Source organism: Carassius carassius, chromosome 40 (assembly GCF_963082965.1).
Source record: "Carassius carassius chromosome 40, fCarCar2.1, whole genome shotgun sequence".
Taxonomy (NCBI): Eukaryota; Metazoa; Chordata; class Actinopteri; order Cypriniformes; family Cyprinidae; genus Carassius; species Carassius carassius.
Window position 1 is genome coordinate 6863213 of NC_081794.1, and position 144179 is coordinate 7007391.

The 144179-nt window shown below is 38.9% G+C and overlaps 5 protein-coding genes and 1 long non-coding RNA gene across 8 annotated transcripts; 2 read left to right on the forward strand and 4 right to left on the reverse strand.

Moving 5' to 3' along the window:
- Positions 1 to 990: 990 nt before the first annotated feature.
- On the reverse strand, positions 991 to 6729 carry LOC132122041 (26S proteasome regulatory subunit 8). Its single transcript, XM_059531898.1, has 12 exons — positions 6697 to 6729; positions 6073 to 6144; positions 5361 to 5430; positions 5149 to 5246; positions 4990 to 5046; positions 3763 to 3993; positions 3516 to 3642; positions 3103 to 3293; positions 1902 to 2000; positions 1650 to 1760; positions 1464 to 1550; positions 991 to 1132 (listed from the first exon to the last, which is right to left on the reverse strand). The coding sequence occupies exons 1-12, from the start codon at positions 6727 to 6729 to the stop codon at positions 1079 to 1081; spliced, it is 1230 nt and encodes a 409-aa protein (XP_059387881.1). The 3' UTR covers positions 991 to 1078.
- A 1249-nt stretch (positions 6730 to 7978) lies between these two features.
- Positions 7979 to 20551, reverse strand: LOC132122042 (SWI/SNF-related matrix-associated actin-dependent regulator of chromatin subfamily D member 2-like). The gene is made up of 13 exons (XM_059531899.1): positions 20126 to 20551; positions 16869 to 17077; positions 14665 to 14707; positions 14462 to 14584; positions 13982 to 14101; positions 13352 to 13447; positions 13034 to 13135; positions 11699 to 11860; positions 10625 to 10722; positions 10030 to 10165; positions 9802 to 9924; positions 9612 to 9713; positions 7979 to 9434 (listed from the first exon to the last, which is right to left on the reverse strand). The coding sequence occupies exons 1-13, from the start codon at positions 20279 to 20281 to the stop codon at positions 9381 to 9383; spliced, it is 1524 nt and encodes a 507-aa protein (XP_059387882.1). The 5' UTR covers positions 20282 to 20551; the 3' UTR covers positions 7979 to 9380.
- Positions 20552 to 21459: 908 nt separating this feature from the next.
- LOC132122043 (ataxin-7-like protein 3) lies at positions 21460 to 35284 on the reverse strand. 2 transcript variants are annotated; one of them, XM_059531902.1, is made up of 8 exons: positions 34994 to 35283; positions 34213 to 34333; positions 33839 to 33971; positions 29367 to 29538; positions 29037 to 29134; positions 28878 to 28900; positions 28497 to 28542; positions 21460 to 22325 (listed from the first exon to the last, which is right to left on the reverse strand). In XM_059531902.1, the coding sequence occupies exons 2-8, from the start codon at positions 34261 to 34263 to the stop codon at positions 22246 to 22248; spliced, it is 603 nt and encodes a 200-aa protein (XP_059387885.1). In that variant the 5' UTR covers positions 34264 to 34333; positions 34994 to 35283; the 3' UTR covers positions 21460 to 22245. The 2 variants fall into 2 exon arrangements, with proteins under 2 accessions (XP_059387885.1, XP_059387883.1); XM_059531900.1 differs by lacking the exon at positions 21460 to 22325 and having other exon boundaries at positions 28434 to 28542; positions 28842 to 28900; positions 34994 to 35284.
- Positions 35285 to 37125: 1841 nt separating this feature from the next.
- LOC132122044 (band 3 anion exchange protein-like) lies at positions 37126 to 53155 on the reverse strand. Its single transcript, XM_059531903.1, has 17 exons — positions 53027 to 53155; positions 51423 to 51603; positions 50452 to 50587; positions 49557 to 49623; positions 49352 to 49394; positions 49011 to 49195; positions 48667 to 48891; positions 47437 to 47659; positions 42048 to 42196; positions 41743 to 41937; positions 40292 to 40540; positions 40095 to 40184; positions 39813 to 39979; positions 39024 to 39265; positions 38760 to 38929; positions 38458 to 38631; positions 37126 to 37256 (listed from the first exon to the last, which is right to left on the reverse strand). Exons 2-17 carry the CDS (start codon positions 51589 to 51591, stop codon positions 37176 to 37178), a joined length of 2565 nt encoding a protein of 854 aa, XP_059387886.1. The 5' UTR covers positions 51592 to 51603; positions 53027 to 53155; the 3' UTR covers positions 37126 to 37175.
- On the forward strand, positions 42919 to 44125 carry LOC132122045 (uncharacterized). Its single transcript, XR_009426338.1, has 2 exons — positions 42919 to 43388; positions 43427 to 44125. It is a non-coding gene; the product is annotated as an uncharacterized LOC132122045 (long non-coding RNA).
- A 5358-nt stretch (positions 53156 to 58513) lies between the features above and the next one.
- On the forward strand, positions 58514 to 116066 carry ngfrb (nerve growth factor receptor b). Of its 2 annotated transcripts, none has more exons than XM_059531904.1 (6): positions 58514 to 58818; positions 68272 to 68413; positions 86261 to 86620; positions 109798 to 110074; positions 110751 to 110911; positions 112345 to 116066. In XM_059531904.1, the coding sequence occupies exons 1-6, from the start codon at positions 58786 to 58788 to the stop codon at positions 112671 to 112673; spliced, it is 1302 nt and encodes a 433-aa protein (XP_059387887.1). In that variant the 5' UTR covers positions 58514 to 58785; the 3' UTR covers positions 112674 to 116066. The 2 variants fall into 2 exon arrangements, with proteins under 2 accessions (XP_059387887.1, XP_059387888.1); XM_059531905.1 differs by having other exon boundaries at positions 109906 to 110074.
- Positions 116067 to 144179: the final 28113 nt, after the last annotated feature.

A 144179-nucleotide genomic window follows, 5' to 3' on the forward strand; every position in this document is an offset into this window, starting at 1 on the left:
TACGTACTATGTTTTCACATTGTAGTATTTGTAGAAATAATATACTCACAGTTGTTATGTCATCAGACCCAGAGCAGAGGGAAGTGGAAGACTGTACGTGTTTTCTAACAGTGACTGGAACTTCTGCAGAGGACTTTGAGCTGGACACTGACTGGCAGCCGTCATCCAGGGCTGGGTTTGTAAACACAGCGCTTTACACCATACGCAACGGACAACGACTTTCAATTCCACCTCATTTCCAATGCAGACTTTTAATTCAAATCAACAGAACTAGAATCAACTGAACTAATTTATACATCTGGTGTCTTATATAATACCTTTAATTTTTAATTTCTATTATATCAGTTTCAACCTATGAAAAATTTTAATTATGTATTGCTTAGTATGAACATTTCTTTCAGTTTTAAGCATTATGGTTAAAGGAGACTTCATTTCCCACAATGCTTTAGTTATTGTGCAATCAATATTGACCCTTTTTAAAATCTGAAAACCAAGTAAAGGGCATTTCTGTTACTCTATGCGGAAATAAAAATGTTTTTTGAGAACAGTGTTAATGATTTACACAATTTTGAGCTCATTGAGAACAAATAGTCAATGTTTAACCATAAAACTTAAAACCATAAAGCATTGGACTAATGAAACAATTCAGACCAATTAATTGAAAAAGTGTAATGTTTCCTCTTCTCTGATAAATGCATAGATGCTTTCATATGAAACCCAGCAAACGCATCATTCCAAAAATGATGCCCCAGAGAGAGCAGAAACAAACTAAATCATAACGAATGCATACTCATAATCATGAAATGTAGTTACAAAGCTTCCAAAAAAGTTATAATCCAAGTCGAGGTTACTTTCAGTTCAGTGATTCTGCGCTTTGTTTCTTGTCTTTTGTCTTAAAAAATACATTGTCTATGTGACAATCAATATTTGTTAATGTAAGTGGATTTCTACTGATGTGTTTTTACAATAAGTGGAAAGAAAAACAGATAGTTCGAAGTGAGAATCAATTTATTCTGAATACATTTGGGTGACAAAGCAACTTTGAACAAAAAAAAAAAAACAGATTACGGAGTGATGTTTACTTCCAGAGTTTCTTGATGGACATGTTCTTCTCACTGTCTTTCTGCATAACCTGTAAACATTCAGTAAATTACAAATTAGAGATATCCAGTGAAAAAAAACATTCTCCCATAATAAGAACTGGTATGTTTGAATATCATTTGTACCAAGGGCACAATCAAATGTGACTCGAGACCTCAAAACCAGTCATAAGGGTCAATTTGTTGAAACTGAGATTTATACATCTTCTGAAAGCTGAATAAATAAGTTTTCCTTTGACATATGGTTTACTTAATTTCCTAATGATTTTTAGCATTTAAAAAAAATCAATAATTTTGACCCATACAATGTAAAGTTGGCTATTTGCTGGTCCAGGGTCACAAATAAGAAAATTATTTTAGTACCTTTGCTACTGCCATTTCGAAATCTTCTTGGGTTACATGGACTCTCCTCTCTCTCAGGGCGTACATCCCTGCCTCTGTGCAGACACCCTGTCAGACAAGCACAAATAAAGTCAGCTTGTTGAATACGTAGTGTACAGATGCCCATAAATGCCTGGAAATATGCGCAGGTTGAGACTGTGACCTCACCTTGACCTCAGCACCAGATGCTCCTGGCATCAGCTCGGCAATCTTGCGCAGGTTAATACCACGCGTCAGGTTCATCTTCCGGGAGTGGATCTTCAGAATGTCCAAACGGGCCTGAGCAGAACAACATAACGCTACAAGGTTACTGTTTGCATTTATACTTTCAATAATAGAGAGTCAGACAAATACAGTCGGGTGTAATTCAGAATTAAGTAGATACTGAAAATGTAAAAATATATAACAATTCCAGCCTACCTCTTCATTAGGAGGGGGAAATTCAATCTTCCTGTCAATGCGGCCTGGTCGAAGAAGCGCTGAGTCCAGAATGTCAATACGGTTTGTTGCCATGATAACCTGAGGGGAAAAAGAACATTCGGAAAACTCAGACTTTCCTTAAAGAAAATGATAAAAATACAGCTGGAGCCAACCACAGAAAAAGTATAAATAGAAGTTTGAGTAGTTTTGATTGGTCACAGCACCAATGTTTGATGTTTGGAAAGGCAGTTGAATGAGCAATGTAACCATACCTAGCAATGGTAATCATACCCTTTGACCAGTTGGTGCTAACTGCAAACACCTTTATATAGTACTAGGACATGTATTCAGCAAAAGACAAAAAAGAAGGAAAACATGCTTAGTGAGCTCTATTAAGTATGACTATACAAAAAAAATAAAAAATAAATTCTAAACAAATCTCATTCAGAGCATTTAATAATAATAATTGTCATTAAATGGTTTTTAATTGCTGCTTAAGTTTTTTTAATTTAAATGATAATATTTGAATAGTAATATAATAATGATAAATACTATTTTTATTATTATAGATATATATTTTAAATGGTGAATTAAGTATTTCAGTGATTTCTAAACATTGTTGATATTGCGGGCCGCCACAAATAAATCACTGACAGCCACAAATAGATTTTCCAAAATGCTTTGACTTCGTTGAATAAACGAGAACTGCACGTTTCAAAACGCTGCACGTGTGTTATTATTTGAAAGTACCTTTGAAGGGAACTGACTGTCTTCAGAAAAGTTTTGATGTCATTTCCCTTTCATCTTTGCTGTAATGCCTGATAACGCAATGCTGTTTTGATTACAGCCGTTACAGGAGAAAACACTATTTCTACCGCTCCTGAAGCGCCTCCTGCTGGCAGAGAATGAATTTGCATTTTCAATAAGTCTGTGGTTTTATATTTACATTACGTACATATATATTTCCTTCGGGTGAAGTGCCGCCACATATAGATTGTAAGTCTGTGTGAAACACTATTTATAATACTAACTTTTTTTGTTGCAAATTTCTTCCAAATGTTGAACTACAGAGATTTTATTTCTAACAGAAAACCAAATGGACTTAAGGAACTCAATTCAAAAGCTACCAACTTCTAAAACCAGAGATGAGAGACTTCTCATGTTAGCATCAGCACATAGGTTAAAGATGTTTGCTTCTCACCTTGATGTTCTTGGTGGCCTCGAACCCATCCAGCTGGTTGAGGAGCTCCAGCATAGTTCTCTGCACCTCACTGTCTCCTCCTGATCCTCCCTCCAGCCGAGATGAGCCGATGGAGTCGATCTCATCCATGAAGATGATGGAGGGCGCATGTTCCCTGGCCATGACGAACAGCTCTCGCACCATACGAGCTCCTGGAATACACACAGAGACAAACAAGAACAAATCAGAACCATTAAAAAAAAATTACAATAAAAAAAAAAAAAGAGAGAGCTTTTGGACAGGCTGTCCATGGCTGTCCATTGACAGGCTCTGGTCAATATATGCTTTTATAGTAAGAAAAAGAGAAGTGGGAACATTCTACTTAACATCTCCTTTTGGGCTCCACATAAAAAGAAAATTAATTAAATAAAAACCTTCTCCTATGAATTTCTGCACCAGCTCTGATCCAGACACTCTGATGAAGGTACAGTCGGTGTGATGGGCCACGGCTCTGGCTAACAGAGTCTTTCCTGTTCCAGGAGGTCCATACAGCAGCACACCCTGCAGTTCAACACATCACAGAACATGAAGCAGATCTGGTAGGCCAACAGACCAACTATAGAAAAGGTAGCACTCTTTTACATGATTATCCTGATAATAATTAATTATGCCATTGCTTGCCTTGGGTTGTGCAATTCCTAGAGCCTCAAACAATTCTGGGTGCTTGACTGGAAGCTCAATCACTTCCTTGATCTCTTTGATCTGTTTGTCCAGCCCTCCGATCATCTCATACGTCGAATCTGGCACTTTTTCAACCATCATCAGCGAGACGAGCGGGTCAACTTTGTTTGGGAGGATTTTGTGAAGTGTGTAACTGTCATTTCGAAGTGCTACACGGCAATTTGGAGTTACCTGTTGAAAATGAGCATTCATTTTACTATCAACATTAATACAAAATAGCTACAATATCAGTAAAGGTTGATTTTGTTTTTCTTTTTTATGAGCCACCAGGCAAAAACTGCATCCTCTTCTTAAATTCCGAGGCATCATGTATGACTGTAAAAACTAGGGATGCACAAACTGTAATTTGACATTAAGATTTTGGCTGTTTATGATCAAATAATACTTATTATTCTATATTTATATGTTTATTATTTTATTATAGTTATTAATTTGGTATTGCCATTATCTTGCATAGAGGCTTTCATCCCTGGGCTTGCCAGAAGTTAAGATTTTAAATTCTCCAATTAGAACTTTTCGTCAAAATGGACACATTTTGTTTTACTTTATCTTCTTAATTTGACAACCATACACATGCACTCTTATCTCACTGCAAAAAAAACATAAATACAATAAATAAATAAATCAAATTGTGATGTTCTGCTCTAATAAAAGGCATACAGGTATATATATATATATATATATATATATATATACACACACACACACACACATACATATACACACACACACACGCTTTTTGCGGTGACTAAATCTGCAAGCAAAAGTGATGAACTGTAATTTATACAAAATATTAATCTCAATTATATTGTTTTTCATGAATCTCAACTATATTGTTTGCAATTGTGGTTGCTGAATAAATGCTTATGCAACCTCAGTGTGCCACAATATAAAGTCTTTATTTTTAAGAGAAAAATGCTAACATATTTTGTTATTAAATGATAAAAAGGAATTTTATGGTTTTATCTTTTGAGAGAAATTTCGTACGGTTTTTCCAGTTTTTATAATGTAGACAGTGTGTTAATGTATATGATTAAAAAGAACACACAAAGAAAACAGATGAGGTAAAATAAACCCTGTGTATTAATAATTGCGATTATAAATGCGTAATAAAACATAATCATGGTCATCATTTAAACAGCTAAAAATCCAAAACAAAACACTTACATCATTTATATCAATGTTCTTATCCACATCCACCACAAACTTTCCTTCAGGATGCACCTAAAAACATAGCATAAATACGAATTATTAACAAAACTGCACTGCAACATGTCAACAAAAATCATACTCATGTGATTAAGCAGTAGACAATGGCTGCCCAACCTTGACCAGCACTTTCTTCTTGTCCATGGCTCTTACCACCTCTCCTACATAAGAGCCCTGCTCCTGCAGCAACTGAAGCTCCTCACGCAGGAGGCGCACTGAAAGAAACAGGTCATGTCATACTGGTGACAGTCTTAACATATTCTATTCGGCATATGCAACTGAACCCCACAAAGTGACATTCATGAGAAAGTTGGTTAAAAAGGCCTTACCCTTGGCATTTAACTCGTTCCTTTGAGCCTGTAGACGTCTGAGATTTTGGCTTTTATCATTCACTGTCAACTAAGTAAAGAGAAAGGATCATTCAGACATAACATACCCACGTGAAAAAGAAATGTACTTAATTGTATACTTCAAATCTTAAAAGTATATTTTTTAGTTGCAGAAAAAATTAATTAAAAGGCCAGTTAAGTGTGCTTAAGAAGATTTTAAAGTTTTTGTTTTGTTTTAAATCACTGTTGTGCTCTAAAGAACTTTAATGTGTTAAATAACAAAGCACATGTAAAGCTGTTGATTATCATTTTATTTGATACATCACTGAAAAGTACAATTTTAAATATTCTTAATGGCAGGTTCATCATTACCAAACATGCACTTACAATAATATTGAAATATATGACACTGAACTATATTTTAGTTTATCATAAATGCTAGTTAGTACTTTCAGCAGCACATTTTAACCATATTTTAAAACAATATAATTATGAAAATACATAGATATACTTAACTGGGCTTAAAAAAAAAACTACCCACATTTAAAATATAAAACATTCTCATTTAATTTGAAAATAACATGCAATTAAGTGTCTGAAAACATTACATCCAGTTAACGTAAATTCTTTTAAAATTACACTATTTTCGTAATAAACAAAAGAAAAGCCCTTAATATCTACAGATTAAATTGTGCGTCATGGATATTCTTACCTGAAGCTCCTCAATTTTAGACAGGTAATACTGTCGGAGACCAGATCCTCCTTTACTGTCCTCAATATCCATCTGTAAAAAAAATATTAACAATAATATTAACAACATAAACATTGGTTTATTAATAGTCAGTGCGAGGTAAAGTAATGTGACTGCTCACGACGTTTTATTAGAAATTATCAATTTAACATGTTATGATCAGTAATGAGAGATTTCTCATGTTATGCCTCGAAAGTAAGTTCGAGATTTCTGTTATGATGTTATGGACTGATTTCGATTCTGTGTGATGATGATTAGACTCAGAGATATGATTTTCGGAGATGTCTTCTCTTATCATTAGACATAACATATTTCTACTGTTTTAATTATTGATTTCGCGTGCTATAACAAAACTTGCATCAAACATGTTATGTTATAACCAGTTATACCATGTTATGATCAGTCTCAGTCAGTGTGACACAATGAGACAGCAAACTCTGCTTCAACGCGTCAGCCGTTCTATCTTACATTTCCGAACACTACAATTATAGCAGGTTCCTAATATGCAATATGTGATGCTGACTTATAAAACACAGCTAACTTTGCTGTTCTTATTTTACGATTTAATAGAAAAATATCACTTACTTGCTCGATTCCGTCCAGCGCCATCTTGAACATACAAACTTCCGTCCGTCAATGGCGCTATTTCCGCTTTGTTTTCCTCGGTCAGAATGCCGACTGAAGGATACCCTCTAGCGCCAACGTCACGCTGGAGAGTTTTCCTGACGTTACATTTAACCACGATGAATAATGCGGAATTGGTAACGGTAAGTGGCCAGTCAGAGTATGGCATGCATTTTTAACATTTAATCCTTGAAATGTACCATTTCCATTTGCATGCTATTTTATACTATTAGTACTTAATTTTTGCTTATCTATTTCATTGGGTAGGCTACTAAATACTAGTGCTTATTCTTAAGGCAGAGCTCATTTTTATCAGTTACTTTTTAAAGATTTTTTTTGTTCAGTAGATAGTAGTAATTAGTTACTAGTCAATAGTGACTAGTACCTGCATTGTTTGTTATTGACTTCTATGGGGATCTGTCAAAAATCTGTGTGTGTGTGTGTGTGTGTATACTAGTCAGAACTTAACTGAATATATAACAATCAATATATTGAGCATTGTTTACATTCAGCATGTGCATGCTATCTATTGAAGGTTATCAGCGTTGATCAGCGCTGAGGCAGTAAGTACATTGCATTATGCTTTCATCAATTTACAGGTTATAACATTTCTTATAGCTACTGTATATGGGTGCTTAGTTTTTCTAGTTGTTTAATACACTTGGCCCAAATTTCATGATATAAATGATAAAGCACTATATGCACAGGATATTTAAGACGTACAAAAGTATATTGGCTACAACTAGATGGCAAATGCTTTTCTCTGCTCTTCAAACACACACACACACACACACACACACACACACAAAAGCCTTTACCGCAACATGTTGTACTTGGTGAAATTACCTTCACTGTCTCCAGTGCATGACATATCAATCTGAATGGGGTCGGGGCAAAATTAGTCTCCCAGATTCGTTTTGTGTTACAAGATGTACAGTAACTATGAGAGTACCCCCCCCCCCCCCCCCACAAACAGTTCTAAAATGCACCACTCCAAATCTGTAGAACAGGTGAGGTATTAATGGAGACAGGTATTACCAGATTAACCAGACGCTACAGTGGTAGTGTTCAGCTTCAGCAAATGGTCTACCTTCAAGTAGACAGAAACACACATGGTTTTCTTACTTTTGAATTAAATATTTTATCTGATGATAACATTTAAAATTCATTGAAGTTAACAGTCTTTCAGAACATTATATATAATAAAAATATGTTATACCAAAAATGCATTCACCTGTGAATTCCCCTTTATGGAAACTTTATTAAAATACTTTGATTTCCAAGTAAAAAATTACAAAAGGTAAGCACTTGATTGATACAAAAATATAAAACAGAACTGAAGTTGTAAGAATGCATTTATACAAAAATCAAAGGAACAAGAGTGTGTTGCCTTTCAGATCAGCTCTACGGATGACACCTGTGACATTCTGTCAATGAACACAGAATTTTTTCAACCCGTTCCTTAGAAATGCATTTAAAAGTTAGAATTTAATTTTAAAAACATAAATCAACACATTTTGTTTTAGACCACTTTATGAACTGAAAGTATTTTCTGTGGTAATCAGCTTAAACCTGCTATATTACTTAAAGGAAAATTAAATTTGCTGTCATTAATGATACTTTAGAACACAAATGACTCCACCAATATGAATACACATATTAAATCCAACTTAAACAGAAACTTTACATTAGCTGTATGGAATGTAGAAGTATACACTGAACTGAACTACTTATTAGCGAAGTTAAATTATGGCTTGAATACTTGAAAGAAATAATAATAAGGCAATGGTTCACATGCACTAAATGTCACAACTTCGGTCGCTGCTGTATGGTCTCTGCAACTTCAGCGGACTTTCAACGCAAAAAAAAAAAAAAAATCTGTAAACACACCAACAAGATGAAGACAGAAAGTCTGGTACACTGAACTAAAACAGCTGGACAACCAAATGTGCTGGATTTCCCGCTGGTTTGGAAATACAAAAACATGGCTCTTGATTGCAGTGCAGCACATATTTTCCTGAGAGACCAAATGGAACACTCCACAAGATTGAAAATTGAAGAAAAACAGCATTTTCATTACTAGTATACTTATTTAAAAGTAACTGCATCTAAACTCAAAAACTGTGCAATTGAATTGTAAAAAATACCCTTTGCAGTCAGAATTGGAAACCTTCAAAAACTAAATGGCAAATGTTAATTGAGTTTGCCAATTCCTACTATAAACACAACATTTATGAACAAAGAGTTGTGTTGCATTAGCTACCTATAGGGGTTTTAGCCAACAAGTTACAGTACTGTATACCTTACTGTAAAATATACAAAAAGATGTAATAACAGCAAAGATGAGTGTGATATAAAATGATGCCTCATTTTATAATATATCAGAGAAGATCAGAAAATGAATGCAGAGAAAAATACATATTATGTACTGAAGTTCCGGTTACTGTAAAACCACTTGAAATTTATATGGCCAGATGTGTGTAATAGTACAAGTGCTAAAACTGACAAGCAACATACTAAACAATGCCAGCACTCAAACTTCTACATGAAGTTCCTCCACTGGTTTTCAAAAAGAAAGCTTCATTCGCATCTGTATTTGTTGAGCCAATTCCTTGGCTGACTGTGGATTTGAAGTCTGAATCCTCTTAAGTGAGTCGGATTCCCAGTACCTGTTCCAATTCCTGTCTCCTCTGCTGGACCTGAAAATCAAACATTGCAATATTATAGATGCTATAGCAGTTGCATAAACACAGCAACTATGTTAAGACCAGTCACATTACACCAATCTACTTCTTTGTAAAAAATTATGACCAACTTTTTAAGACTAGTCTAACCAGGTTATGCAACTGACCACTGATGTGTCTTGTAATGCTCACCTTTGAAAATACATAGCGTCCAATAGCTTCTTTGACCCAGGGTGAGTGGTAAAACTCGGTTCTTCTCTCCTCCTCTGGATTTCCCACAGTGTCTGTCATTAACTGCATAAACCAAGACAAAACATCCATGAATTGCAGATGGAAAATAAAAGAAGCCTGAAGGAAATCCAATAAGGGAAACTGAAAGTACTTTGAGGTCTCTGCTCTGAGACTTGAGCCAGTCCTGGATGAAATCCTGTGGGTTGTTGTTGAAGCTGAGCATGAAGTCTCTCTGGGTTTTCAACTGGTTGATTGATTCAATAGTCTCATGGATCTTATGGAGAATGAAAAAGTTAGGTAAAAACTATATATTTTATATATATCAGAATTGGTGTCAGTTAATTAACATTAGGTCTATTTTATGTCCCTGCACACACACCTTCATCTCCAGGGCAGTGATCTCCTGCTGATTAATTGTGGAAGACAGGAAGCTGGTCATCTGAGCCTTCAGAGGGTCGTCCACCTCAACATCGATATCAAAGCATGCAGTCTTCTTCTGATCATTGGGATCCATACTGACAAAAAACAACAACATTCAGATCACTCTACAAATCTATACTTTACAATTTTACACATTTTAGATTTGAAAATAGTCATTAAAACTATGAGATGAAGGTATGGGAATTATATGATTAACAGTTTTGGTATACAACCAAAATCATACAAACAAATAAAAACTTTTTTCAATAGTATTTCTTACAAAGTTTTTTCTTACAGGAGTTCACATGTATGCTGGACACAAGTTGATTTTCCCTCCCTATTCAGGGAAATTCACCCATTTAAAATAGATACAATTTTACTCTTTATAAGAAATTCATATAGAGATACAAACAATATTCAGAAACACTTATGTTAAAGAACACCGGATTTAAATATTTAGATATTTTGTATTTAAAAAATCTTTCAAAACTGTATGGAAAGTAACTGTTGAGCAACAAAAGAGAACATAAAGAACAGGAACCACAAACAAACACCTGATGATATGATTGATGATGATGGGTTCAGGGTGCTGAAGTAGGCTGGCAAGTTTCATGGGGATATCCGAAAATCTCATCCTGTGGCAGCCAAAGATCTGCAGGATTACAGCAGTTTGGTTCAGTTTCATGACTCAGTATAACCACCGAGTATAACCACCTTTCCCTTTGTTGCCTCTGCATAAGGAATGCAATAATTATCTCATATCAATTACTAAACCTGATTCTGAAGTTTGTCTGGTTGTTTGTGTTTAACGCCATGCCAGCCTCTGTGGCTATTTACATGGAGAAATACAATTATAACAAATTATATTAGATTATTCAAAATGCAAACTTTTTCTTCACAAAAAAAAAAAAAAAATTCTCACAGGGTTAAAACCAGCACAATCTAATAAAAAATGCTTTAGAGATAAAGGGTTTTGGCAGAGAGAACATGTTTAAGGATCTACTGCTAGTATTAAAAACAGAATATCATCCTGGAATGACCTATTCTAGAACTGTATTACAGAAACTTCCAATCATAATTCACTTTACATAAGATTTAAAAAAAAAAAATTCCTAAGGGAAATTATCATGGTTTCTAAAGATGGATAGGATTCTGAGTTAGGAGTTGGTAACACAAGAACTACTGCTGATTTGAGTGTAAACATAACATGGGAAAGTGAAAACAAGTAATTGGATTCCTTGGTTTCAAGGAATTCTGATTAAGTGGAAGTAAATAGACTACAAAGAGAAGTGGACAAAGAACCGAGCCCTGGGGGATGCCTCTGTTGACTGGACAGTAGCAGTCGAAAGTTTCTACTTCTGGAAAAAGACAAATTGCTATCTATCACTTAGGTACAATGTGAACCAGTGCACAGCTGTTCCAGTAATACTAATGGCTTAGAGGCAAGTGAAAGCAAGTTGTGTCAGACAGTGCCAAATGAAAAGCTTAGATATAGGGTTTCAGCAGAGTTTTTCTTTTCTCATAAGTTTTAAACTGAGCTTTAGTGTTTTGGGTTTTGTGAATAAATTTTGAATTGTGCGAATAAGCTAAATGTACTTTCTTGCTAAGAGGGCTAAAAATGTTGGTACCTGTCTGAAGTATCGGTTGCAGTTAATGTACTCTTTCTCATGGCAGTCTTGCAGCTTGTTGTTTTTGATGTAAAGCCACAAGGCCTGCATGATACTGGCTCTGGTCTGAGTGTGCACGCCCAACAGTCGTGCCAGGCGTGGATCCAGCTTATACTGCAGAGGCTAAGTCAAGTAGAAGGAGAAGTAAGATGATGGTTCATCATGTCATTAGAAATGTAGCTATAAACTTTGTAACAAACAAACTTAGGAAATGAATCAAACTGAACTCTGATTTTATTACTCTGATTTTTTAGTCCCCATTAGTTTTTTTGGCTTTTAGTCCATGTCTGCAAAAGTAACTTTTATAAAGTTACTTTTTTTTCTTAAGAGTTTATTGTCTAGCTGTTAAAATGTACATTTATTAAATCCCTTAAATAGAAAATCATCATCGATGACTAAACTACATAGCTCTGATTTGCCATTGCATTAATATTTTTAACTGTGTTCCAATGGTCAAAATTATGCTTCAAAAACTTAAAACAATGTAATATCGTTATCAACAATTTTCATTAAATTTCACATTTCACTTCGATCACGACCATCACAATAAATTTTACAAGTTCACATTTACATATAATTAGCTGAAGTATGGTAATGCATATTTGGCGTGCTGTTCGGGGAAGGGCTCCAAACTTGGCAATGGCCCAATCCTAGAGTACCCCCCATATAAATGTAATATGAACTCGAAGTGAGGAGATGGGGCGGAGGATGGATGCTGACAAACCGCCAATGGATAGAAGTAAGTCAGCTGTATTTATACCATGGTGTTGATTAACTTAAAGGGTTAGTTACCCCAAATATTAAAATTATGTCATTAATGACTTTTTGGACCAAAATGTATTTTCGATGCTTAAATTCTAACTGACCCTCTGATGTCACATAGACTACTTTGATGTTTTTATTACCTTTCTGGACATGGACAGTATACCGTACATACATTTTCAATGGAGGGACAGAAAGCTCTCGGACTAAATCTAAAATATCTTGAACTGTGTTCCGAAGATGAACGGAGATCTTACAGGTTTGGAACTACATGAGGGTGAGTCATTAATGACATAATTTTAATTTTTGGATGAACTAACCCTTTAAGCGCGCTCCACCTGTGCTAATTAGACTAAGCATCTGATGCGCTCCTGCCGAACCTTATTAATAAATTTCATGTCATATAACTATGCAGGGCCATTTTTTGCCTTTTTGCCCTTATCTTGAATTTGGGTTGCATTTGTGTTAATTTTGATGGCATCTTTAGACCCAAGCCTGATAAATAGACTTTATAAGTGTGTGTGTATGATATACCTGGTGGTCCAGCATGAGAAGGAGAGTACATTTCACATTCACATCCCCTGGTCTCTTCACCTGAAATCCATCTGTCTCCTGAGTTGCAGGCATTCTGTGCCACTAAAACATAAAGAAAAAGATATGACTTCAGAAGTAATGGCTGAATTTACTGTGAGAAAGTACATGACAGTGAGTAAATAATGCCAGATTTTTCATGTTGTGTTTGATGAGGTCATCATGAACATGAGGATTTTTATAAGATTTACGCATATTGTAGGACATTAACTCAGACTTGTAATATATAAAATATGAGGATATAACTCCATTATATCATACCTCTACCAAGTGGTTGTCTGGGCCATAAAGTTCTTTGTCCAGTTCAATAACCAGGCTTTTAAAGAAGGATGAAAACTTTCTTTTCTGTTTTCCAGGCTAAGGATAAAGACAAAGATAAAGATAAATAAGTAGGGAAAAGGGGAGAAAGAACACAAGATCTTTTTTCAATGTGTTCATGCCATTGATTGATACTCCATTGTTCGGAGCAGTACCACTCAACACTTATGACCACTGAGGCAGAAGAAAGTGAAAAAAAAGAAATGTGGCAGCAGCACAGCCAGAGATCTTTAGCTGGCAAATATATGCTTAGACATTTTTTGGATTAATTTCACGAAATGGCCAAAGTTTCAATTCCTTTTCCTCAGAGTTTGGGAACATGGAACAGCTTACAGCACATCTGGTTTGAAGGAGTGAGCAGAGGACATGAGCTAGTGCGGTCAAGCCGGCCAACAGACCAAGAGACTCAAGACTGCCAAATAAAAAGCATTACGGATAGGGGCGACACAATCAGCTTTATCTAACGCTGTTACTAGCCGTGAAACACTGTAAATGGAGTTCTTTACTGTGTGATCCTCACCTTGTTTCACACACATGCAAATAAGCACACACATAATCAAACTCATTACATACATCCTCCAGGAGTTTGCCTTCCACTCGAAGTTCCCAGGATGCAACTTTTTCAGCCTCCTCCCCTTCTGGCTTGCCTGGCGTGTAGGTGTTAGAAATATATATCCTCAGTTTGCGTTTTTGCTGGAAGAGTAGAACAAAGAGCAGTGAGGTAATAAATATATAATAAATCTATTTATTGAATTAATAAATAGATTTGTACTTTTCCTATAAAAATGTGAGTGGTAAAGGACACTATCATCATTTACTCAACCCATGTCACTCCAAGTCATCAGTCATAAAAACGTGGTTTGGTTAACAACATTCTTTAAATTATTTGTGTTCCACGGAAGAATGAAGACCATATAGGTTTGCAATGATATGAGGTTGAGTATATGATGACAATGATGTGAGGCATAAATGTAAATGACAGAAATTGTTTTTGGAACAATTATAATGTAGCTGAACTAAGAATTGGTTTCTGAATTACTAAACTGCATATACCGTGATGGGTTTTTTGATGGCCTCCTGTATCTCCATTCGTTTGCGTGCAATGGTCTGGTCCAGCTTTCTCTCAAAGGCCAGAAGGTCCATATAAGCCTGAGACTCTGGGACCAGATCCCTGATCTGAAAAACACCAAAATCATGAGAAACTATGTACTTCAGCATCACAAAAAACAGACTTGTACTATTCTGGTTAAACTCACCCTTTGTGGGAGGACTTTGTCAGCCATCTTACGCCTCTTCACCCTGAAAATGTAGAGCAGATGTGTAAGAAACATGACTCAACAGCAACATATGTTAAAACATTATTTCAATTACAGTGTGCACAGTTTAAAGTACTGAAGTGTTTGCCACATAAATACTCTTAAACAAATATAATGTTGTCCTCTTAAGTTTAACAATGAAACAATTATTATTCTGCATCTTTCCTTAAGTTCTGATTGAGCTTAAATGCGCAATTATTTGAACATAACAGAAATATTTTATTAAATATTTTTGTCTAAATTAGTAATGTTTTGTATCTATAAATAAGAGAGTTGTAGTGTTAAAATCAATTCTCCCGACCAAGAGAAAAAAAAAAGAAAAGAAAAATTAACCAATTCCATTTGGCCTGCTTATAACCAATTAAAGTACACTAAAAAGTAAAACAATTGATCCTCAGGTCCACCCATAATTGTAAAGGTGTGGTCACATCTACTCTATAGTGGTCCACTGCCCACTTTCAAGTATTTTTCTGTTGGTCAATACAGAGATTTTGCGAGACCAACTTGAATGAGCAAAATCTGGTAGGCAACTTCTTTGGCCATGTGCGAAATTGATAATCCCATGGATTCTTTTTAAAGTGACCGGATTATTTTGTCTGCTAAATAGAAATACATTTCTCAAACCATTTTCTTTTATGTCTGACAGAATAAAAAAGTCATGCAGGTTTGGAACATCGTGAGGGTGAGCAACTAATACTGTACATTACCATTTTGGGGTGTTCAAAATGCCTCAGCAAACATCAATAATATGAAATTAATCTGCCCTGTGGCTTAGTATTTTTGCTAATATCATGAATCTTTAAACCATTTTTTTTTAAATTCACAGCTATGCTATGCTTCTTTGGCAAAACGAAACAAATGAGTCTCCCAGTTAGAAGGACAGAGAAGTCTTTGGTCTTCAGAGACAAATGCCTAACCGCTGGCAGATGACACTTTTTGGGTTCAGTATTAAACACTTACTGTCATGTTAGCAGAATCATATGCTTCTTATGCGTTGAAAGCTTTGCTTAGATTTAATATCATACTTGACATCCTGCTCTATAGTAGAACCAGACCACTTTATGCCACATTATTAACATCATCTAATACAAACTTTACTTAGGGCTCCAAAACTTAAACTTTCCTTTGTTTATAAAGCCTCATTACCCAGACTTCAATGGGAACTCTGAAGTGATATGAATGCTACTGTATTAGGGCTGGGCGATTTATGAAAACAAATTATATCAAAATATGTTTGCATTTACATTTAAACAATACAAAAACTGGGAGAAATAATTAAACTGTGATAAGTATTTATATATATATATATATATATATATATATATATATATATATATATATATATACATATATATATATATATATGTGCTAAGAAAACAAGTTTGTCTACTCTCTCTGGTTTAAGAGAAGCTCTGTGGCATGAAACTATGTTCCCACTGCCACTAAAAACCTCTCAGATGGGGAGCTGTTTGCTGAAGCACATAGGTATTTCTTATATATATTAATACCAAAAACTTAGTCTCTCTGTCTATATTATGAAAACTGGTAAAACAAATGAAAAATATAAAAAGTTAAATTCCTATTAGCAATTCCACATTGCTGTTTCTCTATTCACACAACAACCATTGAGTGCATTTACACAACGACCACAATCACAAACAATACAGTCGAGATCTCTTGACAGAACACAGATCGGCGGAAGGATGCTTTTATTTAGATCGCTAAACTCGAGCTTTGTTTTTCAGATCATCTGCGGCAGCGCTTCTGCAGTGAGGAACGAGCGTTTGCGTGCGCATGGTTGCCAGATTGCTTAAAATAAGCAAAACACAAATGTATCTGTAACAGCGGAGCTCTGATTCTGGGATTTTAACTCTTGATATCTGGCAACCGCACTCATGAGCATTCACATAGTAGTGTAGAGCAGTACGCAATAACAATAAAGTCCTTTTTTGGACATTTGGCGTTTTCTTTTTGGAAAGTATGCTTGAAATTGAAATATTCTATATTCACAATATTTTCAAATTTTTCATCACCGTCAAAATTATTCCAATATTATCGCTAATATTCTATATATCGCCCGGCCCTATACTGTATCTTTAAATGTGTGGTCATACATGCACAAATATTGATACAAATGTACGAACCCCCTCCTTGGACCCATAAGACCCCCGGGGTGCTGCTGTTGCGGCTGAAGGAGTCTCTTCCGGGCAGGGTCCATCGCAGCTTGAGGCATCCCGGGTCGCATGGGCATGGCTCCACTATAAGATGGACCGGGCAGAGGGGAACCCATAGACCCCATGCCCCCCATTGGTATTCCTCGGCTGGGTGACATACTCGAGCGCTGTGGGTACGACTGTAGGATTTGAGGATTACTATTGTGATTACTACTGTGACACTAGTCTTATCTAGCAGACTTATTAGCAGATAGCAGACTTATTATAGTTTAAGTATGACAAATACGCCTATAATTCTGCAATGTTCCATTTTTAACATTCCCCAAAATTAGTTAACATGAAAGAATTAACTAAATTAGCTAATTACATAATTTACTGAAGGGATAGTTCCCCTAAAAAAATGAAAATTCTGTCATTTACTCACCATCAAGTTGTTTCAAACCTGTAAATTCTTTCTTCTGTTTAGCACAAAAGAAGACATTCTGAAGAATGCTGATGGTATCCACTGACTTAAAGGGGTCATTGGATGGTACATGCACTTTATTAACGCAGTTATTTAAATTGAAATGTTTGTTGTCAGTGTGTGAACACAACCACCCTATAATGTTAAAAATCCACCCAGTGTACTAAATTCTTTACCCCTTTCGCAAATTGAGCCGATCTCAGATGCCTGTCTTTGTGATGTCACACAGACAGGCCCCTCCCACAATAGCATATGATTGACAGTAGCGTTGTAGCCAAGTGGCAACCTTCCGGTCTCTCGGTGAACCCAACACGGAAGTGACTAAAACTGCAATTCATCGACTGGCCGCTAGAGGCTGACTCCAAAAGGGAGTCAATCTCATAGACCAGGCATCCTCAAATCTGGACCTTGAGATCCACTTTACTGCAGAGTTTAGTTCTAACCCTAATCAACCACACCTGAGCATGCTAATCAATGCCAGTCGGTGTCTTCAGGATCATTAGAAAATCACAGGCAGGTGACTTTCATCAGGGTTGGAGCTAAACTCGGCAGTGCATTGGACCTCCAGGGCAAGATTTGAGGAACCCTGCCATAGACCCCCCCAGCTAATTTTGCCCTATATAGCTAATTTATAACTGTGAGGGGGGTGAACTTTTTTTATAACTTTTATAACTAAATTATATTGCCATTGTTTCACTACCGGAGCAGATGTAGACCAGAATGTCTCCTAAGCAACTGAGGTGTTTCGTTGTTGAATGTAACAATGAACATAGCAGTCATCATTGACTCCTGACATCTGAGCCGCTGAAGATGCAGTGGATTACATTTGTTTCTGAAGGGAATGCGCCCCCGATCTACCAAAATGCGTCTATCTTCGTGCAAATTATTCGTGGTCCAGCTTTGAATACAGTTAAGTGAGTATAATCTTTTAAAATACATCTTTGCAAATCACCTTTCCTAATAATGTGCTAATTAGCAAGTTTCACAATGAATGCGGCTAAAGTAAACAGTGCCCCTGATAGCAGCTTGGAAGAGAGGGGCGAGGCCAGCAGAGCTCATTAACATTTAAAGGAAAAAGCTTAAAAACGGTTTGCTATGAAGAGAGCTGTTTTTTGACAAGATAAAAAAGGTGGTTTTTTACACTACCATTGAGAAATTTAAACCAAACTATTTTACAGACTTTTCATTAAGACCCCATCTGTGCGTTCACACCGCCGGCGTCAAGAGCGTCAAAAATCGCTCTTGCCACTCTGCTCACGATGCTGCAGAAAGATTCGTGAGCGCTCAGACGCTCTGACGTAGACCAAATGCTTATTTTGTATTTAAAGCGGCCGCAAAGCAAACAAGCTTGTTGATCTCGTGCAAACCACAAGGAGGGTAACGTTATAAGTTATCCTCATTAAATATTGTTGTGGACGAAGTATTAAGATCCTTTACCTAATAATGTATAAAGCACTGTAAAAAGCTCTGATGAAAGTAAAAATCTTGCATTGAAAATGCTACTTAAGTAAATATAATCAAGTATAAATATTACTTGATGTAAGTATAATGTAAGGGATTTTTGTTTAAAAGTAAACTGGGACTACAGTACTATTATTTATTATATAATTAGATTATTATTCCTATAATGTTACTGCACATCAGCAACTCACCAGGAAAATGAACAATCACAGACACCTTGGTCCACGTATCACTTTTAATTAATTTTTTTATGTCCTTGTACGCAAACAGGGACACATCATAGATTATTGCAAACGCGAAACAGCAATAATCAACCTGTCCCCCATTGTGCTTGGGAACTAATGTGGTCGGAGCTGCATTCTCTGGAATCCTCTCAAGCGGGACTTCTACGTAAAATATATTTCTTCCATAAAATATATTCTTCCATAAAATATATTCTTCCATAAAATATATTCTTCCATATCAGGACGTCAGTGGTTACCGTCACCTGTTTGATTACCATCATTCTTCAAAAAGGAAAAAGGAAAAGGAAACTCATACAGGTTTGGATTAAGTGGTAGGTGAAAAAATGATGGCAACATTTTCATGTATGAGTGAACCTAGGCCTCTTATACATTATTAGAATCAAATGTTGTAACTGTAAAACTTGTGCTAACATGAACTAACAATTAACAAAGTTATTATAGAATTTACAAATTTTAACAAATATTAATACTGTAAGAAACGTAATGCTCTTTTGTTGATTTTTTAGTTGTTAAGTAATAGAAACTTACAAAATACCTGGTTGGTACAGTGATGATAACAAATGGTTTTTAACTTTTTAAGTTAATGGGATAGTTAGGTAACGTTAATGATACTCATGGTACTCAATACAGTAAATACTATTACATGGTTTACGTTCGAACACCTTGGTATTAAAATGTCCAGTCCAAAGTATCACCACTGTATATTACAAAATGTAATAGCATTACCATGCCAATTTTTTGTCAGTGGCTGAACCGATAGTTTGCAGGTAATATATTCAAAGTAAAGAACGCGTGTTGTGTTCATGGTATGACTCAAACGCGGAAGTAGATGTTTGTTCTTCGAGCTCTTAAAAATAATTCAAAATTTCATTATTTTCTCTTTATATTTCTGTAAAAAAAAAAGAGCATCCTTATATTTTATGGCAACGTTTATTGTCATAAATATCGTCATTGTTGCTAATGCAATGACACTTCCTATATCTGGCAGAAGGGAATTGAAGCTAAGGCGTGATGCTAAACGCTTCAAAGAACAAATAAAGAGTGGTCCCTTCACTTACCTGGTGGTACTGGTTCGGGGTACTGCCCATCACTCTGAAGAGTGAATTCTGCGGCATTGCTGGCATTCTCATGGCGCTGCTGTGACCCGAGGTCATGGGGTTTATCGGGGTACTGGGGTTAACGGGGAAACTTGACAAAACCGATCTAGAAGCCATTTTATATTATCCACCCCCCCGCTAATAATTAAGAAACAAATACAAAATTGTTACTGCCACTCAATTATTTTTTGAAGTTCCGCGTTTCCGCATAGCGTTCAAATATCTAAATATTCTTCTGTCGCTAAGTGTCGGTCGATGTCGGTTGAGCGTGTCAACTCGTCCTCAAAAAGCATGTCAAGTCAACCACCCATTTATCTTAATGGTTTCCTCTCAACATTTTAAAATCCTGACCAATGTCTACAGTTATCAGTGTGTGTGGCTTCTCAGATCTCCTCCCTCTGGGTTGCCAAATAACTTTCCCTCAAATCCTCTAGGCTTCTATACTCGTAAACGGTTTAATTTAGTATACAAAGAAGACCTTTTATTTTGAATATGGAAACGCGACTCATACCTTCAATGTGTAGTTTCCTCGCTCAGTTCTTGGTGGTTGCTCAATTTGTTGACAATTTTTTAAGAGTTACATTTTTAATCTGGTCTGTCTCAGTGCCAAGTTATTCTATTTAATTTAGTTAGAGAATTCTCGACATTTTAGGGATATGAACAAGTGTAAATGTGTGCTTATTTTAAAATAAAATACTGGCAAACGGTTTCAAATAATTATTTTACAAAATATTTTTGTTCTTGTATATATTTTGGGACCAGAAAAACAAACAAACACATTTTGCTTAAGGGTATCTGTACTACTCTATTTACTCAAAAGCAATGTTTTTCCATATTAAATTTTTCCCTTGATCAGTGAAAAGTTTCACATTGCGTTCAAAATCACAGACAGAGGAGGTACTACATTACATAAAGACTTTTGTGGCTGATAAAAAGAACATTCTAAAACAAATGCATATGAGTAGAAGTAATGAATTACGGATGTTTGACATCTGCAATGTTGCTATTTTTGGACATATGGCATTCCTTCTACAATTTCCCTAATCTTGTATTAAATATAAGGAGTCTTGGGATGGTAGCTCATACAATCAGTTTAGTGAATAAGAAGTAACTCACAAAAAGTGTACAGTTAATTATATATTCCTTATCGGCCAACAAATGAAGGTTCCAAAAGAAGCCAAAGCCTCAAGCATAGCATTTTACCAAATGAAGTGACTGGATGGAACTTTTTTTTTTGCCTTTACAACACCCATATTTCAGAAATAAAAATATTTGCAGCACACACATGAGGCATGTTCAGAGTTCTGATATTTTATTACATTGATGACATGCCCATAAGCGTATGGCTTATGGTCAGGATAGCAGCATCTTTCACCTAGTCAAATAAACACAGTCACAAAGTGAGACCGCACAGGACACCTTACACTGTAAACATCTAATACATAGAAAAATTGAGAAAAAAAAATACAATGATGTATGATAATGTGCTATAGAACTAGTGACATAATACAGTACAACTGTATCACGCTTTGGCTATTAAACTATGGAGAAAAGAAAATACTCAATGGATCATGATTCTCCAAAAAAATGTAATAAGAAACTGTGTAGTAATTACCCGACGGAAAACTGTTCACACTGATTTATGATCTTAATTTTTTTGCTATTAAATCTTTAACGATTTCATTATTAACTGCTGTAAAATCCTCCCAGAATGAGGATTTTTCATTTCAATTTCATTTAGAAAGAATCCTACACCTTAGTGATGGGAGAGCTCAACTGGCCCAGCGTCTGTCTGCCGATATGATGAGTTCTAACTTCCTCCCTGAGAGAATCGTGCAAGTTCCTCTTTTCTAGATGTGTCGTTTTTTAAACCAGCCATCAAAGATGCACGAGCAGGATATGAGAGATTGTGCACACAAATTCTGAAGTTGAAAATGTAAAAAAAAATTTATGTAAACTGAATGACAGAAGAATTAGTCCACATCTCCTCCACTGATCAGCATAATTTAGATCATACAATCCCGTGATAAGGTGAACAGTGTGGCACTGTGGGTAGTGAGTGACTCCTGATACCCACAGTGTTACTGAGAGAATGTCTCCTCTCTTAGCAACAAGCACAAACTGTCCTGGTTCTCCACACATCTCTTAGGACCCAGCAAAGCTTCAAGAAATCCATTCACCAGACAGTTAATTAAAATGTCTTAAATTATTGTCAACTTTAAAAGTCTCAAAGACTGTTGACTGTCATTATCGCTTATATAATTATAGCATTCATTATCGCTTATAATATTTTTAACTGGCATGTATATCATTTAAAATGGACCTCGAACTTGCTGAATGCAACTTAAGGGGCCGTTCACACGGACTGTGTTTTTGCATTCCACTGTTTTCCTTTGTAAACATGCACTAGATGGATATTTGATAATTGAGCTAAAGAAAAACTTCTTTGCGTTTTCCCCATTCCCCACTTCATGTTTTTCAATGCAAAAACACACGCTGTGTGAATGGCCCCTGAAGGCCCCGTATACGTCAAGCAAAATTGAAGATCGAGCTGCTGTGATGTCATTTCGAACAAAATCCAAAGTCAACTTTCTGGAAAAGTTTGCTCTGGCTGGTAAACCCCTTCGAACTACCAATGGTCCGTGAAGATTACATAATGAGTAGGTGCACTCTGCTGCTCCGCCATCTTTGATGATTATGAAAATGTTCAGTCTGTTGAGGTTAGAAATTGAGTAAATACATGATCACACTGGAGAGCTGCTTTATAGCAGAAATTGTAAACAACACTGACACAGTGGACATTTTAGGAATAGTTCACCAAAGAATATTCATAATTTAGGAGTTCATAACTCTTCTTCCAGTGAAAAAGTCCATTTTCAGTTGTCCTCTCAAATCAAAACCCACTGATATTTTTGATGCTTTCAACTGTTTTCAGTTGCAAATGGTACTTGATCTGTGTGATATCGGAATCAGCAGATATAAGCATTATCGATAATGGCTTTAAATATAAATATTGGCATCGGCCAGATATTTAAAATTGTGTCGATATGTCTTGCTGATAAGAGCAATATATTAACTCATATGTGCTCAGGGTGTGCTGATGATTAGATCACTTCAGCAGTGTGACTCATTCTTGAAGCTTTAATCTGAAGGTTGCGCTGCTGGCCAACTTCTAATTAAATGAAACTTAAAATAGCCTACACAAATAACATTTAGACTGTTTATGATTATTTCAATCGGTAATTGACGTCATATAATAATGAGTATGTTTTGATTTAAAAGGTCAAAAGCTATATATTTCATGAAAAAAAACATGACAATTGCAGAGGTGGAAAGTAACGAATTACATTTACTCGCGTTACTGTAATTGAGTAGCTTTTTTGTGTACTAATACTTTTAATATAATAAATCTTTTAATAATTTTTTAAATCTGTAATTTTACTTTTACTTAAGTATATTTTGTTTGAAGTATTGTACTTCGCTACATTTTAAAACACATTAATTACGGAGTAAAAAAAAAAAATAATAAATAAATAAATCGCTCCCTGGAAACTACGGCATAATGGGCAGGAGGGCAAACTGGCGCTAAAATCACAAGAAAGATGCAGACGGTCAAAACAGGCGTTCGTGGTGCAGACACCGCTGAAAACGAAACCCCGTCATATTCTGATGTTGAACTCGAAGGAAATGAAGTGAACCCCTGGCCATATGTATGCTCTATTATGCAGTGTAAGCTGTACTTGCCTAGGAAGACCAAACTAGCAGCTTATAAAATCTCGACAAGACATCAACCCTTCGCAAGAATGTAGAGGTAAGCTAAATAATTGCATCGTTGCATTGGTGGTTAAAATTAAGCTTTGACATTTTAGCAAGAGGTTTTGCACAAATTATCTAAAAAGACCGTGGTGAGGAGTGTGCTATTTTTGTTTAAATGATGTGTGCGCGCATTTATAGTGCGTTCTTTCACTGTGTGATTCAGTCTCCTAAAATGCATTTAGAATGATCACAAAATTGAAGATATAGGGGCAGAAAATTCACATATTTATATAATTTCATATATTAAATCAAAATCACACAAAGAATGCCATCGTTTCCTCCAAAAATCATCATGAATATATACATACATATATATAACAGTTCAGTAAACAAGTTAATTAAGAGACTTGCGTTTTAGACACCATATTGCCTTTTTAGCTCTATTTCTACAACAGAAAATAATTCCAAACACAGCCACCAAAGCACAGTTTTGCGTCTCTGAGCAACGTGACAGTGTTTCGTTCCTGAATGAATCAACCGTTTAAATGATTCGGTTCAATCGCAATGACTCACTTATTAACAGTGACTTGCTGACAACATTTTATGTCTTGTATATCAAAACATTATTCATGCATTTGTAAATGCAGGTTAAATGCATTCTTGTCCTGCACTAAACAGTGTAATACATCTAAATGCCACTTCCAATGAATTTTCTGCATTTCCTCTGCATTAAAAGATGAGTTTGTTGATACTGATTTGCCTGGTAACAGCCCAAATGTTATATTATTCTAAATAACTAATTCCTTTAATTAAAAACAACTAGTTTGAGATTAATAGACCTATCCCAGGGGTGTCAAACTCAGTTCCTGGAGGGCCGTAGCCCTGCAGAGTTTAGTTCTAACCCTGCTTCAGCACACATATCATGTAGTTTTCAAATAAACCTAAATGATTAGATTAGCTGGATCAGGTGTGTTTAATTAGGGTTATATCTAAACTGTGCAGGACTGTGGCCCTCCAGGAACTGAGTTTGACACTCTTGGCCTGTCCCATTTTGACTCCCTCCCACTGTTAAAATGTAACTAAGTTAGTTTTACTCTGAGTTAAGTTTAAATGAGCTACCTTTTTACTTTTACTTGAGTAGATTTTTAGACTGGTACTTTTACTTGTACTTAAGTAAAATTTCATTAATGTAATGGTACTTTTACTTGAGTAGAATATTTTTGTACTCTTTCCACCTCTGGACAATTGTAAATTAAATAATTTTATATATACTGATTTATTCATTAACGTGTAATATGTTTTATTTTTTAAACAAATCATAAACTCTAAAAGAACTTCCAAATTTTAACAACTCTTTTACGTTAGACCATCTACAAATGTTAAATCAAAATAAAATGTTAGGGTTAACACTGCATCTTTCTGGGGGAAAAAAGGCAGCGATTGAAATATAGTTTATTTTTGATTATTTTCAAAGGTTCAATGTACTGTCCAAAAAAAAAAAAAAAACTTCATTATTAGCTATTTTTCCATCCAAAAATGCAAATTTAACTTATGCGCAAAACTTGAATTTTTGTGAATAAAGCACAATTTCCATCCAACGAGCTAAAGAGAACAAAAACATCACTTCCTGATAAACTGGCACTAAATATCTCTACTAAAACTAGGAGAAGCCACTGAATATAATATTTTTATATGTAATAGATTACTTGCGCTTCAGAGAGAACAGATGTATCAATAAATGTGGTCATTGCTTTTAGAGGTGGATGCCTGCTGTTTGGGAACACAGTCATGTAAGACAGTATACAGAAATACTTTGACAGACTTTCCTCAGGCATTTTAGAACGTCCAAAACAAAATATAGATGCTGTAAACAAGATTGGTCTGCTGGTTAGTCAGTTTATCCCGTCTCATAGCGCAAAGTCACATGACTTTTTCAATGCGCAAAATGTGTAAATCGGTATATGTGTTTCCATTGTAGTTTATGCACATTTTTTCTTATCGGATTAAAAATATGATCCTACTCAGTTGTGCACATGTTTTTTATGCACATTTTTAGAATTTATGCACATCTTGGCATTTCCATCTAGCGTTATTTTATGCAATAATCCAAAATACGCATAGAAATAGGTGAATGGAAACATAGCTACTGTTTATTTAATTATAAGAAATAAGTTCTTGTTAAAAAACTAACCAAAATTAAAAAAAAATATTTTGCTTTTGATTTCTGCAAAGTAGGGACTAGGTGTTAATTCTAAATTAAAGGAAATATATCGATATCGTCAAAATTAGTTGAAAAATATCGGTATACCAGATATCGTCAAAATCGAATATCGTGCATCCCTAGTGAATATTTCTCTTTTGATTCACAAAAGACAATATTTTCACTAGAGAAAGCAATATTATAGATAAAGGACTCATATTTTAGCCAGAAGCAAAAGTTTGATGTTAAAAATGTCTTAATGACGAATTTGTTTCTTACAAACACTTAGCTTTTCACTTCACTAGTTCACTTTTTGTTATGTGTTGTGTCAGTTGTTAATCAGTTGTTTGGACTCACATTTTGATGGCACCCATTCACTGCAGGGGACCAATTGATGTAATGCTAAATCTCTCCAAATGTCTTCCTGACAAACTCATCTATATAATGGCCTGAGGGTTGATACATTATTCCTTGTTCCTTATTCCTTTATCTGTTGTATAAAATGCATTTTAATGAATTTTACTTGACTTTTGACATTCACGTCAATATGATCAGATGCTCAATCACTGCTTTCTTCCCCGCATTGCTGTTATTTTTGTTGTGTTTATTTTTTAATTTGAGAGAAAAGCATGCAGTTCATATTTACATATTGATCTAAATGCCACTATCAGCAGCAGCATGGGCAGCATTGGCATGTTTCATAATTTTACCAGTGCTGCTCAAGTTTTTCAAACTTGTTTTAACCTCTAAGCAAAGAATAAAAAAAAACTTTGCCGTGAGTACAGGTCCTTCTAAAAAAATTAGCATATTGTGATAAAGTTCATTATTTTCCATAATGTAATGATAAAAATTAAACTTTCATATATTTTAGATTCATTGCACACCAACTGAAATATTTCAAGTCTTTTATTGTTTTAATACTGATGATTTTGGCATACAGCTCATGAAAACCCAAAATTCCTATCTCAAAAAATTAGCATATCATGAAAAGGTTCTCTAAACGAGCTATTAACCTAATCATCTGAATCAACTAATTAACTCTAAACACCTGCAAAAGATTCCTGAGGCTTTTAAAAACTCCCAGCCTGGTTCATTACTCAAAACCGCAATCATGGGTAAGACTGCTGACCTGACTGCTGTCCAGAAGGCCATCATTGACACCCTCAAGCGAGAGAGTAAGACACAGAAAGAAATTTCTGAACGAATAGGCTGTTCCCAGAGTGCTGTATCAAGGCACCTCAGTGGGAAGTCTGTGGGAAGGAAAAAGTGTGGCAAAAAACGCTGCACAACGAGAAGAGGTGACCGGACCCTGAGGAAGATTGTGGAGAAGGACCGATTCCAGACCTTGGGGGACCTGCGGAAGCAGTGGACTGAGTCTGGAGTAGAAACATCCAGAGCCACCATGCACAGGCGTGTGCAGGAAATGGGCTACAGAGAAGCAGCACTGGACTGTTGCTCAGTGGTCCAAAGTACTTTTTTCGGATGAAAGCAAATTTTGCATGTCATTCGGAAATCAAGGTGCCAGAGTCTGGAGGAAGACTGGGGAGAAGGAAATGCCAAAATGCCTGAAGTCCAGTGTCAAGTACCCACAGTCAGTGATGGTCTGGGGTGCCATGTCAGCTAATGGTGTTGGTCCACTGTGTTTTATCAAGGGCAGGGTCAATGCAGCTAGTTATCAGGAGATTTTGGAGCACTTCATGCTTCCATCTGCTTAAAAGCTTAATGGAGATGAAGATTTCGTTTTTCAGCACGACCTGGCACCTGCTCACAGTGCCAAAACCACTGGTAAATGGTTTACTGACCATGGTATTACTGTGCACAATTGGCCTGCCAACTCTCCTGACCCCATAGAGAATCTGTGGGATATTGTGAAGAGAAAGAGAAAGACGCAAGACCCAACACTCTGGATGAGCTTAAGGCCGCTATCGAAGCATCCTGGGCCTCCATAACACCTCAGCAGTGCCACAGGCTGATTGCCTCCATGCCACGCCGCATTGAAGCAGTCATTTCTGAAAAAGGATTCCCGACCAAGTGCATAACTGAACATAATTATTTGAAGGTTGACTTTCTTTGTATTAAAAACACTTTTCTTTTATTGGTCGGATGAAATATGCTAATTTTTTGAGACAGACATTTTGGGTTTTCATGAGCTGTATGCCAAAATCATCAGTATTAAAACAATAAAAGACCTGAAATATTTCAGTTGGTGTGCAATGAATCTAAAATATATGAAAGTTTAATTTTTATCATTACATTATGGAAAATAATGAACTTTATCACAATATGCTAATTTTTTGAGAAGGACCTGTATATCGGGCCCTTAAACTTGAATATAAAATTACCAATTTCACACAAGAAAGAAAAACAGATACCTACCATTTTTATGTTTCATGGATTTGGATCTTCTTGGTGAATTTGGATTCTGAGCAGAAAAATAACAATCAAACATTAGCCTGCAGCCAGGATATGCAAATGAAACCAATTAAAAGGACAAAGTAATGGGAAAAGGCAGGTACAATATGCTACAGTCCAACACTTTTTAGAAAGCAAATCTATGAACAGCTAGTAGCTAAAGCATTCTTGTTGACAGGAATTGTGGGTAAGAACTCTACGTCCTTTAATAAACTAATTCTACATCTAACTTGCACCAGATCTTGTGGCTACAAATGCTGAGCGGCCATCTAAGCTAACAGAACATCTGTAACATTAAAACAAACTTACCAAGTGTACAGGTTGTTTCAAACAATGTAAAAATACCTTATCTGACTTTCTCTTCTTGGCTAGAAAGCAAAATATTAAATGTTAAAATAATACAACATGCATACATTCATAAATAGTTATGCAGTGAAATCACTTGAGTGGTTTACTGATCATATCAAAAAAATTGCATAGAAAGGTGATATATAACAGACTCACCTTTCTTTTCTGCCCCATAAGACCAGTCATTGTCATTGACATCATCGTTGTCTTCTTGATCGCTCTCTGATTTGTTCGTGTTGTTGCCACTCGCAATTCTAAATATACATTTACACACACACACACACACACACACACACACACACACACACACACACACACACACACACACACACACACACACACATTACCATCACATGTTCCAAAATAGCAGTCACATGACCAGCATTATCAAAAACGGATCCCAGACATTCAGGCAAGCACCAACCATGAACATTTCACGTGACATCTACATTAAATTTTTCTTATGGCAATGTTCAGTCATAATACCTGCGGCTGGCAATACGACTGCTGTTGCGGCCCATGCCGAGGCATTTCTCCAGGTGAGGAGCAAATCGTGAGGCAGCGATGCTCCGGCTGCAGTTGGGACACACACACTCTTTGTTTTTCCATTGGTTGTACACTTGCCCAAAAATGTCTACTCCAGGCTGGTCCACGATTTCTACAAATAATAGTGGGAAACAAGATTAAAGGTGGCTTCTTCCAAAAAGCTGCATATACCAAGATGGCTCTCTCATATTCCAATGAACAGGAGAAAGTACTTGCCCTTGGTCCTGCACATATACATTGGCTAAACTAATATCTGAAATATATGCCTTTAAACACAATCTGATGATAATGTTTATGGGGTTGTTAATGTCAATATGCCATAAATGTGAGTTTGGCAAACAGTTTTTTGAGTTTACAAGTGTGCATCAGAGTTTGAAAAACGGAAGTATTCACTTCATCCAAAGCAACCCGAATGCACAACTCTTTTGATGGAAAAGAGCAGCGTGAACATTCTTCAAAACAACGTTTTTGTGGTTCACAGAATAATAGTAGTAATAGGCTCAAAATAAAATGATACATTTTCTTTTTTGACCAACTGAAAGCTGCTTAGTTTGAAAATAGTCTCAGCTGAATGAAACTATCTGTGACTGGTTATTTGACATGTCGGTCAAACAGCCTCATGGGTGGGACTTGGCCAATGAAAGCTGCCAGTCTAATGGTCTGGCTACGCAAGACTAATTTGAAAGTGACTTCTGTGTGAGCTGTGATTTATACATCCCCACACCAGAATAATAATGACACTAGACAATGGACATTTTTAAATGCAAAATTTAGCTGTGATCACACCTTAAAGTTATAACTAAACTTGATATCACTGAATTTGACAGAATCCGTCCTGCTTTAAAGAGCTCAAGCAAATTGCTTATAATAGATGGGATATTATTGTGTCTTTGTGTTAACATTAAAAGCTATTGTTTTAGTTAGCATTCTTTGTGTGAACGGACCTTAAAGGGTTAGTTCATTCAAAAATGAAAATCAGCCCATAAAATACTCACCCTCAAGTCATCCTAGGTGTATATGACTTTCTACTTTCAGAGAATCCAGTCGGAGTTATTTAAAAAATTGTCTTTGATTTTTCAAGCTGTTTAGTGCCAGTTTTTGCATACATCAGCCCGAAAGTAGTTAAATAAAAAGCACCAATCCATAAAAAAATAAAATGTGTCTCACACAGCTCCGGGGGTGAGCAAAGGTCTTCAGTAGCAAAACGGTTCATTTTTGTAATAAAAATACCCGTATTCAAATCATAATAAGCACTTTAATCTAGCATTAACAGCTGTACATGGAAGCAGCTCAGGGGGAATGACGTATTGAGGTCAGCGTTGCACATGTGCTGATGAGTCTCATGAAAACCAATGTTTATTAACATGAGCAAAGGAAGCAAAGTTTATTTAGTTCATAGAAGTGATTATTACATTTTGAATATGGATATTTTTCTCACAAAAACGCATTGATTTGCTACAGGAGACCTTTGTTCACCCCCTGGAGCTGTGCGAGACCCTTTTTATGGATGGGCGCTTTTTATTTAATGTTTTTTGGACAGATACATGCAACACCCACTGAGTGGCATTTAACAGCTTGAAAGATCAAAGACAATTTTTTATGTAACTCTGACTGGATTCATCTGAAAGAAGAAAGTCATAAGCCCCTTTCCCACTGCACACTGGACCCGAAAAATTGCTGGGTCGCCTTCTGTTTAAACTCAAACACATCCCAGGATTGATTCCGGGATCAGTCCCGGGTCAGGGACCTAATTAACATTGCTGGGTTCAGTCCCGGAATGAGCTGTGTGAACAAAAGCCAGAACTAAAGCCGTAAAGGGTGTGTCGTAGTGATGACGCGCGCTATCACACGACTCTTTTACCAGGTGTTTTGAAACCAGAGCAACGTTCGCAACGAAAAAAAATATGTGCAAACTTAGAATGAAACAGAGATCAGTTAGTTCCTCACTTTCCGCGCTGACGCTGAGATCGTTCGCCAGCTTATGTGAAAATTAACGTGCCTAGCGTTTTCGACACATTAATTACAAGCAGGGGTTAAAGCAAAAAAAAAATCCTGAGGGTGCAGGACTGGGTGGAGCAGCATATGCAATACATGCAATGACTGTGGCAACTTTAACATTTGAAAGGATACTACGGCAAAGTTATTGCTTTCTTTATTCAAACTGATTTTCTTTTTCATGAATATATGGTAGACCTGAAGAATGAAAACTGTATCATACATTTGGAAAATTATGAGCTAAATCACCGCTTATCAACACTAGAAATGTGACAATACACTTAGCTCACAAGATGATACAAAATACAGATACTTGGTTCACTAGAACAAGACAATATTTAAAGAAATTTTCAGTGACAAAATATTTGTCTTTTAATTGCAAAAATTAAAACAATGCAGTTGTATTTGAAAATATATTTTTTTAACTAATCTAGGGCTGTAACTAGTTATTATTTTGGTAATCAAGTAATGTACTGATTATTTTGACAACTGAGTAATCGGATATTTTTAGTAACAAACAGACCTGCATGAAAACCAGGCTTTAGTATGACTATTTATATATAAACTAACGATGAGGCGATAATAATTGGCTTAGAATATAAAAACAAAAAATTACATGATTGTATTGAACAACACTGTTAAAATACATAATGTAATATGCCTATACATAATATGAACGTAACCAACTTAAGTACATTATGTATTAAAACAAATACCTGCAGAGGGCGCCAAAGGGTAAATTAATGGTAAATTACAAGCGGCAACCTCCTGCTCTCTCTCATGAAGCCAACAAGAAAGTGACTAAAACTGTAATTCATCGACTGGCCACTTGAGGCTGGCTGCAAAAGGGAGTCAATCCTATACCCCCATGTTAAAATGGCCAACTTTACAGCAGACAAAAACATGTTTCCATGACAACTGTGAGGAGGGTGAATTTTTTTTATAACTCATCCGTTTAAATTATATTAAGCCTTAAAGTTCTGCATAATTAAGGGCGTGGTCACTTGAGTGACAGAGTGGGTGTGGCTTCAGCAACCAGCTCCCGCCTTTTTGTCCATTTTCGATTGTGCTGGAGAGTCGCGCGGTGACATGTTTTTATACAGTCTATGGTAAATTATTATTAATAGATCTTTTGTGAACAGGACCATTTAAAAAATCCCGATAAATATGTTCTGACAATCATATTGTTTTTATGGAGATGACATGATTATTCTGAGCAGCTTACAAGCTCTGCTGCTTTTTAATTAGTTATTCTATATAAATATGCACTAGATGGACATCTTTGATGATTGCGCCTCGCAGCTTTTTGTCGTGCTTCTTCATTCATCAGGGTTGCGACTGTGCAGTTGGATACCATTATGCACGTCTCGTGTTTATAAAAGCAAAACATTCTGATTGGCCAGTAATGTTAGTTTGGTTGAGAGTGAAACCTGCTTCTCTCGTACCATTGGTAGGCGAACTCATGGACTCAAAAGTTGTTGTTTTTTTAAACGTAGCATTATTTTTTTCCACAGACAAACCGAGCGCCAACCTCCCGCTCTCTCTCGTGAGGCCGATAAGGAAGTGACTAAAACTGCAATTCATCGACTGGTCGCTTGAGGCTGGCTGCAAAAGGGAGTCAGTCCCATAGACTCCCCATGTTAAAATGCCCAACTTAACAGCAGGAAAAAAAATGTTTACAGCCTGGTTCAAAAAATGATTTTGGTCTAAATAGCTAATTTTGCCCTTCATGACAACTGTGAGGGGGGTGAATTTTTTTATAACTCATCAGTTTAAATTATATTAAGACTTAAAGTTCTGCATAATTAAGGGCGTAGCCACTTGAGTGACAGGTGGATTGCCGCTGCTGACACTGCCGTCGTGCTAGGTGGGTGTGGCTACAGCAACTAGCTCCCGCCTTTTTGCCCATTTTTGATTGTCCAGGAGAGTCGCGCGGTGACGCGCTGCCAAGATGGCGACGGCCCGCTCTACACACTTTAGTCTTCAAAAACACACTTCAGGAGTCTACGGGTGACGTCACGGACACTACGTCCATGTTTTTATACAGTCTAAGAGACAAACGCTGCACACCGGAGATGTGGCACGGTACCAGAGAACTTTAAGCCCTGTACACGTAACATCCTGATGTCACGTGTCTTTACGGGATCTTTACGGTTTGTGTGTGAACGCACGCACATATTCCGGGTAATCACTGTCAGTGTGAAAGGGGCAAAATCTAGCGACCCAGGAACAATTGCCAGGACACATTACTCGTGCCATTTTCCAGAATCACACTGTGAAAGGGGCTATATACACCTATCCTAGGTGACCTGGGATAACTTGAGGCTGAGTAATTTATGGGCTAATTTTCATTTTTGGGTGAACTAACCCTGAATGCAAATTCAATGTCATATTTAAGAAACATGTGAGATTCTCACCAAAGTCTTTCATACTCTCCTGGTCTGTATCATCCAGAAAAAAGTATCCCTGTTTGACAGCCCTGTGAACTTCAAAACAGAGCCCCAAACAGGCATCCTCCACCAGGTCAGACAAGATCTCCTGAGCAACGCCCTGTGGAAGAAGCCACAACACACTGAAACACACTGTAACCTTCAGAAGGATAAACATCACATTCACAATGCACTCACAAGACACTTCAGCTGGGGACACCAATGACATGTGTGTAAAATGTATACCACGGGACACAGGGCTTCATGATGCAGAGGTGATACACCCACATGTGTTTGTTTATTCAACACAGATCTAATTATACAGAACATAACATATGGAAAACAAAGGCGTACCCACTCACCTCCATCTTACTGTTGTCCATACTGGACAGAGACACGTCCTCCATTTTCATTTGCAAAAGCTTCAGGAGAAAGCACTGCAGTCTACATGCTGTAGTGCAGCAGTCTTGGGCTGAGGAGAGGCTGAAACAACAACAACAACCCAAACAAAGGAAGACGTAGGCAGGGCATGAGACAGCAATGTATGATTCCGTCTGGCTTTAAAAAGTCATACAAAACGAAAGTCCAGACCATGTAGTTCTGCATTTGCTTGTGATGTTATGAATAACCGAATATATCAACGATACACGCTACTGTATAAACCAACAACTGCAGCTAGAGGAACCAATGATACATCATTGCATTGCCTTGAATAACAGACGTTTACACTGCAAACACACGACTATCGCAATGATAAATTCTGTTTCATAGTAATAGCTTCAAGAAACATCATATCATAAATCAAACAGATCACAATAACATGTAAGATTACACCCCGTCTCTCGCCTAAAGTACAGACTGAAATATCAGGTTCCGTTCAGTAGCTTTAACACAAACTAAAACTCGTAAAGGGCATAAGATAATAAAAAACAAGATAAGATCATTAAACATGATTGATGCAAAAACTGTAATTATGAGGAAGTTCACAAGGTAAGGTTTGCGTCTAACGTTAGTGGATTTAACGGACTTGAAATCAAGTCGTACGAATTTCTACTTAAGAAAAACGACTGCGAAAATCCCAACACATGCTTTGACGTGATCTTTTTTTTAAATCTATATTATATGTTCACTACTGTCACTCACCAGCTCTGGAATGGAGGCTGTTTCTGTTGTCGGTCTGTTCACTGCACTTACTGAGGCTGCTCATCTGATCAAATCAATAAACAAATCTGATAGGAATCTACTAGTTCTTTGTCCAATTAATGGTCTGCACATGAAAGGTATCACACACAAAACGTCCGAAGAGACATTTCCCTAAAAGTATTTCCTCACAGACAAAAACAAAAAAGTTCCACATTCGGATTTCAATCTCTTATCCCCGTCTGCGGACTTCCATTTCCCTTTACCCAGACCTGACCAATCGATCCCCGCTAAACTTATTCCGAACGCCTCACCGATGATGAATCTCCTAGCCAGGTCTGATAGAAGGAAAATTGAAACAAACTGATAAAAGTTTGACGTGTATTCGTAATTTAGTCAGGTTTAATTCGGAATTTGCACAAAATTAGCTATTTTGTTCGCTGTTATATAATAATACACATAATAATATCGAATTCTATGTATATTTGTACCAGTTGTATGTGCAAATAAAACTATATTCGAAACATGGTGTATTTAGGTTTTGTAGTAAATAAGCGAAGGAACTATGAAAATATAAGAGAGCAAAAAACCTCTCTTCAAAGACTCATCCTCATGTCTTTCCAAACCACCCACATAATAAGAGTTTCATTCATCTTCGAAAAACACAAGTGAAATATTTTAAATGAACCCTAAAAGAGACTTCTGTCACTCTATTGAAAGACCATTACACAAATATTATAAAGACATAAAAGGCCTACGAATCGATCAGTTAATGTCTCACGGACACAATCGCCTATAATGAACAGATTTAACTTAGCCTTCTAATTAGATATAGCTACATTTTGAACAACACGCAAACATAGAGCACATCAAATATACTAACAACATATCAAACATGCTGACTTAAATCTAATTTCCATTAAAATTAAGTTAATTGAAAATACTTACATTAGGAGATTGTTTTTGTCATTTGAAAGTGCCTTTGTGTTACTTTTTGTTTGTTTGCTTATTTATTTGTTTGTTTAATTTTATTTATTCACTTATGTATAAATCTTTTCATTTTTCAGTGATATGTATTTGATTTTTCCTTTAAAAGTTGATTTGCATTATGCTAATTTATTTTATCTGGTTATTTATTTATTTATTGTATTGGCAACCTATGGAGAATATCAGTAAGGGTCCATATATATTTGGACTCAGGCACAATTTTAATTATTACAGCTGCTGCCCAAAACATATTCAAGTTACAGATATATAATGATCTCCTGATCTCAACCCGATTGAGAATGCATTTCATTTCACTTGCACTTGACCCACAAACAAACAACTACTGAAGTCAGCTTAAGTAAAGGCCTGGCAAAGCTTGGGATAGTATATAACTGTGTATAATATGCAACTGATTTTTACATGAATTAGTTTATCATTAATGCTTATAATTCTGCATATAAGAATATTGGTTAAAGCTCTTCTAAATATTATTGGTCATCAGAGTACCCTACCATACATTGGTTTGTTCGTGTGAATGATGAGCTGCACCTGAAATGTTGAGGTAACTGTAGGCTCCAATAAGTTATATCATTTTTGACTGTTTTGATAATACAGCGAAAACAACAAACTATCAGGCATATTATTTCAGAATTTATTAAATATATATATTTTAAATATTTCACATTTATGCTGTCACCTTGGCTGTTTTTCTTCTTTGCCTGTAACATGGAAAGGAAATAAGCTTGTTTGATATTGCTTGCTTGGTAATAGCACATCTTTAGAGAGAAGTGAATCTACTCCTCCAAAAAAAACAAAGTATTTTGAAAAAAATATTTCTTTATAATGCAAGAACAATATCATATCTTTGTGATGTGCTGGTTCTTTGTGTATTTTCATAATGCACTAATGAAAGTCAGTGCAAAGGTTATAAAAGGAACTTGAATATACATCCAAATTTTGCATGTCATGCTGATATGTCATCTTGTAAGAACTGTAATGGACCATTGTAACGACATTTAACAGAGAGCCCCTCCCCCCAAACACACTAAAAACGATAAAACTTAATTTGGTCAAAGTTGCATTAAAATCGGGTTGAAGTTGGGTATCATCTTGGTACCCAAGATGAGATATCAGATATCATCTGGATGCACTCAAAAAAGTTGATTGTGAAAAATGAGTTTGGTTCCAGGAAAATGGTCTATAACGGCATCTGTGTTTCAGAGTACACATCCACTCCAGGCTCTTCTTCAAATGTTGCCTTTGCCTCATCGCCGTCAAGCTGTATCAAAGATATAAGGTAGAAAGGAAAAGATTTAGATATGTTAACTGATAACTAAACATTTTATTAGGCATTTGAATAAGAGTGAATGTATAATTGAATGAATACTGTATATGCAGTATTCAGCAGGGATGCAGTGAATTGTTCAAAAGTGACAGTAAAGACATTTCTAATGTTTAAATATGCTGTTTCCAGAGCTGGGTAGTAACGGATTACATGTTATCTGGATTACGTAATCAGATTCCAAAACTCAAGTACTTGTAATTAGAGTAAACTATTTTTTAAAATACTCGTAACCAGACTACAGTCACTTTTTTATGGATTACATGATTACATTTTATTTACACAATGGTAATAAGTTGTGCACAATTCACTGATTCTCCTAAATTTCCTTTTGTTTCTTCCTTTTTTAGTGTTTTTCAAAATTCATGTTTGCAGTTAGCTATTTTTGTTTTTGCTTTTCATTGATACATTCATATGCACTTCTATTGTTTTATTAGATTAAATATTTAACCTGGCAGTGATATTGCTGTGAATTTCATGTTTTCAATATAGTTTTTTTTGTAGTGTAGCTGTTTTCTAAATTTACTTAATTATAAGTAATTAATTATAAGTTTTATTCAGTGTTACTAGCAAACACTAACAGCAAGGCACATTAGTGTTAGTATTTTGTAAGTATTAACTGTCCATACATTGCACTTGTTGGTGAATTAAATATATTTTGTGGAATATATTTTTTCTTTGTATATGTCAAAATAGTAATGATTAGGTTAATTCAATATATGTGTTATTAAATAAGGGTTAGCACAAATGTAATCTAAATGTAATCTAAAAGTAAAAATTAAATTAAATTAAATTAAATTAAATTAAATTAAATTAAATTAAATTAAATTAAATTAAATTAAATTAAATTAAATTAAATTTTTTATCCAAAGCGACTTACAGTGCATTCAGGCTATAAATTTTTACATATAATTTTTTTTTATCATATTACATTACCAAAAATGTGAAATCTAAGAGATTATATTACTGACTACAAATTTTGTCATGTAATGTGTAATCAGTAACTGATTACAATTCATAAGTAATCTACCCAGCTCTGGCTGTTCCTGTGAACTTTCTATTCATCAGAGAATACTTGAATACTTTGCCTTTAACTTGCAATTAACTTCTGTGTTTGTTTCAGTCAGTGCATACTTACACATTTCATCTCTTGCTCAGTGAAAAGTCCTCCAGTCATGAACATGCGCAGAGGGATGGTGAGGATCAGGACGAATGGTAGAGCCAGTGACACAGGGCTCGATTTCACTATCCACAGGGCTGCCAGACACACCATCTGGATCGCAGTGAACACATGCATTCTTTTGGTGCTGACCTGCAGAGGGAGACAGAGACCAGGATCAATTGGTTTTACCAACCTCAAGAATGTAACATTTACAAGAATGACAACTGAAATGCAGTGTACTCCAACAGAGTAATAGAGAACTCCTGTGAGACACATACTTTTGTAGCATAAGGTTCATTCGGGTGATACTTTTTGGGAATAAGGAGGAGCAGCATTCGATCCCAAAGCTGAATCCCACTGAGGGATGTGATTCCCATGTAGAGGAAGATTCCAAACAGAGCTGTGATTGGAATCATTTTGAGAATGGGCTCCATTAAAATGGACAGACCTGCAAAAGGAGAGACAAAGTAGATGTTAATGTACCTTAAGAAAGTGCAGGATTGTGAGAACCATGTTTAGAAGAAGTATAGAAGTCAACATACCAACAAGCAAAGCCACCACTACACCGCTGACTCTCTGTTCCAGAACCTTTTCAATCTCAGGTTTTGGGCCCTTGCTCATGACAGTCAGGGCATTGGCGTGAGATACGGATCTTACAGTTGCAGCACTCAACCAAGGAATGCCAAATATGGCACTCAGACCTCCCATGCTCACCAGGATGAGAAGATCCATGTGGAAGCCAGAACCCTTGACCATTTTTCTCTCTGGTTTACTCACAATTAGTCTTGAAAAACAAGAGACAAGTGAAAAGATTTGTTTAAAAATATAATCATAATATAAAAAGGTCTGATTCTCACTGTTATCAAACCATTAACTATGGCTTTTGCCTCGACAAACTCCTAATTTGCTGCTCATTAATAGTAAGGTAGTTGGGTAACATTTTATTTTAATGTGTTTTTGTTACACATACTTACTATAATAATAACAATAAATTGTGCATAATTACATGCAAGTAAGTACTTCAATGTAAAATTGCACTGTAACAAGGACACTTTCAAATGAAGTGTAACCGGTAATTGTTAAGTTTAGGTGTTAAGTAAGATTTGGGAAGTAGAATGTGGTCATGCCTCATAAAAACTACTAATAAACAGCCAATATGTTGCAATAAGCAACTTGTTAACAGTGAGAATTTGTCCCTAAAGTGTTACCAATAAATCATATCATTATTCAGAGACAATGTCTTTTGTTTCAACTTTGCTTCGTGGATTCTTCGTGGAAGCAACCACCAAAAAAGAACCTTCAGTCATTTTCCTTCAGAAAACATCACTTACGTGGTAATCTGGGACTCTAGGAAGATGAGGATGAAGACCAACACAGCTGGGACAACAGAGGCGAACATCAGCCATATGGGGAAGGGCTTGTGTTCACCCATAGGGTTGATTAACCATCCACGCATCTTAGGATTGGACACCTGAAGACCCTTAGGCACCACCAGTTTCTGTGACACAAGTCAAAGGTCAGAGAGGTCAAGACAGTAACTTTATAAGATTGGAACTGAATTGGTATCCTAAAAGTGTCATTCTATTAGAATGAAATCATATTTACAAGCATACCTGAGTGTATGTGTCCTCAATGTTGATATCGACAGCAACCATGAGAAAAATTGCAATGGGAACTCCAAAGTCACCAAGCAAACGCCGAATCTATGCATCAAACATTCAGTTTTTTACATTAATGGAACTTACTTAGTGAAGACTGCTATAAAGTCAGTTTGTCAAATTTTGATCACAGTCTGCTACAGTCTATTTACCTTGCCTGGCAGGAATTTGCCATTCTTGAACATGCGTAGGTAGTATGCAATTGAGAAACAGCCAAACATGAGACACATGGACAGAAGAGCTGTGTTGGGATAAGACCGGTGTGTAATGGTCCTCATAACAGACATATTGCCTGTAACATTGTCCAGGAGTCTCTGATAGCTGCCAGCTGAGTTCCAGGGGTCCTCAGCTGTAGTGTTTACATGCTCATAATTCATGATAAGAGGGTGTTCTTTGAAAACCTAAGGATGAAATGGAGATAAAAGTTTATACAGTATTATAGTATATTAAATTAATGTCTTGAGTGAGTAACCCAAGTAAACCAAGGCTGGTCTATTTAATTAAAAACACAGTTACATTTTATTACAATTTCAAATAGCTTTTTTTATTTGAGCAATTTTTAAAAGTAACATCATTCTTCGAAAATCCTTTGGTTCTTAAGAAACATTTCTTATTATTATCAATATAAAAAAAATGTTTTAGCTGTCATATATTTTTGTAGAAGCAATGATACACTACCATTCAGAAGCTTTGGAGTAAGTAAGAAATTCATATTGTTAATCAGCAAGGACACATTAAATCGACCAAAAGTTACAATGTTTTCTGTTTCAAATAAATTCTGTTCTTTTGAACTTTCTTCTAATCAAAGAATCCTGAAAAATATGTTTTATGGTTTCCACATAAACATTAAGCAGCTAAAAGGTTTTTACTGAGCAGCAACAAAAATTGTGCTCAAAATCAGCATTAGAATGATTTCTGTAGGTTTATGTGATTTAAAGACTGGAGAAATAACTGTAGAAAATTCTGCTTTGTATCAAAGGAATATATTACATTTTAATATATATAAAGCAGAAAACAGGTATTTGAAATTGTAAGAATATTTCACATTTTGCTGTATTTTTTTTAATCAAATATAGCCTTGGTGAGTTTCAAAGAAAAATGTAAGAAAATAAGAAAAACATAAAAAAAATCTTACTGATTACAAACTTTTAAACCAGTACTGTATGCTCAAAATATTTAAAGTTTAGGAAACACATTTTTATATATTTTTCCTACTATCATTTTGTGAAAGTCGCTTGTCCATGCAAACTCATTAATAAGTAGTTGCTATAGTGTTCTGAGTGGTTACAAATTGCTAGGTGGTTATTACTACCCCAAGGCAAAAGTTCCCAATTGTTGTTCCAATTAAACCACCATCAATTTCTATAATTTTGTATTAGAGTAATTACTGTTGAAAAACTATTAGGACACATACATTTTGATAAAGTAAATTAAATTATATTATCTGTCTCTGGTTAACTAAATTCCTAAAAATAAATTTAATAAACAAATAGATGAAATGTGGCAAAACGTATGAAGCCAAAAGATACAAAAGTACAGGATTGGTTTCATGTTAAAGATGCAGTAGAATACACATGAAAATATCAAATAAAAAATTGTGTACCCTGCCAAGTTTGGCAAAGGTCTCGTAGATGAAGATGAGGGAGATGAGGATGGAGAAGATCTCTTGAGTGAAGCGGGAAATGAAGCGGACCAGGAAGCTTCCTTCAAAGGCAACAATGACCACAACAATGACCACCAGCCAAGCACCAACCCACACTCGGCCTACGATGTACTCAATGTCCTGAGACTTACAGAACTACAGTCAGGAGGAAAAGCATGATGGGGAACTTTAAATGAACTGACCAGCAATTACACATGGTTGATGCTGTATTCAAATAGATGTTGTAAAGAGAGAGAAACACTAACATTAAAAAAGGCCTCTTCAAACACCAGCAGTGGCCCAGAAAAGCCGATAACTAGTACAGGTTGGGCAGCGATCAGGCAGAAGATAATGCCTAGTACTGACGTGGAGATCATCAGCTCCGAAACACCCATCATGTTATCCACCTTATCAGCTGTGGAGAAAAGCATAAGAGAACCAACTAAAAGTATATAATGTGAGTATATACTACACATGAAAAATTGTGGATCTATAATAATAATAATAATCACTAAAAAAATAAATGAATGAATACATTTTAATGTCATTTGACAAAATGTATTTGTGCCATATTTTATATCTTTGGGGTCATATGATGCGATTTAAATTTTCCTTTCTCTTTGGAGTGTTACAAGCTCTTGGTGCATAAAGAAGATCTGTTGCAAAAAGTAAAGTCTCAAATCCAAAGAGATATTCTTTATTAATTTAAGAGTCAAGCACTCCTACCTAAAACGGCTCGTTCTAACACTCGGGGGAGTCTATGTCACAATGTGGGAAGATTTGCATAACGCCACTCAAATGTTCACGCAAAGAAAGAAGGCGTAATTTTTATTCTCACTTTAGTATTGTTGTTGCCGCCATGTTGTGGAGATGCTGTGTTTTGCTGCGAAAGTGAAGCTACTTTGTTTGGCCTTCCAAAAGAGGACACAACTAGAAATCAGTGGTTAAGTTGTATTTACAATACTGTTAACTTTAGAACAGTTCAACCCAAATATTCAGATGTGTGCAGCACATTTTGTGGGGGACAAGCACTCCTTTTGTGAGAGAAACCTACAATGCTGGTGTCTGTTTCTATAAAGTGCGGCAATTCCAACTTTGCAAAGACAGTCTGGCATTTCTGACTCACAGTCTGTAAGTAGGTTTTCAAAAGTTAAAGGGGGGGTGAAATGCTATTTCATGCATACTGAGTTTTTTACACTGTTAAAGAGTTGGATTCCCATGCTAAAAACATGGACAAAGTTTCAAAAATTAAGTTGTACATTTGAAGGAGTATTTTTGTTCCAAAAATACTCCTTCCGGTTTGTCACAAGTTTCGGAAAGTTTTTTCGAGTATGGGTCTGTGTGACGTTAGATGGAGCGGAATTTCCTTATATGGGTCCTAAGGGCACTTCTCCCGGAAGAGCGCGCGCGCGCCCGTAGAGCAGAGCAGAGCAGAGACATTCACTGACCAGAGCGAGAGAGCGAAATGTCACCAAAGAAGTGTGTTTTTGGTTGCCAGGGCAAAACAACCCTGCACAGATTGCCAAAAAAAAAAAACAGCATTAAGGGACCAGTGGATGGAGTTTATTTTTACAGAGCATCAACGGAGTTGTGCAAGTTTTTTGTTTGTTCCCTGCATTTCAAAGATGCTTGTTTTACAAACAAGGCCCAGTTTGACGCCGGATTTGCATATCGTTTATTTCTTAAGGATGATGCAGTCCCAACGAGAAAGGGTCACGATCGTGTGTTGGAACCGCAGGCGGTGAGTAAAACTGCTTTAAATATCTCTGTGTTGTTAACTTAACTATTGGCGCGTAAGCACATCAGGTAAACAACATGCGATGTTGGCATCAAACTGCACTTCCCACATGTACACCATTAAAGAAGAAGAAAAAAAAAAAAGACGACATAAAGTGGAACTTAGTAATTTTCCAAAACCGCTAAGCAAATATATACAGTTTCAATACATACCACATAGAAACATCCTGCTGTAGTCGTTGCTGCTGCTGCTCTTGTTCAATTTCGGGCTCGGGATCTGATTCTGGATCATAAATATACGGCTGAATCTGACTGTTAGCCATGGTTTGTTTTGGTTGATGGTTTTTTCCTCACGGTAATGTCACAGCTTCCAGACGCTCTCAACGCAAAAGCCTACTCGCGCTCGTGATTCATTAGCTCCGCCCACACGTCACGCCTCCAGCCGCTCGTGTTTTTCCGAAAAAAAACGGTACAGACTATCTTTCTCTTATAAATATAATAAAACTAAAGACTTTTTGGAGATATGAAGGATGCAGTACTACTCTATAGGTACTCAAGATTAACAGGAGATTGAGTGAAAATGAGCATTTCATCCCCCCTTTAAAGATTTGCCACTAATGATTCAAACGTGGGTTTTGAGCAGTGTAGAGTAGCTGTTAGAGCTTGTTGTTTGTCGTTTCTCTGATCACAAATGCAGAATTGGTTTATGTTTATGTAGCTTGATATGCAACGCAACATGTAAAAAAATAATGTTCCCACTGGATGCAACAGATGCCTCATTTGTAATGGGTTCCTCTTCAGGAACTCGAGCTGCATCAAAAACGCTATGGGGAACACATTTAGCGTGAGCGACTCTGAATATCATGTGTAATCTTTCTCACGGAGGAGCGTGACGTCACGGGCGGGGTGACGTAAGTGACCAGGAAGCTATAAAAGCACATGCCGCGCAGCTGGCATCAGCTTCACGTCTTTCAGCAAGCGCTCTGTGTGTGCATGTTATTCTGTCTTGTCAGTCTTATTTATTGTTGTTTGTCACTATTAGCTCCTCAAAGAGTAAGCAATAGTCAAAGAGCAAAGCTAAGACGAGACATCTGAAAGGCGAATCCAGATTGCGTTTCAGATTGTGTGTTCCTCCCTGCCCTCGCTACATCACGAGTGGGGATACACACAGTCTGTGCATTGTCTGCCAGGGATCGAAGCACGCTAATTCAGCTCTTGAGGGAGCCGACTGCCTGCACTGGTATGAGGCAGTGTTGAGGCTTCGATCCCGGAGGGCTCTCCTCGAGAGGGAGTCTTGGCCAGCGTTCCGTGCAGTCCCGCTTTCGCCTAGGCGGAGCGGCGCCTGCATTCGCTGGGTTCGCAGATAGATATGCTGGAGGGTATGGAGATGGGCGCGTCCCTATCTCCTACCTCACCCGCCAGATTTGCCCATTCTCTGGGTTCGGAAGCCCGAGCTGTGGTCCTGAGAGGTCACCATGTGTTGATGCGCACCGACAACACATCAGTGGTCTCTTATATCAACCACCAGGGAGGTCTGTGTTCGTGCCCCTTGTACAAGCTGGCACACCAGATCCTTCTGTGGTCCCAGAATAAACTCCTCTCACTCAGAGCAGTGTATATTCCTGTGAGGTTGAATGTTGGAGCAGACACACTGTCGAGACAGGGGCTGAGGCCCTGGGAATGGAGACTTGTGGTGAATGATGAAGCAGATATGGAGAGTTTTTGGACCTCTTTGCGACTCAAGAGACATCGCAATGTCCCCTTTGGTTCTCTCTAGTTCATCCAGCTCCTCTCGGACTGGTCGCTATGGCACAGACTTGGCCGAGGCTTTGTCTGTACGTTTTTCCTCAATTGCTCTGCTCCTGGGAGTTCTGGCAAGAGTACGCCGGGACAGGGTGCGTCTTCTATTAGTAGCCCCGTTCTGGCTGGGCCAAGTATGGCTCTCAGATCTAATCTCCTCGACGGCTCTCCATGGGAGATTCACAGACCTACTTTCTCAGGCGCAGGGCACGATAGTTCACCCTCGCCTAGAGTTATGGAGACTATGGTGTGGCCCCTGAGGGGGCACACCTCATAGCATCTGGTCTATCAACCGAGGTTGTTGATACCATTCTCCAGTCCAGAGCTCCCTCAACGAGGAACATGTACGCCCTGAGGTGGGAACTCTTCACCTTATGGTGCAGAGACCGCCAGCTTGACCCAGCTACAGTCAGTAAAGTTCTCAGGTTCTCTGCAGGGTTGACCCAATCCACCTTAAATGTTTACGTGGCGGCCATTGCGGACTACTATGTCCCTCTCGGTGGACAATCAGTGGAAAGACACCCCCTACTGACACGTTTCCTCCAGTGCGCTGAGGCTGAGGCCTCCAGTACGGTCCCATGCCTCCAGAGCTGCCCTGTGGAGAAAATCGGACCAATTGCTAGTGTGTTACGGTCCCCCCAAAAGGGGCTTTCCTGCATCTAAGCAGATTCTCAGCTGTTGGATAGTCGAGGCTATCAACGCCACCTATGAGTCCTCTGGTCTTCCCCCGCTGTTGGGAGCGGCTCATTCCACATGGGATATTGCGGCCTCCAAGGCATTCTTAGCAGGTGCATCCATGCTGGACGTCTGCAATACTGCGGGTGGTCCATGCCCTCCACATTCGCAAGGTTTTATGGCCTAGATATGCCAGTTACTCCAGACTCTTCTGTTCTCTCATCTTAAGCTGTGCTCTTCAGATACACACTAGGCAGGGATTTGGTAGTCTGGCAGAATGGACACCTCGTTCCCCATAGCGTTTTCGATGCAGCTCGAGCTCCTGAAGGAACCATGGTTCCTCAAGGGAACAAGACGCTGCGTCTCGATGCCCCTGCCGGCGCTTGCTGGTACTCCAGCTGAGCGGCATGTATTTTATAGCTTCCATGTTGCTTACATCACCCCGCCCGTGACGTCATGCTCTTCCATGAGACAGATTACAAATGATATTCAGAGTCGCTCATGCTAAAAGCGTTCCCCATTTTCGATGCAGCGTCTCATTCCCTTGAGGAACCATGGTTACATGCGTAACCTAGAGATGTTTTGTCTCATCACGTGGCATCACAATATGGAAAGGGGCGTAACATTTCTGTCACATGCTTGTGGCATTCGGCCAATCACAATACAGTGAATAGGTGGAAAATCAGAGCACAACTCGCTTTTCAGACCAATGAGCTCTACGCGTTTCAGAATGGAGGGGCATAGAGGAACAACAATAATGTACATTATGTCGAAAATAATGTGTTTTTTTAACCTTAAACCACATAAACACATTGCATTACACCAAAAATACCTAAATAATGTTATTTTTTAGCAACATCTTATGAGCCATTTAAAAGGTATCTGTAGACATGATTTCCAGTGCTTACATTTTAAGGAATGAAATAATACAAGGTGTGAGATGTAAGTAGCTAAACATTTAATATTTGACAACTGTTTTACAATAGATATGTCAAACAACAAACAGTAAAATCTAGTAATGCAATGCTGGATTTCTGAGTTTGGAATTTAAAAGCTTTACAATATTTACCAAAAAAAAAAAAAAATCATAAATCCAAAATTTTAATCTTTTTTTTTTTTTTTTTGAAAATGCGTCTTAGTCTGAAAACTCCTGTCACATTTAAAATAGTTTTTTTGTGTTGTGCGTGTAATGTCAAACAACCAATCACTTGCTCACTCTTTTACAATATAGGGTACTGTTAGCCATTCAATGAAAGAGTGTGGGAAAAAGGATATAGTACAGAAAAACCTCTAAAACTTCCAGTTGTCTTCCTTTTTTTTTTCACGCTGACAGTGTGACAGTGACCGCCTGACAGTGTGAATGTTCAGTCATAAAGATCAGATTTGGGAAATGAATGGGATTGGTGTACAGCGTGACCAAAGCCTTCTTTAGGCTAAACTTACCAAGAAGACCGCCAAAGGTGATGGCTGGTGAGAGAGCAGCAAAGTAGATAAAGATGATAGCAGCAACAACTTGAGGGTTCAGAGCATCAGTGATGTCGCTGACATAGTATTGATACCGTCTCTTCATGTCTCTAATCATGCCACCGAATGGAACACCAGTACGTGCTAGTGGATCTTCTGGAGGGGGTCCTGAGGATTTTGAATCTGTGGAAAGATCGATTAACTTTAGATGTCTGTGCTTTGCTTTTGTGACCAGTGAGATTTTTTTCCCTAAAATAAACCCAGACAGTGAAGGGAATTTTATCAACCTGAAGGGGTTCATTTTGTGATAATGACTTTACATTATTTCACACAATATTAATATGAGTATTTTATTGTCTAGCTTACATTAAGAAACTAGCACAACCATATAAAAAAAATAAATAAATGTTTTTCTGGGAAATTTATAGTGTCGTTATACAAAAATACTTCAATGTTGCAGAATTGAATAATCTAGTAAGTTTTTATTGCATCCAAATTTAATTTACATTTTCATTTAATGTTTGTACTGTTAGTGTATACAGTGCCTGTCTATGATCAAAACTTTAATCAATATTTAATTTCATATTTAATACTCCATTTTATATTTTATACTCCTGACTCACAAGCTTTTCAGTTTTTGCTAGGAGAATATTTCCGCCGATTTTTTATTTTCCTGAAATCTACTTACTTTTCCAAACTTGCCCTAGTTTACAGGTCCAATTTACACAAAATTTAAATGTACCATCTAGATACAGTCATGACAAAAATTATATTGTTCCATTGGGTCAATTGGAAGATATGAGCCAATGAATTTATTGGTTGTAGCAATATTTCCACAGTCCTAAATCTAGCTTAAAATGTTGTGCACATGAAAGCCAGAATAATCATGGTCAATTTTATCCTTATCAACAAAAAAAAAAAAACTCTCTAGTCATTTATTTCAAGAAGATACAATTCACTACTTTTATACTACAATTATTTAGCAATTTAATCTGATTGTGGGTATTTTTTTTAATACTCTTACATAATGAACACATTTATCATCATAAAATTTGTGTTTGCCTGGAAGCACTTGAGTTCTTACACTTCTTTTCATTTGTTAATTGAAAATACTGATCTATTGCATGTGCTGTAGAAGACCTACTGCAAGTATATTCACTTATACAGTTATTATTTACTTATATTAAGCATGTGTTGTAGTGTGTGTACTGTACTGTATGTATCCTTGCGAGGTTTGACATCCAGGTGGAGTTTGGAGTCAGATGGATGGAGTCTCTCTTGCAATAGTTTCTTCTGGAAGGGGATGAGTGATGTTAGCATGGACTCATCCTGAATCTCAGTGGGTGGAATCACAATGCAGCAGTCCATGAAGTCTCCCACAGCATCAATCAGCTCCCCGTCACTCTGAGCCTGGAAGGCTGCCTGGTTACATTTCTTTAAAAGACAGGTGTAGGCAAAACAAAACAGTAAATATTTAAAATAAATCTGAAAATGCAGTGTTTATCAGTCATTTCCTTTATCATAAGTTAGGCTGAAATTGTCAGTTCTCTTACTTTGTCAGCAAGTAGTGCTGCCATCACTCGACCACACTCATGATAGTCCATGTCAGCTGCGGTTGGGCCAATCAGGATGAAGATGAACCTCACAGGCACAGGAGTTTCCAGAGCAGACTCCAGCTCCACAGCATCCCGTAGACGCACAAATGCTATCGCAGACCTCTCCAGGAACTCCAGAGCACCTTACACACACAAACCAGCACATTATAGAGTAAAAAATACAATCAATGCTTGCTAACATAAACATATGAAAATCAAACTTTTCAATCTAAACGTTATAAAATGTTAAACTCAGTGTCGTCATTAAAATATTCATCTGAAATGGATGCTATTCTCACCTACAATCACCATTGAGGCCTCTGCAGTACCAGTTGTGTCCCTCTTCAGTTGAGAATATAGTCAAAAAATATCAAATGATATGTTATTGTATTACAAATTTTTTTAAATTATATTTGTATTGTATTATTGTATTATAAAATAAAATGACAGAGAACATGTCGAAGTTACACTCAGAGTAGTTAAAACAAAAAAACTTGTGCTCACTTTCTCTGTGACAGAGAATTTCTCCATTTCCACACCTGAGGTCAGAGGCTGGGTCTCTACAGACTGGCTGGAAAGAGAAAAAGAAAGAAAAAATCTTGGTTTTGAATTTGAACAGGCTTTTTAGCTAAAGACACCTCATAACATGTGGGACTTTTTGGTAATGTTACACTGGTACAGTACATGAAAGTCTTCTTGTATTTCATTGGCTACTTGACAATAGGAGTGCAGTGTAGGCCTGCTATGTATCTTGGTCACGGTTCATTGTTTTCAGTACAGCAGAGGGAAAAACTATGGAGCCCAGCACATGAAATGCAAGAAAAAAATCTAATTTACTAATTCATTACCTCAATGTACTAAAACGTGCACACGAATACCATTGCATTATCTCGATTTACTATTGCGTTCCCTCGATTTACTATTGCGTTCACTCGATTTGCTTAATCTTGCACACGATTTATACATCAAGTGAACGAAATAGTAAATCGAGGGAACGCAATAGTAATCGTGTGCACGTTTTAGTACATTGAGGGAACAAATTAGTAAATCGTGCACACAATTTAGCCTAATATTGTTTTCTGCATGTCATGTGCAGGGCTCCGTAAAAAAAAACCACAAAATTGCTTCTTGTTTCTTTTTAATTAGGCTACCGAACAAACTATAGTTCTGTCTTAATAATGTCAGTCATGCTGCAACAGGCTGCAAAGCACTCTACGTACTACAGTTAATGGTGCTGTAAATGGGAGAACTTTTGGATCTAAAATATTTTACAAAAATGTAGCCTGTAGTACAGGAGGGCGTAAAACACTTCAATTACGTTCACCTTGATTTATGAATGTATTAGGGCTCTGTATGTAAGTATTCATTTCTATGTCAAAATGTGTGGTGTGTGTAGTACCTCTGTTTGCGCATTAATGCTTGAAGAACCTTATCTCTGTCCCCTGGCTGAATCTCCTTTTTGCTAACCAGGGCATCCACAATCTTCTCAATAACACTGGAGAGCGTCTTCTCCTCTCTGTCTAGCATCATTAAACCTGATCCAAAAAAAAAGACAAAGAAAAGAAGGAAAGAAAAGAAAAGACAACAGAGAGAGGAAAGCATAAGAGAGGAAGAGGACTCTGACTGAGCTTGAGCTTTACTACAGTAAACATAAACACTAAGGATTCGCTGAAGAGCTCAGGTTGAGCTGGTTTTTCAGGACACTAACTCTCTGACTGCGAGACCATCTCATCTGAGCCTGTGCACGTGAAGTTACATTTTTGCTCAAATTCCACACTAGCTAATAACCATGCTAACCCTGTCAGAACAGGACTGGGACCTTCATTAACTTTCATTAATAAGTCATTAGCAAACACACATATACATCATTCTGTTGATTACGTTGGACAGATTATGTTTCTGAAAGCTACTAAAATGTCAGGTAAAATAAAAGTGTGTCCGATCTATAAACTATTAAATGAAGATACTTTACAGTGTTTAAGTTGGGTTTTTTTAAGAATTTTATCAAAAGTGACAGTAAAGACTTCTACATTGTTACAAAAAATCAGTTTCAAATATTTTTGTTTTGATCTTTCTATTCATCAAAGAGTCCTGATTTTGACAATTGATTTTGATGTTGATAATTGATAATTATAACATATAGTTCTTGAGCAGGAAAATCACCATATATTTGAATGAGTTCTGAAGGATCATGTGACACTGAAGACTGGAGTTATACAGCTGTTCTACTGCAGGTATAAATGACACTTTAAAATAAACTTAATAAACTAAAAACGTTACTTAAATATTGTTGGGTTGGTATGGCCTACACACAGTCTTCACAGTCTACTGAAAGCAAGTCTGAACTGAGATTTGACCCCATGACCTTACCCGTGTTCATTGTCCTGCGTATCTGCACCAGGCTCTTGAAGGTGAGGTAGGAGATGTGTGACGGGCCCCAGCAGCCCGCTTCGACATCATAGGTCTCCTCAAAGCCCACCCATCTTCCCATCTCCTGCCAATAACTCTGCTGGTTTGGGTTCTTCACTGACTCATTCATTTTTACATATGCCTGACCACAGATAACAATAAAATATTCCTATTCTGTTACTATCATATGTAAGTACACTAAACATCACAATGCATCTTAAGTATAGGAGTTTTATAAAAAATTATGTCTGCATATTTTGATGGTTAAAATAGATTCTGTAGGTAACAACGGCATGTTAAAACTTGATGTCATGTAATATGTAAGTGTCTTTCTTGCTCTACTGGAGGTTATAATTCAAAGCAGAGATGTAGACAATTTAAACATGATGGCTGGACCTCTGGTGTGACCGTGTGTGTATGTGTTTCCTGTTCACTGATGACTGATAAATTAAACCTCATGTTTACCCTTTAAACACCAGGAGTGTGAGTGGCATCCAGAATGCAAATGTGGAAACTTATCAGTGAGCGTGTCTGTGTGCTTGTGTGTCATATTAATCAAGTCCCATCAAAGTAACTTCACAAACAATCACATTAGAATCATGGTAAACTGTACCGAATTGAAATATGGATGTATGCTGGCATGTTTCCTTTCTAGATGTTCACATTCAGAGCAGTCATGAAACAATACAATTGACAAATGAATCATTTAAATCTTTAAAACCTTTCAAATCTGTTGTTTTTATTATGCGTGAGTGTTCTACATTTAATTTCTTTGATACTGCATGCAAAATAGTCAACACAACGAATGAAATGTATCACCTAGAAATAATATTTATAAGCAAACATGCAGGTGAAATCAAAACCCCAACAATAAACCTAAGTAATTTTGTGTTTCTTCATTACTGTAGATAGCACAAAAAACATAAACAATTTATAACATGCAAGCAATTTTGATAAATGCTGCAAACTGATGTACTGTCTATAAGCTATTATTATTCAATAATTTATAAAGTACAATACTTAACCTGACTTCTGTTGTTAAACGCTAAGCATTATGTTGCTGTTGTATAACTTGAGTGATACATTTAACCACTGAATCTGGTGTGTGTGTATGAGTGTGTGTGTGTGTTTGGGGTTAGTTTGCGTTGACCCTTGTACCTGAGAATTATGTAAATAAAGTAAATTGAACAAGAATAATCATTTATGCTTAGGTAATAATTTGTGTTATTGTTTTTGTGCTCAAAACTGATACAACAGTCATTTTTTAAATCATCATTTATGCTATTTGCATAGTTTTATAGCAATTCTCATTTTAGTTTTGTATTCAGGTAATGCATTAGGTAATGCATTTTGTATTCAGTTCTGTTCAGCATCCAATGAAAATTCATGGTAAAATGAAAAGATAGCATTTTAACATGTAATTGCATTCACTGTGGATATAATTTTATAAATATTACTATATATATCTATAACAGTATAACCCAGTTTAAAACAAATTAAAAAATGACAACAAAACAACTAAATTACAATTTAAAAGCAATAATAGTGAAACTAATTGCACTTACCTTATATATTCAATAATTGACCTAACTTTTCTAGCAATATTCTCTGTCACAGCCCCTCACAAAAGTGCGCAGACCTTTATAAACTCTGTGTACACCTGCAGATATCAGACACACCTCTACACACACACACACATGCATGGTTAAAATGCCTGCAGACACTGATCTAAATACTTCAGATGCATACAGTGACCCCAAAACATATGAATGTCATTGCATTAGAAAACAAAATATCAAAATATGTTTTTTATTTATCAGTTATTTTATAGAATGATTTTTGTGCGTGCATGAAAAATATTTAGATTGTTAGGTTAGGTTGTAAATGTTGAGTTTTAAATGATAAAACACTAGTTTCTTAAAAATCATTGATACAATTACAAAAAGGGTTAAAGTAATTGTTAAAAAAAAAAACTAAAACAAACAAACAAACAGTATTTGTTTTGTAGATGTCACTTTTTCTTTGATATCTTTATAGTATCTTTATGCTTTTTAGGCTGGCTGTATGTACATTTGCAGATACATTAAAGTATTAAAATGTATCCATATCTTTGTCTTTTTATTACATACACACAAACACACCCAAGATGATGTGCTCTTGAAGTCACCCATAATATTGATGCAGTAAACAGTATGCCTTTGATAACTGTGGACTGGTTGGAAAGATCATGCGTGTGTGTGTTCTCTGTATCTTATCACAATTATAGAGCAGGTGTCACCTACACACACACACTTACACACACTAGTGACACTAGTTTCCTCTCACCTTCAACATCTCTATGACCAGAGCACAGCTTGAGGAACAATCTGCTCTTCTCCTCCGCTTCACCTCTTGTCTCATATCATTCTCCATGCAGGCTCACAGGGTCAATAGCATCCATTATGATCTGGCTGCTTTATTTTTATTTACATTTTTTTTTTATCAAAATACAATAAAATAGAAATGTATATGCAAAATCAGGTCTAATGTGCATTTCCGCAATACACAAGGTATCAATTATATATAACGAAAGTCCAAATAGTGAATCTTGTTCTTTCATAAATTCTAAACGAGTGTATGAAACATCTGTGTTTTAACACATTTCTTGTTCTTGTTATAGACCAGAGTGTGTTAGTTACTTCCAGACTCACACTAGATTAGTCTAAAACAGAACAAAACTGAAAGAAAAGAGAAAACATCCCATTAGATAACTTTGACAGCTTAAAAGCATTTACACAGCACAGAAAATACTGAAACTGCAACCAGATAGAAAAGCTTATTACTGTACAGAAAAAAAAGTAATGTTCTCAGACACCCTTGGATCAAATTAAGTACATACAGAGTAGAAAAAGAACCTGAGAAATGGAAACAAATGTCTTCTGGTTTTTGTCATGCATTGGTTTTGTTGTCTTAACTCTCACGACTATGACAGTTTTGTACATAATGGGGACAGATGTTGCAGATACATACTGTAAGAAAGCAAAACAGGACCAAAGGGCCCCCTGGGTAAAAGGCCCTTTTGATTTGATTCTCTCAAAAACACTAAATAGCAACAAACATTATTACAGCACATCTGTTTTTAACGTATTTCACTGAAGAAAAAAAAAAAGAATGATCATGATGAATGATGAATGAAAGAATGATCATACTACAATCACATTATTTTATCTAGTAATTTTCACAATTTCAAAGAAATGGCAAGTATAATATATTGAATTAAATGTGAAATTAGAAAGACTAATATATATGGATATTTTATAGATATATAGTGAAGTGAAAGTCATGACACTTGCCAAGTATGGTTACCCATACTCAGAATTGGTGCTATGCATTTAACCCATCCAAGTGCACACACAAACAGCAGTGAGAAGTGAACACACCGTGAACACACACCCAGAGCAGTGGACAGCTATATCCAGCACCTGGGGGTTCAGTGCCTTGCTCAAGGGCACTTCAGTCATGGGTATTGAGGGTGGAAGAGAGCACTGTTCATTCACTATAGTATATATATATAAAACTATATAACTTAATTTAAATAACCAGGTATCTTTTTTGCAAGAAAAACCAAATCAAACATTTTTAGTGCATCATTGCTTTTCTTAATGCATACAATAAAAGGTTAAGAGGAGCTGCTCTGCTTCATAGCTGATTCCCTTGAACATTCTATTGAAATGACCATCAACTTGACAACTTCTCAATCTCGGTGAGTTCTCTAATTTGTTCGCATGTTTTTCTCTGAATATTTGTGGTTTGTTCCCATGTTTTTCTCTGAATATTTGTGGTGTCTTGTTATCCGCCCTCCATAAGAACTATCTTCCTTGTGATATATTTCCTTTCCCATTTCATTTGTTGTTTTTTGGATAGTTCTGCTTGTTCTGTGAATTATGTTGAATGATGGTGTGCAGTTTGTCGATCCTTCAGTAGTTGTTTCCGAGTGCTCTGCAAGATTTGTTGACCCTGTTGACTTTCTCAGTGGTTCCCAGACATAGACTGTCAGGGGAGAGCCCATCTGACTCCATTTGTGGTTGAAACCCCATGATTTGATGATATTTCACACAACATTAACCAAAACCATAAGTCACATTTAGGAATATGTCTTTGCATTAAAAAAATATTAAATCAAATGTCATTTATTTAAAATAAAGTAAAAAATAAAGTTTCTTAAATAAAGAAAATACATGTATTAGAATTAAATAATGAAACATACAAACATATAGGGCGTATAGAGAAATCAGAGGTCTCAGCAGTTTGAGCAGGTCTCTGGTAAGTTCTTGGTCCTTATTGTCCACTGTAATGTTATAAACTGAAGAGATCTGGGGAGAATCTGTATCTGCGCAGAAGAGAAGTGAAATCCTACAACACAAAGTGATGCTCTCTATCTCAGAGTTGCTGGTTTGTGTCTTGATCCAAGATCAAGAGGCAGTTGTTTAATTTTAAATGCATCTTCTAAATATGCTGTAGTACAAAGAGTTAATAGGCATTGAGGTCTGAGTCATAGGCACCATAGAGGTTACCTGATAGGGTACATGGTTTATAGAGCTGCCCTTGTTCCAGAGCTTCTGGCCATGGCCCGAAAGTTCCTGCTGCTGCAACACCAGAAACCCACTACAGTTCCAGAGTGCCCTAGCAGCTCTAGTTTCCTGACATGATTGGCTGATGTCCATAATGTCTACCACTAAGCGTCCTTTCACGATGGTGCAGAAATTCATGCTACACTGCCAAAAAAGTTCCATCTATGGCTGTTCCTGAGTTTCTTGTCATAGACTCAGACAGAGCTTTTTGTCCAAGGCTGCTCCAGTCCCAGAGCTCCTCTCTCAGCCTCCCTGGTCTCAGAGGTTCCTGCTAAAGTCTTGACACAGATGATCCTCTAACAGCTCTGGTGTTTCTTGTCACTGATGTGATTTCTACATAAATATATTACACCTGTGTGCCACATTAAAGCACAGTGTTTGTGGAAATAAACAAAATGTATTGGTTTAATCAGAAGATAAATATAATATTCTGGATATTTACTATTTCTATTGTGCTTAAATTTTAAAGTTTTAGAGAGGTTAAGCCTCTTGTTGTACTGGTTTATATTTATAAATTTACTTTTAGTCAACAGTGTGTTAGAGTAATAAAGTGTCAACCAACTGTCTTCCTTACACTCACAGGACAACCTGCTGGACAGTAACTTGATTTAACTTGATTTAGCACCATCCAACTGGGCTCAACAAAAATAACCCCATCAAGTTCAGCCAGCGTGATGGGATGACTGGAGTTATCCTTGATGATCAGCTGACCTTTAAAGATCATATAGTAAAAACAGCAGGATCTTTCAAGTTTGCACTACACAACATCAGGAAGATCTGACCCATAACAGAGCATGTAACACAGCTTCTTGGCCAGGTCCTTGTCATTTCTAGACTGGACTATTGCAGTGCTCTTCTGTCTGGACTCCCAACATGTGCAATCAGACCTCTGCAGATTATTTCAAATGAGGCAACACATCTTGTTTTCACTGCACCCAAAAGAGCCCATATCATTGGTGTTTAGAGCAGCCATGGGCTCCACACCCCTACCACAGCTCTCTCCTGTGCATCCCTCCCAGAGGCCTGCGGTCAGATAATGAGCAGTAGCCAATGGTCCCATTACAGAGAGACAAAAAATCAATCTCCAGGAGGTTTTACCGCACCCCTGTTTGTGGAATGACCTAACTAACTCCATCAGGACAGCTAAATCCCACACAACTTTCAAGAAACAACTGAAAACTCATTTCTTCCATGATCATCTAACTGCCTGCTCATAAAAAAAATAAAATTCTATGCCTTAATTTTTCTCTTTTATCCTTAACGATGGTTGAAAGCTTGAATAACAATCACTTTTCGTGTTCATTGCCGACTTATGGTAAACCACTTGATATATTCTTCAGTTGTAATTCGCTTTGGAATAAAGGTCTGCCAAATTAATAAATGTAATCTAAATGTAAATGTAAAGCCAGATAAGTAGAGAAAGTCAGACACACCATTTAAAACAGAGACAGTAGAAGTAGAAATGCCCTGAAAAGGGTTTGAGTTGTTATATAATCAATATAATAAATATCTAACTTGATGAAAAATGTATTTATATATGTTAGCTATGTTTAAACTGCAACAAGACTGTGCATTTTTAAAAGATACGAATAGCATGTTAACAGATATTTGGCCATCACAAATGCATAATCAAGCAAAAAGATGCGTTGTCGGCACGAGACTCACGATTGGAAGATCATACTTATCAATTGGCTAATTGGAACGCAGCACGTCCTTATTTTACCAAAATACACTTAAATACATTTTTTAATTAGAGCTGTCGTGACTTACATACGTCCTTCCGCAAAACAATTTAACCGTATGAAGGAGAAAAGTTACAACTCTATCTTTAAGTGTCCAAACTTGTGGACAGATGTAGGCTACATTATAGAAAACAGCCCCATGACCTGAAATCTGACGCGTCTATAGTGTGTACGCGCCCTCTAGCGGAGAAACTTTAGCTTGATTATGAGGAGAGGATGTTTCTTGTTACATTGTTACAGTTTAATGGTTTATGAAAGTCTAATGCGTCGTAAACTGTCATTCCACGTGACATTTGAGCCTCTTACGATGATGCTATAATCAGCTAGCTTGCCATACTTTATAAAGAGTGCATAATTTATACCACAAAACAACATTACAAATCTACAATACAAGTCCAAATGATATGACAAAAAGTTTAGAGCTATTTTTAAATGATGTTATGCTTAAGATACTATAAATATAGAGTATTTATGTCGATGTTTTTGTCTCACACCAACGCCAAACTCATTCGTGGCTAGACCTGTTTCCTACAATATTGCCTGAATATTAGTTTTGTTGTAATGTAGCCTACTGATTTATTGTGCCGCTGTGAATTGTGAATGCGGATGGGAGGGGAAAACTGACATTTGAGAGAGAGAGAGAGAGAGAGAGAGAGAGAGAGGTGAATCCTTCTCTATTTTCAAAGCTGTATCAGTGTTCACGCGCACTTGCACAGGTTGCAGATGCGTCTAATATATATAGAGACTCTTCACAAAAGAATACATCTGGTATAACCGCACTCAGTTCCACGCTTGCTGAATAATGCTGCACGCTCACTTCTGAAATTTCAGCGGACACGCATGAGGAACAGAACGATTTCTGGCTTTGAGTCTGTGAAGGAACTATGATGCTTAACTTATTTTTTCAGAGCGCATGTAATAAGTGAATAGTCCATCCGCATTCTACTTCATTCAGGACGCCCTTCATCCAGCATGCTCACTCTGACAGTAGTATTTCTTCTCGTGGTGAGTACACAGTCACTCAGTATGCAGTTCTAGTACTTTTTCTTGCTCTTGTCACACTTGAGAAAGCGAATCAACATTTATATAGCAGACTATCAGTGAATAAAGACCGTCACTGTAAAATAAAGTCTAAAGAATTATATGATTTTTGTGTCTTCTGACTGTGTAAATTGTTTCAGAATATAATTGGAATAACCTGTTTGTTCATTCCAATGAGTGAGTGATTTTGACTCGTTGAAACACTTAATTTGCTTCTTTTGTAACATATGTCTTCACATATATGCAGAGTTTATTTGCAAAAACATGTAACTCCATTTTTATTCATTTTCATAAATCGTGTTTTTGTTATTGTTATGTTGTTATTGTGTTTTATTGTGTTAGTTAGCTGTATTTGTTTTTAGACATTATTAGTTAATTGAACCAAATTAATTAATCAAACAATGCAGTTTGAAATTACAGAATAAAAAAAAAACATACAGGATTTATATACTGTATATATATCACAGCATGCCTTTATAGTTTAAAATAAATATAGTCTATGCCATTATAGTTTATTACACTTTATAATCAATAATGAATTATAATCAGTTGTAATAATGCATTACAATAAATGATCAAACACTTTATTATATACAGTATTATAATGCATTAATTCAGGCATGTTGAAATGCTTTAGAATTGTTTATGAAATCATCAAGTACACCATGAAGTGTATAATAAGGCATTATGAACACTTTTATTATCTAATGCATCATATAATGAGGCTTCAAGTTCTGTTCTTTTTTTATTTTGATGGATAACGCTGATCTCGTCACGCCCTCTTTGACAGACACACATTGTGTTCTTTCACTTTTCTTACCAGCTAAAATGCAGTTATTTATAAGGCTAATTGTTATTTAGTTTGCATGGGTGGGTTGAATGAGGGGTGTGTGTGTATTGAAGCAAAAGCAGTATCAATAATGATAGATAATTCATGAATCACACCACACAACTGCTGGGACATTTGTGAGCTTAACTGCTTTATTTTTTGTCTTTGTACCAATTTCCTAATAGAGACATGCATTGTGGTCACATGCCTTGTTTTGTTTTTGAACTGAAGCTGGAGCTACACCCATCTGAACGGCATGATGGGAATGTGGCCAATAACTACTGTATGTCGCAGTCAACATGCATCCTTCATATTAGTGTCATATTACTGCTAGCTCAATTACTGTACAGTATGTTTTTCTTCCATAAAAGAAGTAAACAAACTCTTAATAATACAGCTGATTTTTCTGGATGTTTTGAGAAAAAAAGTACATGTAGACATATACAAAAACAAAAACAAATAAGAATCTATTAGTTCAATGTTCAGTCGGTTGGCACACCAACGAAATCCCAAGACCCACAGACTGTTTGCTTTCCCCATATCATGCAAGTTTTATATGACATGAAACATGAATTTGTCTTAGACACACAAACACAGATTTGGCAATTAATGAAGAAAATGCCCTTGCCCTTGCAAAAGTTCCATCCACAAAGCAAAGGTGTTCTGGGTGGTCACTATGAAGTTAGTGGTCCACTTTTCGGTGAGGTTTTTGTCCGTAACTAGAAGTTTAAGAAATCGACACTAAATGTGGTTGGGAAAATTGTCCTCTAGTCTCATTGCTTCTGGAAAATGCTGTAAATCATGTAGCATTAAATTACAAACTAAAGCAAACAAGAGAGAAAGAGCTCCATTAGCACCACTATCCTCATTAGTGAGAATCAGCTTTACCAGAACAGTAGACAGCTTTGAAATGTTGACATTGCGCCAGCAGGCTAGAAGGGTTAAGAGTTAAGTGCATTCAAGCACACAAACAGCAGCTCTCAAACATCAGGTTGGCTTTGTGACAGATAGAATGAGAGGGAGAAACATTCTGCAGGCTGACTTTTGATCAGTAATATATTTATATAATTTTGTTTATTTATTAAATTATCATGTGCATATAATAAATACAATTTTATAAAAAAAATAGTCAAATAAAATAAATAAAAAATACCTTACTGGAGCTGTATCTTGCATCTGAGGGTGTTAGCGATCACATTGCAAAGTCCCAAAACCACTCACCACATGGTGGTGATTTTTGCAATGCAAGCACCACTCACTTCTCTTTAGAAATTGCAAAAGACTACTACACTGAAACTTGATAGTTTTTGATCTCCAGACAAATGTTGCTGATAAATGCATTTAATTAGGAGCATTCTTAAGAGTATGATAGATGAAAGTCAACATGTTCTGAAACGTTATACCGACTTTCTCGCTACTGATTGTATCTACTTACACAGCTTGGCCTGCTGTTGGGATGAATGTGACTGCAAACAGGTTCTATGACATGCATCGTTGTTTGTGACCTAACACACATTTCTTCAATCACGGTAATCAGCAACCACATACTTGTGCACAAATGCTGTGTGGCCAAATCTATTTGAGCCCATTTGAGTCATGGACTGCTCAACTTTTGGGGGGTGTACCTGAGCTGGAATGCTCCTGTAGGGGAGTGTTTGTGTTTTTATGTAAGCGAGTGTGGAGAAGGAGGTTGCCCAATGCCAGGGAGTAATGTGAGGGACAGGTAGAAATGATGGAATGTTAATTTGTGCTTTTCCAACCTCCTCTTCTTCTCGCTCAGCTCTGTCAGTTCTCCAGCTGACTTACAAACACCATGAGGTAATCTTCTAATCTGTCTTTCTGTCACTCTTTATATCGGTCCGTCATCTCACTCTTCTAAACGTCATTCCTTACACCTGTATCAAATGTTGTTATTCTGATAGCCACTCACGCAGCCAATCAGCTTCTGGCATTCGTGTTACACACTCACACATCAGCTGCTTTAGTATAAGGCTTATGGTGCTTGTAAGGTATGTTGGAAAAATCACATTTATTTGAATAGCATGACAATATTAGCTTTAGAAGTAGTAAACAATAATTTCTCATCATGAGAGTAATAAAATGCATTCCTGAATTATGTATAAATAGTTTTTTTAAATACATAACTATTTAACACTGACTAAAAAGTAAAAAAAATTAAAATGACATTAAAATTATGAAGTTTTAAAAATATATCTGCAAGACAGAAAATGTATAAAGTTACAAGTACATTTTAATTTTTTTATGAGGCATTAAAACACGTCGACTGAATAAAATTTTCTCTAAATAGAAACATTTCAAATAAATTTTATTTCAGCCAAAGTCTCAACACAATCATGTCATAGTTAATAAAAGCACTTTTAAGAATGACTTAAATCCAAAAAACGTTGCAATTGTGTGATGTAAAGCAAAATATTAAGTAACAATTATTAAAAACTAAAATTGCAATTGGAAGATATTCAATTCAATTCAAGTTTATTTGTATAGCGCTTTTTACAATACAAATCGTTACAAAGCAACTTTACAGAAAATTATGTTTCTACAATATTTAGTAGTAGCTAGTAGTTTGTGCACGTTTGACAGGATTTTAGAAAAATAAAAATAATAATAATAATACAAGACGTAGTCAGCTAGATGATGAACTATCAATATTATTAATTAATAGTAATTATAGGATGCAGTCACGCATGTAGCAATAATTGTTAGTTCTGTTTGTTGATTCAAGATTAGGATCATCTGGGGTCCTCTGAGGGTCAGCATCATCTCTTCTCAGGTGTTCTGGATCCAGACTGGAGCTTGTGTAAATCCTAGTCCCGTGGCAAAACATAGAAACAAAATAGAGACATCATTAGCATAGCTGCTGTTCCAACAACTTAAAATTAGTTTAACCCAAGCTAAAGAATAAAAATGCAGATGCAACTACACTCACAATTTAAGAGATACATTATTCGAATGCTTGGCGAAAGAGATGCGTTTTTAATCTAGATTTAAACAGAGAGAGTGTGTCTGAACCCCGAACATTATCAGGAAGGCTATTCCAGAGTTTGGGAGCCAAATGTGAAAAAGCTCTACCTCCTTTAGTGGACTTTGCTATCCTAGGAACTACCAAAAGTCCAGCGTTTTGTGACCTTAGGGTGCGTGATGGGTTGTAGCGTGGTAGAAGGCTAGTTAGGTACGCAGGAGCTAAACCATTTAGGGCCTTATAGGTAAGTAATGATAATTTGTAACTGATACGGAACTTAATAGGTAGCCAGTGCAGAGACTGTAAAATTGGGGTAATATGATCATATTTTCTTGACCTGGTAAGGACTCTAGCTGCTGCATTTTGGACTACCTGTAGCTTGTTTATTGACGAAGCAGGACAACCACCTAGAAGTCCATTACAATAGTCCAGTCTAGAGGTCATGAAAGCATGAACTAGCTTTTCTGCATCAGAAACAGATAACATGTTTCGTAGCTTGCCAATGTTTCTAAGATGGAAGAATGCGGTTTTTGTAACATTGGAAATATGATTTTCAAAAGACAAATTGCTGTCCAATATAACACCCAGATTTCTGACTGTAGAGGAAGTAACAGTACATCCGTCTAGTTGCAGATTGTAATCTACAAGATTCTGTGTGGTGTTTTTTGGTCCAATAATTAATATCTCTGTCTTATCCGAATTTAATTGGAGAAAATTATTTGTCATCCAATCTTTTACATTTTTAACACACTCTGTTAGCTTAGATAATTGGGAAGTTTCATCTGGTCTCGTTGAGATATATAGCTGAGTATCATCAGCATAACAGTGGAAGCTAATTCCGTATTTTCTAATAATATTACCTAGGGGCAACATGTATATTGAAAATAGAAGGGGACCTAGGACGGATCCTTGTGGCACTCCATATTTTACTGATGATAAATGAGATGACACCCCATTTAAGTAATCAAAATGGTAGCGATCGGACAGGTAGGATCTAAACCATCTTAGAGCCTGCCCTTGAATACCTGTATAGTTTTGTAATCGATCTATGAGTATGTCATGATCTATGGTGTCGAACGCAGCACTAAGATCAAGTAAGACTAGAAATGAGATGCAGCCTTGATCTGACGCAAGAAGCAGGTCATTTGTAATTTTAACAAGTGCAGTTTCTGTGCTATGGTGGGGCCTAAAACCTGACTGAAATTCTTCATACAGATCATTTTTATGCAGGAAGGTGCTCAATTGAGCAGACACAACTTTTTCTAAAATTTTAGACATAAATGGAAGATTTGAAATAGGCCTATAATTTGCCAGTACACTAGGATCTAGTTTTGGTTTCTTAAGAGGCTTGATAACCGCCAGCTTGAATGGTTTTGGGACGTGACCTAAAGATAACGACGAGTTAATGATATTGAGAAGCGGTTCTTCGGCTACAGGTAACAGCTCTTTTAGTAATTTAGTGGGTACAGGATCTAATAAACATGTTGTTGGTTTAGATACAGTGATAAGTTTATTTAGCTCTTCCTGTCCTATATTTGTAAAGCACTGCAGTTTATCTTTGGGTGCGATGGATGAAACTGAAGTGTTAGACGCTGTAGAATCTACATTCGCTATTGTATTTCTAATGTTATCTATTTTATCAGTGAAGAAATTCATAAAGTCATTACTATTTAACGTTGGTGGAATATTTGAATCAGGTGGCGTCTGGTAATTTGTTAATTTAGCCACTGTGCTAAATAAAAACCTTGGATTGTTTTGGTTATTTTCAATGAGTTTGTGGATATGCTCTGCCCTAGCAGTTTTTAGAGCCTGTCTATACCTGGACATACTGTTTTTCCATGCAATTTTAAAAACTTCCAAGTTAGTTTTTCTCCATTTGCGTTCAAGACTACGAGTTACTTTCTTGAGAGAGTGAGCATGCACGATACAAGGAAATGGTCTGTAATATCATCACATTGGGGTACAATATCTATAGCAGTAAGATCGATTCCATGCGATATAATTAGATCTAGTGTATGATTAAAACGATGAGTGGGCCCGGTGACATTTTGCTTGACTCCAAAGGAGTTTATTAGGTCAGTAAACGCAAGTCCTAATGTATCATTTGCATTATCAACGTGAATATTAAAATCTCCCATGATTAGCGCCTTATCAACTGTAACTAGAAGGTCTGAGAGGAAATCTGCAAATTCTTTTAGGAATTCTGTATACGGCCCTGGTGGTCTATACACAGTAGCCAGAGCAAGAGTTACATTAGATTTCTTTTGCATGTCTGACAGTGTAACATTTAGCAGAAGTATTTCAAAAGAGTTAAACCTGTATCCTGTTTTCTGGGTAACATTGAGAATATCACTATATATTGTTGCAACACCTCCTCCACGACCAGTCTGACGGGGCTCATGCTTATAACAGTAGTTTGGTGGAGTAGACTCATTTAGACCAAAATAATCATTTGGTTTTAGCCAGGTTTCAGTCAAGCAGAGTGCATCAAAACTATTTTCTGTGATCATTTCATTTACAATAACTGCTTTGGGTGTGAGTGATCTAATATTTATGAGCCCAAACTTTAAAAATTGTTTTTGTTCATTTACTTTACATTTTTCTGGTTTAATTACGATAAGATTTTTTCTAGATCCTACATTATATTTTGACCTCACTATTCGGGGAACAGACACAGTCTTAATAGTTTTTACAGCACAAGTACTTTTATCATTTAAGCGGGTGGAACAAAAGTCATCATAATAGTTATTAGAGAATTGTCTTACTAGTCACATGGAGCGAAGTGTCCTGGAGATGTTGTCAGAGAGCAGCTCCGCTCCGATTCTGCTGGGGTGTAATCCATCAGCGCGAAACAGCCTAGGACGCTCCCAGAAAAGATTCCAGTTATTAACAAATAGCAGTTTCTGTTCTTTACACCATGACAACAACCATTCATTTAAAGCAAAAAGTCTACTGAACCTTTCGTGTCCTCGTCGATACGTGGGCAGTGGTCCAGACACGACGATCGTCGCCGCGGGCGTCGTGCTGCGAACCGTCTCGATCAGGCTGCTGAAGTCCCTCTTCAGCGTCTCCGTCTGCTGCAGCGTGGTGTCGTTAACCCCGGCGTGAAGCACGACCGCTCTGGGGCTCTCGTCGACCTTCAGGATCGCGGGTATCTGCGCAGAAACATCGAGAACACGAGCACCAGGCAAACAATGAGTGTGCACTTTACCTTCGGCTAACGTAGCACTTACGTGTCGGACGATGGAGTCTCCGATGATCACAGCGTCGTGTCCTGTCTCGCGGAGGGGAGCGAAGCGGTTCCGGATGGAGATGTCGAAGGCAGGAGGGGGAGAAGTCGTCGCCCGGGACCCGGCTCGCGTCCTCCGCTGTGGATGCACCCAGGGTCCATGGTGTCCCGGCGTCGCAGTGAAGGACATCTGGGAAGATCGCGTCCTGGGTGCACCGGGCCTGTGCAGAGAAACACACGGAGTAGATGTGGTGGGACTGTTAGCAGATCGCTGTATACTTACCCCGGACTTGTGAGCGTCAGCCCGGGATGATTCCAGCGCGGCTCTCCGCTCTCTCAGCTGGGCCTGCCTCACCTCCAGGTCGCGAATCTGCTTTCCCACGGCCTCGAGCTCGAGCTGCACAGAGTGGAGACATTCATCCGCCATTAAAGCAAGTAACAGTGAGTACAGCAGTGGTAATGTGTGTGAATAGAGTATTAGCAATGTTAGCGCAGTTAGCTGCAACCACGCCGCTGATGCTAACGGGCTAAAAGCTAATAGCGGACCCGGGAGATCAAAATAAAACTAGTGATAGCGAGGCGCTCTGATTGTTTTTGTTGTAGAATACAATAGAGGATATATTCACACGTTATATAAACGGAAACGATGATGTATAAAATTGATACAAAGTTGCAATTCTGTTCACCTGCCATGTTTAGGCTGTACCTGTCAGTCTTTCAGTTAGACAGATATTTAAATGAAAGGCTGCTGTTCAGAGAGTTGAATTCAGGATAGTGAAAGTCGTGACATTTGCCAGGTATGGTAACCCATACTTGGAATTGGTGCTCTGCATTTAATTCATCCGAGTGCACACACACAGCAGTGAGAAGTGAACACACACCCGGAGCAGTGGGCAGCTTTATATCCAGCGCCCGGAGAGCAACTGGGGGTTCAGTGCCTTGCTAAAGGGCACTTCAGTTATGGGTATTGAGGGTGGAAGAGAGCGCTGTTCATTAACTCTCCCCCGACCCACAACTACTGCCAGCACAGAGACTCGAACCTGCGACCTTCAGGTTACAAGTCCAACTTTCTCACCATTAGGCCACAGCTGCCCCAGGTTAAACTTACCATGAAGATTTACTGTATATGCAGATACAGTCTGGTAAAACGCATTTATTTCTTTTTGAAGCTCTCTGAACCTCTCCAAAGCAATGCTGTTGAAAGGCATCATCAGGACTAAATAATGTAACAAGTCTTGTTACACAAATATTTTTTTTGGCTCAGAGTTTGTGTGGGAAGTTGACGGTATCTGGGATTGTACCCTGGAGACAGACTCAACCCAAGGAAAGACACGGGAGTGGGACAAGTCAATGGTTTTTTTACATCTATATCTACATCTGCAGACTTTTTCAAAATGTTTGAAAATATGGTTTAGTTGTTTTCTTTTCTTTCAATTTGTAAAGCTGTAATATATCAGCTCACAATGCTAACTTCAACCAATATAGTTTTAACATTTAAAGCTGAAGTCATTTCTGTGCCATCAGCAGCAATAAAAAAAAATTCAGATGCCAAATATATGCTAATTTTTACATTTTCCCTTTGAAACAATTAGCCAATAAACTTTAGTTTATGTTACAGCAATGTAATATGCTATTGGTGGTCAGAGGCTGGTTGTACAGTATTAAGGCACAGTCACTTTAGTAAAACTTTGGTGAGATTTCATGGGCAAAGTCGATGTATTGTCTATCCAAACTAAGAAACTTTACATTGGTAAACCCAGCAAATTGTGTGATAATGTAGTAACTGTATCACTGAAAAAGTCAAATAAATAAATTAAAGTAACTAAAATGAACTCCAAAAGAAAGTCACATTTTGAAATATAAAGTTGCCATTGTGAGACAAAAAGTCACAACTGCAAGATATAGTCACATTATGGCATATAAAATCACAAAGTTGCAATTGTACGAATAAATTTACAGCTGCGATATATTAATTTAATATTCATTAGAACAACTTAAAAGATTAACAAACAAGAATCCGATGTGTAATCCATGTTCACTGAACTTCACCATACAAAGGTAAATGTGACTCTACCTCTGGTAAGAGGGACATCTTTATTGTAGACAGCATTTCAATGGATGAAGATTCGGAAACACCCCTCAGTGCAAGTGACATCATTAGTGTGAATAGATTTTAAATGTGTTTATTTGATGAAATATTATTTTGTATTTCTGTATTTGCTCAAAATCTGTCTTAATTAAAGTCTTAATAAAACAGATCTTTTCTTCAATATCGTGATATATATTTTTAAAAATGAAATTTTTAAATACATGGATGATTCGTTCATCTCAATTTAATTTTATTTCATGCTTCTAATTTACCCCTCTTTATCTCTGTAGGGCAAAGTCTTGTCTACACAGAATTCATGTCCTTCAGGGGCATTCACCACCAGTGGGGAGTGCTGCAAACGATGCCAACCCGGGGAAGGGATGGCGACGCCCTGCGGAGAGACACAGACAGTGTGTGAACCGTGTCTTGACAGTGAGTATCCACAGAGATGTTGGCCGTGGCGTTGCTAAAATGAAGCAGCTGCCTTATTTAAAATGCCATTTCCTGTGCTGAACTCTCACTTGAGGGGAGGCCAAGGGCTTTTGAGCAGTGAACGGTAATTAGTAGCTAAAGGGGAAATGCTTTTAGGAAATGAGACTTGACAAAACATTGTCTGGAGAGCTCAGAGACCAATCTGAGTGTTTGCTCTAAGTGAGATTAATTAAACCAAAATCCAGTGGCACATGCATTTGTTGTACTGGCAGGGTCACGTAACAGAGTGTTTGTACCAAGGTCTGGGGGCTAGAGTTTTTTTATTTACAGAGTCTGGTCCTGAGCCACGTCTTAGGCTAGAGCCTGCCAGAATCCCACCACTTCCAAGAGTCCCACCATCTCCCACATGTCTTCTTGCATGACCCAACTGAACAAGACAAGATAGGAGAAGAGAGATTAATGGAAATAAGAGTGGTAACCAGAAAGTAACCAGAAATGTGACCAAAAATAGTCATCCTTTAGTTCGTACAGTATTTATGTAGAGTTTCATACTCCCTTAAACAACAAAATAAATTAACAAATTAATAATTATAAAAAAGATATAATAAATTATATATGTGTGTGTAATATTAAATAACAGTTCAATTAAATTAAATTAACAAAAAGTACAATTAAATTCATAATCTTTATATGTGCTTTACTATGTAAGAACACAACTTTCTTTAAAGTATACGACAAAAGATTGTCAAAGCATAAAAATTCAACATTATTATAAAGTGCACTTTTTTAAAAGTGTACTTAAATATAGTCATAATTTAGTAGCTCTTTCATAGCTCAGAGTCTTCTGTTTCATTTATGTATGGATAACTAAAATGTAGTAAAAGGCCCAAAATTCGGCTAAAAAGTCAAATAACAAATCAGATTTTTTTTTTTTCATTTAAACTTATTTTGCATGATCATATGTAAAATATTTTGACATAAACAGAAATTTATAGTGTTTAGACACATTTTAAAGTTATGTCAAAAAGACGCAATATAAAGAGTATTGTGCTATAAAATAATTATGGATAGCATAACTCAGATCATCTGGTCTGAAATGAGAATGAGAACATTTAAGAAATGATTGATAGACTCTAGATGACAGACGAGTGAGGCTACTGGGGTCTTTTTCTCAGGAGTAGGAGACTTCAGGAAATTTTCTACATGCTGTGCATCTACTGATGTCTAGGAGATATTAAAGAGATTTAATTTGTGATTTTTTTCCATATAAGATATTATCATGTAAATGTCCATTCAACATATTAATCACACAAGCAGATAACTTAAGCTGACCTACTCTTGAGTTCTATGCATATTAGTTTTTTATTAATGTTTTGTAGCCTTGGGTGAAGGTCACAGAAAAGCATGTCCACCAAAACCCCTTGTCATTCACTACAACCCCAAAGATTCTTCCTTCTGTAGTTCCCATCTCTATGTCAGGCCTTCCCTAAGGGCCTGTGCTGGGATCTGCGTTCCTCATCAATCAACTTAACCATTACATGCTTAAAACCCCAAACTTTTCCTTTCACAGCCTCATAAATCACCAAATGCTGCTTCACAGCATTTCAGCAATAATGTGTTGACATGTAAAAGTAGCATTTGGGATGGTACTGGAATGAAAACAGCTGTTTAAGAAGTGATCATTTAAGTTAACTGGCTCGTATTAATTCCTGACACATCAACTCCACAATTGACCTTCTCTATCAAGGGGGGGGGGGGGGGGGCGGTGTGTCCCAACAAGCCCAACACAGCAACATTGGCTTAGCCAGTGATGTGAGTTTGGGGTGTAACTATCAGCACAACAGCACAATAGCAGTATTTGCATTGTTTATAGGTGAGAGTCATACAGCGTATGACTCCACCCAGTTACCTACCAGTTAACGTTAACTACCACATGTTGCCAACAAGCAGATTGTAAAGTTAACCTTCATCTGCCTAACGTTTACTTGCAGTTGCCACTACAGGCTCCCATCATTGGACTGTAGATGAATTCATGACTCTTTAGCTTCAGTATTTAGCAAACTTGTATTGATCATTCAGTGTCTAATGCTCTGATACAGTGATTTTATACCTTAAAAGGTAAACAGTATTAATAAGATAAGACATTTAAGATTAAAGTATATTTTGGGTTCACTTGTGAAAAAGAAGCTTACTTCATTGTGCTGAATGAACAATTAATAGTACTTCAAATCGTAAAATTATCTTTAAAGAATTGTACTTGCAAATAATGTAATATTACTGAAATTAAGGGCCACTTAAAGGGATAGTTCACCCAAAAATCAAAATTATGTTATTAATAACTCACCCTCATGTCGTTCCAAACCAGTAAGACCTCCATTTATCTACAGAACACAGTTTAAGATATTTTAGATTTAGTCCGAGAGCTCTCAGTCCCTCCATTGAAACTGTGTGTACGGTATACTGTCCATCTTCAGAAAGGTAAGAAAAACATCAGCAAAGTAGTCCATGTGACATCAGAGAGTCAGTTAGATTATTTTGAAGCAGCGAAAATACATTTTGGTCCAAAAATAGCAAAAACTATGACTTTATTCAGCATTGTCTTCTCTTCAGTGTCTGCTGTGAGAGAGTACAAAACAAAGCAGTTTGTCATATCCGGTTCGCAAACTAATCATTCGATGTACTGGATATGACAGACTGCTTTGTTTCGCTTTGAGGTCTTACTGGTTTGGAACGACATGAGGGTGAGTTATTAATGACATAATTTAGATTTTTGGGTGAACTATCCCTTTAAGTGTACTTAGAGTACTACATTTTCTTAACACACTTAACTACACTTTTAAAATTAATGTCATGTCACATAAAACATTTTACATTACAGTATATTTTAAATAATTGCATTTTAATAATCTTTTATCACTCTTTAAAGAAACACACTAATTTTTGTGTGCTGACTAACATAATAAAGCATATGTAAAGTACTTGATTTTAAGCTCAACTGTAGTATGTTATACAAAGTTCATATAAATGAAATGTACTAAATGTTAAAAATGCTAAAAAAGTAACTATATGAATTCTAATCTGAACACGCGTATTTAAATGTTAAGCTCTGAGTTTGTTTGTATCACATTATAGTAATTTCTAGTTCTTGCAACGAATGAAGCTATTGTTTCTATTTGCTGAACAGTAAATGGAAAGTTGGCTCATTAACACATCTATTTAGTGAAAGTACAAAAATGCTCTCAATGAATACGAGTTCATACAAGCTGCTTGCATAATAATATAATATGTTATATTAATAAACAATAGTTATAAATGAAGAATATCATGTCACACCTGTTACGTCCCCCTCTGTGTCTAGGGGAGTAACATATGCCATTTAAGAAAAATTAACAATTGTGTCGTTGAACCTGCAAACAAAATAGTGAGAGAGAGTTGACTATCTGTAATCCCAGCACTCACACTCATGGAAACTCTTCAAGATTTTATTTACAAGGTAAAGTCTTTGTATAGCATTAAAGGGTAAGGAGAAATTAGAGGTTTAACAATATGGATAATTCAAAAAGAAAGAATAAGACGCTTGTAGCTTCAGGAGGGGGTTAAGGCCAAAATAACAAACAAAAAAAAGGGGATGCTAACTGAAACAAAGTAATCTAACTTACCTAGCAAAGAAAACATCAAAATCAACAACATGTCTCTTCCCTGACTTCCTCACTGTTCCACAAAACCAGGAGAAAAGCATACATTGATAAAATAAAAGTGGCACCCACCTCCTTACTGCGTCTGCAGGCAGAAGAAAAAAAGAGAAAAACAAATTTCTAATCACTACAGCCAGTACAACAGGCTGTCTTGAAGATACACTACAGGCCCTGATCACACAATAGCAATCAAATACAACAGGCTTTCTTAAAGCAGCACCACTGCTTAAACCACCAACTGGGAAAACAGACCAGCCAAACTCTCTCTGGTGTTTTGTCCGTTCCCTCGGTTTAAATACAAGCTCCTCTCCACAGCTCTGACGAGGAACAGGTGACATCAATTAGGTCTTCTGTGAGAGGACAGGGAGGAACAGAGGAACTCCCAACTCCCAACAGGATGTCAGGCATCAATGAAGCACAGTTACATATGGAGTTAATACACAGTATTAACAGCAACAATGACATACGTCTTAGGATGTAACACCCCCACCCATAAATTTACAGATTACCACCGTAATTTGTAATAATTCAACAAAACATGTACTCACGTACAAAGGGGCAAAGTATCCACAGGTCAACTGTCTGCACTATTGGTTCTGGACAGTGCATCTGCAATGACATTTTCTGAACCCTTTTTATGACGAATATCCAAATTGTACTCTTGTACAATGAGGGACCAGCGCATCAGGCGTTGATTAGAGTTACACATTCGAGATAAGAAGGTCAGGGGATTGTGGTCAGTATAAACTAACACTGGGGTACAACTACCTCCAACATAAACTTCAAAATGTTGCAAAGCCATGAGGAGAGCTAAAGTCTCTTTCTCTATGGTGCTGTAATTCTGCTGACATTTGGAAAGTTTTCTAGAAAAATAACATACTGGGTGGTCCACTCCAAAAGCATCTTCTTGCAGGAGAACTGCTCCTACTCCAGTTGCACTGGCATCTATTTGCAGCTGGAAAGGCCGGGTGAAGTCTGGGGCAGCAAGCACAGGGGCATTACACATAATGTCCTTTGCAGCAGCAAAAGCGTTGGCACACTCTGCACTCCATAGGAATTTCTTAAAGGGACTCAGAAGGTTAGTTAATGGAGAGACTACGGTGGCAAAATTCTCACAAAATCCTCTGTAATAACCTACCATACCCAAAAATCTACGCAACTCTCGTTTATTTATGGGGACTGGAAAGTCCAGGATGGCCAACACTTTAGCCTCCACCGGGCAAACTTGACCATGGCCAACTTTTTTACCCAAGTATGTAACGATGGCTTTTGCAAAGTCTCATTTCGCCAGATTCAACGTCAACGAAGCTTCAGCCAAACGACTAAAAACCACAGTAAGTGTGTCTAGATGGTTTTCCCCATGTATCTGAAAAGATCACTACATCATCCAGATAAGCTTCACAGTTGGCTACTCAAGATAACACTCTGTGCATCAGACGCTGGAAGGTGGCTGGTGCGTTTCGCATCCCGAAGGCCATTACAGAATATTGCAGGAAGTTATCTGGAGTCACGAAAGCAGATATCTCTGAGGCCCGGTCTGTTAGTGGCACTTGCCAATAGCCTTTTAGTAAGTCAAGTTTAGTGATGTAACGGGCTGCACCAATTCGGTCCACACAATCCTCCATCCGAGGTAATGGGAAAGAGTCTGGTTTAGTAAGACTATTAACCTTGCGATAGTCTGTACAGAATCTATACGTAGTATCAGACTTCGGTACCAGCAAACAGGGTGAGCTCCAGGGGCTTTGACTAGGTTGAACGGAACCATGCTGCAACAAGTATCGCACTTCCGCTCTCATTATCTCACGTTTTCGGTGGTTAACCCGATAAGGGTGCTGTTTGACAGGAGGGGAGTTTCCAACATTAATGTCATGACAAATGACAGTAGTTTGACTGGGGACATCTGAGAACAGCATAGGGAACCTACTAATTAGACACACAATATCTTCACGTTGACCTGTAGAGAGGTGAGCAAGATAGGTCTCTAGACCATTTAAAATGGCTGAGTTTTCGAGGCGTTCACAGGACACATTCTCAATGCCCATACCTAAACCATCCTGCGCAGGGGAGTATACAGGTAAACAAGCAGCAGCAGTAACAGGGGTAACACTGGAATCATGAGAAGTATTTGACTTCGCTAATGTAACATATGCTTTCAGCATGTTTATATGACATACCCTAGTCTTTCTCTTAGGATCAGGCGTATTAACAACATAGTCTGTTTCACTCAGTTTCTCTTCAATAGAGTATGGACCAGCAAATCTAGCCTGCAAAGGAGAGTTCTGAATAGGGAGCAACACTAATACAGAGTCCCCTGGCTGGAAGCTGCGGCTTAGACTTTTGCGGTCAAAATGGGTCTTCATTTTAGCCTGGGCAGTTAACAAGTGACTTTTAGCAAAATCGCGGGCTTGATGAAGTTTCTCACGAAAACGGCTGACATAATCCAACACAGACACGGGGCTTTGATTTGCAGACAGTAATTGTTCCTGCAGCAGTTTAAGAGGACCCCTCACAGTATGGCCGAACACCAGTTCTGCTGGACTGAACCCAGTTGACTCCGGTTTTGCTTCTCTGGCGGCAAACATCAGCAAGGGTAAGCCTTCAACCCATTCTTTCCCAGACTCTAAACAATATGCACCCAACATTGACTTAAGAGTCTGGTGAAAGCGTTCCACAGCACCTTGACTCTGTGGGTGATATGCGCTTGACAGCACATGACTAACACCTAACTCTTTTGCAACCTGCGCAAACAACTTTGAAGTGAAGTTGGTCCCTTGGTCCGTCTGGATGACTCTTGGTAACCCAAAAGTAGAAAGAAACTTAACTAGTTCTTTGACTACAGTTTTAGCTTTTAAAGTATGTAGAGGGATAGCCTCGGGAAAGCGAGTCGCAGCACACATTATAGTCAAGATATACTGGTGTCCAGATTTGGACCTGGGCAAAGGGCCAACACAATCAATTACCAACCTTTCAAATGGTTCCCCCATTGCTGGTATTGGATGTAAGGGGGCTGGGGGCACTTTCTGATTGGGTTTACCAGATAATTGACATGTGTGACACGCTTTACAAAATCGGGACACACTAGACTTAATTCCAGGCCAATAGAAATACTTCGTGAGACGGTGATAAGTTTTTGCAATCCCTAAATGACCTGCAAGAACATGCTCATGTGACAGCTTTAGGACTTGCGAGTGGTAAGCAAAGGGCAACACTATTTGACAGCTAGCGAGAGCATCATCAGCTAGTCTAGGGTTCCATTTCCGCATCAAAACCTCATTGTCCCAATAATACTCCACCCCAGCTGGCGATTTAATACTCGCATCAGCAGCTTCTATGCAATGTTTAAGGGTTGGATCAGAGCGTTGCATAGTAATGAGCTGCTCCCTACCAGTCTTCAGGAATGGCAACTCTGCAGGAGGAGTCTCTTCATCACTAGGAACATCTAGCTTAGTTTCAATCTCAAGCTTACACTCTGCAGGTTCAAACGATGGTGCAATAAAGGAATCAGAGAGATCAATGACGTCAGAAAATTTTCTGGCTTGTGCACGAGTAACAGCACAATCTGGAAATACAGTGGAAAAACTGGTAGGTAAATTCACCCGACTAAAGTCAGGTTTTTCTATCATAATTGGGGATGAAAACACTTTACTACCTGCCAGATCATTCCCTAGAATTAGGTCTACACCGTTCACTGGCAATTCAGAGCGCACACCAATCTTAACAGGTCCTGAAACTAGCTCAGATGACAAACAAACACCATGTAGCGGTACTTTTACACAACTCAGTTCAACACCTCTAACCAGGATGCTTGTGCCCGTATAAGACTCAGATGAAAAAGGCAGTACACTATCCAGTATAAGGGACTGACAAGCCCCAGTGTCACGTAGAATAGAGACCGGGTATGCAGGGGAATCAGGGGAGAGCGAAACAGTTCCTCTTAACATAAACGGTTCGTAACCAGAGATGTGTGATGGCATAGAATTCTCAACTGCTGCAGCAGAGTGAATGAAAGCAACACTTTTAGTCTTTGTGCCCATTTTCTGCTTCCACGCTTTACAGTCCACTATTTTATGGCCAGGGTCGAGACAATAAAAGCATACACGCTTATCTCCAACACGGTTGGAGGCGGTCTTATGGCCTCTTTCCAATTTACCCCCTAAAAATCTGTCCCTCACACCACTCTCGGTAACGGGAGGCTGATTATGAAACATACGGTTCACCGGAAAAACATTTTTGTGGGTAAGCACAAATTCATCAGCGATAACCGCTGCTTCAGAGAGTGTCATGACCTTCTGGTCATTCAAATGAACAACTACACTCTCTGGCACAATTTTTAAAATCTTCCAGTTAGATTAGTTCTTGAAGCTGCTCAAGACTCGAAATTTTACCAGCACCACACCACTTTTCAAAGAGGTTTTTCTTTTCTCTAGCAAATTCTGTGTATGTTTGATTGACTGTTTTCGTTAATCTTCTATAACGCTGACGATAAGCTTCTGGCACTAGCTCATAAGCTCGGAGAACGGCTGTCTTAACCACTTCATAGTCCAAACACTGCTCAACTGACAGAGCAGAGCACACTTGCTGTGCCCTGCCAGCAAGGTTACACTGGAGCAATAGTCCCCACATATCTTTTGGCCACCCCAGCTTACCAGCTATACGCTCGAACGCTATAAAATAAGAATCCACCTCCGTTTCTTTAAATGGTGGTACAAGCTTTATGTGCTTGGTCACATCAAAAGTGGAGTGAGACTCTTGAGGTACGGAAGAAAAAGTGGTTCGCACACTAGCAGGGGAAGAGGGAAGTCTAGCACGCGGTGCCGGGACAGGTTTTTGCCGTAAAGTCTCTGCCTCTATATCCAGGGAACGCAATTTAATATCTCTGTTAGCCTGTACCTCTAATGTACGAAGATTAACTACTTGAAGCTCTTGTTCCTGCTTCTTTAAGGCAAGATCTAATTCTTTAAACTTAAGCGCAAGCACAGGGTCAAAGCGTGGACTGGTAGGATCAATACTGGGAGGCAGACCAGCAAAAGAACCTACATCTGCGGTCTCAGTATTTTCCTCCATGTCTTCAGAATCGCTTGGCAGAATACCAGCAGTAACTAGCTCCATGTAAAGCTTATCTTTAATTACCCGTTTAGCAGCTTCTCTTGGAACAGCGATACTAAAAAAAATCTGCTATCACCAGCAAGTCCTGCTTTCTGCATTTGTTATAGACTTCAATAGTAGGAGCTAAAGTAAACGCTGTTAAATTGAACTCCATACTCACCCTCCAAGAGGTCTCTTCCCTATCGCCCAAAAACGGAAACAGTCAAGCAAAGTAGAGTAAGAAATAATCACTTTGAAAAAAAAAAAAAAAAAGTTTAAGACGAGCCCCCAAATATGTTACGTCCCCCTCTGTGTCTAGGGGTGACTAGGGGAGTAACATATGCCATTTAAGAAAAATTAACATATTGTGTCGTTGAACCTGCAAACAAAATAGTGAGAGAGAGTTGACTATCTGTAATCCCAGCACTCACACTCATGGAAACTCTTCAAGATTTTATTTACAAGGTAAAGTCTTTGTACAGCATTAAAGGGTAAGGAGAAATTAGAGGTTTAACAATATGGATAATTCAAAAAGAAAGAATAAGACGCTTGTAGCTTCAGGAGGGGGTTAAGGCCAAAATAACAAACAAAAAAAGGGGATGCTAACTGAAACAAAGTAATCTAACTTACCTAGCAAAGAAAACATCAAAATCAACAACATGTCTCTTCCCTGACTTCCTCACTGTTCCACAAAACCAGGAGAAAAGCATACATTGATAAAATAAAAGTGGCACCCACCTCCTTACTGCGTCTGCAGGCAGAAGAAAAAAAAGAAAAACAAATTTCTAATCACTACAGCCAGTACAACAGGCTGTCTTGAAGATACACTACAGGCCCTGATCACACAATAGCAATCAAATACAACAGGCTTTCTTAAAGCAGCACCACTGCTTAAACCACCAACTGGGAAAACAGACCAGCCAAACTCTCTCTGGTGTTTTGTCCGTTCCCTCGGTTTAAATACAAGCTCCTCTCCACAGCTCTGACGAGGAACAGGTGACATCAATTAGGTCTTCTGTGAGAGGACAGGGAGGAACAGAGGAAAACCAGGAAAAACTACAACTCCCAACAGGATGTCAGGCATCAATGAAGCACAGTTACATATGGAGTTAATACACAGTATTAACAGCAACAATGACATACGTCTTAGGATGTAACACACCTCAGGGCGTCAACTTTTATTATTAATCCAATATATCAGCCAGGCTGATTAACCAGAACATATTTGGCCAATATTGGCATTGGTCAATAACAAGTCAAAAATATTTAAAATGATGGAATCAATCCATAACACATCCAGTTATAACCAGCAAAACAAATGTTATGGGTAAGATCAAGTAGAAGCAGCTCTTTAAGCTAATAATTTATATTTTGGCTTTATATTGGCCATTTGCCAATGCTCTTCAAATATCTGTATCGCATCAACCATTAATAGCCACTTATCAGTTAAACACTATATACAAAGTATCTTCTGTCTCATATCTGTTGTTTTGAATCTAAAGACATGAGTATTATCAGCCATTCTTGTTACTTAGTTCTCTACCATTTAAATACTTAAATAGTGAATTATGTACTGCAGGGTTGGTGTCCTTTTTTGCAACTGATAATCTGAAGTTATTGACAGTACGTTACCTTGGCACTTCATAGTCCTTAATTGACACATACATGTAAACTCATTGAATTGTATGGTTGAGAACACCCCCACACATTGGCAGTTTGTCATAATGCATATACTTGCATTATTGATGGCTAGCATTATGCTAATGGATCTCAAAGGGTAGAGATCAGGAGAAGAGTAAACTCAGAGGGAGAATGGCTGAGTGGACGGAATTTCATCTGCAGGAAATGCAAAGACTACCCATCACAGTCTCCTAAATACAGCCCCAATAACTGGCCCCCAGAAGCTAACACATTACCCCGTTATCATTAGGGCCATTAGCAGCTCCAGTGCACAAGGGAACCCATAATGTGCAACTCTGTTTGTCCAGCACAAAGACACAATAGCATTTCATCCTTTCTGATGGGTAGATGTAAAGATAACTATGGCATTAGCGTGTTATCTTTCTCTGTGCCATTGTCTGGTCACTGCGTCCATGAATATCCTACCTCTGGCATATAATGAAACACTTGATATGGTATAGGACACTGAGGCGATGGTGCCCTAAAGAGGGACTAGCCACAAGAGTTGTGCTGTCTCACACACACATATATACAGACAAAATAGCTTCCTGAATAATTTAGTGATAGCTAGACCTCTATCCACTAATATATCTGAATAGGATGGAGGATGGGAATACAATACCATAAGCATGCAGCATTAGATATTTGTTTTCCACTCTTTGCAATACTGACATCTTAATTTCTTCTAGCTTCCTGTAGAATCCAGATATCTATGAGAATACATGTGGTCAAAATATGAGGCATTACTTTTATAGTTTTTTTTCACCCCTTTTCCTTAAACTAAGAAAGTATTTTTAATATAGCCCATTTTCAAGAAGCTGTTCCATTCTATGAAATGGTGCCATTTAGTATTTCAGAAAGCAGATTTAGAAATAATATTTTTCCAGCTCAGCTCCAAACTTCTAGGTCCATAACTGCATTGATATTGGAGGCCACTAATATTCAGATTAGCAGTCAACATTTATGTTTTTTTCCAGCTCAATTCTATAGTTGTGGCTTGATGCATCCACGGAAGGTACCAATATTGTTACATTATTACTAGTTTATAAAATTCTATATTGGTTTCATTATCAATCATACATCATATTCCTGAAAAAAAATACAAACCCGATTTCAAAAAAGGTTGGTAGATGTCACACACCTGGACTCATTTTGTGTGTTTTTGTCCCTGTTAATTAAGTCATGCCATCCACCTGTGTTTTCCCAATTATCCGTTGTACAAAAGCCTTGTCCTTTCAGTTCTGTTTTGTCGGGTCCACTCGTCTACTTGTTACTTGTCAACTTGTCCTCTTGTTACCTGTTACTTGCCACTTGCCACCTGTTATTTGCTTCTTACCTTGCCTATGTTTGTTTTAATAAATCCTTGTTTCGTTTATCCCTCGGCTCCGTGTTCCTTCCAGCAGCGTAAGCCGTGACAGAAGACCCGACCTAAAAAGTTAAAAACTGCGTTTTTCCCTCCGTTGTGTTTTACGTTTTTTCACAGTCTTTTTCTTTCCGTAGTGTGTCATGGATCCCCTCTATCGCCCCGAATACCTCCTCCTCCTGCTGGAGCAGGAGGGACTGTCTCTCAAGGACCATACCAGACGGTTTCTCTTGATAGCTAATGCCACCAGCTACCCGGACCACGCGCTCTGCACCTTTTATCACGTCAGCCTGAACTCCAGGTGCAGAGCGTTGTCGCCCGAAGATGGTCCTCGGGAGGATTTCGCCGCATTCATAGAGTGGAATCTGGTGAGAAATGGGTCACCTCTCACGGTCGGCCCAATGGAGGATCTCGCCAGGTCCACTCTGGACCCAGAGCCCAGCCTACAATCTCCCCACGGTACGAGGCATAAGCCAGAGCCCACCGATGACGGAGAGCCAGAGAGCAACCCGTCAGACCAGGTGCGAGAGCCGGCGACACTGCCCACCGCGAGGGAGCAAAATGTGGAGCGCCAAATGGGTCAAAATGAGGGGGTTTCCAATTCACCTATGTCAGTTTCTCTGTTAAGCCCAGGAAGGGCTCCTGATCTTCCGTTAAGCCCAGGACGGGCTCCTGATTCTCCTGTAAGCCCAGGACGGGCTCCTGATCCTCTGTTAAGCCCAGGAAGGGCTCCTGATTCCCCGTTAAGCCCAGGACGGGCTCCTGTTCCCCCGTTAAGCCCAGGACGGGCTCCTGATCCTCCTTTAAGCCCAGGACGGGCTCCTGATCCCCCGTTAAGCCCAGGACGGGCTCCTGATCCCCCGTTAAGCCCAGGACGGGCTCCTGATCCCCCGTTAAGCCCAGGACGGGCTCCTGATCCTCTGTTAAGCCCAGGACGGGCTCCTGATCTTCCGTTAAGCCCAGGACGGGCTCCTGATCCTCCTGTAAGCCCAGGACGGGCTCCTGATCCTCTGTTAAGCCCAGGAAGGGCTCCTGATCTTCCGTTAAGCCCAGGACGGGCTCCTGATCCTCCTGTAAGCCCAGGATGGGCTCCTGATCCTCTGTTAAGCCCAGGAAGGGCTCCTGATTCCCCGTTAAGCCCAGGACGGGCTCCTGTTCCCCCATTAAGCCCAGGACGGGCTCCTGTTCCCCCGTTAAGCCCAGGACGGGCTCCTGATCCTCTGTTAAGCCCAGGACGGGCTCCTGTTCCCCCGTTAAGCCCAGGACGGGCTCCTGATCCTCTGTTAAGCCCAGGACGGGCTCCTGATCTTCCGTTAAGCCCAGGACGGGCTCCTGATCTTCCGTTAAGCCCAGGACGGGCTCCTGATCTTCCGTTAAGCCCAGGAAGGGCTCCTGATCTTCCGTTAAGCCCAGGACGGGCTCCTGAACCCCCGTTAAGCCCAGGACGGGCTCCTGATCCTCCGTTAAGCCCAGGACGGGCTCCTGATCCTCCGTTAAGCCCAGGACGGGCTCCTGATCCTCCGTTAAGCCCAGGACGGGCTCCTGATCCTCCGTTAAACCCAGGAAGGGCTCCAGCCCCAGAGCTTACTCCAATGCCTGCTCCTCCAAAATTCCCACCCTCCCACCCACTCCTGCCTCCTCCTCCGCTGTCGTCTGGCTGCCCCTCTGCTCGCCCTCAGCCTACCATCATTGTGGTGCGAGCTCAGCGGGACCGCCATCCTCCAGCGACGCCTTGGTCGGCGTCTCCCTCACCTCCGCCTCCAGCCTCTGAGGCCTGGACTCCGCCTCGGCCCGTTGACCCGTCGGCTCCACCATGGCTCCTAGCTCCTTCCTCGCCGCCGTGGCCCGGCAGTCCGCAGGCTCTGCCTGGCTCCCTCGTCCCTCCGGCTCCGCCTTGGTCTGGCGTCGTCCATCCTATGCCTCGGGACTCCACTCCTCCGGCTTCGCCTCGTCCCTCCGGCTCCGTCAGGCTCCTTCATCCCCTCGGCTACACCTCAGTCCTCCGTCACTCTGGCCTCACCGCGGCCTTCCGGATCCACATCGCCGCGTCAGTCACCAGAGCCATCAGTTCCGCCTAGGACCTCCGGCTCCTCCCCGTCACCCTGGCTCTCCGTCTCCGCCTCGGGCTCCTCCTCCACTTGCTCCGTTGCTGTGGGTCGAGTCCCTGGAGTCGGTGACCATTCCTCCTCCATGGCTCCTTCCTCCGTCGGCCCCACCTTGGGCCGTTATGGCTGTGGCCTGGGTCCTGCTGGGTACCTCCTGCTTCAGATCCTTCCTGTCTCCTCCCTGGCTCCTCCCTCCGTCATCTCCTCCCTGGCTCCTTCCTCTGTGGTCCCTGTCTGCTGGCCTCCCTTTGTTGTTTCTACAGTGTGAGGACGCACCTACCGGGAGGGGGGAGTACTGTCACACACCTGGACTCATTTTGTGTGTTTTTGTCCCTGTTAATTAAGTCATGCCATCCACCTGTGTTTTCCCAATTATCCATTGTACAAAAGCCTTGTCCTTTCAGTTCTGTTTTGTCGGGTCCACTCGTCTACTTGTTACTTGTCAACTTGTCCTCTTGTTACCTGTTACTTGCCACTTGCCACCTGTTATTTGCTTCTTACCTTGCCTATGTTTGTTTTAATAAATCCTTGTTTCGTTTATCCCTCGGCTCCGTGTTCCTTCCAGCAGCGTAAGCCGTGACAGTAGACTGTACAAATTGTGAATAAAAACAGAATGCAATTATGTAGAAGTTTCAATATTTTATACAGAATACAACATTTTGTCTTTAAACTGAGAAAATGTGTCATTTTAAGGGAAAAATAAGTTGATTTTAAATTTCATCAACACATCTCAAAAAAAAGTTGGGACAAGGCCACGTTTACCACTGTGTGGCATCCCCTCTTCTTTTTATAACAGTCTGGAAACGTCTGGGGACTGAGGAGACAAGTTGCTAAAGTTTATGAATGGGAATGTTTTCCCATTCTTGTCTAATACAGGTTTCTAGTTGCTCAACTGTCTTAGGTCTTCTTTGTCACATCTTCCTCTTTATGATGCGCCAAATGTTTTCTATGGGTGAAAGATCTAGACTGCAGGCTGGCCATTTCAGTATCCGGATCCTTATTCTATGCAGCCATGATGTTGTAATGCAGTATGCTTTATATGCAGTATGCATGATGTTGTGATGCAGTATGTGGTCTGGCATTGTTATGTTGGAAAATGCAAGGTATTCCCTGAAAGAGGCAACGTCTGGATGGGAGCATATTTTGTTCTAGAACTTGGATATAACTTTCAGCATTAATGGTGCCTTTCCAGATGTGTAAGCTGCCCATGCCACATGCACTCATGCAACCCCATACCATCAGAGATGCAGGCTTCTCAACTGAATGCTGATAACAACTTGGGTTGTCCTTGTCCTCTTTAGGGTCCTATTTTAACAATCTGAATGCAAAGTGTAAAGCGCACGGTGCAGGTGCACTCAGGGCGTGTCCAAATCTACTTTTGCTATTTTAACGACGGAAAAACAGTTGCAGCGCCCGGGTGCATGGTCTAAACGGGTTGTCCCTATTCTCTTAATGAGTAATGGGTGTTTTTTGGGTGTAACGTTCAATAAACCAATCAGAGTCTCATCTTCCATTCCCTTTAAGAGCCAGTTGTGACGGATTTGCTATTTACACGGCAGAATTTGGAAAGGTCAAAGACAGAACGTGTCTCCGAGATGAAACGGAGCTGCTCGTGTGCGAGCAAATAGATAGCATAATTCTGATACATGCGATGACTATCCATTATGACATGTAGGCATTTATATATATATATATTGTGGCGGGGTGAAGAAGGACATGACTCGAGGATGCAGGTAAGTTCCCCAAAGTGAGGATTTTATTTAGGATAGAGTGGTGAAAAGGCGTTGGTGTGAGGCGGTTTGGTGCTCGGTGCTTGGATTCCTCTCCAATTGGTTTGCAGGTGCGGTGTGGGTCCGTGCTCTCCTGTGTGCGGTGGGGCTGGCAGTCACACACTGCGCTCTGTAGAAACAATAGAGTAAGGGGTTAGCCGAGTCTCGTGGAGCCATCTCTCACCTCTGCGTTCGTTTGCTGGGTTTAAATAGCCAGAGCTTGATGGGGCGCAGGTGTGGCCGCTCAGCCCGTGATGAGCAGGTGCAGGTGTGGCTGCTCAGTTTCCAGGGTGACCCTGACGAGAGCTCGGGACACATGTCACAGACTCCCTTGTTCAAACAAAAATCTTTAATACAATTAATGGCAAAATGAATGTTTGGAAATGTAAACTGATATTTCATACAGGCACACTACATCAAAAGCTAGAAATTACTGACTTAAAAAATATTTTTAGCTGGTGAAAATACTATTGTTCTAGCAATTTTGGCCATCACTGTTTTTTATCTTATACACTTTTGTATATAACAGGGTTGAAATAACCTATTTTAGTGTCATTCATATTTGCGATGAGTTGGGCGGGGCCGAGAGCCCTGGGAACGAGGCAAGGCCGGTGGAGTGATTGGAAATGAGCGACACCTGCTCGACCCACCGGTCTCGAGTCCCACGGAGGAGATGGAAGGATATAAAATTGGAGCAACGACAGTGAAGGACGAGAGAGGACCAGGCCTGGACTTTATTTTGTATTTGGTTTTTATTTGTGCGTGTCAGTTGTCCGTGAGGGGCTGACGCGCTGTTTTGTCTGAATTTTTGCAATTAAAGTTTGATTTGATTGTCTGCCGGTTCCCGCCTCTTCCTTCCCTATGATTATGAAGTTTGTACATTGCTACAGTGGTGCCGAAGCCGGGGTGAAGGAGGGACGCGCTGCTGAAGATCCCTCGCCGCTGTGGTGAATCCGCGGTGCCATCGAGCAGGCGAGGAGGATGCTGCCATGGACGCTCGAGGCGGTGGGCTGGAGTGAGTTGCCGGGGACGGGTGAGCTTGCTGCCGGCCGCCCGTGATGTGGAGGGGCTGCTGTCGTCCGTGAGGGAGCGGAGGAGTCGCGCCATTCGCCAGAGAGCCGGAGCCTGCTGCCGTCCGCCTGAACGGGGACGAGCAGGGAACGGGGGACTCCTGCCGGCTGCCCAAAACCGGAGGAGTCGTCGCCGTCCACCGGGCGGCGGAGGAGTGTCATGCCGTCCGCCGAGGGCCATCCAGTGCCACCGCCAGGCACCGCGGAGTAGATCACCCAGCTGGTGGAGGGCCGAGCAGCAGTGCCTCTGGGAACCGGAATTTTTTTTTTTCCTCTCTCACCTCTCTTGTCTCTGTAGCTCCTCCTTCCATCTCCTTTTCTCTTGCCTCGTCTGTCCTACCCCCAGGTTCCCGCAGGTCACCGTGAGCGGTCCACCCAGAGGAGGGGGGGAGTAGAGCGCAGTCTCCTGGGTACCCCCCGGCCTGCGAGGGGCGATGGGGGTATGTGACGAGTGGGGCGGGGCCGAGAGCCGTGGGAATGAGGCGAGGCCGGTGGAGTGATTGGAGATGAGCGACACCTGCTCGACCCACCGGTCTCGAGTCCCACGGAGAAGATGGCAGGATATAAAACTGGAGCGACGACAGTGAAGGACGAGAGAGCACCAGGCCTGGACTTTATTTTGTATTTGGTTTTTATCTGTTTTGTCTTTATTTTGTAATTAAAGTTTGATTTGATTGTCTGCCGGTTCCCGCCTCCTTCTTCCCGATGATTATGAAGTTTGTACATTGCTACAATATACTATGAATTTACTTTTTAATTGATTTGTTAATGTTTTGATTTACTTTTTTTTTTAAATATCTTTTCTGTTTTAATTTAATACAATTTTTAGTAATTTTGTTGTGTTTTGTAATAGCTTTTACTAAGTTTTATTTTAGTTTTTGAATGAAAATAATTTTTTTTTATATTGAAACCTACTGAATTTTTATTTATTTAATTTTGGTAAGGTATTTTATGAAATTTCAGCTTGTTTTTATTTTATTTCAGATATTGAAACATTTATAGTTAGGTAATGATAATAACTCTGAAATGCACAATATATCTTTGTATGTTCCTCTTAACCGTTTCTCCTTCTGTCTTCAGGTGAGACATTCTCAGAGAACTTCAGCCACACAGAGAAATGCAAGCCGTGTACACCATGTTCTGAACTCACACGCATGTTGACGCCCTGCACTGATGCTAACGACGCGGTGTGTGTCTGCGACTATGGGTTCTTCTTCAGCAAAGAGACGAGCCGCTGTGAGGCCTGCACGGTGTGCCCTGTGGGCCAGGGTGTGCTGATGCGCTGTATTTTTGACCGTGACACGACGTGCGAGGAGTGCATGGATGACACGTATTCAGATCAGGAGACCTCTTTTGACCCCTGCATGCCCTGCACCGTCTGCGATCAGCCTGAGATGGAGTTGAAAAGCTGCACGGCTGTCAGTGACACTGTCTGCCAAGGTAGGAGAATCGAGAATAAAAAATCAAATAGAAGTTGTAAATAGGTGGGTTATCATGACACAGTGAGACAAACAGATTTCTGTTACTCAGCTTCTTGCTTGGTTTTAAAATCACTGGTCAAGAGATTTCCTTCAACGACTCTGTTCTCTGGAGATGACAGTTGAAGACAAGCTAATTATGACAATTCGATTTTTAAATAACCACTACAATACTAGTTAACTGGTTTTTATATATTTATGTATTTATTGTGTGTGTTTCTGAGTGGTTGCTAGGGGGAACTGGGTGGTTGCTAAGGCATTTCTAGATGGTCAGTAACTTTCTACCACAATTTTTTATATGGTGTATTTTTGAAAATTGATTTTTCTCTTCCTTTACTTAATGCATTAGCATAAATGTTCTTCATGTCACATAAATGTTCTTCACAGCACCAGTGCTTCTAAAACTATGTTGTATATTCAGTATTTGGTATTTCAAGAGCTTGTTTCAAAACAAGAAAGTTTTCACATGCTGTATTTATCTTGATACATCTTTATATGTTTAATACTTTTTCATCGTTATAGTTTATATTTACATTTATATTTTGTTATCTTTTATATTATATGTATTATATTAACTGTTTACAATTTTTACTGTTTTCAATAGAAGCCTCTTATGCTCATCAAGGCTGCATTTTTTATATACTGTAAAAACAGTAACAATGTGAAATACTGTTACATCATCATCAATGTTAAAAACCAGGATAACCCACCATTCAAAAGTTTCATTTTTATTAATTTTTTATTTATTTTTATTTTTTGTAGGAAATTACTACTTCTATTCATCAAGGGTGTATTAAATTGATCAAAAGTGACAGTAAAAACACTTATAATATTACAAAAATTATCTATTTAAAAAAAACACTGTTCTTTTGAACTTTCTATTTGTCAATGAATCCTGAAGAAAAAATTTGCATTAGCATGTGACACTGAAGACTGGAATAATGGCTGCTGAAAATTCTGCTTTTCCATCACAGGAAAAAAATACATTTTAAAATATATTCAAATAGAAAAAAGTTCTTTTAAATCAAATAATTTCAGCCTTGGTGTGATTAAGATACTTTTTTTAAAGGCATAAAATATTGTGTAATAATTCCAAACTTTTGCCCAATAGTGTTCATGTTTATAATTTTGAAAAGTTAAAATTAAATAAAAATAATAAAACATCAAACATGAAAATATTTATATAAAGGTTATTTATGTCAAAAACAATAAGAAAACTATGATGAATTTATATTTATTATATATATATATATATATATATATATATATATATATATATATATATATATATATATATATATATATACAGAGGTGGGTAGTAACGAGTTACATTTACTTCGTTACATTTACTTGAGTAATTTTTTGGGGTAACGAATACTTTTCGGAGTATATTTAAAGATGGGTACTTTATACTCTTACTTGAGTAAATTTTTGTGGAAAAATCTGTACTTTTACTTCGTTACTGTGGGCGACGCTCCTCTCGTTACTTTATCTTAATGCAATAAATGTTATAATGCTTCAGTTTATTCCAAACGCGCCGTCTACTTTTCTCTGGGCAATGAGCGATGCCCATTCGCGAATGATTCATTCTTTTGAGTCAATTCTGTTCAAAGGCTTGATCAAACCAATTGGCAAACGAGTGAATTGGTTCATGAATCAGTTTGAATGAGTCGTTCAGTTCCCTGCCGCACGCGCTGAGCGTCTGAAGTGGTTCACTCGGAGTTGTAACGTTTAAGAACAGAAAGAGCGTTGAAAACGTGGCTGGAACTGCACTGAATTGAAATCTGCAAAGGTTATTATTTGCTAGCGATGGAGATCCTTATTAGATGAACACCGCGTGTGCTGTCTACTGTTTTACAGGTAATAACTTGGGCTACATTCGATTACAGCACACGATACCACTGTGACATTAGCTTGTGACATTACCTCTTTCTGGCAAATTCTCTCGCAGGAACAACAAAGTGCAGATGTGTGTACGAATCTTTAATTAAGATATTGATTTCACAGTGTTAGCAGTTTCAGTGATTTTAATGGGAGATTCTGAGAGTGATTGAAATCTAGACTGTCAGTGAAAATTATCTTTAATAATGTAAATGTTATTTGCTCTCTTTCTGAACAATGAAAGATTGATTAGTAGCAATATTTATATCACATTAACTTTCAATGTTAAATTCACATTTAATATAAAGTCAGTCGTATTAAAAATATGTTATGGCATGACACCTATATCTGTTACTTAAGTAAACAGACAGGGTTTTATAATAAATTACATAAATTGGAGTAAAGGCTGATGAAATATATACATTTATACACGCACACATACATTACATACATTTTATCTATATATCTAAATAAAAATAGGCTCAGTACAGTATATATGACCCAAAGTAACTAGTAACTAACTACTTGAGTAGATTTTTTATCCGATACTCTTTTACTCTTACTCAAGTAACTATTCAAGACTAGTACTTTTACTTTTACTTGAGTAAATATTTCTAGAAGTACTTTTACTTTTACTTGAGTACAGTTTTTGGGTACTCTACCCACCTCTGTATATATATATATATATATGGGTCATTCCTGGTATGCGGTAACATTTTGCCTTCTTAAGTGTTGGAAAAAAGTTACATGGTTTTCATGTTTTTTCCATTCTACCAAAATAGTGATATGTTTAACTATTAGGAATGGATATTGGTCAAGCTCATTGACTCAAAAAATAATAATTATGGGTAGATTGTTCAGACCAAGGTCATGAAAATATTCCACCCTGTTAAGGGACATATAGATAGTTATCACAACATGTTAATAATTGAAATGTTAAACAATAATAATCTTTGGATGGTAAATGTCCCTTATGTCCAATTATAATTTTTTATTGAAAAACAATAACAAAAAAATTATTGATGAATAGAATATGTCTTAATAATTAAGAACAGGTACTTTTTGTGCCAATTTTTGTTGTTGTGCCAAAAGGGATGTAAATAATTATAAAAAATTGCTCAGAAACATATATATGCTGTCAGTGCTCTTCACCTCACAAAATAAGACAAAAGTATGCCAAACATTTACCGTTGCTAAGAATTTTTTTTTTATATACACTAAATACTATTTATTCTATTAGAATTTCCTGTTAGTTGCACATTCCACCCTGTTGGGTTTATAGACCTAACAGGGTGGAAAATTTTGAGCTTAATTAGCCATGGCTCATTAAGTGATCAACATTTAGCTAGCTAACCTTCTACAGATTAACAGAACTTTTATAACTATGTCAGATTTGTTTTTACATTTTTTTGATAGGACAAACATACTCCATAATTTAGCCTAACAGGGTGGAACTGAGAACGAGTCAGTGTTTTGTTCGTTATCTGGCTCGGCTCTGTGTTCATTTTCAGTTCTCTCTTCACAGCAGTTCAGTCAGTGTACTGTTTGAGTAAATGAATTACTCCGGGATATTGGTTTGTTTGAACTCAGAGGGAGTATCAGTCACATTAAAAAAGTTAACAGCTTAAGTCATTTGTGGATTAATGCGTATTGGTGACACAAACCGTTTAAAACGATTCAGTTCGTTTGGTGAACTGGTTCAAAAAGATCCGGTTACATCAAATGATTCGTTCGCGAACCAGATATCACAAACTGCTTTGTTTTGAACTTTCTGACAACAGACACGGAATAGAAGACAATGCTGAATAAAGTCATAGTTTTTGCTATTTTTGGACCAAAATGTATTTTCGATGCTTCAAAAAATTCTGACTGACCCTCTGATGTCACATGGACTACTTTGATGATGTTTTTCTTATTTTTCTGGACATGGACAGTAGACCATCCACACAGTTTCAATGGAGGGGCTGAGAGCTCTCGGACTAAATCTAAAATATCTTAAACTGTGTTCTAAAGATAAACGGAGGTCTTATGGGTTTGGAACAACATGAGGGTGAGTTATTACATAATTTTGATTATTGGGGGAACTAACCCTTTAAGGGTGGGACAAGCAGGATAACATTTAAAAAAAAAAAAAGAGTTTAGAGTGAGAGTTGAAGCTTACCTCATTTTGTACAGATGAATACCAGTGACATAATTTATTTTTCTCACTTCTATAAAATGGTCTCAATGAAATTGCAGTCGGTTTTGAAAGGCGAGAAAGTATGTACTAACAGGGTGGAAAATTACTTCAGGGACACGGTTATTGAAGAAAATTGCAAAAAAATAACTATATTTTCACATGAGTTATATGTATGATTAGAGGCAGTTTAGCCTAATCTATAACATAATTAAAACAAATTTTGAGTTTTTTTTAATCATTTTATGGTTTCTATTTCTTGTGGAAGTTGATTACTTTGCACTGAGGATAACTAAAATTTAATGCATATACAGTATCAATGAAAAGGTGTGTAAAATACAAAATAGTATTTATAATTTCTATTATCCCTATTTAAGTGATAAAGAAGACCTAAATATACAATCTAAGCCATATCTTATAAATATGTGACTAATTGTCACGATGGACTGGCATGAGGTGTCTGAGGTGGGTCTCGAACCCGGGTCTCCCAGTCAGGGAAACCTATAGTTCTCTACATCTGGTCTACTGGGAAGAGTTGCTTAGAAGACCCATGTGCAGAAGGAAGAGCAAACTCAGAGGCTCAGGTAACTCAAAGGCAGGCAGTCTTTACTTGGTCTCAGTAGTAAAATATAAACAAAATAACGGTTACAGCTTTACAGCACAAAACAGAAGGTAGTCCAATAGGCAACTGGAAAATGAAACTTAACAGGTCTACAACACAGGTAATACGTACTGGGTAGGCTCAAGACTGAACACAGCACAATGAAACTGCCAAACTTGAATAGGTCAAAGTACAGGTGGAACACATTAACTTAATGAGCAGTCTTAAAGAGTTCACGGCCGTTAGTGCCACCTAGTGGCCTGGAGAGTTCTCTCATTAAGGTGCAGGGGGTGCCCACCAGTGGTTGGGAGAGTAATTACACGTGGTAGCAGACATTGGAGAGTCATTACAAGAGGAGTGGGCGATAGTGGCTCAGTGGTTCATGTAGGTTGTCTACAAACCGGAAGGTTGGTGGTTCGATCCCCGGCTCCACCTGACCAAGTGTCGAGGTGTCCTTGAGCAAGACACCTAACCCCACCTGCTCCCGACGAGCTGGATGGCGCCTTGAATGGCAGACACCGCAGTCGTTGTGTGAATGGGTGAATGTGAGGCAAATTGTAAAGCGCTTTGGATGGCCATGTGGTCTGTTGAAAGCGCTATATAAATGCAGTCCATTTACCATTTAGGAGTCTTACAGGAGCCCCTCTCTCAGGAATGGCTCCCGACGTTCCGTTGGCTATGGTTGGAGTCACGGCGGTGGAACTCTCTGATCAGGTTTGGATCTAGGATGTCTTTAGCTGGCACCCAGGACCGCTCTTCTGGGCCATAACCCTCCCAGTCCACTAGGTATTGCACCATTCCACGGACTCGACGTGAATCTAGCAGTCGACGGACCGTATACAATGGCTGCCCACCAACGACTTGGAGTAATGGGGGGGGCTTGATGGCTGTGGACAGAGGAGAGCAGACAACAGGTTTCAAATGTGAAAAGTGGGGTGGATGCGCATAGACCTTTGTAAGAGTAGCTGGTAGGACACAGGGTTGATCTTAAAAGGACCAATGAATCGGGGTGCCAGTTTCCGAGACTCTAGATGAAGTGGAAGATCCTTAGTTGATAACCACACCCTCTGACCTTGATGTAGTGATGGCCCAATTCTACGGCGTTGGTTGGCCTGTTTCTGCTGCTGTTGTGATGCTCTCGGTAAGGCTGTACTTGCTTTCCGCCAGGCCTGACGATACCGCTTGACTAGTTGGGTTGCAGCTGGTACCTGGACCTCCAGTTCCTGCTCAGGAAACAAAACTGGGGGAAACCCAAATTGACATTCGAATGGAGTCATGCCCAAGGATGAATGGTGTAGGGTGTTATGAGCGAATTCAGCCCAGATCAAACGGGAGCTCCAGGTGCTTTGATTATTGGACACCAGGCACCTGAGGGTCTTCTCAATCTCTTGGTTGACCCGTTCTGTCTGACCATTAGACTTAGGGTGGAATCCAGAAGACAGACTGATGGATGCTCCAATCAGATGGCCAAAAGCATTCCAAAATCGAGAAGTAAATTGTGACCCCCGATCAGAGACCATGTCTTGAGGAAACCCGTGGATCCTGAAGACCTGCTGCATCATGAGGTCTGCGGTCTGACAAGCTGTGGGGATCTTAGGCAGAGGTATCAGATGACATGCTTTCGAGAATCTGTCTACTACCACCAAGATGACTGTGTTACCTTGTGATCTAGGAAGTCCAGCAACAAAGTCCAAGGAGATATGGGACCATGGACGCCTTGGATTGGGTAAAGGATGGAGTAGACCTTGAGGGTGGGCTTTAGGTTCTTTATTCTGGGCGCATACAGAACAGCAGGACACAAATTTTCGGACATCCACCTGCATACTGGGCCACCAAAACAGTGTCTGGATGCGCTTCAAAGTTCTTGAAACTCCAGGGTGACCTGAAAGAAGAGATGCATGTCCCCACTGCAATCATCAGCGCACATCAGAGCGTACAACATTAGGAACAAAAAGGGCGGCCTGGGGGGCCATTACCTGGGTCAGGCTGTTGTCGTTGAGCCTTCCTTACTGCCACTTCTATTCCCCACTGAACCCCTGCCACCACCTTGGAGCTGGGAATGATGGGCTCAGGTCTGTCCTCCACATCTGGCATGTCAAACTGTCTCGAAAGGGCATCAGGCTTTGAGTTCTTTGAGCCAGGTCAATAAGAGAGAATGAACTCAAAGCGGTTAAAAGAAGAGAGCCCATCGGGCCTGGCGTGGATTCAGCCTCTTAGCTTCACGGATGTATGTGAGGTTCCGGTGATCGGTCCAAATGACAAATGGGTGTTTGGCCCCCTCTAGCCAGTGTCTCCATTCCTGCAGTGTATCATAGTTCTTTTCTGCTTGGGTGAGTCGACGTGAAAAAAAGGCACAAGGATGAAGTTTATTGTCCCTCTTGGCCTTTTGAGACAAAACAGCTCCCACTCCGACATCTGATGCATCCACTTCTACTACAAAAGGCAAATCTGGATCAGGGAGAGTCAGGATGGGTGCAGAGGTGAGGCGGTGCTTGAGCAGCTCAAATGCCTGATTAGCCCCTTCAGTCCATTGAATTGGCTTTGAGGTCTTTTTGGTAAGGGCTGTAAGGGGTTCTGCAATAGAGCTGAAATTTCTTATAAATCTATAAAAATTTGCAAAACCAAGAAAGCGCTGTACCTGTTTGACAGAGCAAGGCTGAGGCCAGTTCAGAACTGCTTGGGTCTTGCTAGGATCCATCTGAATGCTGGCATTGGAGACAATGAACCCAAGGAAGGAGAAAGTTGATACATGGAACTCACTTTTCTCAATCTTCACAAAGAGCTTGTTTCTTAACAGTTGAGACAAAAACTGCCGGACATGCTGGACATGATCTTGGTAACAGCGGGAGAAGATTAAGATGTCATCCAGATAAACAAATACAAATTTGTTTAGCATCTCTCGTAGGACATCATTAATGAATGCCTGGAAGACTGCTGGGGAATTGACTAGACCAAAGGGCATTACCTGATACTCATAATGGCCAGTTGGGGTGTTGAATGCCGTCTTCCACTCATCCCCGGCACAGATCCTGACCAGGTGGTAGGCATTCCTATGATCCAGTCTGGTGAATATTGTGGCACCTTGTAGAAGTTCAAAGGCGGAGGTCATCAATGGCAGTGGATAACGATTCTTTATATTGATACGATTTAAACCCTGGTAGTCAATACATGGACGGAGCCTGCCATCCTTCTTTCCCACAAAGAAAAACCCAGCGCCTGCCGGTGAGGTTGAAGGGCGGATGAATCCACTGTCAATAGCCTTGTTGATATATTCCTCCATAGCGGCTCTTTCTGGGGCAGACAGAGAGAATAGCCTCCCTCGAGGTGGACAAGTGCCAGGATGCAGTTCAATGGCATAATCATAAGGTCTATGGGGAGGAAGAGAGGCAGCACGTTCCTTGCTGAACCCTTCACAGAGGTCTGCAAACTCTTGGGGGACACGGGGTAACTCGGGAGAGGTAGAGAGATCTGTGGAAGCCACTTGTCTCAGTCCAGATATGGTCAGGCTCTCCTTGGATGGTAAGGTTGCCTGTGGCTCAAGAGAATGGCAGAGAGACAAGCCAGACACACAGCAGTTAGGCCCCCACTCACTTATCTGGTTGGAAGACCAGTCAATTCTTGGATTATGCAGAGCTAGCCAAGGATACCCAAGGATCAAAGGGAACTCGGGAGAATAAATTTAAAAAAACTGCATCTCTTCTCTATGAGAACCTACTTGAAAATGGAGGAATGTGGTGCACTGGCTTACCTGGCCAGAACCTAGGGGTCTACCATCCAATGCGGTAACAGGTAAAGGATCATGGAGAGTGATGGGCTGAATTTTTAACTGTGTCGCCAATGCAGAATCCATGAAATGTCCTGCAGCACCAGAGTCTATGAAAGCCATGAGCTCGTGACGTTCATTGCCCCAGGAAATTGAGACATCAATCAAAAGGCCCGAATCTGCTGGTCGAGGGTTAGTAATTACTCTCGTCCCAGGCCCCCTCTTCTTGGGCGAGAGCTGCCTTTTCCCGCCAGTTCAGGACAATTGGCCCGGAAGTGACCGGACTCACCACAGTACAGGCAACACTTATCTCTCATTCATCTCTCCCTCTCAGCCTGTGATAACCGGGTTCTTCCCAGCTGCATTGGCTCCTCAGGACACCCAATCAGTGAGGAAGGTTCCACAAAACCAGTGGGGGTGTTGATCGCGGGTAGTCGAGTCTCATGACAACGTTCACTTTGACGATCTCGAATGCGGTTGTCCAGTCTGATGGCAAAATCAATTAGAGACTCCAAATCAGGGGCTGGGTCTCTGTAGGCCAGCTCATCCTTTAACTCACATGATAAAGCACGATGGAATGCAGCTTTCAGGGCTTGCTGATCCCACTCACTTTCTGCAGCCAGGGTGCGGAACTCGATAGCAAACTCTGCAACACTGCGGGTTCCTTGTGCAAGTTGAAGTCGATGATCAACCTCTGCTCCACTAACAGGGTGGTGGAAGACCTTCCTCATCTCAGCTATGAAGAGATCACTGTTGGACGTGAGAGGAGATCTCCTCTCCCAGAGAGCTGTAGCCCAATCCAGTGCCTTTCCCACAAGAAGGGTTGTCATATAAGCCACTCTGCTTCTCTCTGTAGGGAAAATGTTAGACTGCAGTTGGAAAGCAAGGGTACACTGGGTAATGAATCCTAAACACCTCTCTGGGTTCCCATCATACCTCTCAGGGGCTGGAAGTCTAGGCTCAAGCAGGGGACCAGGTGGTGGAGCAGTACCTTGGGACTGGGCTGGCAGAACTGGAGCAATTTGAGGTATAGACTGGGTTTGTAGAGGCTTGAGATATAGATTGAAGTCTCAGACGTTGCAGAATCTCAGTCAGGATTTGTTCATGCTTATGAATGGCCACCGTTTGGCTAGAGAGCTCAGATAGTATCCGTTCCACATTGGAGGGAGGAGTCTGTTCTTCTGCTGGGTCTACTTCCATGGTTCAGTCTTGCTGTCACGATGGACTGGCATGAGGTGTCTGAGGTGGGTCTCGAACCAAGGTCGCCCAGTCAGGGAAAGCTAGTTCTCTACCTCTGGTCTACTGGGAAGAACACTTGCTTAGAAGACCCATGTGCAGAAGGAAGAGCAAACTCAGAGGCTTAGGTAACTCAAAGGCAGGCAGTCTTTACTTGGTCTCAGTAGTAAAATATAAACAAAATAACGGTTACAGCTTTACAGCACAAAACAGAAGGTAGTCCAATAGGCAACTGGAAAATGAAACTTAACAGGTCTACAACACAGGTAATATGTACTGGGTAGGCTCAAGACTGAACACAGCACAATGAAACTGCCAAACTTGAATAGGTCAAAGTACAGGTGGAACACATTAACTTAATGAGCAGTCTTAATTAAAGAGTTCACGGCCGTTAGTGCCACCTAGTGGCCTGGAGAGTTCTCTCATTAAGGTGCAGGGGGTGCCCACCAGTGGTTGGGAGAGTAATTACACATGGTAGCAGACAGCGCTCCCTAGTGGCATGGAGAGTCATTACAAGAGGAGTCTTACACTAATTTTAGAGAAAATATGATGAAATAAATCATTGGGACATAAAAGTCAATGTAAAACAGGAATGGCCCATAAATATAAATATATATATATATATATATATATATATATATATATATATATATATATATATATATATATAATAAGACAGTTGCACACACTGGATAAATTAATGAATGAGATTTGCTAATGATTACTGTGTCATTCTCAGTTCACTGTGTTTGTGTGTAAATGTGTTATGTGGTATGAAAAACAGACAAGCAGTATGATTTAAAACTGAGAAAGCCCAACACTTTTTGTGTGCCCAGCTCACTGAACCCTCTTTACAGTATAATGTCAGATGCTCTTGGCATAGCCGGAAGCTTAATATTTGCCATCTTATTGCTGAGCTGACCTTAGCTGTGAATAAAATTATCAGTATCTTGAGCAAAGGATCACATTCAAAGTTCTGCAGTCAACATTACAGGCTTTGTTCTGTGTCTTGCCGCAAACACGGTTTCAGAAGAGGATCAGAGAAAGAGGCTTTGTACACAGCCCAAGTTATCAGCTATCAAAGGAAACCATACTAAGTGCAGCAGGGTCCAAAAATGGATTTTCAATTTCTTAATGTATTCTCATTATGGCAGTACACAGACAATATATGATGTAATTTTAATCATTATGTGCAATGTGTGTGTGTATAGAGATAGACAGCATCTAATAAAAAATGAAAATGAAAATTGCTAATCTTATCACTTAGGAAATAATGCAACAGTTTCACTCAATTTGAGACATTGGCATATTAGTACAAAATCATCCTCCAAACTCGTTCCTCACTATGTTTTATTACTTAAACCTTACAGGGAAAGGTTTCTTAAAATCCATAAACTTAAGTATAACCCATAAACTTAGCAAAAATCTAAACTTGGCAAAAACACACCACCACTTCAGTTATTTCTAATTAGTTTGAATATGTGTGTTTCTGGATTGTCTTTGACACATAATTGTTTTAAACAAAGATTATTATTCCCATTGTCAATAGCTAATCAGCAAATATTAAAACGTAATAATCTGGTTTGGATCAGTTTGTACATGAGTGCCAAGACATGTGTGTTTTAGTGATGTTTATCTGTTAATGATCAACGTAAGATTTTTTTCTGACCCCGTCTGACCTTTTGCTGGGGTCTTATCATGAAGGTGAGGTCATAGGTCATGGGTTGCTACTGATTTCAGTTTGTCCTGGGTTCTGTAAACATGGAAATCTACAGGAGAAAGTAAATAAAATGTGGTGTTCTTTGCAACAAGGAAGTAAGGCATCTGTTTCAGCTAAAGAATGTTCTTATGTATCAGGAATTTACCAGATTACATATGATGCAGACGTATTAAAAATGATCCTTTTTTTGGTCCATTTAATCAGTAATATGGTTTCATGCCTCTTTGAATCCACTTACTGTTGCTTTTTCGAACAAGTCCACTTCAGTGCTGTGTGATGTGGGTACAGCAATACTATGCAAGATGTGTGACTTAAACTGACCACACTTTAGCTCCATTCACTTCCACTGTAAAACCCCTTACATCAAAGATTTTTACATCAGAAAAGATAATGGCAGTTTTTCTGTCAGAACATTTTCCATTCAGTTTATGGACAAGTTAAGGTTTACTTGAACCCTAAAACACAACACAATGCAATGCAGTGCACAAGTTTACTTTATAAGGGTCTGAGAACATTTGGAGTGTTCACATTTGATCCAAAAATCCAGCAAACTGCTCTTAGACCCTTGAAAAGTGTGGAAAAAAAGCCTAGATCAGATTCAGTTTTGAGACATTAGTTGTCTTTCTCCTGCTCTAATGGGACATTAGTCATGTGTGGGAACAGGCAGCATGAAAATGGCATGTAATTTCATTAAAAAGCATGAAGTTGTGTTGATGTGTGGTGTGTCAAAGAGCCCCATCAATCTCAACATACCAGGGACCAGTCACATTTCACGTCACAGGTCACATTTCACCTGCACTCAAAAAGAAAAATATTTTGGCAAAGAAACTAAAGCCTTGTTACTGTTTTTATAAAATTGGGATGTAGTTCTTTAATTTATTATATATATATATATTTTTTTAATGATTCTCATTAATCTCATTACTGGTATACAATTTTTAGCATCAGTATAAATGCAACACCACAAATGCTATCATGATGAAATATAATATACATAGAAAATATGATTGATTGAAATATGATGATTTTTTTGTTAACATTATTGAAATGACATTGTAAAAATGATGTAAGAACTTTAGAACTGAAATCAAAAGTAAAGAAAAAAAGAGAAAAAACGAATAAACTGATGCGAGAGAATAAAAATGAATTCACAAAAATGTTTTTTGGAATAAATTATAATTTATACAGTCACACTACAACATTATACTTTTAAAACAAGAAGATAATCAAATATTATCAAACCTAAACAGAGTACAAATTGATTGAACAAGCAACATTAATAAAAAAAATAAAATAGATTATGATTTGCCTGCTTTTATATTTATTTTTTGTCAGTGATTTCACTTTCCATCATCTCACTTTAAGTGAATCTGTAAAAACACAAATAATTTAATAACACTGTTGAAGGTGATTATCATTTGATTCACATTACTGTTATACAATTATTTTTAATAAGTATAAAGGCAATACCACAAATACAACATGATGTATAATGTACAGATATTACGGCAATGTAAATTTTTGCATTGTGGAAATAGGCTTAATTGTTTTTTTTATGTTACAGTTTTAGAATTGAAATCTAAGGGGGGACAAATAAAACTTGATTAAACTAAACCAAGACATTTAAAATATATATTTAAATGAATAATTTAAATACATTTTGTATTCTTTTTGGATAGAATTATGAGGTACTGTATTATGACCTCAAGTATTAAAACTTTAAAAATGAAACTTCGTAGTTCAATTTTCTTGTGATTCATTTTTTGTAAGTGGCCATGAGACAGTGGAGGGCTTTTTTCAACAGTGAATGTGTGGAAGCACATAAAAGAGCTTTATTGGTCAATATCCCTCCCATCCAAAGCTAAAGATTTATCATCACTCATATTGACTCTTTAACTTTGGCCTCTCTTTCTGCTGAGTACAATGAATGCCTTGAAACCGAGATGCCTGTCTGAGCTGGACAGGAATAATCAATCTCTCCCTCTGTTTGCTCCACCCTCCCCATCCTACGACAATGAAGTGTGTCTATTCATGACAACCGCTCATCACCCAGCTGTCTGCACTTGTCTGGCATGTGCCCTATGACATTAGTGGATGGAGCGATGAGCTGTTTTCTGGGGTAATGTAACGCTGTGCCCTGATGTGAGGGTTCAGGGTGATGATCCGGCGTGTGCCTGAGCTTGTGTCACCCCATATGAAGCCAGTTTTCTAATGAATTTCTGAAATTTTTAGCCAGTGGTTTTCTCCTACTCTCCCTCTGGGATATAGCTGTGATTGTGGCTGGATTTACATCATTAACCAAGATGCCCATTGTGGAATCTAAGCTTTTTACGAAGATTTTTTGAGCCAAAGTTTCCAAGAGAATCCTTTCAGTTGAGAACAGTTTACATCTATTCTTTTATCTCACAATCTTCCCCTTTACAGCCCCAATGTCAAGGTTCACCCACGAAATTGTGCGGCAAGAGTGTGTTCGGATGAAATCACTGACATTCAAGCATGGAAGTTCATTGGCTGGTGAAGTTAATGAGCATTGATGGTTTTAGACTGTTAACCAGGATTGGAGGTGCAGGACAGGCTCAGATCCTTTATGGCCACGATTATGTTATACTTTTAAGCAAGAAGATAATCAAATATTCTAAAACCAAAACAAACATCATGAATAAAAATGCCTGACAAATCGATCATTACATGTTACTGATTATTCAGGGGTTGCCCACTGTAATGCTGTCTTCTCATTTTACTTTTACCTCATCCAGCTGTGAATGTGCTGCTTATTAATAGTAGCAAGGGATCTAAAACATAGTCTTTATAAGTACTAGTAAACAAACTAGTAATATGCTAGTAATATGCATGTTAAAAAGCAACTGTGAATTGGTCCTTAAACTAAAGTATTACTGTAATTTATTTTAACATCATGTAATCCTAATTTAATGTTGACTTTTAAAATCACCAATAATTTAATAATACTGTAATTTTAACAAGTTATGAAAAAATATACACATTATACATTATATGTTTGACTTTAGTTTTTTTTGTGTGTGTGTTTTTTTTTTTACAGAAAATATTATGGATTTTTATGTTAACATAACATAACGTAACATAACATAACATAACATAACATAACATAACATAACATAACATAACATAACAACATAACATAACATGATATGGCATAATAATAATTATTGTCTTTTTAAAAAACAGGCAAAATGTTTGGTTACATTTTATTTTATGGTGTCCTTGTTACATGTGTTACATGTGCTTACTATTATGATGAGAACAATAAATGATGCATAATTACATGCAAGTAACCCTAAAATAAACCCAAATTCTACATGTAGTTAATATTACTTAGTACATAAAGTTATAATTTCACTGTAACAAGAACATCTTAAAGGGGTCATATGATGATGTTAAAAATAACATTATTTTGTGCATTTGGTGTAATGAAATGTGTTTATGCAGTTTAAGGTAAAAAAAAACAAACATTTTTTTCCACATGCTGTACATTATTGTTTCTCCTCTATGCCCTGCCTTTCTGAAAAGCATCTTTTTTTTTTTTACAAAGCTCATCTTTCTGAAAAGCGAGGTGTGCTCTGATTGGCCAGCTATGCAGTGCTTTGTGATTGGCCGATTGCTTTAAGTGTGTGACGGAAATGTTACGCCCCTTGCCTTACTGTGATTCGTGTCCCGGTCAGAACACCAGCAAGACAAGACAAAAACAATAAAACTCATTATAAACTAGCTATTTGTTGCATCCAGTGGGGACATAATTATGGATTATAATTACATAAATTTGCTATCTGGGCGAACTAACCCTTTAAAACTCTCGTTTGAATCATCAGTGGCAAATCCTTTACATATGTAAACATACTTACTGAGTCAGAACAGCCGGCATTGTAGTCTTCTCTCCCAGGATCAGGAAACAGTCCTACATAAAATGGGCTGCGCACTAAAAATTTGGGTTGAACTGTTCTGGAACAGTGTTATTGATACAGCTTAACCACTGATTTCTAGTTGTGTCCCTTTTTGGAAGGCCAAACAAAGTATTTTCGCTTTCACATTAAAACAGCATCTCCACAACATGGCGGTGGCAGCAACAGAAAGAATCAAAGTTACCCTTCTTTCTTTGCATGAACATTTCGTTGGTGTTATGCGAATTTTCCCACATAGTGACGTAGACATGTGGGGGTGTGTTAGAACAAACCATTTTAGGGGTGTGTGGTTAACTCTTAACTCTTTGGATAAAAGCGTCTGTTAAATGAATAAATGTAAATGTAAATGTAAATGTAAATGTAAATGTAAACTCTTAACTCTTATAAAGAATATCTCTTTGAGTTTGAGACTTTAGTCTTTGCAACTTTACAGATCTTCTTTATGCACCAACAGCTTGTAACACTCCAAAGAGAAAGGAAAACTTGAAATCACATCATATGACCCTTTAAAATAAAGTGTAATCCTTTATTTTAAGTTGATTTCCGATACAGTGTAATTACACAAAAAGTACCAAGTAATATTAATTAACTACTAGGGCTGGGCAAAAAAAAAATTTTTTTTGATTAATCGTTTTTTTTTTAAATGACATCGATTCGATATCAATTCTCATAAGCCGTGAACCAATCTCTTCCGTTATTTATTTCAGCAAACATTTTAAAGAAGATCTGATTAATGTGAATCTTTTAATTAGTCTTCTCCACTAGATGTCAACGTCTTATTTACCTTGCGCAATGTCACAACAGAAAGCCCGTCACTCATTCAGCGTTTATCATGGCGGAGGTACTGTTGACAAGAACCAAGAACAAAGCGTGATTTGCAATGCTCAGGTAAAATTCTATACTAATACTACAAATCTGTGGAAGCATTTGACATCATGCGTAAAGGCACCATAATTTCCACAATGAAGGAATCAAGGGTGGTTTTGTTTACACAAGTGCGGATGACACTCACTTTGTTTTCAGCCTCTGTCTCACTATGATGGTATGAATACACAGATTTCATCCCCAGCTGCTCTGAGAGCCACTTCATTAACATTTTATTGTTTAATTTGACAAAACTACTGTCATATCACATACACAGTGGCTGCAATTTCCTCACAGCAACACGTCAAAATAAAAGTTTATTTAAACATTTTGAAGAAACTGTCAAAAATATATTACTATTTAGCAGTCTTAAGACTCAATGTGACAACAGTGCTACTACTACTAATAAATAATAATAAATCTTTATTTTTAAAGGAATAATCACATTTGTTTCCTTTTTCATTTTTACCGTAAAGCTCTGTTAAGTAGCACATTGTTTTCCAAAAAATAAAAGTTTACTGTAATTTTTTTTTTCAATTTCAATAGGATTTGTATAAAAACTATATTCACTGAATGTAATAAAAAAAAAGATAAAAAAAAATCGAGAATCAAATTGAATCAAATCGAGCGATGGTGAATCTAAATAGAATCAAATCAGGACATCTGAATCGATTCCCAGCCCTATTAATTACATTTACTTACTATAGAGTTACTGTAAGATTAGAGTTAGTGTTTCATTTATGGCTAGTTACTTTTAAATATGCATACTTTACTTTTGTTACTATAGAATGTGTGTAACCATTTCATCTTAATATAAAGTGTTAACTTGTTAACATTTAGTCACAATACAGATTTTGCAATACCAAAAGGCCGGGATCCTAATAACATAAAAACATGTTATTGTTTTCTCCCAAAAAAGATTAAATAATATATTTCTTTGTATATATTACGTATTGAAGCCTAAATACCACTAACTACACTTATAATGTGGTATAGAAATAATTTTCATTCAGAAATAGCAAGTACATTTTTACAAACTTTAACAAAGAAATGTTAACACATTGAATTAAATTTGATATTTAGAAGAAATTGTGAATAGTTTTTTTATTTTTTATTTTTTTTATTAAGTTTTACAGGGTAATCTGTCTTAGAAAATGAAATGTTTTTGTCCTCATAACTGACAGGTTACCCTAAAGATCATGGGCAGCACTGAACAGCATTTATGCATTAGCACTTAATTAAATCAGGTAGTAGGAAGTACTGATTGAAGATCAGATTTCCCCTGCCAGTGAGTTCTGACTTAAGTTAACTCCGTGATTAAAGGGGCTCAGTTTGACTCTGTTGACACAATACAGATTATACAGATTTGCTGGCTTACTATTGTAACAAGACTTGATAAAGAAAAAAGGATTTGAACAAGAAAGGAAAGAGTCGTAGCAAAAGATCTGAAAGTAAGAAAGAAAACAAAAGAGAACTGAAAACAGAAATGCAAAAGAACAGACAGATGTGTATCAGGAACAGATTTAGTGGCGAGAGGGAGAAAGCACATGTACAGAAGCGTTTGTGGTCGATAATAGAGATGGAGTTTTTTCCACTGTGATCTGAGGTTACTCACACTGACCTTTAGTGGGTGGTATCATATTTTGCCGCAGAGAACATGCATGCACGTGAACAACATGCTACATATTCTGCTCTCTTCTCCAGCATGACAAGGCATGTCCCTGGTGTATATTGCCAATAAACATAATGACACAGTCAAATCTTGCTTACAGGAAATACTTTCTCCAAACCATCTCTCATTTTAGACTATTACGAGGCAGCTAGTCACCTTTGCTCTGAAGAATCAAACAGCTTTGATTGTGAGAAATTTTTTTTTTTTTTTTCATAGGCATACATGATTACAGTAATGCATTCATATGGACCATTATGCCATAAAATTTGTTAGAAAGGAAACTGGTTGTCCAGGCCTGTCTGCTTCGGTTGTTCATACTGTGTTATGCTGTACAGTATGATGATTTGTAACACTATGAATGCATCTTCAATGTAAATTAACAACATAATTAGTGCCAGTGTACGACAGTCGAAAGGCCCACTCACTCCAAGAACAAAAACTTAAATAATACCTATGAACCTGAAGTTATAGTCAGCATCAATAGCCTCATAGGAAGTGCTCTAACATACAGCACTGTTGCACTTCAGGTGTCCCGAGTTTGAGTCCCGGCTGATGGACCTTTCCTGATCCTGCCATCTACAGTATGTCTTTCCTGTCTACATACTGTCCTATTGTAATAAAGATCATAAAATATAACAAAAATATAGACACTTAATAAAAAACATGAAGTTTTAAAAAAATCACTCATGGAGTCCACAACACAACTAATTCAATAATTATAAAACTAACAATAAAATAATCAGAATCCTCCCTTTAAAATGATTGTCATTTTAACAAAAAAAAACTGAAAGTCTGTAAAAATGCCATTACAAAAAGCAGTTAATTGCTTGACCCTTTGCAAAGACCCGCCCTCCTTAAATTTTCCTTCAGAATTTTGTCATTTTTAAAGAAATTCAAACAATAAATACTGTTTTGTGGCTCTTAATGACAGATCACTGTATTGCCTCACGTGAACCAATCGTCTTTTCCTATGTACTTAAAGCACGAAATGAATATGAATGAACATCAGAAAGTATTTTATTTCAACTGCGGAATGCACCATTTTTTCAATTTTAAGTCAACCAAAGTTAATATACTCTACTGTCTGATTTGTGGTTAAGGCTAGAAGGGATACAGCTGTGGCTTCTGGGCATTCTGATATTATGACTGGTCAGATCGCCTGTCAATCAAGCTAGTTGCAAACGGTTAATTATGGAGTTTTACTGTAAATTTATGTTAAATTTCTAAATGTTGCTACAGTTGTTTTTACAGTAGGTTTCTTCACACAGCTTTTGGTGTATACAGTACACCTTACTTTAAATCTTGCTGCGAGAATATATCTGCAGTAAAACACTTGACAATGAACATATGTTTTCACTTATTTGTGTGGACACTATTACATTCATCATTGTAGTTGTATGTAATTGTTATAGTTTTAGTTTATGATAGAGAGAGAACTGCCATATTTTAACTGGTGTTTGTCAAATATATAGTATGAGGTTCAAGCTTACTTAGAAATTTTTTTGACAGTTACTAATGTTAGGACCATTATTCTCTCTCAAGTTATGAAAAACGGCGGATAATTGGGGTATTGTTTGTTGTAAAGTGAAATGAAACTCCTGTTAAGTGAGTAGGAGGGAATGCAAGGAAAGAAATGGAACATTTTTAACTGCATATACAAGATGTTGAAAGCAGCGGGAATATCCCAGAATACTGAACAGCTCAGAACTAGCATTAAACCAATAAAGACATAATACATCTTACTACTATGGTAAGCAATCTTTGTATGGAAAATGCACCCTAGGTAGATTTATGGACTGTTAACAATCATAAAAGCTTGGGTCTTGTTGAGATGCTAGCCTGTCACACTGATGGGTAATCAGCCAATCACAGTGACACTGCCCTCTCTCATGTTATGTGACACTTCATATTGCCCTTCCCTTCAACTTTCACACCACTGATCATCTGTATCTGTGTGCAAGAAAAATATTCAAAAGAAACAATATGATACATAGAAACATCAAAAGAACAATAAATACTGAGAAGGAAAAAGAAGCAGGAAGCAGAGCATTAGAAAGGAAAAGACAGTACTGTGTAGATGAGTGAGTTCTGTCTTTAAGAAACGGAGGATAACCGCCCGACTAAAGGTCAACCATGCATGAGAGAGATGTGATGGAGAGATAATGGAAAAGAAAGAAAGCAATACGGAGAGGCAAAGGACTTACAGAGGCATGGGGGTTTGGTGGGGGGATTGATTCTTGACAAAGAACATCTCTGTCCATGATGGTGTCTGGTGTCCCTTGTCCAATGATTCACTGTGTGTGTGAGTGAGTGTGTGTGTGCTTATGGACTGGCATGTTATTTAGAGACTGCACAAGGAAAAGGGAGTGGATGTGAATTTAAAATTTTAATTTCAGGGCAGTATACCGGCAAACACAATTCAAATATCATCAAGACAATTAAATATTGTTTTCAAGATAATTACTAGTGGTGTCTGTTAAGGTCAGTGATTTGAACAAGCTCATATTCAAAATCCCATATTCCTACACTGAAAAAGGGACCTGAAATTAGAGACCAGTATATTAATTATAGAGAATTAAAATCACATTCGTTTTTAACGTTAACTCATAAACTTTAAAGACAGACCTACTGTGAGCAATGAAGCTGTAACTAATGGTATTCACTTTTGCTAAAACCATCAGTCTGCATTATTTAATCAGATTTTTTAAATCACCATGTTTAGCAGTGCAGATCCTGGTGAGAAACTACATTACCCATGATTCAATACATTTGTCTTACTATGGACTGAATAAGGTTTATGCTTCATATAGAGAGATATAATGTAATAATATTGATTGCTCTTTCCGTTTGCAGTTTCTTACAGCATAACTCATCAATGTCATTATGTTCATTCTTAAAACAAAGTTTTTGCCTGATTAGATTTGGTGACTAGATGATGGGCTGTTGTGCTTTTTATCCGGTGTGCATCATATTTGAAGTAATGGTTTACCATCGGGTTTGGGTTTCCTGAACTTAAGGAAGTTGAGTCACTTTATACATTAAAAATAGATGTTTTGCTTCATTACAGTTAATCAGAAGGAAACAAGATCATTCTAAATTAAGCCTAAAAAACTGTGCCAGCAATGCATCCAGTGCAATCACAGTAAAATTGGTTATTGCTATGTCAATCAATGCAATTTCATCAGTGAGTCCCACATTTACATATACAGATTAATTAGCAGTGTGTGGCCATTGGTCCTCTTAGCAGCATTAAAAAAAAAAACAATGAATATCTTATGTGTATACACTTTATTATAGTGAAAGGAGCACTCAAAACTCCACATTGAACAATAAACTCATGCGTTTTGAGCCATATTGAGTGGATTCTGACTTAAATGTATCTTTGCTCATGACATCAACAGAAATCAACAGATATGTCTGTGATTGGCTACATTGCTGAACAACCACACTGAATCCTGGCAACTGCATACTGTCTCAAAACATTAAAACTAAATATTAACATTAAGATAAATGTCATCCTAGCAGCACCTTGCAACCATCAACAACACTGTGGTAGTGACTTTTGCATGGGTAACAACAACACCCATATTCATTCACATTCATTAAGCACAATTTATTTTTAAATTGATTCTAAAAAATAATTAATAAATTGTCAAATTCAAGCAACAATACTGTTTCAGAAATTTCCTCTGCTTTTGTTTCATGAATGAGTTAAATTATTAAGCGTGCTACGGAACTAGCTCACATGGCCAAAACTCCCTCCAAAAATGTTTCATGCTGCAGTACTTTGATCAATAAATCCATACTCAACATTCACTGAAGCTTAGCCCTTCCCCAAAACCAAACCCCCAATGACCACCCCACCCATCCCACTACAGCCAGAATATCTGATGATTTTCAATGTGTCTGTCCATCTGTCTATGGTATAACTTACATCACCCATTCACACACACACACACACACACGTTTGTTTTTGTGAAAAGTGGGGATATCCCATAGGCGTAATGGTTTTTATACTGTAGAAACTGTATATTCTATCGGCCTTCACTCATAAGTCCCCCTCTCGTTGTAATACCTGTGTCATACCCATGTCATTATACAGAGTTGTGTCCAGATATGTCACAAATACAAGAGCACACACACACACACACACACACACACACACACACACACTCAGGAGCCTGGGGTGATCCCTGTGCTACTTGGGCCGAGCTCCTACCTCTCCAATCTAATCACAGTCTCCTGCACTAGCTGAGTGTCCATTAGGTTTGAGTCAGGACAAAGCCTGTTTATTACGGCCCCCAATTGAATCAAAGATAATCAAATCAAAAGAATCATTTTTTTAGCTTGTCGGCAAACAGAGTTCACAGGACCAAGACAAAGCTAGTCTCAGTACTAATGTGCTTTTACTAAATTTTACAATGTATACTGTGCTGTTTTTGTGCCTTTAATTTTGGGATTGTTTTAGAAACTAATAACTAGAGACCTAGATGGAATCTGGTAACTTTTTCCACTGTTTTTCTACACTCTTAGTAGATAACAAAAAATCTAATTATTCAGCAATCAAACACATAGGCAATGTAAGAACTTGGTGAAACATTTTTCAATTCTGTGGATATTAGCTTTTTTTGTAGATCCAAATTCCATGTCAAGGTCTGCTAATGTTGTAACTAACTTGATCTTTTATTAATAGTTGCCCAAAAAATCTGTCATAATTAAGTCACCTTCATGTCATTCCAAACCTGTATGACTTTTTTTCTGTTGTTCTGTGGAATTCTGAAGATTGTTTCAACTGCTTGCATCCCTACAATGAAAGTCAATGTGGTCCAAACTTTTTTACAGTGTCTTTTGTGTGTGTGTGTGTGTGTGTGTGTGTGTGTGTGTGTGTGTGTGTGTGTGTGTGTTTACATGTTTGGACCAATATGAGGATGAGTAAATAAAGAATTTAAACACAACTGACCTTATTCAAGCAGAAATAATCTGTGTGCTCTTTTTTTGGTCTCAGTACCATAATTTACATGAAAATGGTTTTATGAATGATTTGCAAAAAAATATTATTGCAGCAGTTGCAGTAAAAATATGTGTACATTTCAAAACATTTCTAACTAGTTTTATTTAAATTGTACAAAAAACAAGCAAAGTGGTGTTCTTGTGTTTCCTTTCATATACTGTAATCACTGCATAATTTATGCATTTTTAACTTGCTTTAGAAATCTCTCATGCCAATTCCTTCTTTTTAGCAACTAACCGATTTTGTCTTTTTCTTTGTCTTTGTCCCTTTCCTCCAACAGATGTAGATCCTCCTAACAGCTCAAACTTTCCTTTTCCTCTTCCATATGCTACACCTTCTCCTCCTCCTTTTTCTTCTCCCTCTTATTCTTCTTCTCGTGCTCCATCAGATGTCTTGTATACAGTCAAGTCTCCTCCTGACAGTCCTACGGAGAGCGTGACCACGGCTGACCCTGGGCTGAAGAGACTCCATGGGCTGAGTGACAACCTCATTCCCATCTACACCTCTATACTGGCTGCAGTGTTGTTGGGCCTGGTGGCTTTCATCATCTTTAAACGGTGAGGAGGACCATATTCATTCTTTCCCTGAGCTGTTTTCATCTCCACTCACAAAGAATTGTACAGCTATGTAGGCTTTAGTTCAGCTATATTTATAAACTAAACAAGCAAAAAAAAAAAAATGCTATAGGCTGTTCTTCCATCTGATCCATTACAAGCACATTGTTTAATATGTGGAGTAAAACAGGGACACTGATCTCAGATTAGATTAAAAACATAATTTTCATTTCTGATTTAATGTAATGCATTCAAAGCCTTAAGCAAATCTGGAAATATAATAATCAAGACAGCATATGCAAATATGTTTTTACTGACTGATAACAATGTAGAATGAAATTCAAATAAGGCAGATAGTTTTCTGAGCAGACACAGATGGAGGTTGTGGGGGAAAGCGCTATGTAAAATATTACAATCACAGCTGGAGGGCATAATTTTGACCCACTTTGGTTGCTTTAGGATGTGAATGTCCTGGTGCTTTCAAATCATTTCTTGTTTGAGTGGTCCAACATCTCCATCTCTGGCTAAATCAATAGGGTGTGTTTGGGTGGGACAAGCTTGTCTGAACAATGGCAGGGGGAGGAAGAGTGGTGCAGAAACTTCACACTTCGGTTTTAGGTTAGAAATAAATACAGATTTTCTAATAAATTGTTGTGATGCTTTCTTTGATATCTTTCAGGTGGAACAGTTGTAAGCAGAACAAGCAAGGAGCCAATAATAGAGCGTGCAGTGCAAACCCTAGTCAGACCCCTTCTCCTGAGGGAGAGAAACTCCACAGTGACAGCGGCATCTCAGTGGACATTCAGAGCTTACAGGAGGGCCAGGGGGCTCCACATACAGGTACAACTCTTTAAATCATATACTGTATATATATATCTATATATATATATATATATATATAGATATATATATATATATATATATAGATATATATATAGATATAGATATAGATATACACAGTAAAAACAGAAAAACAGTCATGGATCATCCAGGAAACAAAACAGATTATTAAAATTCACGGGTATGTAAACTTTTGAACGGGGTAATTTTTCATGAGCTCAGTTATTAATTTGTCTTGTGGAGTATATATAAACAACTGTTATGTGAAATCGCTTATTTGGGAGAGTACTAAATAACAATAACATGCAATTTTCACGATCCCTCTTACTTAGTTATATTTTTTTACATATTTGCATATTCTGCAAGCAGGGCCGCCGCTAGTTGGGTGAATGGCGATTATAGGGGCCCACGGCTGAGGGGGGGTCCCCAGCAATCTCAACCGATTGGCTGAGGCCAGCCTAAAAGGGAAGTCGTGGCCTAGTGGTTAGAGAGTTTGACTCATAACCCTAGGGTTGTGGGTTTGAATCTTGGGCCGGCAATACCACGACTTAGGTGCCCTTGAGCAAGGCATCAAACCCCCAACTGCTCCCCGGGCGCCGCAGCATAAATGGCTGCCCACTGCTCTGTGTGTGTGTTCACAGTGTGTGTGTGTTCACTGCTTTGTGTGTGCACTTTGGATGGGTTAAATGCAGAGCACGAATTCTGAGTATGAGTCACCATACTTGACTGAATGTCACGTCACTTTTTCAGGACAGCTGATGGGCCACTGCAGTGCGTCGTCACGAAAGCTTATAATTTTTATGTGTTTTTAAACCTTGCCAATTTAAATATTCAAAAGAGTTTAAAGCATTCAAACACAAGACCCAGGAAGCTCAACTGAGTAGGCTACTCGCACGCTGTGCAAAAATTATTCAGACACCAGATATAATTGTTTCTATTGTTTTACTAGTGGGTGCAGGACACTATAGGCTAGATCATTTATGTAAGTGAGTATATCAAAATAAAGCTAACTGTGACATAATATACACAAAAATTCTTCATACTGGTTAATGCAACATTTGGATGGTTATTTGTTATTTATCTAAAAATATATAATATAATATATATAATATATATATAAAATATACATATATAAACAAAAAATGAATTTTAAGCTAAAATTCAAGTTGTACAGTAAATTTGAGTTTAAACCTATTAGGCTGCACATTCTAAAGTTTCATAACAGAAGTTTATATATTTATTTAGCAAGGGGCCCCCAGGCCTCCGAAGCTCCTTGCATTTGTGTGGTTATGTCTCCATAATTCTTACCATTATGTCACTACTACCACTACTATAAACAAACAGGGTATGGGTATAAATATGGTTTAGGACATTTTGTAGTCTTACTTAAGATATATTAATCCAAATGGCTAAATGTAGTCTTTTTGTTTTAGTGGTCAAGATAGATGGAGGTTCGGCACTGTCCTTGCCATTACACACAAGGGAGGAGGTTGAGAAACTGCTAAATCGTACCTGTGAAGGGGAGGAGTCAGAAGCCAATGAGGAAACCGACTGGTGCAGCCTGGCAGGTCTACTTGGATACAAAGAAGAACACATTGCTAATTTCAAGCAGGAAGAAAGGCCCATCCAAGCCCTTCTGTCTCATTGGGCAAACCAGGAGTCGGCTAATATTGATACGCTTTGCACAGCACTGAAGAAGATCAATAGGGAGGATATTGCGCAAAGCATCACAGTAAAACCAACTGCTACATCCACCGTATGAGAAAACATGTGCTTGTAAACACACACATTCTCCCAAGCGCTCAAATACACACCTTACATTGCCTTCAGCATACTTCGATGTTGATGTATCACATGTGAAGTTGATGTATCACTATATCCTTAACTTTAGGCAGTAAACTCAAGTTTCATTTCCCTTTACCCTTGAAAATGGCCAAACTGTGTGCAAAGAATGCACAATTTAGTAAATATTGTTTGCATGTTCCTTTAATTTGAGGAAAGCCATACGGACTCATGTCGGATATTTGTGTCTTTCCTGAAGAAATTCACCATAAATGACTCATCAAATCAAAATCGTACATTTTATGTTTAATATATTTCAGCATCACAACTAAACAAACTACACACCACATCCATCTTTAGCACACCGATTATTACGCTTAAGTATAAGTAAACAAAAAAGTTTTTAGCATTCTTTAATCCATTTGACTGTCTCTGTACCGAGCCCTCTATGTTACATCCATAATGCATACCCCAATGCATATGCTAATTATATGTCAAATGTGGCCAGTTGATTGTCTGTACATTGAGTGTACCATAACCACCAACCATATCCACTGATTATATCCTGTAAGAGTATGACCCCTGACCTCTCATGTACACAGTCGATTTTGTGATCCTGTGCTTTAAATACAATCAGATACAGTATGAGAAGAGTCAGTCATAGACAAATGAATAAGAGAAGTCATAACACTCTATATGAAGACTGTAAAAATTGTGGAAATTGACATTTTTTATTTTTGTCGCTAACTAAAGAACCTAGATTTACGATGCCATTATTGTCAGATTTTTGCTTATTTGATTTTAAACTAAACTGGTATTAAGGAGAGGGACTTTTTCATCAAAGAGAGCATTGGATTGGACCAAAAATTGTGTATACTTAGAAGTATAATGGCATATAGATGAACTAAAAGTATTCATGGGTCTTTAAAGCTATTCTGATATGAGTAATCAACTGCATTTCTTGGTTTCAGGTCTAGCATCTCCATATCTCATCTTTTGCTGTGTCAGTAACAAGAGGGGAATGTTTCAGTAAGAGTTGTCATGTAGACATTGTCAATTAATTATATTTATTTTTATTTTTTGCAGAGAGATGCAATGGTGAAAAAAAAAACACACATTAGAAATTGTTACAGCCAGTTTGTTACAGCCAAAATGATTTATGGTTTGGTTCAAACTTAATTAAAATGATTTTTTCCCCAAATACAAAAAGATTCTAGCTATTATTTATATCATACCATCCTCAATCAATTAATTCAATTAAAGACGGTTCAAGCCAAAATGTTACTTAATGAGTGTCAAAATAGTCTTTTTACAACGTATCTACTTCTGTAATTAGAATCTAGTTTTGCAGTTAATTTGCCAATGGGTGGTGGTTTATTGGTTTATTTACAAGTTAAAAGAGCCAAAATCAAAACCTCTTTGACATTGTAGTCTTGTGGCTTGTCCAAATTTTGAGAAAAATTCAAGCAAAAATTGTAATTGATGTATAATATTCAACCAAGTTTGTTCAGACCCCTAAACCTAGAGTAATACTATTAGAAATGGCAGAGACTTAATGTTGTTTTTATCAGTGTTCATTCTGTCTGCATCTGGGCAGGTGACTCTGAAAACATTCTAGATCGAATTAATAAACAGGAGGTTTTGTTATCCTGGTGGTCCGGCTGAAAGATGATAGCAGTTTCCTTTTTTGCCTTTTTACTTTTTTCTTTATTACAGCGGTAATGTGACACTGGTCACTACCTGGCTCAGGTCATCACCATGACAAAATCGCTTGGCCATGCAGTCTGTGACCCACATAGACAAATGTTAAAGACACAAGACCAAAGAAACAAGCTTCCCCATAAAATTAACTGGTGACTGATACGAGCGTTTAGGGTGATTAAAAGCGATTCTTTTGAAGGCACAATACAGGGTTCCCACAGTCATGGAAAACCTGGATATTTCAGTGAATTTTAGGATTGATTGGACGTTCACTGGTCAAAACGTGTGGGAACACTAAAGGACTAAGAAACTAGAAGAGAATCTCAAACAATTAAAATCTTTTGTGGCTATCGTAATGTTAAACTCTAAGATTCAGCAGTATATTAATGGATATAGTATCAAAAACTCAAATGATCCGATGTAACAATTTGTGCAACTGATATATTTGGTTCAAATACTGACATTGGTGTAGGATACAGTTGTCTTTAGAAATTAATTCAAAAGACATCTCCAGGGCTTTATAATGTCTCAGGGTTTGTGTGGAGATATGCCCATCTATCACTATTCCCTATTATTTCTAAGTTGTCAGTATATCAGTGGCCTTATAATGAAGTGTTATAATGGAGGTTGCAGGAAGCACTAGCTGATTTTCTGAACTTCAGCACAGACTTTTGGGCCCAACAAGTTTTTTTTTGTTTTTTTTTACTATGATGGAACACGGCAAGAAAAGGGAGACATGTTTAATGTGCTTATGCATAAGATATAAAACAACATAAAAATTCTCAAGCTGCATTATTGTCAGTATTCATAAATTCTTGTGACGTTCATGCAGTTCGAAAAGTGAAGCAGCAGCGTACATTATTAATATATTTGAATATTACAGTCATCCTAAATACTGAGAAAGACACTTTTAACCTTTATGGCCATACATTTTTTGGAACAATGCAAACACACTGTAATTTGTATCTTTAAATGAAGGCATTCTCCATTTCTGGATGGGTTTTTTAAAGATTAGAGTGTAGCACTTACAAACCATGATATACATTTTGAAAAACCAATACCTTAGATTAATATCAGGTATGTGTTGTTGTTGTTTTTTAACTTCTGTTCAGTATGTACATAATTTTCCTGTGTTTGTGATAACTGATCTGGAGGTCAATATCAAACAATCCTGAAACTATAAACCCAACAAACTAAAAGAAAGTCACGTGATTTGCCACTGTTCTTCAACCGTTATACTATTTTGCTGTTTTTTCATATATGTAATCCTTTTGATTTTTTGACAAATTTGCCATTTCGGTTTGAATTTATTTGTAGACTATTTTTCTACTGTTACACATAATATCAGAGCACGTATCGCATGTACTAACATGGCACATTACTCTCTGACAATCACACTTGTGCAGTTATCAGACATGGAGTTGCTCAGAAAACATTAATACCCAGAGACTGAATCTTGCTCTTTGGTAGATGAGCTTTGTGAGATGAGTATGAGGAGCATGAGTTGGTGAGCTGATGTTTTGTTGGGTTTATTTGGACACAGGTTCTGTAGGAAGAAACAATACTGAATGTTACATGTATTTACTGTTATGTACACTGTATCATATAAATGCGAATTTACTAGAATTCATAAAGTAGGTTTAATGCAGTTACTATTACAAATAAGAAATAAACTTAATAAGATTGCAAATGGACATTTGTATGGTGTTTTTTTAACACACACACACACACACACACACACACACACACACACACACACACACACACACACACACACACATGTTTTATGGGGACATTCCATAGACACAATGGTTTTTGTACTTTACAAATTGTATTTTCTTTCCCTAATCCTACCGCTCACCCAAAACGTTCTGCATTTTTAGACTTTCAGAAACTTAATTCTGTATATTCTGTTTTCCTCATGGGGACCAAAAAATGTCCTGATGAGGAATTTGAATATTGCCATATTTGCGAGGACATTTTGTCACCATAACATGGGGTATACCTGAAAAATGCTAAAAATGTTTCACTTCATCTGTATGACATATATCAATCTTAAAGGTATAAATTTGCACATTATTGTGTATGGGATATTAGAAAGAAGAAGAAAAAGAAGTTAAAGGACAAAATTAGTTTTATGAACTGCATGCATTTTCATTTTGGACAAAGGTACAGTAACTTCAGATTTATAAATATTGCATATTAGTTTCTACAGATATAGTAAATGTATACAGGTCACACTTACTGTACTGCATATTAATATATAATGTTGCCAATAAAGTAGTTACTGTCACATAAACTTTTGACACAAAAATTTTATTTACAGGTGCTAAAGTCCTGCTGCAAAATGAAATCAGCATTTCCATAAAGCTTGTCAGCAGATGGAAGCATACCATTCTCCAAAATTTCCTGGTAGATGGCTGCATTGACTTTGGACTTGATAAAACACAATGCAGCAACACCAGCAGACGTCACGGCTCCTCAAATCATCTCTGACTTCGGAAACTTCAAACTGGACTTTGGATTCTGTACCTCTCCAGTCTTCCTCCAGACTACAGACCTTGATTTCCATATGAAATGCTGAATTTACTTTCATCTGAAAAGAGGACTGTGGACCACTGAGCAACAGTCCAGTTCTTTTTCTCCTTACCCCATGCTTCTGACGTTTTTTCTAGTTCAGGAGTGGCTTGGTTCTAGGAATGTGACAGCTGTAGCCCTTTTCCTGAAGATGTCTGAGTGTGGTGACTCTTGATGCACTGACTCCAGCTTCAATCCACTCCTTGTGAAGCTCTCCCAAGTTCTTGAGTCGGCTTTTCCTGACAATCTTCCCAAGGCTGTGGTTATCCCTGTTGCTTGTACACCTTTTCCTACCACACTTTTTCCTTCCAGTCAACTTTCTATGAATATATTTTGATACAGCACTCTGCGAACAGCCAGCTCTTACAGCAATGACCTTCTGTGGCTTACTCTTCTTGTGGAGGGTGTTGATGATTGTCTTCTGGGAAACTGTCAAGTCACTAGTCTTTCCCATAATTGTGGTTGCATGTTCTAAACTAGCCCAAGAGGTATCCCAAATTTATACTCAAAATTAATCAAACTAATCAGGCTCAAAATTGGATATTCAATTTTTTTTTTAGATATTTTCATAAGCATGTTAGTCGTAACCATCAGAATTAAAACAAAACAAAAGACTCAGTTTAGGTATAATGAATCTAGAATATAAGATAGTTTGCTTTTTTATTAAATTACAAAAAATAAAGACCTTTTCCATGATATGAAATTTTTTTAAAATGCAAAATTGCAAATTTATATAAACATTTGCTTAAAATGTATTGTCAAAAATATATATGAATCTCACTGCAGTGGCTTGATCGTGCTGTAAGTTTATATATCAGATCACCGTGGGCTCATAGGGATTTATTTAGGAAATATATCAATCAATTTAAGATTAAATCTGATGATATGTTTCAGGTCTCCTAACACTGTTTGACCTATAGTTCTTACATCTGCACAAATGTCTCTGAGGATTTTTGGGTATTAGTAAAAGTATAGACACAACTGATGACTTTTTAAAGCAAATGCTCATTGAAGCCAGCATTATTCTGTGTGCGTATGTGTGTACCTATAAAAAATTTAAAAAAATATATATATATTATGGAAAAAATATACTTTAAAAGAATATGCTTAAGTGTGAACTGAATGTAGACACTTAATTGTATGTTATTTTCAATAGAATGCAAATGTACACAGTATATAGTTTAAATTTAAACTAAATCTGATTAAATTTAAGAATCTTCTGTGACCCACATTAGTACAAACTAAGTACATCTTAATCTTAATAGGTATGTATTTTTATTAGAGCTGGGCAATGATTAATTGTGATTAATCACATCCAAAATAAGAAAAAAAAATGTGTGTACTTAATATATGTACTGTATGTGTACTGTGTGTATTTATTATGTATATATAAATACACACACATGCATGTATATATGTAAGATAATATTGTTTATATATTAAATATATTTCTGTATAATATAAATTATATAAATATAATTATATACATGTTGATTATTTTCTAAATATATACTGTATGTGTGTGTCTTAATATATACATATACATATACACATACATACATACAATATATGTGTGTGTATAGACAGTACACACACATATATTATGTACACAAAACGTTTAATTTGGATGTGATTAATCTTTGCCAAGCACTAATTTGTATAATTACTTATACTGTATATGAAATATGTTTAAACTGCCAATACTGTCAAGTATTTATAGTGAACTACTAAAAAAAAAAAAAAAAAAAACCTTTCTGTCATTTCTGTTGTAACTTGTATGTCATGTATTTAAATGTGGCTATAATAAAGTTGCAATTAAGTACATTTAAAATATATTAACCTTAAATTTAATATCAATAGAGTCACACTGAAGGCATAATTTAATATTAATAGAGTCACACTGAAGGCATCAAGGGCTATTTGACCAAGAAGGAGAGTGATGGGGTGCTGCGCCAGATGACCTGGCCTCCACAGTCACCGGACCTGAACCCAATCCAGATGGTTTAGGGGTGAGCTGGACCGCAGACAGAAGGCAAAAGGGCCAACAAGTGCTAAGCATCTCTCGGGGAACTCCTTCAAGACTGTTGGAAGACCATTTCAGGTGACTACCTCTTGAAGCTCATCAAGAGAATGCCAAGAGTGTACAAAGCAGTAATCAAAGCAAAAGGTGGCTACTTTGAAGAACCTAGAATATGACATATTTTCAGTTGTTTCACACTTTTTTGTTATGTATATAATTCCATATATAATTCCACATGTGTTAATTCATAGTTTTGATGCCTTCAGTGTGAATCTACAATTTTCATAGTCATGAAAATAAAGAAAACTCTTTGAATGAGAAGGTGTGTCCAAACTTTTGGTCTGTACTGTATTTATAAAATGTACTATAACCTTTTTAATTGGACATTATTTCTAAGTACCCTTTTATTTCATCAATATGATATATTCTACAAGTGCAGTTTTTATAGAAATTATGAAATATAACAATTATAAGAAGCACCATTAAAGTAGGCCATTGGCAGTGAATAAACATTTACTTATATTTCTTGAAGTTTGTTTACATTGTCTCCTTTTGCACTCGAGAACCATTCAGGCACCCATCATTAAAATTTTTTTTTTTAACACATTGGTTTAAATAGTGTACTCTTGTATAAATGGGAGGTTATTGGCCATGGAATAAACTACAATGCAGACCATACTCTGTTGATAGTCAAAAGCCTGGATAAACGAGACTATTTCTCATACTTAGTCGACTGAATCTCCCACCAAGCTCCATATCACCTTTTTTTTTTTTTTTGCTTCGTAGACAAAAACAGACAAATAAACATGCAGTACCCATGCCACCAAGTGCTGTGGAAGGCATTTATGGGAGAGGAATGTGTGTGTTTTTTCTCATACTTCTCTTTCCTATTGAACAAAATAATCTGGCTCTCTTGGCTCCTGCCGCAGTGCATGTGCAGTCAAATGGTTCTGAAGTGGAATTAAATGAATGTGGTTACAGACCAAACAATAAAAAAGTGTGCATTAATCCTCTGAATTTTCTGCTCCTCCAAGCAGTGTTCGCTCCATTTCTGGCCTCATAAAATGTTCCTTGATTCAGTAATATCAGGGAGGAATATTTTAATGATGACTGAAGTCATATGAAATAAAGCTGTAATGGGGGATAAATTTGGCAAATTACTGTATGTGCTTCTTTAATTGTCTGTTTACTTTATAAAACAATCACATACTACTTGCAACAAATATCTTGTGCAAATATAAATGAATGATTACTATTTATTTGATGAACTGGAACCAAGTGGAATGTATGAGAATGTATGGGAGACAAAACACAATCTGTCACTGTTTCGCAATATTCATTTGGTAAAATGACAACCTGTAGCCAGAAAAATTTCTTTTCTTGCTCGAAACCAGCAGACCTCTCCTCTTGTGCCATCTGAAGATTCCATCTGCAGGGATATGTTATTTTTAAAATGTATTTATTTTGTAAATGGTCTGTTCATCTTGAAGTTTCCCTTGACTTCCAGTTCTTACTGACATTTCAAACCATGGAAGCTGCAATCAGGAAGTGTTTAATTTATTTTTATAGTCTTTTACTGTAAGTTCCCCTTAACTTCAATTTCAAAATTACATTTTAGTCTGTGGAAACTGCATGCAGGAAGCAATTAGAATTCTTTTTATAGCCTTCCAGATTTCAAGATTCAGTTTTCTTCATTTGTGGTTATCTCTTTGCTGAGTGGTTCAATCACGATCACAGATCATGCACTGCTTACAAGAAAAATCAGTCCAAAATAGTTCTAAACAAATATGTTGATGGATATTTATGTGACAGGACAAACAGGGATTGGCTTTTTCAATGGAGGAGGAGTTATTATGAATTATGCATTTGTAATTTGGCCAGAAGCCATGGTTTAATGTTAAATTATCTTGATGGAATTTGTTTCTTATGAATACACATTTTCACTTAAAGACCTTAATTGATGGACTGGATTTGTAGATTTCTGTGATGTATTTATAAGCTTTTTGGGCTCTTATTCTGATGGCACCCATTCACTGCAGAGAATCCATTGGTGAGCAAGTGATGTAATGCTAAATTTCTGCGAATTTCGGCAATTTTTCAAAAAATGAAAGTGTAAACATGATATTTTATTTTCAATAAAAGCAAATGTATAGATAGAGGACAATTTTGGGGACATGCCAAGTAAAAATCATATCATGTAATATCAAATATCATATAATATCATATCATATCATATATCCTATCATTTCATATCATTTCATATATCATATCATATCATATATCCTATCATATCATATCATATCATATCATATATCCTATCATATCATATATCATATCATATATCCTATCATATCATATCATATCATATATCCTATCATATCATATCATATCATATCATATATCATTATCATATCATATCATATCATATCATATCATATCATATCATATCATATCATATATACTATCATATCATATCATATCATATAGCCTATCATATCATATCATATCATATCATATCATATCATATCATATATCCTATCCTATCCTATCCTATCCTATCCTATACTATCATATCCTATCATATCACGTTTTAGTAACTTAACAGATCAACATTCCAAAATGACATTTGAGTTAAAGAATTTTACTACATAGTGATAAACGTCGAAATACCTCATATTTGTTTTTAAAGCCTATGAATATAATTAAGTCAGATAACTAGATACCTAAATAGGCCTAAAGTATCTGTCATAACCCCTTCCTCTGGTATTTACTGTACTCCACCCTCACAAGAAACTCACTCAACCAGTTGACACCTATAAACTTTCAAGAAAAGTGTGACAGGGCTTAAACGGCCCTTGTCTGTTTGCATAAATGACTTATTATTAATATCACTTTCCAAGAATTTGTCATTCATGTGATAGCAACTTTGAGGTGTAGTCTGATGTATTGCTGCACCTTGATATTTTTTCTCAGTCTGTTTTACTTTGTTTTTCTTATTCAAGCGACGACTATTATGACACTGCAGCTGTCAGGAACTAGCTGCATAAACATTCAGTTTGCTTGTCCAGTCATGCCACTCCTGACAGCAACTGAGAACATACACAAACTCAACACAACACAGAATTTAAAGTTGCATAATAGATTACTGAATTAACATTTGTCTATGTGTGTATCTTTGTGACAGCTCTTTGCTTCACATGAGCTCAGAACAAGTACAGCCAGTAGAGACAAAGAACGTGACTGAGCCTGAATTTGCAACATTATCAGTATGTGTGAGGAGTGAACGACCTGTTATTGAACACATGTCCCTTGTTTACTCACCTCATCTGCCTGTTTACTGTACTCTCTATGTTAGTAAAAAAAAAAAAAGACTGTTAGATCTAATCAACATCAGAACACATTTGATAGGAATTTTGGTTAAAAGAATAGTTCATCCAGATATGAAAACTTACTCATTGTCAGGTCCGAGATGTGAATGAAAGATGTGAAATGAGTTTGTTTCATCATCAGAACAGATTCAGAGGAACTTATTGTTACATCACTTGCTTACCAATGGATCCTCTGCAGTGAATGGCTGCCATCAGAATGAGAGTCCAAACAGCTGATAAAAACGTCACAATAATCCATAAGTAACCCACACAAACTCGGTCCATTAATCATGTCATCCATCACTGTGAATATTTCTCTCCTGATTCAGACAAAACAACATTTTTAAAAAGGAAATACTGTGAACTATATAGAGAACTTGTATTTTAGCTGGAAACAGTAATTTGGAGTTAAATACATGTGGATTATGGTAATTTTTTTATCAGCTGTTTAGGCTCTCATTCTGACGGCACCCATTCACTGGCGAGCAAGTAATGTAATACTAAATATCTCCAATTCTGTACTGAATAACACACTAAAAGAATTGTACTTAATTGTACTGAATTTGCACTTGCACTTCATATCCTCAAGTATATTTTTAAAATCTGTAAATCGAGATAATATAATATTACTGAAATAAAAGGTCACTTAAGTACACTTTCATGACTATTTTTCTTAAATACTCATGAAAGTTTACTCTCTTTATGTACATTTAAGAACTTCACATTTTAAAATTGCATATAAATATGAGTTCAACTAAGTTCAACTAACTGCATTTCATGTCAATTTAACTGTTACACATTTTCATTCATTTGGCACATATATATATATATGTGTGTGTGTGTGTGTGTGTGTGTGTGTGTGTGTACTTTTACAAAGTATAAAGAGTTTAATATATTAAAGCAAATTTGTTACAAATCTCCCCTACTTTTTACTGTACTGCCCTTTACTGGATTGGAACAATATCCATGAAGCCATTTCTGATATCTCCTGAAAATAAAAAACATGATGTCATATTGTTATACTCCATTTCAGACTGATGCACTATAGGATCTTCATGGCCATGTAAACTAACTGTCCCGAAAGAGGTTGTGTTACTTTCCAGTGGTTTGTTCATTCCTCCATAGCTGAATGATCAAAGAACTCCTGGATATTATATGTGTGTGCGAGAAGAGTCTGAAATCAAATAGTGTAATGTGAGTCTTTTTATTGAACTGAGCCCTGTTTGGCTATAATGAAATACAGAGTTTCAAGTGAATAAATCTACATTTGAAAGGATACTTACATTATTTATTTATTTTATAACATATATATGTTCTTTGTAAAAAATAATATGCCCTATGTAACCTGTTAGCCTCAGTTGACACCTGAGCATAAGCAAAGCCCCATACAGTTAAATATCATTCATAAGTCATTCCATCCAAACTGCACACCTGCCACATGTAAGGCCTGGCCTCCCCTTAGGTCTCTAGTGAATCCATTACAAAGCTTATAATCTACCACAAGACACAAGGCTGTTAACCACCTACAGATAGATGTCAGACCAATCACACTCAAGATAATGACTCAATAGTTTCCCTGCAGCTAAAACATCTTCTATAGGCTCATATTTCCTACATTTTCCTTTTAAAACATCTCTTTCATTTCCGACAGACCACAAAGAACATTTTAGGCCATATATGTATGTATGTATGTATATATATATATATATATATATATATATATATATATATATATATATATATATATATATTATTGTTGTCTTTCTCATTTTACGTTTTGTCTTTTAATTGCATGAGTTATTCTCATCTTCAAGAAAGTCATTAGAAAATCACATCTGTAATGACTTTCTTGAAGCTGAGAATGACTCATGCAATTAAAAGATAAAAAGTAAAATGAGAAAGTCAACAAATATATATATATATATATATATATATATATATATATATATACTGTTTATCCCAAAAATACATCAATCGTGTTGTCAAACATGATCTTTGAGCAGAAAATTAATGAAAAAAAGAGAAAGATGAATGTTTATGAATATGTGTGCCCATGAAGCACAGATGGCAGCATCCAGTTTGCATACTTGCATTGCAAATGCTCATAGACAGCTGTATAATAACATGATTTGGCAGTTTTACAGCTTGTTTAGCTGCCTTTAAGTCATGAAGGAATTATCATGTTATCAAATGAGTGCATGTGAATGACAACATAATTTCATAATTGCCTGCAGGAAACTCTTTAAGTCCTGACTTAGTTTGAGGATGTGTCAAATAAAGAATCACTGCACAAGCAAATTGATGTTGCTTATTATTAGTATTCAGAGTAAAGTACAAGATCGACAGCATTTGTGGCATAATGTTGATTGCCACAAAAGATTATTTACCCTCGCCCTCATTTTTCTTTTCTTTTCTTTTGTCGGTTTTTCATTTTGGTAACAGTTTATTTTAAAGGGGTCATATGATGTGATTTAAATTTTTCCTTTCTCTTTGGAGTATTACAAGCTCTTGGTGCATAAAGAAGATCTGTAAAGTTGCAAAGACTAAAGTCTCAAATCCAAAGAGATATTCTTTATAAAAGTTAAGACTTGTTAACACCATGTTAAAACACGCACCCACATCTCTATGTCACCATGTGGGAAGATTTGCATAACACCGGCCAAATGTTCATGAAAAGAAAGAAGGCGCAACTTTTATTCTTGCTGTAGCATTGTTATTGCTGCAATGTCATGGAGACGCTGTGTTTCGTTGTGTTTACGCAGCACAATACACAACGCAAACACTTAAAAACACAGTATAAGACATTATAATCAGTAATTATGTCCCCACTGGATGCAACATATGCTTTGTTTGTAATGAGTTTTATTGGTTTTGTTTCATTGCACAGCTGGACATATGGCATCACAGTGGTAAGAGGCGTAACATTTCCATCACAGGCTTGATTTATTCGGCCAATCACAACGCACTGTTTTTCGGCCAATCACAACGCACAGTTTTCAGACTGATGAGCTTTGTAAAAATCAACACGTTTCAGAAAGGTGGGGCATAGAGGAACAACAATTATGCACATTATGTGGAAAAGAATGTGTTTTTCGAACCTTAAACCGGATAAACACATTCCATTACACCTTACGCATTGTCCTTGTTACACATTACATGTACTCACTATTATAATAACAATAAATTATGCATAATAACACAGAAGTAACTCTAAGGCAAACCCTACACTGTATTGCTGAATTACACTGTAACAAGGACACCATAAAATAAAGTGTAACTTTATGTAAAATTTTTCAAATTTTGCTAGCTGGGTGTTATAGTAATTAAGACTCACCCAGTTGTACAACAAAAAGAGGTCATTTTTTTTCATAATAATATATATATATATAGAGAGAGAGAGAGAGAGAGAGAGAAAGAGAGAGAGAGAGAGAGAGAGAGAGATAAAAACTATAATAAAAAAGTAAGTAAAACAATGCTCTCTGACATCTTGCCTTTTCAAACTGTTTAAACAAAATCACCAGATTCACATCGTATACAATACAGTACTTCTCCCAAGATACTATAATGCACATAGAAGATTATTGTGTATCTGATGTCCACTCATGGAGCAGATAATAGAAATGTATTAGAATGAGTACAACAATCCTGCTCACCCGCTTCACCACATGATTAGCATAGTACAAAAATCTTTACGCCAAACAAGACCAACAGGCTACAGTTATCCCTTACTGTATTCCACTGTCCTTATATCTCTCCTCTGCTGTTCTGTGTCTGAATCCCACTGGAGTACTCCAATGGTGTCGGGTTTAGCGGCGGTATCGGTTATCAGGGATGGAGCAACATCAAAGCCGTGCTGTTAAAAGACACAGAGCTGGACTCAAGAGTGGAAATGAAAAACTTGCCTCTATCCATTTCCATTCTCAATCACAATGCAGTTAGGGACTTGACATTCTTGGAACAGAGGCTAAAAATGATGGGCTTTCTTAATTTACTTTAATGTGCTATTTCGGAAAGTTTACATCACTTAGAACACAATTTTCCCCTGTACAGGCGGCATGAATTGAGGTGTCTTTCATGTCTGTAGCACAAACAATGTTAGACGAGTTATGTGTGAGAGTTCCCAGAAGGGCCTACCTGCTGATTGTAATCATCAATAAGGGAGTGATCCAGTATGTCCCTAGCAGGTACCCAACTCTTCTCCTCCGGACCGTAACCTTCCCAGTCCACCAAGTACAGGAATCCTCATCCCCTCCGTCTCGAGTCCAGAATTCGATTAACTGAATAGGTCGGTTCCCCATCTACGAGACGCGGCGGCGGGGGAACCGGGGTAGGCGGATTAATACGTGAATAAAACACGGGTTTAATTTTTGACTCCCTCATCCGGAGCAGAGTCTCGCGGGCTCAGGTCCAGGTGCGGTGGCACCTCTGGACAAATGCGTGAGCGGAGGGAACCGCGACTTCAGATTCCAGACTAGGAAAAGCTGGTGGCTGGTAACCTCACTGCACTGAAACAGAGAGAGGCCCGTGGCTGACACTGGTAACGAATTGTGAGCGTCCTCCACCATAGAGAGTTGTTGGCTCCAGGAAGAAGGATTCTTGGAGACCAAACATCGCAACGTTCTCTCTAAATCTTGGTTGGCTCGCTCAGACTGCCCGTTACTCTGGGGATGATAACCCGAAGACAGACTAACCGTTGCTTCTAGCAATTTACAAAATTCCTTCCAAAATTTGGATATGAATTGGGATCCCCTGCCAGAAACCACGTCTACTGGGAGGCCATGTAACCGAAAGACGTGATCTAGTACAGTGACCGCTGTCTCCTTGGCTGTGGGTAATTTGGGAAAGGGAATGAAATGTGCCGCCTTCGAGAACCGGTCCACTGCGGTCAAAACGACCTTCATGCCATTAGAGGGCGGGAGGGCGGTAACAAAATCTAGTGCAATATGTGAGCAGGGCCTCGAAGCGACAGACAGCGGTTGAAGAAGCCCATCAGGAGGCCGGTTAGACGACTTACCACTGGCGCAAACTGAGCAAGCCAAAACAAAATCGTGGACGTCACGAGCCATAAGTGGCCACCAGAATCGTTGTTTAACTAACCCCTTGGTTCGGCTTATCCCTGGATGACAAGCTAGAGCAGTGAGAGCAGTGACCCCACTGAATAACTTCGGACCGTAACTCTTCCGGCACAAATAAACGATTCGGTGGGAAACCTGGCGGAGGCGTTACCCCTTCTAAGGCTGTCTTGACCTTCGATTCGACCTCCCATACGAGTGCTGAGATGACTATTTTCTCAGGTAAAATACACTCGGGAGTCACCGGGCGGGCGGAGGGATCAAAAAGACCTGACAAAGAATCGGGTTTGACATTTTTGGAACCCGGGCAATACGACAGAGTAAAATCAAAATGACCGAAAAAAGTGCCCACCGAGCCTGCCTGGAATTAAGTCTTTTGGCAGTTCTAATGTACTCTAAATTCTTGTGATCGGTCCAAACAATGAAAGGTACCCCTGACCCTTCCAACCAGTGATGCCACTCCTCTAAAGCTAATTTGACGGCCAACAATTCTCTGTTACCAATGTCATAATTGCGTTCAGCAGGAGATAAACGATGTGAGAAAAACGCGCAGGGATGCATCTTATCATCCGAGGCAGCACGTTGGGAAAGAACTGCTGTGTCGATGTGTCGACCTCCACCACGAACTGCCGTGTGGGATCAGGAGCTACAAGGATGGGAGCCGAAACGAAGCGGCTCTTGAGGTTGGTAAATGCAGTTTCTGTCGGGTCTCGGGGCTAATCACCTGTCTTTTTGGTGTGGGTGTGTGTGTTGGGATGGTGACAGCTCACCACGTCTGCCTGTTTGTGTTTTCCCCGCCTCCCTTGTTACCCGTTGTTAACCATAATTGCTCGCCACCTGTTCTCTATGTCCTTCTAATTTTTTCCCCTTTATTATTCCCTGTGTTTCTCTGTCTATTGTCAGACTGTTGTTATTCGTTCCAATAGCTCCGATCATCTAGCAGTTCTTTGTACTCACCCTGTCGTGTCTTGTCCTCAGGCTCCAGTGTGTTTGGCTTATTTCTCTGCTCTAGTTCTTACAAGCCCAGAGCTCCTAGTAGCTTCAGCTGTTCATCCTGTCACTATGAGTGAATCCTGTGAAACGTGACTCATCTGCTGTTCATCCTGTCACTACGAGTGAATCCTGTGAAACGTGACTCATCTGCTGTTCATCCTGTCACTGCGAGTGAAACCTGTGGAGCGTGACTCTTTCTTCTCTGTCTCCGCTTTGTGAATAAAGCCTTGAGTTTACCCGCACCTGAATCCAGCCTGCTTTCTCCTGACAGAACAGTCTGACCATATTATGGATTCAGCGGGATCTGGTCCGCTTCGCGCGGCTCTCGCTCAACAGGGAGTGTTGATCGGGCAGCATGCCACTCAGCTCAACACCACCGCGCTGGATGTGGAAGTTCTCAGTGCCCGAGTCTCCGAACTCCTCACACGGGTGGACGATCTTCAGCAAGAGGCAACGAGCCGGGGTTCCGTTCCTCACACCGGTATGTCACACGAGTCCGAACCCCATGCCAACAATCCGCCGGTCTACGATGGCGATCCTAACGCCTGTCAAGCGTTTCTCTCCCAATGCTCGCTGGTGTTTTCTCTGCAGCCCCGGCGTTACGCTAATGAAGAGACCAAGGTGGCTTACGTCCTTACACTCCTCTCGGGCCGTGCCCGCGAATGGGGTATCGCCGTTTGGAGATCGCGGGCTCCCTGTTGTGCCACTTTCGCGGTTTTCAGTCAAGAGATGGCCAAATTGTTTGATCGCTCTGCTCAGGGTGACGAGGCGGCGGCCCAGTTATCACGACTGTCTCAGGGGAGGAGCTCCGTGACTGGCTATGCTATCCAGTTCCAGACTTTAGCTGCGGCATGCGGCTGGAATGAGAGCGCGCTGCGCGCTCGTTTTCTTGAGGGGTTGGATTTCGCCATTTCGGATGAACTCGCGGCCATAGAGCTCCCGCGGGAATTGGATAGGCTCATTAGGCTCGCGCTCCGCATTGAGGGTCGTCTCAGCCGGCGCCGCAAACAACGGCAAAAACCCGCCCTGTGGCGCCACCTAGAGTTCTCTTCAGCCAGTTTAGCCAGCCGACACCCCTCGGAGGAGAAGCCCATGCAGTTGGGTCGTCTACGGCTTACACCACGGCAGAAGCAGGAGCGTCTGTTGTCGGGGGCGTGTCTATACTGCGGCAAGGGAGGCCACTTCGCCCTTCAGTGCCCATTAAAGGGCCAGGGTCCACCAGTGAGGCGGAGCGTCCTGGTGGGCACGGTTCTCAGCTCAAGCTCTCCTGCAACACGCACTCAGCTGCCGTTCCAACTCTCCTTCCAGAATCATTCACACACTGGACTCGCCCTTGTGGACTCAGGGGCTGAGGGGAACTTCCTTGATGCTGCCTCTGCTCAACGTTGGAAGATCCCGCTTGTTCCTTTGGCTAGCCCCGTTTCAGCATGGTCATTAGCTGGCCGTCCCCTTACCACCATCACCCACGTCACTCCCAAGATAGACCTCCATATTGCTGGCAGTCATCATGAGCGGATTGAACTGTTTATTATTGATTCCCCTAAGGCTCCTTTAGTTCTGGGACACCCATGGTTGCACAAGCACAATCCCCACATTTATTGGGTCTATAATTCTGTTTTAGCCTGGAGTCAGTCTTGTCACGTGTCATGTTTGGGTGCTGCTTTTTGTCCTGTCTCTGTGTCTTGTGTTCCTCAGGAGGATCCCTCTGACCTGACTGGTGTTCCGGCGGAGTACCATGATCTTTGGGCGGTCTTCAGTAGGGCCCGGGCCACCTCGCTACCTCCGCATCGCCCCTACGACTGTGCCATTGATCTCCTCCCGGGCTCTTTTCCGCCTAAGGGTCGTTTATATTCCCTTTCAGGTCCAGAGAGAGAGGCCATGGACAAGTACATACGTGAGTCACTTCAGGCTGGGCTCATCCGCCATTCCTCCTCTCCCGCTGGTGCAGGGTTTTTCTTTGTTCAGAAGAAGGACGGCTCCCTGCGCCCTTGTATTGATTACAGAGGTTTGAATGACATTACTATCAAGAACAGGTACCCCCTACCTTTAATGTCTTCTGCTTTTGAATTATTACAGGGAGCTCGGGTCTTCACCAAGTTAGACCTGCGCAACGCCTACCACTTGGTGCGCATTCGGGAGGGGGATGAGTGGAAGACGGCATTTAACACCCCTTCGGGACACTACGAGTACTTGGTTCTTCCGTTTGGTCTGACCAATGCTCCAGCCGTTTTCCAGGGACTCGTCAACAGCGTGTTGGGTGACATGATTAATCAATTTGTCTTTGTGTATTTGGATGATATTTTGATTTTTTCTTCTTCTCTCCAATTACACACCCAGCATGTCAGACGGGTTCTCCAGCGGTTACTAGAGAACCAGTTGTTTGTCAAGGCGGAGAAGTGCGAATTCCACGCTGAGTCTGTTACGTTCCTTGGCCATATTATTTCTACGGAGGGGATCAAGCCTGATCCCGCTAAGATTGAAGCTGTTGCCCAGTGGCCGGTCCCTGACTCCCGGAAGGCTCTGCAGCGTTTCCTGGGTTTTGCCAACTTCTACCGGCGTTACATCCGGAATTTTGGTCAGATCGCTGCACCGCTGACAGCCTTAACCTCCACTAAGGTGTCTTTCAGGTGGAACCGGGAGGCGCAGGTAGCCTTTGACATTTTAAAGTTCCGTTTTGTCTCTGCACCTATTCTGATGGTTCCAGATCCGGAGGCCCAGTTCATTGTCGAGGTTGATGCTTCTGACGTTGGGGTTGGCGCAGTTCTATCTCAGCGTTCCCTCCATGATGGGAAGGTTCATCCTTGTGCATTCTTCTCTCGTCGTCTCAGCCCTGCAGAACGTAACTATGACATCGGCAACAGAGAGCTGCTGGCGGTACGATTGGCCTTGGGTGAGTGGCGTCATTGGTTGGAGGGGTCAGCGCAGCCCTTCTTGGTCTGGACGGATCACAAGAACCTAGAATACATCCGTTCGGCCAAGAGGCTGAGCTCGCGTCAGGCCCGCTGGGCACTCTTCTTTGCCAGATTCAATTTCACCCTCTCGTACCGGCCGGGATCAAAGAACACCAAGCCTGATGCCCTCTCTCCGGGGGGGGGGGAGTTTGCGGCCGAGGCCATCCTTCCTGAGGGGGTGGTGGTCGGGGCTTTTTCGTGGGGTATCGAGCAGCGAGTTGAGGAGGCCGGTCGAGGGGTGCAGGTGCCGGGAGAGTGTCCGGCGGGCAGGTTGCTGGTGCCGGCTGCGCTGCGCTCTGAGGTCCTTGAGTGGGGTCACTCATCCAGGTTAGTCTGCCATCCAGGTATTCGGAGAATGTTGTCTGCCATCCGACAGCGTTTTTGGTGGCCTACTATGGCCGCAGATGTTAGACAGTTTGTGTTGGCCTGCCCCACATGTGCCCAAAGTAAGCCTGTCAATCGCCCTCCTGATGGTCTACTGCATCCTCTCCCTATCCCTTCCCGTCCTTGGTCACACATTGCCCTTGATTTCGTCTCTGGGCTTCCTCCGTCGAAGGGAAACGCTGTAATTCTCACGGTGGTGGATCGCTTTTCCAAAGCGGTTCATTTTGTTCCCCTGCCCAAGCTACCCTCCGCCCGGGAGACCGCCCAACTGGTGGTGGATCACGTCTCCACGGGTTACCGGTGGATGTGGTTTCTGATAGGGGTCCCCAGTTCGTCTCCCGGTTCTGGAGGGAATTTTGTAGACAGATTGGGGCCTCTGCTAGTCTGTCATCTGGTTTTCATCCTCAGACCAATGGGCAGTGTGAGCGGGCCAACCAGGATCTAGGAAGAATGCTCCGCTGTCTAGCATCCAACAATCCGAGTTCCTGGTGTCAGCAGCTCTCCTGGGCAGAATACGCCCATAACACCCTTCCTGCGGGCGCGTCAGGTATGTCCCCTTTTGAGTGTGCTGTTGGTTATAATCCACCTCTGTTCCCATCACAGGAACCCGACGCAGTGGTTCCATCTGCCCTGGCTTTCGTCCAGCGCTGCCGTCGCACCTGGGAGAGAGTCAGGAGGATTTTGGTCCAAGCCTCTGACAGAACCAAGGCTGCAGCTGATCGTCGCCGGTCCTCTCCTCCTACCTATGTGTGTGGTCAACGGGTTTGGCTCTCTACCAAGGATCTGCCTCTCCGGGCGCCTTCTCGTAAGCTGGCACCCAGATTCATTGGGCCTTTCCGCATCACCAAGGTGGTTAGTCCGGTGGCGATCAGGCTCAAGCTCCCTCCTACTCTTGGTCGGGTTCACCCGGTGTTTCATGTTTCCAGGGTCAAGCCTGTGTTCTCTTCCCCCCTTAATCCTGCTTGCAGTCGCCCCACCCCCCCACCCCCTCGTCTTGTGGATGGATCTCCTACCTATACGGTTAAGAGATTACTCGATGAGAGGCGCCGCGGCAGGGGGTTTCAGTATCTTGTGGACTGGGAGGGGTATGGTCCAGAGGAGAGGTGTTGGGTGCCGTCCCGGGACATTCTGGACCGCTCGTTGATTGAGGACTTCCGGCGGCAACGAGGTAGGCCCCTTCCTAGAGCGCCAGGTGACGCTCCTGGGAGGGGGGGTACTGTCGGGTCTCGGGGCTAATCACCTGTCTTTTTGGTGTGGGTGTGTGTGTTGGGATGGTGACAGCTCACCACGTCTGCCTGTTTGTGTTTTCCCCGCCTCCCTTGTTCCCCGTTGTTAACCATAATTGCTCGCCACCTGTTCTCTATGTCCTTCTAATTTTTTCCCCTTTATTATTCCCTGTGTTTCTCTGTCTATTGTCAGACTGTTGTTATTCGTTCCAATAGCTCCGATCATCTAGCAGTTCTTTGTACTCACCCTGTCGTGTCTTGTCCTCAGGCTCCAGTGTGTTTGGCTTATTTCTCTGCTCTAGTTCTTACAAGCCCAGAGCTCCTAGTAGCTTCAGCGGTTCATCCTGTCACTACGAGTGAATCCTGTGAAACGTGACTCATCTGCTGTTCATCCTGTCACTACGAGTGAATCCTGTGAAACGTGACTCATCTGCTGTTCATCCTGTCACTGCGAGTGAAACCTGTGGAGCGTGACTCTTTCTTCTCTGTCTCCGCTTTGTGAATAAAGCCTTGAGTTTACCCGCACCTGAATCCAGCCTGCTTTCTCCTGACAGTTTCGGCTGCACCCGACCACCTGAACGGAGTACTGGTGGGAGGTCAAGGCCGTCAGAAGTGAGACTAGTTGGCTGATATTACGAATGAAACGTAGATAAAATTGGCGAACCACAGAAAACGTTGTAGGGCCTTACGGGAATCTGGAGATGGCCAATCTTTCATAGCCTTAACCTTGTCAGGATCCATACGTATTCCCTCGGATGAGACGATATACCCTAGGAAGGGGACAGACTGTGCATGTAATACGCATTTCTCCGCCTTGACAAAAAGCCCATTCTCGAGTAACCTCTGGAGCACTCGTCTGACATGTTGAACATGTTCCTGGAGAGATGAAGAAAAAATCAGTATGTCATCCAGGTAAACATATATAAACTGATCTACCATGTCTCTCAACACGTCATTAACGAGTGCTTGGAAAACCCCTAAATATAGGCAAATAATAAAAATGTACGCTTGACAGCACACACCATTATTCATTGAATATGATTACAATAACAGTTATTGAAAATAAAAGAGATTGTGGCATAATTATATTTGCATAACTGTGACTTGTTGAACATGTTTAATCTTGATTATGAACTCTGTCGAAATAAAATTATATTTGCATAACTGTGACTTGTTGAACATGTTTAATCTTGATTATGAACTCTGTCGAAAAAAAAAAAGACATCAGAATGTGAGGGCCAGGTAAAAATTATTTGCACAATTATGCAAATATAATTTTTACTCATCTAAAAATCCCTTGTCATTTTCTCCGTAGCAGAACTGATTTTAATGATAACTTATAAACCTTTAGAGACAGACTTATAGTGAACTAAGAGATGGTTCACCAATGTTATTACATGGCACTCTGAAATACTTGATTCTGATAAGTCATTTGCAACATTTTGAGGTCAGTAACAGAGTGCAATAGGCAGAAAAGGTCAAAATAACTTTTTGGCAACCACTCATGCAGATCAAATCAAAGTTTATGTTGTGATTCACCTCATAGTTGGTTGGTATGGTTTATGGTTTATAACTCTTAAATGAGGACATAAAAAAAGAATCCCAAGGAGAAAAATTAAAGGGAAAAATATTTCCAAAACCAAAGCTGCTGAAAAAGTGGGCGGGCACTGATGAACTCTATTAGAACTGTAAGTGAATATTTAAAAGAGCATTATGATTGTCTCAGAAATGAGAGTGATGCTTTCAAGCATAATTCTGACTGAGAAACAAAATCAGGTTAGTAATGACTAGCTGATCTTTTCCTCCATAAATCTCTGCAAATCAGATCTAATTTCAATCCTTATGAAGAAAGATGGAAGGAGGGCGGAGACCAGAGGGAACTTTATTTGACCCCAATACAGTAGGAAGTAATGCACCACCTACGCAATATTCATTCTTTATTTTCATAAAAGGTTTGACACTTTGTATTACAGTTTTTACATCTTTTGTCTGTAAATTCCATAACTAGGCTTATAAAAGTCACTGTTACAATGTGCAGAGTGTCTGGAACAGTGTTGTTCCAGTTCATACTTAAAAAGAACTAGCTCAAAGTTCAGTTCACACAGATACTAGTTCATGTTCATAGTTCTTTTTTTTTTTTAAAATGAACTAAGTTCACATATCTAAAAACGAACTAGTTCACGTTCATTTTATTAAATTCTTTTTAAGATAGGCCACTATCTTACTCAATAGAACCTCTTTACCATCCATTACCAGCTGCAAATCACTGCCACTCCAAAACTAATCAAAATTATTGTACCAATAAACAAGAGACAATTATTTATACATTTCAAGCTTTGTGTATTTGATGTATTTGTCATGTCTGTGTGAGGCATACACTGAGTTTCGTTAAGGTAGGATTTGCTCTTGTTGACGTGCAATGCAAGTGAGCGCGCGGGCACCTCCGTTATATTTGTTTCGTCGGCCTATTGATTAAATACAGGCAATTGGTTGATGAAAAGTTGATTAAAATTAAGATACAATTTATACAAAACGAAATTCACTTTAAAGAAAGGCTTTCTATAACAACTTCAACTTCAGTGGTCAAAATCATGTCTGACCCGCTCCATGTCTCATATTGCGCGTCCTTTCTTACTCGGTCGTGCTGTTCACTTTTCATGAATCAACATAAATGGAAAAAAAAATAACATTATAATATTTTAACAAATATGAGACGCGCTTTTTTTAATGGCTACAACAGTATAGTATGCTTACATAGCCTACTCTCTATTTGTACAAATTTCTGCACATTAATTTAATTCTGAATTTTGCACACACAAGTTTAAAGGCATTTGTTCAAATCAAGTTCACAGATAATTGTGAGTGCATTTATTAGCCTAATCATTATGATACTAAAATCCTAACAAATAGGCTATGCTATGTACAAAAAATCAGAGGTTAAGCATTTTCCTCCCATAGAAAACCATTATAAGAACGCTTAATGTGGCTTAATGCAGATTAGAATGTCCCCTTATTAAGTCAAAATAACGAGATATCGATACTAGGCTTCTGTGTCCACCGTGGTCTCCTTTTTGATCAGCGGAAACGATTTTTGCTTGTTTGGGATCTGACTGTCCAGCGTATTTGAAAAAGTTCAGCAAACTTTCCTGTCTTTTTGACATTTTTCCCCTGCGTGAAACGATCGAGGCTAACAGCAATATCAACTAGTACAACAAGCGCGCAAGTCATGTGTCACAAACATTGAACACTACACAAACAGTATTTTTTTTTTCATTTAGGCAATTAATTTTAGTGACACTGGAGGTGCCGGATCCAATGTCGGAGGTGACGGAACATGTTCCGGCTCAAATTAAGCCCTGGTAAAACCTGACTTTTCAAATGAGCGTGAACGTGAACTGCGCGTTCTGTTCATTCCTGCCAGAGTGAGCGCCGCTCTCGTTCACGTTCATTGTATGAAAAGTGATTCGTTCAGTTCAGCGTTCGGCGAAAATATGAACGCGTTCAGTGAACGTCGTTCATTGAACGCATTCATGCACAACACTGGTCTGGAAATATATTTGCGGAAGCCATTTGTCTCTGAAATCTGAACTGATATGCTCTGTACCCTTACTAAATGAAGCACAAACACTCACTGCAGTGCATTAGTATCTAATGAGAGAAGACAATTTTAATAAAATATGGCAGATGGGAGTTTTACTCACTCAAACATGTTCTGAGGGCAGAAAGGAAAGTGATTGGTTTACAGATTCAACTAATGAATTTGAAGCAGAGGCGGAGTCAGGAAATTTGAACGTGTGGAAGGAATACTTCAGACAGATACGTACTGACGCTTCTTGGGAGGCATTTATTGCAAGGTAAGTTAATTTACCATGTATTCTCATAAAAAAATTAAAATCTCTAACATTTTAAAATATAATTAGCGAACAAAGATACACAGAACAAATAATCATGCATTTTCACTTGACTGCTTCATCAGTTGATTGCAGCAAAGCTGGTTATGAGGTAACTGGAGTAAAACATGCTTTTCCAATGCTTCCACACTGTCTGTGAAACCGAAATTAGCGAAAAAGTACTCATTCATATCACCTTGACATTACATCAGTCAGTTAGCGTTAGCATTAGCGTTAGCACTGCTCTCAGGGCAGGAGTACTCGATATTACTGTTATTTTTATATCAAGATACAGGTGTTGGTTTTCCTGCTGGACATCACTGCCTGACGCACCTCCTCCGGTGCCTTTTGTACTGGTGTGCCGTGACACCTCACTGAACACTTCTGTGAGCTTGAGCGGGTCGTCAGCTGGGGACCACCACTCATCGACGTTTCGCTCCTTTAACCCCAGTACGTCTCATGGTGGCAGAGCGATGGCAGGGATCTCTCCCTGCCACCCCCTGCTGATGCTCTAGGTGTTTACCCCCAACCCTTCTCCTTCCTCCTTAGCCACAGCCAGAAGCTGCCTTTCTCTGCCTCCTCTGCCAGCTCTTTCATGGCTTTCCGATGCCTCGCTCCTGTGCATCCCATGTCGCGGAGTAGGCGAGTGGTTGAGGAACCTACGAAGCCCCTACACCCCACTTCCACCGGGCAGATAACGGCTTTCCAGCCCGCCTCCCTGCACTCTGCCGCCAGATCAGAGTACTTGACTCGCTTCCGCTCATACGCAGCCTCCACCCCTCCCTCCCATGGTACAGTGAGTTCCACAAGGAGGACGGTCTTGCTAGCCTCTGACCACATGACGAGGTCGTACCGCAGGGATGTTTCCACTATCTCACCAGCTGGTCAGTGGTTTCCCTCAGCTCCAGCACCAGCCGAGCCTTCTCTTGCTTGTATCCCACGCTGATGGATCGCAGTGGTAGTTGTAGCGTGTTCCTCCCGAAGAGGCCTACCTCCGAGATATTTTTAATGAACTGTGTGCTGCTCTCAGGGCAGGAAAACTCCATATTCATATTACTATTATCTTACTAAACTATATGCTGCTTTCAGGGCAGGAGTACTCAATATTCATATTACTATTATTTTACTAAACTATGTGCTGCTTTCAGGGCAGGAATAATCAATATTCATATTACTGTTATTTTTAGTGTATTATGTGCTGCTCTTAGGGCAGAATTACTCAATATTCATATTACTATTATTTTACTAAACTATGTGCTGCTCTCAGGGCAGAAGTACTCAATATTCATATTACTATTATTTTACTAAAATATGTGCTGCTCTCAGGGCACGAGTAATCAATATTCATATTACTGTTATTTTTAGTGTATTATGTGCTGCTCTCAGGGCAAAAGTACTCAATATTCATATTACTGTTATTTTACTAAACTATGTGCTGCTCTCAGGGCAGAAGTACTCAATATTTATATTACTATTATTTTACAAAAATATGTGCTACTCTCAGGGCACGAGTACTCCATCCATCCATCCATCTTCTTCCGCTTATCCGGGGCCGGGTCGCGGGGGCAGCAGTCTAAGCAGAGAACCCCAGACTTCCCTCTCTCTAGACACTTCCTCCAGCTCTTCTGGGGGGACACCGTGGCGTTCCCATGCCAGCCGGGAGACATAGTCTCTCCAGCGTGTCCTAGGTCTTCCCCGTGGTCTCCTCCAAGTGGGACGCGCCCGGAACACCTTCCCGGGAAGGCGTCCAGGAGGCATCCAGAACAGATGCCCGAGCCACCTCAGCTGACCCCTCTCGATGTGGAGGAGCAGCGGCTCTACTCTGAGCTCCTCCCGGGTGACTGAGCTTCTCACCCTATCTCTAAGGGATCGCCCAGCCACCCTGCGGAGAAAGCTCATTTTGGCCGCCTGTATCCGGGATCTTGTCCTTTCGATCATGACCCAAAGCTCATGACCATAGGTGAGAGTAGGAACGTAGATTGACCGGTAAATCGAGAGCTTCGCCTTGCGGCTCAGCTCTTTCTTCACCACGACAGACCGGTACATCGACCGCATTACTGCAGAAGCTGCACAGATCCGTCTGTCAATCTCCCGTTCCATCCTTCCCTCACTCGTGAACAAGACCCCAAGATACTTAAACTCCTCCACTTGAGGCAGGAACTCTCCACCAACCTGAAGAGGGCAAGCCACCCTTTTCCGACTGAGGACCATGGCCTCGGATTTGGAGGTGCTGATTCTCATCCCAGCTGCTTCACATTCGGCTGCAAACCGTCCAAGTGCATGCTGAAGGTCCTGGCTTGATGAGGCCAACACGACAACATCATCCGCAAAGAGCAGAGACGAAATCGTGTTGTCACCAAACCTGACCCCCTCCGGCCCCTGGCTGCGCCTAGAAATTCTGTCCATAAAAATCATGAACAGAACCGGCGACAAAGGGCAGCCCTGCCGGAGTCCAACACGCACCGGGAACAAGTCTGACTTACTGCTGGCAATACGAACCAAGCTCCTGCTCCGGTCGTACAGGGACAGGATAGCCCTTAGCAAAGGGCCCCGGACCCCATACTCCCGGAGCACCCTCCACAGGGTGCCGCGAGGGAAACAGTCGAATGCCTTCTCCAAATCCACATAGCACATGTGGACTGGTTGGGCAAACTCCCATGAACCCTCCAGCACCCTGTAGAGGGTATAGAGCTGGTCCAGTGTTCCACGGCCTGGATGAAAACCACACTATTCCTCCTGAATCCGAGGTTCTACTATCGGCCGGATTCTCCTCTCCAGTACCCTGGCATAGACTTTCCCAGGGAGGCTGAGAAGTGTGATCCCCCTGTAGTTGGCACACCCTCCGGTCCCCCTTCTTAAAAAGAGGGACTACCACCCCGGTCTGCCATCCCAGAGGCACCGTCCCCGACTGCCACGCGATGCTGCAGAGGCGTGTCAGCCAAGACAGCCCCACAACATCCAGAGACTTGAGGTACTCAGGGCGGATCTCATCCACCCCCGGTGCCTTGCCACCGAGGAGTTTCTTGACTACCTCGGTGACTTCAGCTTGGGTGATGGATGAGTCCACATCTGAGCCCTCAGCCTCTGCTTCCTCAATGGAAGACGTGACAGCGGGATTGACGAGATCCTCAAAGTATTCCTTCCACCGTCCAAGGACATCCCCAGTTGAGGTCAACAGCTCCCCACCTCTACTGTAAACAGCGTTGGTAGGGCACTGCTTCTCTCTCCTGAGGCGCCGGACTTCTTCGAATTTCTTCGATAGTCCTTCTCCATGGCCTCACCGAACTCCTCCCAGGCCCGAGTTTTTGCCTCCACAACCACCCGGGCTGCAGTCCGCTTGGCCTGCCGGTACCTGTCAGCTGCCTCAGGAGTCCCACAAGCCAACCAGGCCTGATAGGACTCCTTCTTCAGCTTGACGGCATCCCTTACTTCCGGTGTCCACCACCGGGTTCGGGGATTGCCGCCTCGACAGGCACCGGAGACCTTACGGCCACAGCTCCGAGCGGCCGCTTCGACAATGGAGGTGGAGAACATGGTCCACTCGGACTCAATATCTCCAGCCTCCCTCGGGATCCCGTCGAAGCTCTGCCGGAGGTGGGAGTTGAAGATCTCTCTGACAGGAGACTCGGCCAAACGTTCCCAGCAGACCCTCACAGTACGTTTGGGTCTGCCGAGTCTGTCCAGCTTCCTCCCCTGCTATCGGATCCAACTCACCACCAGGTGGTGATCAGTTGACAGCTCCGCCCCTCTCTTCACCCGAGTGTCCAAGACATACGGCGGGAGCTCGGATGAAACGACCACAAATTCGATCATCGACCTACGGCCTAGGGTGTCCTGGTGCCACGTGTACTTATGCTTGAACATGGTGTTCGTTATGGACAAGCTGTAACTAGCACAGAAGTCCAATAACTGAACACCGCTCGGGTTCAGATCAGGGGGGCCGTTCCTCCCAATCACGCCCCTCCAGGTGTCACTGTCGTTGCCCACGTGGGCGTTGAAGTCCCCCAGTAAAACGACGGAGTCCCCAGTCGGAGCACTTTCCAGCACCCCTCCCAGAGACTCCAAGAAGGCCGGGTACTCTGCACTGCCGTTCGGCCCGTAGGCACAAACGACAGTGAGAGACCTATCCCCGACCCGAAGGCACAGGGAAGCGACCCTCTCGTTCACCGGGGTAAACTCCAACACATGGCAGCTGAGCTGGGGGGCTATAAGCAAACCCACACCAGCCCGCCGCCTCTCACCATGGGCAACTCCAGAGTGGTGAAGAGTCCATCCTCTCTCGAGGAGTGTGGTTCCAGAGCCCAAGCTGTGCGTAGAGGTGAGCCCGACTATCGCTAGTCGGAACCTCTCAACCTCACGCACAATCTCGGGCTCCTTCCCCGCCAGTGAGGTGACGTTCCACGTCCCTAGAGCTAGTTTCCGTGTCCAGGGATCGGGCTGTCGAGGCCCCCGCCTTCGACTGCCGCCCGATTTTCTAAGCACCGGCCCCTTACGGTCCCTCCTGTAGGTGGTGAGCCCACGGGAAGGATGCCTCACGTCGCTCCTTCGGGCTGAGCCCGGCCGGACCCCGTGGGGGGAGGCCCGGCCACCAGGTGCTCGCATACGAGCCCCAACCCCGGGCCTGGCTCCAGGGTGGGGCCCCGGCTGCGCCATTCCGGGCGACGTCACGGTCCTATGATTTGATCTCCTCATAAGGGTTTTCTGAACCGCTCTTAGTCTGACCCGTCGCCTAGGACCTGTTTGCCTTGGGAGACCCTACCAGGGGCATATAGCCCCGGACAACATAGCTCCTAGGGTCATTCGGGTACTCAAACCCCTCCACCACGTTAAGGTGGCAGTTCAAGGAGGGGCTGCTCTCAGGGCAGGAGTAGTCAATATTCATATTACAGTTATTTTTACTGTTCCTTGAGCTGCTCTACGTGTAGGAGTACTCTATATTCATACTACTGTTATTTTTTAGTGTATTATATGCTGCTCTGGGGCAGAAGTACTTTACATTCATATTACTGTTATTTTTACTGAACTATGAGCTGCTCCCAGGGCAGGAGTAATCAATATATATATTACTGTAATTTTTAGTGTATTATGCACTGCTCTCAGGGCAGGAGGACTCAATATTCATATAACTGTTATTTTTACTGATCTATGTGCTGCTCTCAGGGCACGAGTACTCAATATTCATATTACTGTTATGTTTAGTGTAACGTGCTGCTCTCAGGGCACGAGTACTCAATATTCATATTACTGTTATGTTCAGTGTAACGTAACATGTTCTCAGGGTAAGAGTACTCAATATTCATATTACTTTTATTTTTACTGATCTCAGGGCAGGAGTACTCAATATTCATATTACAGTTATTTTTACTGATCTCAGGGCAGGAGTACTCAATATTCATATTACAGTTATTTTTACTGTTCTATGAGCTGCTCTCAGCGTAGGAGTACTCTTTTTTCATACTACTGTTATTTTTAGTGTATTATATGCTGCTCTGGGGCAGAAGTACTCAATATTCATATTGCTGTTATTTTTACTGAACTATGAGCTGCTCTCAGGGCAGGAGTACGTGATATTCATATTTTTAAGAGTAATCAGTTTTTTTTAATCATTACATTTATAAATCAATAGACAATTTCTGCATTATTGAATGATCTTTTATTTTGTTTTCCAGTTACCTGGAGGAGCTGGCAGAAACAGGACAAATCAAAGGAGCTAACACTGAAGAGGCATCTGATGCTGCTGAGTGCAAAATCGTGCAAAAATGGAGATGAATGAAAAATGGTGTGTGTTTGGTTCCACCTGATAAAAGCACATAATAGCCAAGGGTATTCGAAGGGTAATTGGTTCTCATGGGGACGTTAGTGATTATAAACATTTACAGGGGTTAGTCTGTGATTTTATTGCCATCTGAATCCAGAATGTCATTGTTTTTTCTCCCACAATCCCCATGAAAATCTCCGGCCGAATCCCAAGGTCATGTGGTTATTTAATTGCTGTCCAAATCCACATCTCTGAGATTAAATCATTTCAAAATTAACCGTTTAAAACCATTTTCACCACTGTTTAACACCATATACTAACTGTTGTACTTTGCATGCATATTACAAATATATATGAGTGAAATATACATACACATATATATTGAAATACTAAAATGTTTACAAGAATACTATTTCAGAAATGCTCCATCACAGTGATTGGATGCTTATTAAGAACAAAAAGACCAGAAAAGCACGTAAACATTTGAAATGGGTCATTATTATGGCAGTAACAGGTATGCAACACAATTTTTTTATATTTATAGGCATACAATCACATACTTAAAAATGCAAACCAAGTAGCTTTGTTTGCCTCATGTAAATAAGAGGTTGCATTTACTTATTAATGCTAATCTCCACATTTTTTGAGACCCATAATTTTGAGAGATAAAATTTAAGAAAACCATTTCAGCTATATTGGGTCTATTTTCCTTTTAAACCAGAGATTTAAATAAATAATAAATATTATATTATTACATTTAAATCTATTATTCCAAGAGTATGACATTTTATTTAAAGCAGACAACCATTCAACTGGCCATGTCTGCAGTACGTTCCTAGGTTCACACATCTATCTTCTCCGCTGTGAATAACTCATCAAATCCATGAGTTATCACTGAGGTGTCATGGAAATAATTCCTTACACATGTTCATATGAATAACAATTGCCATCTGAATTGTGAGAGAAGTCCTGAGTTGACTTGGTGATACATAAATGTGATTGCAAAAGTTCCGGGTGTCAATCTATGTGCAACCACTTAATGTTCTCATAGGCTGTTGCAGAGAAAATAAGCCCTGTAATTCTAAAAATAACCAAAATGTTGTATATATATATATATATATATATATTGTGCTGTAAATGTTGTTTCGTTCAATGTCTGTTGTACAGATTTTTAAACAATTACAATTACAAACAAATCCAGTTAATTAAATGCATGTTCAATACACAGGAAGATTTCGTTGCAAAAGGTAGGTGCATCATTAAACTGCTGTAGTTTGAACGTGCTCCCTTTAAACCAGGCCCTAGGTCGCCTTGCAAGATATCTTCTCAAAGCCAGTTTCTCAAAGTCCCCAGAAGTGTTTACAACGTCTTCCTGCATTTGAAATGCATAAACAGTCTGGTTTCAATTTACACTGATGATTATGAAAAAATAAGTAAAAATATAAAAATAAAAACAAAAACATTATTTTACCTGAAGTCTTTAGTTTTGGACATTGAATCATGAACATCCTCATTTCCATATATTTCCTGGACCAATTTCTATTGT

What these genes read in the sequence shown, in the direction of transcription:
- LOC132122043 (XM_059531902.1), bottom strand. Translation starts at nt 34,263, where the DNA reads ATGAAAATGGAGGACGTGTCTCTGTCCAGTATGGACAACAGTAAGATG. An exon ending in TGGACAACAGTAAGATGGAG is followed by an intron (nt 33,972 to 34,212) that starts GTGAGTGGGTAC and finishes CTTCTTCCACAG; the next exon opens with GGCGTTGCTCAGGAGATCTT. An exon ending in GGAGAGTATGAAAGACTTTG is followed by an intron (nt 29,539 to 33,838) that starts GTGAGAATCTCA and finishes TATTATTTGTAG; the next exon opens with AAATCGTGGACCAGCCTGGA.
- LOC132122044 (XM_059531903.1), bottom strand. Translation starts at nt 51,591, where the DNA reads ATGAATGAGTCAGTGAAGAACCCAAACCAGCAGAGTTATTGGCAGGAG. An exon ending in TTGAAGAGGCCTTTTTTAAT is followed by an intron (nt 41,938 to 42,047) that starts GTTAGTGTTTCT and finishes TCCTGACTGTAG; the next exon opens with TTCTGTAAGTCTCAGGACAT. An exon ending in TTGAGGACACATACACTCAG is followed by an intron (nt 39,980 to 40,094) that starts GTATGCTTGTAA and finishes CTTGTGTCACAG; the next exon opens with AAACTGGTGGTGCCTAAGGG.
- LOC132122041 (XM_059531898.1), bottom strand. Translation starts at nt 6,729, where the DNA reads ATGTTCAAGATGGCGCTGGACGGAATCGAGCAA. An exon ending in CTAAAATTGAGGAGCTTCAG is followed by an intron (nt 5,431 to 6,072) that starts GTAAGAATATCC and finishes CTCTTTACTTAG; the next exon opens with TTGACAGTGAATGATAAAAG. An exon ending in TAGGAATTGCACAACCCAAG is followed by an intron (nt 3,643 to 3,762) that starts GCAAGCAATGGC and finishes GTTGAACTGCAG; the next exon opens with GGTGTGCTGCTGTATGGACC.
- LOC132122042 (XM_059531899.1), bottom strand. Translation starts at nt 20,281, where the DNA reads ATGGCTTCTAGATCGGTTTTGTCAAGTTTCCCCGTTAACCCCAGTACC. An exon ending in CTTATGGGTCCAAGGAGGGG is followed by an intron (nt 14,708 to 16,868) that starts GTTCGTACATTT and finishes CTACATTTTCAG; the next exon opens with GGTGAAGAGGCGTAAGATGG. An exon ending in ATCATCAATCATATCATCAG is followed by an intron (nt 10,166 to 10,624) that starts GTGTTTGTTTGT and finishes GTTTTTTGTCAG; the next exon opens with TATGGATCCCAATGATCAGA.
- ngfrb (XM_059531904.1), top strand. Translation starts at nt 58,786, where the DNA reads ATGCTCACTCTGACAGTAGTATTTCTTCTCGTG. An exon ending in CAGTAGTATTTCTTCTCGTG is followed by an intron (nt 58,819 to 68,271) that starts GTGAGTACACAG and finishes TTATCTCTGTAG; the next exon opens with GGCAAAGTCTTGTCTACACA. An exon ending in GCTTTCATCATCTTTAAACG is followed by an intron (nt 110,075 to 110,750) that starts GTGAGGAGGACC and finishes GATATCTTTCAG; the next exon opens with GTGGAACAGTTGTAAGCAGA.